The sequence below is a fragment of the Cibotium barometz genome, chromosome 8 (assembly GCF_041138505.1).
Source record: "Cibotium barometz isolate CiBa-2024 chromosome 8, ASM4113850v1, whole genome shotgun sequence".
NCBI lineage: Eukaryota > Viridiplantae > Streptophyta > Polypodiopsida > Cyatheales > Cibotiaceae > Cibotium > Cibotium barometz.
The window spans coordinates 1,467,278-1,603,000 of NC_141053.1; the positions used below are offsets into that span (position 1 = coordinate 1,467,278).

The 135,723-nt window shown below is 43.9% G+C and overlaps 2 protein-coding genes across 2 annotated transcripts in view; one reads left to right on the forward strand and one right to left on the reverse strand.

The window, feature by feature from the left end:
* Positions 1 to 19,205, reverse strand: part of LOC147635822 (pentatricopeptide repeat-containing protein At4g21880, mitochondrial-like) — a 168,759-nt gene extending 149,554 nt beyond the window's left edge. The window contains 1 exon segment of the mRNA XM_086801180.1: positions 18,914 to 19,205. Coding sequence (XP_086657306.1) covers positions 18,914 to 18,986 — 73 coding nt within the window. The 5' untranslated portion in view covers positions 18,987 to 19,205.
* Positions 19,206 to 62,885: 43,680 nt separating this feature from the next.
* Positions 62,886 to 116,669, forward strand: LOC147635823 (protein SEMI-ROLLED LEAF 2-like). The gene is made up of 18 exons (XM_086801179.1): positions 62,886 to 63,508; positions 75,337 to 75,411; positions 75,530 to 75,645; positions 75,767 to 75,881; positions 76,067 to 76,195; positions 76,391 to 76,438; positions 87,829 to 88,025; positions 88,177 to 88,370; positions 88,447 to 88,880; positions 88,971 to 89,390; positions 95,174 to 95,323; positions 111,494 to 111,569; positions 113,066 to 113,193; positions 114,578 to 114,766; positions 114,865 to 115,002; positions 115,535 to 115,660; positions 115,785 to 115,946; positions 116,081 to 116,669. The coding sequence occupies exons 1-18, from the start codon at positions 63,374 to 63,376 to the stop codon at positions 116,234 to 116,236; spliced, it is 2,988 nt and encodes a 995-aa protein (XP_086657305.1). The 5' UTR covers positions 62,886 to 63,373; the 3' UTR covers positions 116,237 to 116,669.
* The last annotated feature ends 19,054 nt before the right edge of the window (positions 116,670 to 135,723 follow it).

The following is a 135,723-nucleotide window of genomic DNA, read 5'->3' on the forward strand; positions in this document are numbered from 1 at the left end:
TGTACTTTGTACTCTTATTTGATCAAGTAAAGAAATACCGCAAGGAGCGCCACTACGTTTTGGGGCCAATCGGTGTCCTTGTACTATTTGCAAGAGCACTCTAGCTCCCCTGTTTGTTTTCCTTTTCCAGGTTCTCATGGGTGATGAAGTGTTTTGTGTGCGAGTGTTTGTTCCACCGCCCGTCAGATTTCTGAAGGCCGGTTTCATGGTCCTACCCATCAAATGCCTTCTGCAGTTGCCGAGACTCCAGTTGCTCCTTTGCCAGAGTAGACCACACAGCGTTGGGTTGTGGTTAGGGATGGCAGGCACCCTCGGACCCCCGTACCTGCCCCTTCACCCACACCCCTTGTGAAGCACCCTAACCCTTATGCAGCTCTTGCCTCACAGGATGTTGATCCTTCTTTGGAGGATGAGACTTTGTGTCATGTGCATCACAGATGCCATGGACATTCTCAGGGCTAGATCCAGAAGAGGCAAACAGATAAAGACCATGAACCAGTAGAAGATAGGTAGAACCAGAATGTAGGAGCTTCAGGTGTAGCATTTGAGGTGGACATGGAGCAGGACTTGGAGCAAAGCATGGATCAGATGGCTGTCGGCTGCAGGACAGTGGATGCTGGCTACCAGAAGAGCTGTCGGCTGACGTCAGCAGAGTGTGGGCAGCAGGCGCATCATAAACAAGTAGTAGATCCAGTCGGGCAGCATTTACAATAAGTCGGGCAGTGCTGAATAGCTGGTATGGACATGGAACTGGCCGACCCCAGCATAAAGAGTGTCCAAAGACCCATATAAATAGGGCCACATGCTCTATGTTGTAGTGATTCAATCCCACTAGGGGTTTGATCCTTAGAGGTCCCATAGGGGACAGATTTTGGTGTTAACCACCTTTTTATGAAGGCAGCCCATGGCTGCAGACATGTACCCTTTTTGTACCATAGATTATACTGAATTTCCAGCACTTCTCACTCTCTCTCTCTACTCTCTCTCTACCTGCGTTTTTGCATTAGATGGTGCGTTTTTGCATCAAAAGGTTTCCAAGAGTGTTTAGGGCTGAAAGAAGACTACCCAGAGCATCCGCGTGTTACATTGGTAGTGTTCCACAGTGCCAGATGGGGATGGCAGTTCCGTGAGCCAGATAGGTTCTCAGGTAACGGTCCCAAAGGAGGTTGATCCTCCAAGGGTGATGTGAGAGTGCCAGACTCAGTTCCAGGAATGAAGACCAAGACGGTGTTCAGAGTCAAGGCAGGAATGGATTGTGGACTAGAGGAAGACCAGATGCATAGATCTTCATCAGAGACAGAGTGGTTTGGAGAATAGACCGGATTTTCAGAGAAAAAGGTTTTGCCAGGGATGGATGATGACAGAGGGACTTCGGGACAGGATTGGGATGATGACAGTCATCCAAGAGCAGGTTGGATTCCCGTCATCAAGTTTAGCAGAGGGGGATGTCATGTGCATCACAGATGCCATGGACATTCTCAGGGCTAGATCCAGAAGAGGCAAACAGATAATGTCACGACCCTGTGTTTTTCTCTGGACAAGATGCAAGTGTGCACGGGGACATGAATGGCATCAGGTTGGAGTCAAAAAGGGAGCCCATGTGTGGACAACCCCAAGTGTGAAGGGGGGCCAAGTGATTAAAGTCTTCTCTCATAACCCATGGGGACAAAGGGGTTTGGAGGGGACAAAGGTTTAAAACCCCTTAAAAATAAAAGAACCCCTTTTAGGGGATAATCGTGGCCTTATGCTTTTCTTAGAGGGAGTCGAGATGCAGTTCCAGTTGCATGTGCTTTTTGGGAGGCGACTGCTGGATTTCTGAAGGAGGGAGCTTCTAGGTCTTTCTCTGTCGTCTGATAGCCTGAACTCCACGTGGTTGGACTGCACATGGGCTGGACTGCAGGTACAAGTCGGCTGCGTGGAGGAGAAGACAATCGGGCAGGGACTGAACAGAGCGTGGGTCTCTCCCCCTTCCTGGAGAAAAGATGCGCAGGCAGTTACAGGGCTGCTGGAGGCGGATAGAGCTGGCGCAGAGACTGTCGGCATGGACTCCACATGGATGGTATGCAAAGGTGCTAGACTGAACAGGGCATGAGAGGCTCTCTTGGAAAGAGGGGACTGCAGGAGAAACAGGGGCGTACACCTAGGGACAGCCAGTACTGCTCTCTCTCTCTCTCTCTCTCTCTCTCTCTCTCTCTCCCTCTGCTGAAAAGTGGATAGGCCTGCAGGAAGGTCTGGGCGGGCAGATGCAGCACAGACACGTGCTTTACTGGCTTGGAAGAGAGGCTGGTGGGCTGGCTGCAAAAAGCGCCCAGCCAACAGATTCTCACGCTCTCTCTCTTGGAAGGAGGCGGGCAGAAGGAGGCGCATAGCCGGGACTGTTTTGGGACAGTTTATGGGCTGTTTTTGTTTGGCTGCAAATTCAGCTATGTACTTGGGTTTTTGGCTGCAAGTACAAGGTCACTTGGTTATGTTTCTTGGCATGGGAGTGATGCAAGCCCGCATGGCTGCGTGCTCATGGAGCAGATTGTTTTCTTCCTGCTAGAAAGGATTAGAGGGACCTACAGTTATGGGCATCTCTATGTTGCCAGATGTTTCACAAGGGAACAGGTAACTAGATGTATGGATACAGGACAGAAGTTTCAAAGGGAAACAGACCTAAGGGTTTCATGTGGAAACAGGTCGTAGGTTTCTCGAGGAAACATGTTTTTGGGTTTCTCCAGGAGATAGGTCACATGCAGGCAGAAGGTACAGGAATGGACACATGTTTGGTACAGGCTTGCTACTGATTGGACAGGGGACATGGAATCCATGACAGAGATGGATAGTACCCTTGGAAGGTAGAGAGGGTTGGTACATGTGTGTCGACTGTATGGTATGCTGTGCTGTGATACGAGTTCTCTTTTGAGAGGCAGTTTGGGAGTCTGTGTTGTGATGCAGAAGCACTGGATGTGTCAGGGTGTGATGCTGTTCATAGGGTGAGAGGCTATGGATGGCTGTGGCAGCCCTGATCATGGGAGAAAGCTTCTGTATGCAGACTCAATGTGAGAGAGTCTTTCGATGTGAACAATGGCTGGACTTGTTTGTGGATGCCGAGTGGACAAGAAGCCATGATGCAGGTTCTTTGCAGGCTTCAGGAGTTCTACTGTGACGGCTGAGTTTCCAGCCTTATTGTAATCAAAGCTCTCATAATCAATTAAAGAAATACCACAAGGGGCGCCACTGCGATTTGGGGCCAATCGGTGTCCGTGTACTGTTTGCAGGAGCACTCTAGCTCCCCCTGTTTGTTTTCTCTTTCTAGGTCCTCAATGGCGTTGAAGTGTTTTATGTGCGAGTGTTTGTTTCACCGCCCGTCAGGCCGGTTTCAGATAAAGACCATGAACCAGTAGAAGATAGGTAGAACCAGAATGTAGGAGCTTCAGGTGTAGCATCTGAGGTGGACATGGAGCAAGACTTGGAGCAAAGCATGGATCAGATGGCTGTCGGCTGCAGGACAGTGGATGCTGGCTGCCAGAAGAGCTGTCGGCTGACGTCAGCAGAGTGTGGGCAGCAGGCGCATCATAAACAAGTAGTAGATCCAGTCGGGCAGCATTTACAATAAGTCGAGCAGTGCTGAATAGTTGGTATGGACATGGAACTGGCCGACCCCAGCATAAAGAGTGTCCAAAGACCCATATAAATAGGGCCACATGCTCTATGTTGTAGTGATTCAATCCCACTAGGGGTTTGGATCCTTCGAGGTCCCATAGGGGACAGATTTTGGTGTTAACCACCTTTTTATGAAGGCAGCCCATGGCTGCAGACATGTACCCTTTTTGTACCATAGATTATACTGAATTTCCAGCACTTCTCACTCTCTCTCTCTAATCTCTCTCTACCTGCGTTTTTGCATCAGATGGTGCGTTTTTGCATCAGAAGGTTTCTAAGAGTGTTTAGGGCTGAAAGAAGACTACCCAGAGCTTCCGCGTGTTACGCTTTGCAGGCACATGATTTGGATCCTTGTCACCAATTGGACGACCATTTGGTCCATCTCCAGTTTTGTGTCTCGTTCACTTGAGGCCAGGCCGGTGTCACCCGTGTATGACCTGGACTGTGTTCTATCCCTGGGATTGTCACGCCATGGAAGAGCCAGTATTCGTGCCGTGTCTTGCCTATGGGACTGTCACTCCATAGGGAGGCTCGTGCCTAGGACTGTGTTTTACATATGGGACTGTCACTCCATAGGAAGACCAGGATTTATGTTTTATGTTGTGCCATTTTTGTGCCCGACAGATATTTTGTACTTGTTCCATGAACGGGAGATATGTCCATGATACTATTTGCACATGCACTCATGTTTTGCATGTTTGAAACTGTTTTCGCATGACTTGTATTTTTGTGTTTGCCTGCTTGACGTGTCACTTACTGAGCGGGGACGCCTGCCAGTGAGTCGTGAAGTTTGCTCTGTCTTCTGACAAATTTTGTTGCATGTGAACAGGTGGCAAGTGTATTGCACTTGTTGGTGTAATAGTTTTAATTCTAACCTTTTGTTTTATAAGGTTGTATATTCACATTCACTTAAAAGTGGGCACCCACATAGGGGCCAAGGTGGGGAGCCACACTTCACCTTTGTGGGTGTGGGGGTGGGTGCACGGTCACCTACCCACACCACCATGAAGCTGGCCACCCCCATGCAAACGTGGGGAGCCGGCCAGCTGTGGTTGTTTACTTCTCTCCATCCTCTACAAAAGAAGCACCACGACCACCCCAATAGGATACACGTTTCGGTGCGCCTCCTCCACTTCAGGCTACGCTTCTGCTCCTCTCAGGCTGCGCATGTCACCTCCAGCAGGCTACTGCGCTTCTGCATACAGGCGGCGGCTGTGCCCTACATACAGGCGGTGATTATCCACTTCAGGCTGCTGCGCTCCACTACCACACAAGCTGCGCTGCCTACTCTGCAGGTGGCTGTGTGTGCATCTTCAGTCAGGCGACCATACAGTGCATCTTCAGTCAGGCGACCATACAGGCTGCCCCTTCTCCACTGCAGCTAGGCGACTATGCGCTTCATCCCTAGCGGCTGTGTGACCAACTTCAGCGGGCTGTTCTCTCTGCTCTACAGGCGGCGCAAGCTACAGCCAGGCACCTCCTATCCATCAGGCGACTACACCACAAGCTGAAGGCGTTGCTTCTCCTACTCTGCAGGCGGCTAGCGGCCATCTCCATACAGGCTGCACTTCCCCTTCTGTGTGTTCTCTCCAGCAAGCTGTACACTACAGGCCGGCGGCTGCACTACAGGCTGCCCTCCTGTCTCCACTGTTGCCTCGCAACCATACGGTTGTGTGTCCTCTCCAGCAGGTTATACTCTACAGCCAGGCGGTTCCTCTTCAGATTGGCAGCTACTCCTCTTCCTTCTCCTCCACAGAAGGTGGCTGTGTCCTGCACAGCAGGTGATTGTTCTCCTTTGCAGGCGGTTGCGCCTCCTTTACATAGGCGGCATCTCCCTTCTTCAGGTGGCTACACCTTCTCCACAGACAGCTACCCCTCATCCTCCTTGACAGGCTGCTGTGTCTTGGTGTCTACCACTAGTAGCTGCACACAGACACCATGAGTATTGATCTTCCATCTGCAAGCTACAAGTAAGTAAATTCAGATTTAAGTAAAGAACTTTGTTGTAAATCTGATAAAGGACTCTCTCTACCGTTAACACCCGTTCGGTGCCGGGTAGTCCAAGCTTTTGGAGAACCACGGTCCAAAGGTGCCGAGATCGGGAGAGCCAGGCCTTAGTACGAGAGCGCCTGTTTGTGCGTGGTCCTGGAACACCAGTGGGGCGCTCTCCGCGGATTCCAGTGAAGGCATAGGACCGTAGAGACTAGACCACTCAAGTGGTCGTTCTACTTCGAACATCTACTTCGAGCCTCTTGTTTGGTACTGTATTCATTTGTACATGGACATCATCTGGTTCTTTGAACCCATGGAGCATTGTATTTGTTAAATACTCCCAATAATATATCATATATTGAGGGGGGGGTCGGCCCGTTCCGGCCCCAGTGCTGGTGTCCATCTATCTCATTTCATTTCATTTCAAATTTCAATTGTTATTAAGTTGTCCATTTCAAATTGTGATATTAAGTTGTGCTATTACGCGTGTGGGTGTCCAACGGAGTCTATTCCCACTTGACGGGATCGGTTTCATTGGTATCAGAGTACGGTTGTTTCCCTCTTCTTAGTGGGGAAACGAATCTGTGTATTGGACACCCCGCTTCTAGCACACTTAACACAATGGGCAGCCAAGGCAACCCTTTGGAAGTGCCTAATTCGAGGGGCCCATCAAGTGCCTCGCATGGTTCTGATGCTCTGCGAGGAAGGCACAAGCCCCTTGAAAGGGTGATTCAAAGGGACAACTGTCTCGAGGAAAGACAGTCATGCTAGAAGAAGAGCCTGATGCAATGAGGGCTGAAATGGAGCATATGAAAAAGCTTTTGCAGGCACGAATAGCAAGAGCTGAAATTTTTGCAAGAAGATCCCCATGTGCAAAGTGCCATTGAAGCAAGGAAAGCTGATGCAATGGTAGATGTGACTTTTGAGTCCATGGCACGGGAAGTAGGCAAGAAGCCAAGGGAGTTGGCACTTTCCTACCTCCTTCGCAAAGGTGACATCAAAGAGGGGGAAGACGGAGAGCTGAAATTCAGAAATCCACCTCGCTTGAAGCATGGAGATCCCACATCTCAAAGGTTGAGGTCTTTTATGCAAAAGGAAGAGGTGACAGTCACCTCTCGTCATGCATCTTCTCCACAAGACACAAAGCCTGACAGGTATATGTATGCTAGTGCTCATGGAGGGCATGAAGGTCACATGCATTCAAGACATGTATCCCATGGTAGGGGTGACAGGTCTGCTACTAAAAGAGCTTTGCCTTCTGAGTCGTCTCATGGAGAGACATTGCCTTAAAAAGGAAAGTCACATGCATCTGATTCTCAAGTTCGTGGAGCACATGCCACCATGCTTCATGAAACTTCCATGATGGACCATGGAGCCCATGCAGATAGGGCTGCCCCGTTGAACAAAGGGAAAAGAAAAAGAGAGGACCATGAGCCTCATGCCAGAAAGCCCCAGATACTAGGCTTAGTCCAGTGAGGATTGTCGTTCTGGGAAGCATTGGTTCATTGACCCTTCTCCTCATATAGTGACTCATGGCTCTTGGTGTTTGTGCCTATATGGTCGCAGTCCTATCAGATATCTTCAATGGGATCCAGCAGCGTGGGAGTGGATTAATGCCTTCTTCGATCCTTTCAAAAGCCTTCCTTTTTTCAGTTTCACCGTCGGGAATGCCAGGTTTCTCCTCACTCGAAAGATGCATAGGAGCCAGATGTAATATGCGGAAGCTTCAAAGAAGGATCAGTACTTCAAAACTCAGAAATCAGCACTCTTTTCGCGACGGAAATTAACGCACAAACTGAAAGGAGATGTGCAAAAAATAGAGAGAGAAGGGGGAGATGGAGAGGACACAGAATTGGGTCCCAATTACCCTCTGTAGGGCCCCCACCACGGATGGTGTATTTGCTTTATTAGAATGATGTAAATCTGAAAACAAATACAGAAAACTTGACCTTTTCTTGGCTGGGAAATCCCTGCCCTTGACCTTCAGAAGTCCACCTCTTTGCTTGGCAATCTCCTTGGCTTGACTGGCCCTTGATTGGCTTGAGCACTTGGTGAAAACTGAGATGAATGATGGGATTATGGCTTCCACTATTTATACTCCTCCTCAAGAGCAGTCGGCCAGCTGAAAAACAGGCAATGTCCCACGACTGGTGAAAATTCAGCAATAAATGCTGAATTAAATCCCAAAAAATCTGCCTTTTTTTCCTAATAGGCTGAAAGTGATGCGCCTGCTTCTAATTGGCTGGACACAGCTTTTGTCCACAATCCCAGGGCGGGCAGCCTGTATGGGCTTCCCCATACATGCCCTACAGCCATATAAAGGCTGTAATCTCCTGGAGATTGCCTTATCTGTGCCCTAGGGCTGTCCTACAGCCCCTCCATGGCTGGTGGGTTCAGCGTGGGCCTTCCTGGCCCTCATGGGGGTGGTTCTACACCATTCCCATGCCCACACTCAGATCCGGGGTAGCCCTATGGGCTGGCCCCTTGTCCTATAACATAATCTACTCAGTGATCTGGCATCCGGTACCATACCAGATACACAGAACCACTGACATCATTCTAGAGGGAGACTCACAGCGCGGACTGGCACTGTTTCATGTGCAAGACAGTGCACACCTGACCTTGGACTCATGTGCAGGACAATGCACACCTGACCTCGGACGACTGAGATGGATCCCTGGCTGACTCGTCCCGGACTGGGCTCACATGGGATGTCTACGTGGCATCCAAGTGCGGGATGCACGTGACACCAGATCTCTCATTTCTTTTGGTTATTCTTACATGGTGATCTCCCCTGTCAAAATACGCAGCGGAGATGATGACCAGATCTGGGAACACGAGCAAAACGCAATGCAGAAAATAACAGCACGAGAGAGAGAGAGAGAGAGAGAGAGAGAGAGAGAGAGAGAGAGGCATGTAACTCTGCTCTATATACACAAGAAGAATCCCGGAATGATACAAGTGTGACAAGGGGACTGGGGGGCATTTTACATGGCCCCCCAACAGCAGTCGGCATGCTGTAGGGCAGCCGATAGGACACAAGAACTCCACGACCAACAGCAGCACCAGTCGACCAACTGAGAACTGTCGGCCAACAACTGTGAGGTCCATGACCTGTCATACAAAGTCGGCCACCTCCAGCAAGTAGACTAATGCACACAGCTGCAGTCGGCTACAGACAAGGACATCCTGCCACCTCAGGGCTGCCTCCCAAGCCACAGAAAAAATGGGAAAAATGGGAAAAATACGAAGAGTGGGGAAAAATGAGAAAACACCTAATAAGGGCGGAGATGACTTCTAACACTCGGGGGCTGTGAAACCAACCACAGGGAGCTGGGGTGCCGCCTGAGCAAATCCTGAGATAGAGACTTCATGAAGAGGTCCACCGCACTGTCCTTCGTCAAAGAGAACTCTAGCAAGATGTCATCAGCAACGATCTCTTCACAAACAAAGTGCCTCTGCATGACCATGGATTCCTCTAGTGGAAGCCCAATCCTGCAATGCAACCTCTGCAACCTCACCACCTCACAAGCAGCATCACAAGCAGCCCGGTACTCTGCCTCTGTCGACGACAAGGCAAAAGATGACTACCTCTTACTGCTCCATAATGTAGAAAATATGAAAGCAAGAGCAGACAATAAATGAAACAAGAACACAAATGAAAGACAAAGAGTTACCTTGAGATGAGTGTAGACAAGACACAAGATTGATGCTTTCATTGATGTGACACCCACAATATATAGGTGAGAAGTACAAGATTGAGTAGACTGACTTATGGGATAAATGTAGAGGTGCCACATGGCACTAGACTCAAGACACAAAGACTCAACTGAAACTAGACTAGAGAAATAGTACACCTAGTGTGCACTTATTTCCAACACATAAAACTGCTCCTGGGCCTGAAGTAGATCTCCTCGAGTCCGGATCTCCTCCCCAAACTGAGTCACTCCAACCGTGGAGTCGGACTCCATCAATCAATCCCCCTCCTGTGTAAAAGAGTCCATGATCCTTCGCATGTCGCAAAAAACACAGGATACGCAATCCTGCCTCCCAAAGAGACATCTGCACCCATGAGCTCAACTGCCTCATCAGGAAGCTCCCATCCAATCTGGTGTCCATCAACCAGATCAATGGACCATTCTGCTTCTGAGTCAAAGAGGCATCACACTGCTCACAAGGATCAACACATGTTACGGTGGAAAGCCAAGTCCTGGAAACCTTCTGAAGACCACGCAAGGCCTTCTTCTCAGGAGACTTCTCCGATGAAGCCTTCCCTTTGCCCGTGTTACGGCCTTTCGACCGTTGGCCAGTTAAGGCCTCCAAACCTCCAGCCTGAGGAGGGTTCGTGAATCGTTCCTCTTGGTCCAAGACCATGGGCACAAGCTCCTCCCACGTGATGGTGCTGAGCCTGCCCCACTGGTAATCAAAGACGAGTAAAATGTTGAGTACTGAGAGGGCAAATGTGACAGCAACATTATGGCCATGTCCTCTGACGATATCTCCTTCCCAGGCTGAAGAACTTAATGCTGAAGAGCCTGCAGCTTGTTAATATGCTCCCGCATCGTCAATGACTTTGCAGGGCTCATAACCCGCATCTGTACTTCCAAGGAAATCCTCTTCATGGGCGATACCCGGTTGTAAAGAGAAGCCAAATGCTGCCATATACCTCTGGCCAGCGTCATATGCTTTACATGATTGATTACCTACAGTGTGCAGTTGAGAAAGATAAACGAACGGACCCTGGCGTTGACACGATCCCACATCTGTGCATGTGCCTCCCGGTCCTTTTGAATCGACGGTAACTCCCCTTCCTCTACTTCCGGCCGTGGAACCCCAACAACAACAAAATCAGCGAGGTCGTAAGACTCCAGAACAAATTCCATCATAACCTTCCATATGCCGCAGTTGTTCCCGTCCAACTGACGGTCCACCGGGAACGTGGGGAGTGTCGGGATCTTCACATGCCTCTCGGCCATCTCTAACAGATCTGCCATTGCGGGGATGTACTCTGAAAAGGGTGGGTGGGTGGGAACAAAGAAGAACTTACACCTGCAAGTGGCTGTCCAGCAAATCAGCCCGCCGTCCTCTTGCTTCTCCTCTTCCCAAACAGTCCCAAACAGTCCACCTATCAGCAACACAACAGTCTCCCTCTCTTGCTCACACAAATCCCAAGAACTATCTAGAGCCTAGGCTCTGATACCATGTCAGAATACGCAGCGGAGATGATGACCAGATCTGGGAACACAAGAGCAAAACGCAATGCAGAAAATAACAGCACGAGAGAGAGAGAGAGAGAGAGAGAGGCGTGTAACTCTGCTCTATATACACAAGAAGAGTCCCGGAATGATACAAGTGTGACAAGGGGACTGGGGGCCATTTTATATGGCCCCCCAACAGCAGTCGGCCTGTTGTACGGCAGCCGACAGGACACCAGAACTCCACGACCAGCTGAGAACTGTCGGCCAGCTGAGAACTGTGAGGTCTACAACCTGTCATACACAGTCGGCCACCTCCAGCAAGTAGACTAATGCACAGCTGCAGTCGGCTACAGACAAGGACATCCTGCCACCTCAGGGCTGCCTCCCAAGCCACAGAAAAAATGAAAAAAATATGGGAAAAAATACGGAGAGTGGGGAAAAATGAGAAAACACCTAATAAGGGCGGGCACACCCACAACAAAGGCCCTAGCGTATATGTATAGACAGGCGATGACTTCTAACATCCCCACCAATCAATGGAGATCGATTTTCGGTGTAGCACCTTCCTGTCCTACGTGTGCGGAATATTTTGAGACTGTACAACATTGTTTATGGGGATGCAGCACTGCACAGTAGATTTGGGGTTCTATAGCCCAACTTATGGGCAAATTGAGTGGCCGAGCCATGCATGTGACTTGGGGGGCAGTTGCTTGGCTCTCCCAGTCTGGTCCGCAGCTTTTTTATGAGGGCAGTGATACAGATTCTCCTATTTTCATTCGTAGAGGTACTGCCCAGCATGGTTTATTGCAGGATGTCCCTCACTCTGATTATACACCCCCCAGACAGAGGATTGACACCAGTTGGGAGATTGTTGCCTGTATTACAGTATGGCAGATCTGGAGAGCTAGATGCACGGAGGCTATTGAGGGTGTCCAGATTTTTGGGTCTCAATGCATTAGTACTATATGGGGTGATATCTTCCATACTCTTATGGCTACTTGGGCTCGTATTCAGGGGCCCTCTCGTTCTGCACAGGCAAAGCGCGTGATATTTATGCGGGAGTGGGACCATGGCATCTTCTTTTCCTCTAGTACCACACGTCTTTCATGGCATCATGATGCTCCTCAGTGGTTGAAATCACCTTACATATTGGGGTGATTCTATTCTTTTCCAGCTTATAGCTGTGATTGTTGTATGTCTTTTTCATACTTAATAGAAGTCTCTTTTTGAAAAGAAAAAAAAAGAAAGACCCCTTCTTCCTCCTCTACTCAAGAGGGGGCCCTTGCGTCCAATACCACCTCTACTCAAAAAGGGCAGTAAGGGAAGGGGAACAACAACTCTGGTAATCAAGGCAAACCTCAAGTCAACCATACTAATCCCAAAAATCCTTCAACACCCACTCCCCACTAGCAGAATATTTCCAAAAAGAATAGATTCTGCACTCATTGCCAAATACCTCGACATGTTGACGATGAGTGTGGCATTAAAGCCAAGGAAAATAGAGATAACGACCCCAACACCACTAACTCGAATCGCCAAAACAACCAAGGTGACAGCAATGCCCAAAATTGGCAGTCAAAAGGGGGTAATAATCCAGCACCTACTCTGCAGGGTTCCCCACCAAGGAACCAGCAACAAGGTAATGGTACGAATGCCTAGATCTTCTCCATGGCGACCCACTGGTCAGGTCACTCAAGGTCCCCCCTCCCAGTCAGTCTCTTTTGCCACCCCGGAAGAGATGTTTGATTGGTCATCACTTACATCACATCCCGACCCCTCAGCCAATGTCGCTCAGGTCACATTTGAGGTTGACTTTGGCCGCTCTTCCAGAAAGAAGAAGAAACAACGGCCTCGACGAGGCTATCAGCGTGTGATAGCATCTGCCTTCATTCAGATCTGTCAGTTACCTGATAATCCTCCTGTGCCCATCATCGAAGCCCACCCAACTCTTCCCTGTGGCCATCCGGTCACTTGGGTAGTTGACAGTGGAGCTACACACCATATGGCATGCAATGCTGGCATTTTCGTCTCTCTGCGTCCTGCTAAGGGTGAAGTTCGATGTGGCAACAACACACTGATGCCCATTAAATCTGTTGGCACCATCTTATTTGACACTAACACACAGGCCCCAACCAAGCAACTTTGGATAATGTTTATCGTGTCCCTAACTTGGGCCTCAACTTACTTTCTGTATCTCAGCTGACCCAACTCGATCGTGGAGTTTACTTCAACAAGCCATAACAAATTTGCTAAATCTATCAACAATAGTTAAGCACTGCGTATTACGCTTACTCGGACTGGGAGGCAGATTCGTGACAAAGTCCATTGAAATATCTTGGAAAGGACCCTCAGGAATTGGCAAGGGCTGTAACAACCCTATCTTTGTCACATGCACTCTGCACTCAGTGCATGGTGACAAGATGGCTCATCATCAGAAGTGCAACAGTTGTACAATTTTAGAACCCAATAGGATGATAATTGTCGTACGCCGTGACCCCATCGTACATCCTCAGTCCAGGATAAGTCAGGCACGAGCTACGTAGGTCATTCCTCAGCCTTAGTGGGTCAGTCAGTCACTCAGTCAAGTCCCTTAACCCACTTGGAGAGAATCATTCATGCATGTAGGGTCAGTAGAAGCCTTAGGGTTTGCATCAGAAAGCACTCTGCATCCTGCATAATATGCATTCATATGCCTGTGCATCATTTAGAACATCCCCGAAGCCTTAGGAAATTTACTGGAATTTATCTGGTATTTTTCCCATATTTAATAGTATTTATTTAGCATTATTTGCATTATTGGGCATTTATAAATATAAACTTTATTAAATGACCAACCTCCAGTTAGTATAAATAGGCTTGCCTAGAGCCTATTTTCTCATTCAGTCTTCATTGTGCTAAGAGCTCTCCTCCTCAGCCCTAGGAGCATTCTTGCCTTCAGCCCTAGACTAATCCAGCCCTTGGAGCTCATAAGCTTGCTTCTCCAGCCCCTTGAGAAACCCTTGCTTCAGTCAGCCCTAGGCGCCTGCTATCAGCCTCCAATCAGCCTGTTTTCAGCACCAAAGCAGCCCTGATTCAGTCCCTTACAGTCCTAGATTCAGCCTACAGCTCTACCTCAGATCCACGCCAGAAATCAGCCTGCAGTACCCTGCGTTTTTCTGTCCAGCAGCAGAAGACCTCTGCGTTTCTGTCCAGCAGCCTCAGTACCCTGCAGTTTCTGTCCAGCAGCCCCAAAACTGCTGCGTTTCAGTCCCTCAGCACCCCTACAGGCCTGCGTTTCTGTCCACAGCAGTTTCCAGCCCTGAATCAACAGTCTACAGCAGTTTCCAGCCCTGAATCTGCAGTTTGCATCAGTGTCCAGCCTTCTGTGCATCATCCATACATGCAGCAGTCATCTGGTGAAGGTAACACAGCATTCATAAGTGTTTTCAGCATTCTAACATAGTGTAGAACAGTCAACCTTCTTCTTCTCTCAGCCTCAGGTGTGCAGCCCTTCCTCATGCCCTTGGGAAGAGTGCATAGGCTCGAGATCAAGTCATCGAGGTGTTTCTACAGCAGTGTACAGATCAGCCACTCTCCGATCCTCTGAGATCTTGCATTTGGCTTATCTACAGTCCACAGTCATTCTCTCTAAAGAAATACAGCAAATACTATCTCGTTATCGGGATAGGGGGCCCTTCAGTGGGTAATTCAGGACCCAATCTGGTGTACAGTTCTCATAGCTCTCTCTCTCATCTCTTTAAAGTTTGAAGTATTGAAATGGATTGCTAAACTCACGAAACTCAGGATACAGAAGACGGTGTGAGCATTTGTGTGACACGATCTTCCAATACAAAGACTTCCGCTGCATATCACATTGGTATCAGATTCAAATAGTCCACACACACCGTATCCTGGCGTGGGGGCATCCTTGGATGGTTAGATTGCGTTCCGGCACGACCACCGACTTCAGCATCATGTCTATAGGAGAGAGTACTCATCAGCCGGAAGACGTCTCCCCCAAAGGAGACCTCGTTCTTCCGCCTACAGCAGACACCATAGCTCTTCTTAGAGCTCAGAACCAGCTGCTCATGGAGCGTCTCCAACTCTTCGAGGCAGCAGCAGCACGTCCTTCTACACCTCCAGCAGCACCCGACTACATCTCCCTCTTCTTTCAGATGGAACAACAAAGGAGAGAGGACGAGGCCCGAAGGAGAAGAGAAAAAGAAGAAAGACGGGACTATGAGGAAGCCCAACGCAGGATCGGCGAAGACCGGCGTCAAGCTGAACTCGCCGCTTGGGAACACCAACGTGAGCTTGATCGAGAACGTATGTTACTCGAACACCAACGGGAAAAGGAGGCCATACACTTGAGGTATCAGCATCTCTCCTCAGTCTCCCCAGTCATAGGTGTCACCAGCCAGCAGCCCGCAGCAGCATCAACCACCATCATTCGCAGTCAACCAAATTTCAGTAAGTATGATGGTAAGTGTGATCATTCTTCAGTTAATCAATTTGTTCATCAGTTTAATGTTCATTTTCCATTAGCTAGGATCACAGACCCACAAGACAAAGTCCACTTAGCGGCTCCCCATCTCACTGGTGAGGCAGTCACTTGGTGGCAGCATTGGTCTAGTATTCATACAGACCAGGCCACAGGTGTCACAGCCTTTGATGACTGGGACATCTTTGTCCATGACTTGAAGACCAAATTTCTCCCACCCCAGTACATGACCGGTCTGAAAGACGAGTTCTATGGACTCAGACAGAACGGATCCCCAGTGCTTCAGTTTTCCGGTAAGGTTATTACTTTAGCACAGCAGTTAGGGTTATCTGAGCAGGCCAAGATGGAGCAATTCATTCGTGGGTTGGACTCTAACATTCAGTTCACAGTTCGTAACTTTGAACCAAGTACATATGACCGGGCTCTGACTCTTGCTCAGAATGAAGAAATGAAGCTTAACGGGGGCAAGCCCAAGCAAGCATCTTAGTCCGGTACCAAACCCCAGCAGGCAGCAATCAGCTGCACAAACAGGGAAAGGTAACGCATCTTCTAAAGATGCTAAGAAGGACAGCAGTAATAGCTCCAGTTCAAGGGGTAAGAAGGATAAAGAACCTAAGAAAACCCCTGATGAAAAGGCTAAAGCAGGCATTACTGGAGGTTATCTTCCTCCAGAGGAGCAAAGGAAGTACCAGTCAGAAAATAGATGTTTTTTCTATCATATTATAGGGCATGGTAAGAAGGATTACCACAAATGGCAAGCAGCACAAGCTGCCAAAGCTCCTTCTGCCATAGTTGCCACAGCCTCCCCAGCTCCTCCAGCCCCGCCTACTACCTCAAATGCAGTTCAACTTTTACCTTCCATGCATCCTATGCCATCCGTGGTATTTGATGCTAAACAAGAGGGTGAGAGCGATGCTGCTCAGAAGAGCCTCATCCGAGCTTATGGCTCTGCCCAGGGCCGACAGTTTGTAGTCCTTTTCGATATGGGTTGTTCTGAAGACGCCATCTCTCCCCAGTTGGCTAATAAATTGAACTGCACATTAGTCCCATATCATCTGGATGTGGACGGGTTTACACCTGGTCTTCGCACCCACATTTCCCAGAAGGCACAGCAGTTTGCCTTTGAAGTTCAGAAGGCCTCATTTCAACGAGATTTCATCGTCTCACCTTTGTTGGGGTGTGACATGATCTTAGGAATTCAGTGGTTCCGTCAGTATGAGCCTATTCCCAATTGGGGGCAAGACACTTTTACTATTTGTAAAGGTTTTCCTGAGCCTGTCATGATTCAGGGGGATAGAAGCATTCTTGGCATCCCATTGATTTCACATCTCCAGGCCAGACGAGCTATCCGCAAGGGAGCAAAAGGAGCACTCCTTTATGTTCGTGCTCAAACAGCCCCTCCCTCATTAGTAGCATCCATTACATCTTCAGTCCCTCAGTTAGCAGACCTTCTATCTAGACACCAGGACATTATGCTTAGGGACGATCTCCCGCCCAATCTCCCCCGCCAAGGGGGGCCTAAATGGCTGCCGCCGGCCCCCCTTGGATCCCCCCGGCGGCAGAAATTTAGAGAGAGTAGTGTAAGAACATGCTATCTATATGCTGCTGTCTCAAACACATTGCATAGACTCTCTCTCTAGCCTCTAGTCTTCAGCACTTTTTTGTCATTGACTCATTTGAGTCCGTCCATGTAAATTTGTGCTCATTTTGATGTACTTCCAAAGTAGAATAAGTGTAGAGTAGAAAAATTTTAAAAAAAAGTATCTTTTGAGTGCCGTTCCCTCCCCCGTCCCCGTTCCCTACTTATGGCCGTCCCCCGTCACCGTCCCCCGTCCCTTGTGACTATGCTTCTCGCACCGGCTCAGTTTTACCACCTTGAGCACCATGTCACAGCGGCCCATGAGGGATGTATTAGGGTGCTATGAAAGATTTGTCATAATGCGCAGCAGAAGACTAACGCAAGTAGGAGACGCATCACCATCGAGCACCACGAACACCCCCAACGGGCACTGCAGCATCCCTCCACTGGGCTCCCATCTCCCGGTGAGCTGCCTCCCAAAACACCGATGGAGGAGATGACTATGACAAGGTGCCACTCTAGCCTATGTATGGCTCTGCAACTTCCCATGCTTCCACTTATGGGATAATCCAAGGCACCTTCTAGCCATAGATCACATGCTCGAAATCGCCAACCTTCCAACACCCACCCTCGATTTGAGCTCCGCAAGCCACCGAGGCGCGAGGGGGTCGCCCAAGACCACACGCCTGAGCCGCCCAGGACCACACGCCCGGGCTCTAATACCATGTCAGAATGCGCAGCGGAAGACTAATGCACGTAGGAGACGCATCACCATCGAGCACCACGAACACCCCCAACGGGCACTGCAGCATTCCTCCACTGGGCTCTCATCTCCCGGTGAGCTACCTCCCAAAACACCGGCCGGAGGAGATGACTATACAAGGTGCCACTCTAGCCTATATATGGCTCTTCAACTTCCTTTGTCTCTCCTACCAGGAGATCAACCGCTTATCTTCCAATCTGTCAAGCCTATACGTGAGCTACACATGGGTGTCTTTTCTAGAATTCACTACACTTCGAAAATCCACTTCTACTTAGAGCATTTTTTACGAGTTTCACAAGATGGATTTATTGTGAGCCCTTGCTGCCTTGAGAGGCAAGCACATGTCGCATGGCATGCGGATCGTTATTGGCCAACTACAAGTATCACCGTCTACAAATTGAGTCTGGTAGAGCAGATCGCACCCCTCACGAGACGCGGATAATGTAGCATATGCACAATAGGGAAGGTCAAGACTTAATGTTCAAATGCCCATCTTAATACAAGATTACGCATTATTTTCCCGCATGACCATAAGTAAGCCATTACTGCCACATGAGATTGTGCTTGCCGAGTTTGGGATGAGCCCCCTGTGTCTTTGACGCTCGTTATATTTACCATGTATACACTAGATAGAGACCGCCTCCCGCAATTGGCACTTTAGCCTTCCAAACAGCTTGCACACAAGGGTCTCCAAACCCACGTTTGAGTGCAGCCTAAAACCACCTTTCTTGAATCTCTCTCGGCAGGATATAATTGCATCATCCGCCTAAGAAGAGGAGATGAGAGAGTCCAAAGTAGAAGTAGGAGAAAGTGTAGGTGTAGGTAGAATCACGGTGTAGTCACCAACCCCTGCTAGCTCTTCTAGGTGATGTGGAGTCAACAAGGATTGGGTTTAGAGAGCCAAATGCCCTCACCCTCCAAGATCCAGCCCATCTGCCCACCAGCTCCACGTTCGGAATGTACTCAAGTGTCATACAGGAGCTCCATGTATTTTATATTAGAAGAGGATGACACACGATGGTTCCCACTGTTTTCACTTGCCTCACCTTTCATAACATATGTAGCACTCTTTCCTTTTGGCACTCTTTTACAGTTTACACATGGAACATCTGTAACACTCTTTTGGCTCATAGACTTTAAAGACGTTTACAAAAGCTCTCTCTCTCTCTCTCTCTCTCTCTCTCTCTCTCTCTCTCTCCACACACCCAAAAAACAAAAGTAGAAAGAAAAAAATGCAAGCAAGCAGCCAATTTTACCTGGGACACCACAGCGTTCGGCCAAAAGAGAGCTGCCCCTCTGCAGAGATGAGATAGACAACCGATGGAGCATCCCAGCTAAAAGCTTCGCTTCGGGTGCTCCAGATGTGACGCCGATTGCTCGAAACAATGCTACCTTCGAATCATCCCGAGGGGCAACGATGAGCCCCTCCCGTCCTATAAGCTAGTGATTAATGCATTTTTCACAACGAAACTAATCTCTATCCTGAGGATATACTTTTTAGTGCAGCCTCGGAAATAAATTTATGGTTAACTGATTACGTTTGATGTATTTCTATAATGCTTATTTTACTTCGATTTAATATATACATATATGTGGGTCCTTTTCCAACATAAAATCATAGCTCTCAAGAATTCATATTCAATGGAGACAAAACTATTTCCTACAACTTGTTTTTAAAAAAAGGGAAATTCCTATGGAGAGCTCATTTTGGTCGAGGCTCTCACAAGCGAGCGATGGGTTGTAAGAGAGAGGGCAGTTGCTAGAGAGAAAGGGTGGGTGAGAGAGAGAGAGAGAAGGATGTTGCAAGACAAGGAGAGGATGGGAGGGGGTTGAGAGACATAGAGAGGAGGGATGCTACATTAGAGGGAGAGGGGGGATGTTGCAAGAGAGAAGGATGTGGCAACAAAGGCAATTCAACAAGAACATCATAAGAGGGAGAGGGCTAAGAGAGAGAGAGAGAAGGATGCCAACAATAGAAGGCACAAGATAAAAAAACCATCCTTAGCTTTTTATGGTTGGATGTGTTGTGTAGAATCGTGGGCTCTATTTTTGTTAAATCCCATGCTTTTTTTGGTCGACTATTGCACTAAGGATATGTAGTTTTCCAAGAAAGTATCGATCCTAGAGAGAATATTTGTTGTTTTCTTTTTACTTAAGGAATAAATTCATTGTTTTGGCCATAATGATATAACTAGTTTCACCTAAGGCAAGTGTATTAAAGAAAGTAAAATGAGAATGTAATCATGTATCATACTCCTTTGTTAAATTGTTCTTCGTGCGTGTGCATGTGTGGCAGTTAGAAAATAGAAATGTACCACAAAGAATTGCAATTAGATCTAGAGTAGATATTATAAAATTTTTAAAATGAATGTTAGAGAACATATGAAAGTTGTTAAATAAAAGGGCTTGAAATAAAATATATATAAGATACAAGTGGAAAGCTTCTCTCCACATGAATGCCTTGACTCCCTTCAATGGCAAAGCTGGTGGTGACGATATTGGAAGCTCCTTCCCCTTCACTTGTTGCACTGCAAACAGCTCATAGTAGGTGCTTGTAGGTCATGCAACCACCTATATTGTAGAGTTTGGCTCTTACCACAAGAAAACCATTGTTTGAAGCCCTACATCGGTAGGTACTAATCATCTTTGCCACTTGCCTGCACACATTCGTGCCAATAGGGTTGGAAGCGGCCATGTAAACCACAGGAAAGAAGAAGCGCACAGAAAGAAAACCAGAAAAAAAATCGTGAGCAATCTCTCCCCAAACTTTTGGTCCTCCCACTAATTTTAGTCCTTGGTCCTCAATTATGGTCTAGCTCTTTCTTATGAAGGTGAGCTCACTAGCCCTATGTCCTTCCTTTTTATTAATTGTCTCCCTCCTTCTCTTCTTCTTCTTCTTCTTGCATAAATGCCTCCTCTTCAAATGCTTGCAAAGTGGTGTTCAAGTCAACAGCTTACCTTAGCCTTGTTGAATAAAGTGTCACTGGGTCTTGCCTTTAGGTCGCAAGTGCGACTCCTTGTGGGTGTGCTAGCTTATTCATCGCGTCCTCACATTAGGGTAAATTTGGACTCAAATTAGGCCCTTTAAGGATTTCTACACATTCTCTCGCTACAAAAATGGGCTCATGGTGAAATTTTTGCAAATCAACTCAAAAGTGAGCAGAGTTCGGACATTTGGAATTTATGCTTCGAGACCTTTCCAATTATATATAGCATGATGGGCAATTTTACATATTCAAGAAGTCCCCAAATTTGCCGTCATCACAAAGGTCTCAAAGAGTAGATTCCAAACAAACTCTGCTCACTTTTGAGTTGATTTGGGGACTTCTTAAATATGCAAAATTTCCCATCATGATATATATCATTGGAAAGGTCTCGAAGAGTAGATTCCAAATGTCCGAACTCCGCTCACTTCTGAGTTGATTTCACCATGAGTCCATTTTTGTAGAGAGAGAGAATGTGTGCAATCCATAAAGGGGCCAATTTGAGTCCAAATTTTCCCTAATGCTCCTTTGTCACACCGAATGTTCCATGGCTATGGGGGTGAAGGAAGAGCTGAGGAAGAGCTCTCTTTGCCTAGATGCAAGCAAAGAAGAGAATGGCCTTTTTATTATTCTTCTCCCTCATTCTCTTCTTCTTCTTCATATACATGTGGAAAGAAGAAGAAATGCTTCCTCTTCAAATGCTTCCTCTTCAAATGCTTGTAAAGTGGTGTTCAAGTCAACAACTTACCTTAGCCTTGTGAATAAAGTGTCATTTTGGGTCTTGCCTTCAGGCCACAAGTGCAATTCCCTATGGGTGTGCTAGCTTGTTCATCGCATCCTCACTCCGCTGTCACACCGAATTCTCCATAGCCATGGGGGCGAAGGAAGAGCTCTCTTGGCCTTTGCAATGGTTCTCTCTCATAAAAGGCCAATGGTGAAGAAGCTAATGAGCGCAACATCTATTCAAGCAAGCTAACTATCTAGCATGCAATAATCTAATAGTATACAAGCAAGAAAGAGTGGAGAAAAAGGAGAGCTCAAAAGTATTCTATTGCAAGGGAATGAATGTGTATTGCTTAAGGTCAAAATTGACTTATATACAAGTGAATGAATGTGTATTCTATTGCAAGGGAATGAATGTGTATTGCTTAAGGACTTATATACAAGTGACTAGCTTTCACACTAGGTCAACCAAAAACTTAAAAATAGTCCATTGACAATACATTATTCTGAGATCTCATAGCTTAATGCTTGGAGATTGGGCTTCTTTGTGACTAATACATCCGCTAGGGTGAGGTTGTGTTTATGTTGAATTAGATTCGAAGTAGAGGTTGTATTTTTCAAATCTCTTCAGAGGTACCTGCTGCAAAGTCGATGGTTATCTAAGAGTGATAGGTCGTACAATGGACAGGGTTGCGCCCACAATGGTCCCCCTATCAGGGGATGTACCTAGATTGTTTTCATGATGAGGTTAGTTGTGGGTGCATGTGTTTGGGTGACAAAGTTGCACCCGCCATGGTCCCCTCCATCTAGGGATATACCTAGAGGGTTATCGTGATGAGATTAGTTGCAAGTACATGTGTCTGGGTGTGTGAGCGTCATGTGAGGTGCAAGATGTGAAAAAATGGATTTGAAATCTACAGGTGACGTGGATGGGCAATGGGCACAAGGTGTGTCCCATGTGTGTACTTGTCCAACCTCGAACTCAGCTTATTCCTTTGACTCTCTTTACCCAAGATCCCTTTTCTTGGGAAGTCAGGGTCATGAGAAGCTAATGTGTGGCAGTGGACTTTGCCTATAGAGAACGGCTTCTCTTGCTCAGTTGATTTGGTATTATCAAGTACTAGGGATAGAGGCTATTTGTATCAATAATTAGTGCGACCAAAGAAGAGGCCATGGGAGGTTCTTGCTGGGTTGTACCATGGATCACCATGGTCCCCCATCTAGAATTATACATGGACGGTTGTCGATGATGAGACTTACTACATGTGCTTAATATTGTCAGTGCCTATTCTTGGTAGATGTGTCTACTAAATCTAGAGCCCATGTGTATATTACAGGTGTCATCGTGCATGGGCATTGGGCTAAAGATGTGCTCGTGTAAAAGCTCCTTCCGTGAAAAGTCCAACACATTTCTTTCTTTGACTCTTCTTTTATCCTTTCATCAATTCTTACACATGGTTTAGGATAGGAGATTAATTGTTGATGTGTAAGGAGGCTAGTCAATAAGGCAGTGCTGATGTGTAAGGAGGCTGGTCAATAAGGCAGTTATGAATGAGATTAGGTTATCCATAACAAAAGAAGTATTTAGCATAACCTATAGGGCATGCACTTGGTACGGGAGTCTAGGCGACGGGTCACACCATGGGCTAGGGCTTTACGCCCACCATGGTTGCCCCATCTAGAAATGTACCTAGGATAAACCTAGCTCAAGATCATCACCAAATGTTTGACACATAGTGGCATTCAACATGGCAGCAAACCTTGAAGTTCTCTGTCCTACTCTCACTCCTTCACTGATGGAGCTTCACTAAAAAATATAAAAATTATGGCTTTGTTTATAGAGCCAATTGGTGATTTTGGAGCTTAGAGGACCATAGTTGGTGACAAAGATAAGGTTAGGGTGCATGCATGAACTTGGTAGTTTGGGTTTAATTAACTCCGAACTGTGGGTGCCTTGTCCGACATAGCCAAATGGATATGGGCAAACTTTGGGCCTCTTTTTGAAGTGTTGGTAGCTAATCAGCCCTCTTACTTGAAGCATGGAGACTTGGCAGAATGAAGTGAAGCATCAAAGAGGCTTATGCGGCTTGGGGGTTAAATTTTGGATTACTAGATAGTGCTGACCTTGGGCATGCAATATTTCTTTGATCTTGGGCATCTCCACCTCATTTCATTAGTACCAATGTAAGCAAGTTTTGTGCCTTGGAAGGAGATGCAAAGCCCAATTGGTTGGAATAACCTCTTTATGTGAAGATCTGAAGGCTTTATAAACCACAATTTGGATGCCCACTTGATTAGGGCAAGATGGAGGATTCTCAAGTGTTCCCCAAGTCCTTGCATGCCATGCATGGATGGAAGGCTAGTAGCCCTTGAGAGTGCATAGAGACAGTGAAATTCTAATTTATAGCACAAAAGAGTGTTGGACTTAGCAAGCGCAAGATTCAATGAAGAAGATAAAACAAGCAAGAATAAGATTCAATGAAGAAGACAAAACAAGATAACAAAGGCAAGCATGCAAAGTGTTGGCATGGGGCATTGATGCAACTTGTAAGAACTTGTAAGAATGGGATCCAATGTTCGAGTGTCTACATCAAGGTGCACTTGAGACCATCGGGTGCTACCAGCAAGAGACATGGGTGCATGGATTGGCACTTGATGGACCACATGGTGAGATAGACTACTGGGGTCTATGGATATAAGTGTTGGTGGTAATATGCAACTTTGCTTTGATCTCTTAGGCATCTCCATATCACTTGATTAGCACTATTGTAGGCAAGAAGTGTGCCTTGGAGGGAGTTGCAAAGCCCTATTGATTAGATACCTCTTTGTGTGAAGATCTCCATTTTGGTGCTCTAGTGGACATCCTCATGAAGTCCTTGCATGCCATATGTGGATGGAAGGTTGGTAGCCCGTATGAGCGAGTAGATAATGGAAATGCATCTATAACCAGAACAAGAATAAGACTCGACCAAGAAGACAAAACAAGACAACCAATTTAAAGCAAGCATGCAAAGTGTTGACATAGGGCATTAATGTGGTTTGCAAGAAAAGAATCCATTGTTAGAATGTTTAGATCAAGGTGCGTTTGAGACCATTTGGTGCTATACTGGTGGCGTGAATTGGTGCTAGATAGACCACAGGATCGACGATCAGACCGTTTGTGCTCGGATTTATGGATAAAAGTGCCAATGGCAATATGATGTGTGTGAAGAGTGGTTTAAGGAAAACCGGCAACTTGCAGTTTTAGTTGGTAAGTGAAAGCTGATTTGGGTTTGGACTTAAGGGGATTTGCTTTTGGACTTTTTAATTTTTTAGCATTTGAAATTTTGGGCGCGATCTTTTCCTTGACTAGCTCTTTTTTTTGTTTTAGGAGATAATCTTGTGTGAGCATTTCCTCGGTCAGGGGTCCATAATATTTCTTGAGTTTTTCAATGGGAATATGTGAAGCTCAATGTGTCAATGCATAGCATGTGATAGCTAATGATGGCAATCCTTGTTTAAATGGAAACATAAGAGCGGTATGGGCCACCATTCAATAAAAATAGCATGTGACTTTGGCTAATAGGCAATCCAATGATACTAATGAATGTAATAAACCACTAATTAGGTTCATGAAACCCTAATTTAATGGTTCATTTTGTTTGCAGCCAAAAACCCCAATTACAAGTGTACAAATCATTCCCAAGCACCATTGAGGGCACAATTAGCATAGCAATTGAGAAATCTTACCACTTATGAGTTGAATGCCTGAGTGAAAATCTTCATATCCAAAGCTTCCAAGCCTAGCCACATCTTTGCTCATGGCAAGAGAAGGAGGCTCCATTGTTGATCATTAAGGTTTGAAATCAGCATCATATGAAGGTATGAAGGCTTACCAAGAATTGGAGAAGCTAATACAAGACTTTGGAACCTCCAAAACCCCATGGAAACTAATAGAAATGCGGGAGTCTCACGGCCAGAAAATGCCACGAATAGAGTGTTAAAAGGCTTACTATTTACCCCATACATCATATTAAACAACATACAAGGCATTGCTAAGCTTGTATTTTAGACATTAAGATCCAAATCGTGAAGAGGAAATGCGTGTAGTAGTGGCCAAAAAACGCACAGAAAATCACCAAAATCAGGGTGTTGAAAGGCTCATGTCTCATACTAATCATCATATCAAGCATTGCTAAGCTTGTAGCTTAGATATTAAGTTCCAAATTCCATGAAAAATGTGCAAATCAGCAACCTGGTAGTAGAGAAATGTACAAAATTGCCATCAAAATCAAGCTTTTATTGGAGCTAGTGTTCTCCTCTAACCCCCAAGTTTTGGCAAGCTCCCAGCTCATAATTTACTCATCATGACTCACAAAAATCAAGCAAAGAAGAAGAGGAAAGGGAAAATGTTTTTTGATTAGTAATTAATCTTGACTAGTGAAATCTCCCCCAATTTTGGTCTTAAGTTTTCCAATTTTGGTGTAGCGCCCTTAAAATTAAGTCTACAGTAAACCCATGGCCCCATCAAGAAAATTCAAAAAGATTTCAATAAAATTAAAGAGAATGGATCAAAAGCATGGCTTTGATACCAATTGAAATGAAGCAACCATAAGCTAAGATTTGGGAAAAATCATCATGTGGATTAGCATGCAATTAGTAAGAAACACACATAATGCCTAAGTGATTTAGCCTTTCACCAAAGGATGGAAATAACCTTCCATAGGCCAATGTATGGTAGCTCAAGGCTCCAATGTATGTTCAAAAGTCATATGATCAAAAGATACAAATGAGGATCCATGAGCCCCTTTTATACTTGAGCCCTATGACCATAAACCTGAGCTATATGACCATAAACTAAGCTAACTACATGGGATTATGGACTCACATCCCCAACCTGAGAGCTGGTTTGGCCTGGTTTTTTGAGTTTTTGGAGTTTTTTTAGACTTGATGAGAGGTGATTAACAAACTTAATCCTAGTTAATTATTCTTATACGAGTACTTAATCATTTTTATTATTTTTTGTTTGATTTTGCATGCTTCTAAGCTACCAAATTTCAAACAATGCTCCACTATCCCACTCTATCCCACCCTTAATGGAGCTTAATACTGATGTTTTCGGAGTGGATTCTACTCCTAATCATAATTACTAAGCTATTCCTTGGCTTAATGTAATGAAATCTAAGCCTTTTGGGCTCTAAAATCATGCAAATCACCAAGAAACTAGGGTTTCTCCCTTCCAACAGATGAAACTAGAATGCTCTAATACAAATAAACTTCAAAAGAAAATAAAAAACAACAATCTAAGCACAAGCAAAGCTAACTGCAATGGTGTCCAAGCTTTCATCACATGAATGGGCAAAATGGTTTGCCCTCGCCCACCCGCTGATGAGTGTACACATGGTAAGCCTCGAACATGAAGACAATTACAACTTATACAATTATGGTAAGCATATGTCATTGGGCCTTGCCTTAGAGCCCCACAATTACAACTTCCCAATGTGGGTGTGCTAGCTTGTCCGTCCCCTCCTCACTTTGATGTTGTCATATCGTAATACTCCTTACCTAAATGGAGGCAAAAGGAGATTTCTCTTCATGGTGATTCTCTCTCACAAAAGGTGCAGGAAGAAGAGGAAGCTAATGCAAGAGGAAAACCTTCAAACAAACCTATCTATCATGCATCCATCAAGTAATCAAGATCCAATAACATACAAGCAAGCAAGAATAGAGGAGAGAAGAGCTCACAAGTATTCTATTTTAAGGGAATTATTGTGTATTACTTATTGTAAAAAATGACTTCTATATAAGTGTCTAACTTTCACACTAGGTTGACCAAAAAATATAGTCTGACCTCTCTTACTAGTCTTAAGAAAGTATATATATGGAGTCCATAGACTTTCCCTATTTGACATTAAGCATAGGGTAAGGCTACTTTATATCTTCTTGTGTCACCTTAAAGACTCATTTGAGTGGGTAAGATGGCAAAACACCTTACAGTAGGTCGGGCGGGAGAAACCATAACCTATGGAGTGGTTAACAAGATCAAAGAGAAAGAGGAGAGGAGAGGAGAGGACAAGGGGGGGTGAGAGAGAGAGAGAGAGAGAGAGAGAGAGTTCTAGCAAGGTAGAAGCATAGTAGAAGACAACACAAGATAAGGCCATAAGCCAACAATAATAAGCAAAAGCCAATAAGAAGATAGTGTGAAGGACAAAGAAGAACATCGGGCACACAAAAGAAGATTGGGCATACAAAGCAAGCAAGAAGAAATAGAGAAGGCCGAGAACAAGGTCATGCATAAGATGAAGAAAGAAGGCTGAGCAAGAAAGCGAAAAAGCAAAAGTAGCCATGGCAAGGCAACATGTGCAAACAGAAAGGTAAAAGAAATCATGGCAAGACACCATATGCAAACAATAAAGTAAAAGATCGGTAGGAAAGAACTCAATAAAGTAAAAGATCGGTAGGAAAGAACTCACAAACCAACAGAGGTCAATAAATGCAAAAGAAACACTAGCAACACCGATAAAAGTAAACCAAGCAATAAAGTGGCAAACAAGAGCCAAAAAGCAAGTAAAAAACAAGCAAGAAGAAGAAGAGCTGTGAGCAAAGCACAAGGCCGACACAACAACCAACTAGCAAATCCCTTCCGACACAAAAACCAACTAGCAAATCACATTGACAAAATAGGTTTATGTAGTATAGTTTAAAGCAAGTATATCACCCAAAAAGTTCAAATGCTAAAAAATTCGAAAGTCCAAAAGTAAATCCCCTGAAGGCCAAACCCAAATCAGTATAGCAACCAAAGCCAAACAAAGATTCCAAGGGAGAACGCTACACATCAACATGGCTTCACTCACCTTGCTTAACACAGATGACTTGGATATTGAACCTGCATGACTCAATGTAAAGGTCTTTACAAAAAGGAGCGCCACACGGCCAGCATCGCACTCATTGATATGGGGTTAAGTCATAACTTGATTTCCTATGAGACATGGGTAGTCTTAAACAAATCCCCCCCTAGAGACAACTAATGCCCAGGTTCGAAGTGTGCATCCATCTGTTACACATACAATAGGAATTTTGAATGTAAAAATCTCCGTCAGAATTAATCCCTTGGTTGGGAAGGTGTTTGTTATGCCTGTAGGGACAATGGAAGACGAAATGCTTCTTGGACGAACATGGATTTGCGCTAGCAATTGCCACATCCAATGCATTATGGAGTTCATTGAATAAAGGGAAACATGCAGTGACATGCAAGATGGAATCTCCAATGCCATGAAAAATAGAAGGCCTAACAGAACAAGCATCCACATCGAAAGGTCTTCCCTCTTCAAGAGAACCAAAGCAAAGGTAGCAAAAGTATCTAGGCAAAAAACAGTGGGTTCCCAAGGCCCAGCTTCAAGCACAAGGATACTATGAGATAGATAAAGCCTCATGGGTAACAAAGCAAAACAAACATGCTACAAGCAAAGAGACATGGAAAGCTAGATAAGGATAGGAAGCTATATTCCAAGAAAGCCTGCAAACAACTCAGCATTCAACAGCGGTGGGTCGAAAGGACTTACTAGCGACATAGGGCTACTATCAAGGAAACAAAATGGTATGGGTATCAAAAACAAATCCAAAACCCAATTTTGTATGTACTTCTAGAAAGACAGAAGAGTGCCATAAGCATAGACAGGACTAACCCAACTAAATCAAATGCTAAGGAAGCACCAAAGTTGATCTGGAAAAAGAAGCAAGTTCAACCAAACAATCAAGGGAGAGTAAGACCGTCAATGACATCCACCAAGAAGGAAAAGTTTAACCAAGCCATGGACCAGGGTGAGAAAGATGTGCACTCACAGGCATATGAAGTAAACAAATTCACTAAGATTTGGTGGATGTACTCCTCCACTGGATGGATGGAAAAATCAAAAGTTCTCACTCTGAACTTAAGCGGTTGCAACAACACATACCCACAGGCTCCAAAGTACACCATTGGTTCCTGTGGCACTAAAAGAAAGGAGGATGATGAACTACCTAGCTCCAACTGGGTACAAGGTGAAAGGGTATGCTTTTCATGTCGTGAAACATGTTCATTCATTTCACGTCTACAATTCTACTCATCAGAATGCATAACATATAGCCTTGGAATGCTTGAGCATATAGAAAACAACACATACCCACAGGCTCTAAAGTACACCATTGGTTCCCTGTGGCACTAAAAGAAAGGAGGATGATGAAGGCTACCTAGCTCCAACAACTGGGTACCAGGTGAAAGGGTATGCTTTTCATGCCGTGAAACATGTTCATTCATGTCACGTATACAATTCTACTCCTCAGAATGCATAACATATAGCCTTGGAATGCTCTACTCCTCATCATGTATAGCATATAGCCTTGGAATGCTTGAGCATATAGAAAACAATAGGATATCAATATTTACATGCATCAAGCTGGTTTACATCGTGAACCAGTTCAGGAGAGTTCATGCCGTGAACCGCTCAGCATTGCTTTATGCCATGAAACAATTCAAAATGGTTCATGCCATGAACCGACTCATGCTACTTCACACTGTGAAACTATAAAAAACCCTCCGTGAAGCGTGGGTAGACACGTGGCATACCTAATTAAGATGGTCACCGAGGCCAACGACTAGATCATAAATACATCTTCTTTCCCATTTTTGTCATTTTTTCATCGTCCAACTTGCTTCGTTTTGTGGTATTCTCGTCTGCATCGTCTTCTGGATTGCGTGCGTCATCAGTGTGCTTCTTTCAGTGGTTTCCTACAACCATCAATTTCTAGGTAGGAGATCTCTTCACACTTTTGATGATTTCATTTATTTTCTTTACATCAATGAAAACAATGGTTTAAGTCGTTTTCATTATATCATCTTTGCACACATGACGGTTCTTGTTTTCATTCATCTTGATTTTCACCTAGCAATTCTTGCTTTGATCTTGAGACCAACAAATCTCATCATACGGATATGACCCGTGAAATAGCAATCTGCTATTTCACGGAGTCAATGAAAATCTTGGGTTGGGAAACATATAGTAAAATGGCTAAGATTTAATTGCCCACATCTGGGCTACCCATCACCACAAATAATCCAACACACCTGCTCTTTCACGAATTAACACTTGCTCTTTCATGAATAAACACCTGCTACTTCATGGGTTAAGCTCTTCAAGGGTTAGGCCTTTCATGGGTTAAGCTCTTCAAGGGTTAAGCCTTTCACAGATTAAGCCCTTCATGTACTAACACTTCACGAACTAACCTTTCACGTGCTAACCCTTTACGAGTTAACATCTCACGAATAAATCTTTCACACACCACTCCTTCACGCTTGGCCATTTCACGTCCTGCTACTTCATAGTTTAGGACTAACTCCCAAGCAATACTAATTCTCACACATCCCTTCTTGATTTGTTGCTCACCACACTAACACTCTTTCCATCATACACCCATGCAACTCACTAACATATTTTTTTAAAAAAAGAATAAAGAAGCCTGCGAGCTCCTACCAGTCACAATGACTGATGTATTTTCACATTTTACAGATGGCCTCCTTCGCTATGTCCAAACTAGAGGTAGAGGGGAACTCGGCCATAACTTAGCTTAGTACCACAAGGTCACCAGCGAAAAAGTAGAAGAGAGCACCATGCGACACCAAGTTAACCTACCTTGGGCCATATGCACAAATAGTCCAGTGTACAATCATCCAGAAAGACATTTAGACAGCTCACGAAAAAATTATGTTCCAATACCACAACCTTGAGTCTTTGAGGATATTAGAGGATACAGATGTTAACAAGCTAGAAAAAGTTGGCCTTGGTAGAATGGTAGAAAGCCTTCCCTGCACCATCAACCCAACATTATGTGCAGAGTTCCTAAAGACATATGACAGAAACACCAAGACTGTCACAAAGGCATATGGGTCCACTGAACAGGTCCTCATCACACTGAAGAAATGATCCAAGAATCTCTGTATAGCTCCACCCACCCATACCAACACATGTCCATACCATCAATCAGATGCCTATGGAGGATATGCTAAAGAGGGTCTCTTTCAACTCAAATGGAGCAAAATACAAGAACATCAAGGATGAAGTGGATGAGAAAGCTTGCAGAGCAATGTCCATGCTCATGCAAGTCAAGCTAGTGGATAGGTATAATAACAGGGTCCCACTCAACCGAATAGCCAAAGTCCATGAAGGAAAACAAGAAGACTGGGCTTGGTACATCCACTGTCGAGAGATGGAGAATTACCTAAAGTCACACCAGTACAATGTGTGTAACCCATATCTCCTCACCAAAGTCCTTAGTCATGCACAACAAATCTTCCCATCCCCCAAGGCACTCAGGAGGCAGGGGTATCTTAGACTGAAGGATCTGTGGAACCCTCTACATACATTTTAGAAGAGTTGCAGGGACATGCTGTCTTAAAAGAAACAAAGGAACTCATTCAAGAACTAAAGGGGGGGAAGAAATCCAAGAAAGGTGAAAATATGCGTGGCAACTTACACAATTAGAATCTGAAACGTAGCACATGGAAGAAGAGGTTGCACATGATATTGCATCTTTTTAGCAGGTCTTAGAGCAAAAGGAGGCCAAAGATAAAGAGAACATTAGCTTGACAGCAAGAGAAATTCCAGAGTCCACACATCAAACACTGCCTTCCAGCCCTGTTCAAATGTTATTCACAAACCTTTTGCCACTCTACGACTCTGTCATCTCACATTAAGCCACCTTAGTGGAAGTTGGTGAAACACAAGCTCCAACAGAACAAGTGCAACCAAAGGATGAAGGCAAAAGGAATGAAGAGACACCTCAGCACACCTAGAATCTCAAGAAGCTCAAGAAGCTGAGAAGAGGAAGAGACTCGATGAGACCACGAGTCCAAGTAAGAGAAGGCGATTGGAAGCTGAGGGCACAATTGAAGAAGTTTTGTTCTTGCAAAATCTTGACACTCATCGCTTTCTCAAAGAAACCATGGAAGGCCTTGATACGCTGCTGGTGCACAAAACAGAAGGCTTGGTCTCCACCACAAGTGTAAATATTTGGATACAAGAGCAAAGAGTATGGAGAAGTCACTTGCTTACCACTCATATGCTACATGAAAGGAATACTACACTAGGAGTCTACGGACCAAGTAAAAGCACTTAAGGAACAAATAGCAGCGGCGGCGGATGCCACTCACAGTAGGGAAGTGATCTTAAAGAGCTTAAAGGCAACTGAGGAACATGAGGCAAGACTGTAGACTTTAAAAGGTAATAACAAATCCATCAACAAGACCAGAGTCCATATCACCAAGGAAAATGAGGAGCTGAAAGTAAGATTAAAGACTGTAGACTTTGGAAGGTAATAACAAATCCATCAGCAAGACCATAGTCCGTATCGCCAAGGAAAATGAGGAGCTAAAAGGAAGTGGCATATACCAAGGAGAAGGAAGCACAATATACAAGGCAACTAGAGGAAAGAAAAGCCACATTCCAAGCACAAGAAGATGGGTATACAAGACAAATCAAAACACTCGCTGAAGCAATTACTCAAGCAGAAAATAGAGTGGTAAGCCTACTAACAGAAAGAGAGCAGCTGAACAAACGCATGCCGAGAAACTGAAGGCCATAAATGAGATGATCAATGCAAAGTCCCAAGAGATAGATCAAGTGCTTGTTAGTCATCAAAAAGTACTTGAGCACGTACACCAGCAGCTAACTACTACAACCCAAAGCTTGGCAGAGGAGCAGCAAAGACTATTAGAAGAAGCTACTATTCAGGCCACAGCTTCCAGGATTGCAGCAGAGGAAGTAGATAGAAGATATACATAACTGGCTACTGCTTGAGATGTGCGGGAAGCCGCCATCTCTACACTCCTCTCACCACCAAAGAGTCAAGAATGCAAGATATGGAATTCCAGCTTTCCCTCCAAGAAAGATCCCAACAAATGGACCAACCAGATGAATTACGTCAACTCATCGAACGCACCTTGGAGATAGCCAGTAACTCCTCGGGCCCCTCCTCAAACTCTAACATTGTTTCTATCTACACTAACCCTCTCTCTTCTTCAATATGAAATTAACTTAACTGAAGACCTCAGTCTAGGAGACCTAATCCTAATTCACCAAAATACAGAAAGGGATGTTGACCTAATAATCATAATGGGAATCCTACGAGGGGATATAGTTCTAACTAACCCAGTTGATATTTTCTTTTTCCCCTTACATCCCATAGTGCTAAACCTTTGTAGTAGTTGGTGTCGGGTTCTACAACAATCAGACATCCTAGATGACAGTGTCGATAAACACGACCTATCCCAAATGATATCCCAATGACACTGGCCAACTATGAGGTGGTTGCATGAAGTTAGGAATGGGTTATTAGCCATGGATGGACTGAAGTATATAATACCCATCAACAGCTAAATCTCTCCGAATCTACATTATATCATCCTTTTGGTATTATTAAACTTTATCAAAATATCCATAAACATTTGGAGGCTATGCTCACTAATGTGATTTTTAATTTTGATAAAGAGCATATAGAATATCCTCATATGTAACATACCCATCTTCACTAATAAAGAAATGTCCATGTAATAGATAAATTTATGAGTTTTTATGGTATAAAAATTAATGATTTCATTAAATGAGACATTTCTCTGTGTGGTCCACACGTACCGCTACGTGGACACCCATGCTGCCCCTGACCAGATAAGGTACATGTGTACCACTCCTTTCCCTGTTAACCCACACCGTACCTTTCCCCCTGAGCCATGCACGCCACTGATCTACAGCCTTTGCTGGTACACCGTCCTTTTGTCCTTACTTTGCGCAGTACCACTCCTTTCCCTGTTAACCGACACCGTACCTTTTTCCCTGAGCCATGCAGGCCACTGATCTATAGCTTTTGCTGGTACACCGTCCTTTCGTCCTTGCTTTGCGCAGTGCCCATACCCGTACCCCATAGTTATATGAACCCTCTCGGGACGCTCCATGGACAACACGCATTTTTGCGTAGCTTATGCTCTGCTGTGCCGTCGTCTGTCCTAGTGCAGTGTACTTGCTATAGTACAGCCACCCCTTACAGCCACCCCTCTCCACACCCCCTCATTTACCACTTTTCAGATAAGGCAATTTTCCTCTATCCCCCTCTTGTTGCTAGGAGGCAGTGTCCTTAACTCTTCTCCCCCCCCCCTCCCCCCCCCGCGTGTAGAGAGACTTATAGCAGCCCTTCTCCCCCTCTTGTTGCTAGGAGGCAGTGTCCTTAACTCTTCTCCCCCCCCTCCCCCCCCGCGTGTAGAGAGACTTATAGCAGCCCTTCTCCCCTTCAGCAAAACATTTTTGTGTTGTAAGGACATCTCACAATCCCCCCCATTTGCGTGGACTTTAGCAAGAGGTTTTAGCCTTAGAGAAGATTCATGCGTTGTGGTCTTTTGCTCATCATACGGTGAGCAAACGATCTCAGAATTGAGATCTGACTGGAGCGTTTCAACCATGACAGTGAGCCCTACAAGATGATGTCCAAGATGGTCCCTTCTCGAAAACGTCAGAATATTACCTCGGGAGAAGCGTGCAACAACGAGATTAGAGAAGATGCTCCCGATGCAGCTCCAACCCTCCCTTTACAAGCTCCTCAAGGAAATGGTGGCTAGGTTAGCTTGGTCATCTTTTAAAGAAGAGTTTTTTTAAAATATTAGTGTTAATAAATGTGTATCTTTTTCTTTTAAAATAATAACATAAAATTGTATGAAGTTACGAATTAAGTGATGATGTATTCAATGAATTGCATTGAAATTCATGTATAAACTTTTTTTTTATATCTTGTCTTTGGCATTATTGTATTGTGAAAAAAGACCGTTTTAACAAACCTTGTGAAAAGGGCCTTAATTAAGGAACATGTTTATTTATGTCAAACAGTGTGGTAGGATTAATTAGAAAACAAATTGACGCATGAGTAGGGTGGAAAGTGGGAGGATGGAATGCCCCATCAGCACCATCCTACGGACGGGTGGACCCGATTAGTCGGGTAGCTTTCCAACAGATTAAGTGAAAGCCCTACGCTAGATAAATAGGTTCTTGGGCAACTCTATTCTAGAAGACTAGGCCAGTGTGGCTGTGCCTTGCATGGATGAGGAAAAAAGCGTTGCCTCCAGAAATCAAGTCTAGTAGTTGCCCAATTTATGATGAATTACCCTATGGGTGATTTGATTTTTAGAAGATCACGCTCCCCCTGTGGGATAGGACTAGGTCTTACCTATGAATCATATCCTTGATTCTCTACATGGTCAAGGTGTCGATGAATAGGAAATTTTCTCCAAGTTAAGACTTAGTGGACTATCTTAAGTGTTTCCCCTATTTTAGAAGGGGGGAACCTTACAATTAGTATTCTTAGCTCTCTCTTAGGATTTGCCATTTAAGGATTATTTTGCAATGAATGTTTTACCTAACATAATGCTAATTAATAAAAACATCCTACTAAAAAAACAAGTTGAATTGATGTTTGGATGATTGTAGGAAGAGGAAGATGCCTACTCGAAGTTTCTAGTTTTCCAATGCATCTTCGAGACTGCTAGTCACTCCTCAAATTTTGAGTTCCGTGACACCATGGTGCAGATACTAGAGAAGATGTCCCTCCCTCATTTCTCTCGTATTGAAAGAGGATGGGGTAGAGATTTCTGGAGTCGTGGACCGAGATATTTCTTCATCCGAGCAAATCGAATTGGGAACCTTACCACCACCAACCTAAAGCGGATTCGTTGGATTGAAAAGTTGAAGATGATCCGTTTATTTTGGTTTGTCTCGGTACCCCTAGGGCCGACACCTTTGTGACTATAGATGGTTTATTTTGGTTCGTCAGTACCTCTAGGGGCGACACCTTTGTAACTATAGATGGGATTCGCATACCTCGGGATCGCTGGGTGTAAGACAAAGTGATGCAGGACATACTTGCTGATAGAGTAGCTATGTTGGGACTTACCCTAATCCAGAGTCTACCCCTCTTACCACCATCAGTTTTTAGAGTCTTAGAAACTATAGCGGTACCCCCATATTTCACCTATGTGGACCACTCTACCCTTATGTCATAGTCAAGCTTAGGAATTTCCCTTGATGGGGCAATAAGACTAATTATATTAGTCTCAGATCTTTGTAATAAAACTCGTCCTTGTAAATATTTGGAAATAAAATGATTTCAATGTTTTACTCTCCAAAATAAGCGTTGTGCAAGTATGAATCTTGTAATCTTAAAATTGTTTTTACAATGATGGCCAGGACGATCATCCTCCACTTCCCAATGCTCTTTACACTGATATATCCAAGAGAAGAAGCTCCTTCTCAAGCAAATGCAACCTCCCTCCTTTAAAGGAGAAGGTTCAAAGATTGAGAAGGATGCTGAAGTCTGGAGGATTGAAGCGATGGACGATTATTTCTTTGCCGCTGGTACTGGAGTAGCAAATCAGTCTATGCTTGCACGGTTTCGCCTCATCGGAGAGATGCTAAACTTTGGTGGAAACAGTGGTGCCGTGACAAGGGAGTCACCAAGCATTCTCCAAGAATTCTCTAACATCTTCCTCCTGACGAGCTTACAGGGTTACTGCCTCCTCGAGAAGTCGATCATGAAATTGAGGTGATCCCTAGAGCTCAACCCGTCTCAAAAATGCCCTATAAAATGTCCCTTCTTGAAGTCATTGAACTTAAAGAGCAACTTTCCCAACTCATTGAGCAAGGATTTGTACACCCCAGTAGCTCTCCTTGGGGGGCACCTATTCTTTTCCAAAAAAAGGACGGAACTCTCTGCCTCTGCATAGATTATCGAGGGCTAAATCAAGTCACTTTCAAGAATAAGTATCCTATCCCTCGCATCGACGAACTTCTTGATAGGCTTCATGGGGCCAAAGTCTTCTCAAAAATAGATTTGAGGTCTGGTTACTATCAGATCAAAGTCAAGGAAGCAGATATACTCAAGACAGCCTTCAATACCTGTTTTTTATGGCCACTATGAGTTTACTGTAATGTCATTCGGGTTAACCAATGCTCCTGCAACCTTCAACCGCCTAATGCAAGATATATTCCGTTCTTACTTGGATGAATTTGTACTTGTTTTTTTTAATGACATCTTAATCTATTCCAAATCAATGGAAGAGCATGAGGAGCATGTGCGTAGAGTTCTGCAATTGTTGCGCAGACACAAATTCTATGCCAAAGAAGAGCAAATGTACCTTCTTTACTCATCAAATTGAGTATCTTAGGTTCATCGTCTCCAAAGATGGCATTTCAGTAGACCCCGCCAAGGTCAAAGATATTCTAGAGTGGCCACCCCCTAAATCAGTTCATGAAGTTCGTGGGTTTTTGGGAATCATGGGATGGTATAGGATTTTTATCAAAGATTATGCCTTGGTAGCTACACCTTTAACGGATCTTCTTATAAGAAGGATTGCAAAATAGTGTGGCTGCCAATCCATCAAAACAGTTTTGATTAGCACAAGGTCATTATTACTTCTGTCCCAATTCTGAAACTCCCCAATTTCACCAAGGAATTTAAAGTGGTTAACTGATTCCAGTAGTCTAGCACTTGGTGGTGTCTTAGGCCAAGAAGAAAGACCAGTCGCTTATACTTCCCGCAAGCTAAAGTAATATGAAGCAAATTATGCCACCCATGATTTGGAGCTCTTAGCAATTGTTCATTGCCTCAAACTATGGAGACATTATCTCTTGGGGGGCAAATTCCAGCTTGTATCTGACCATAAAAATCTGGAAGTGGATCTTCACCCAGCCTAACCTCAACATGCGACAAAGGAGATGGATTGAAATTCTACAAGAATATGACTTCGACATCAAATTCCGTCGTGGGAAAGATAATGTGGTAGCAGATACACTTAGCCGCAAATCTTTCTTAAGTGAAATTTCAATGCCAAAGAATCCCATACTGGTCAAGGTGGAAGAAGTCTCATCTCATGATCTAGATTATCAGAGGATGATGAAGTTAGTAGAAGAAGGGGGAAATTCAGAGAAAGAGAAGAATCTAATCAAGGGATACTCCACTCATGAAGGAAACCTCTACTTTAATCACAGGCTATGTATCCCTCTAAGGATCGTGCTTTAAAGAAACTAATCCTCCATGAAGCTCATGATAGTCTTGCTGTTGTGTAGGACACCTAGGCTATGCAAAAACATTAAATGCCATAAGAAGGAGCTTTTATTGGGTAGGCTTGAAAAATGATGTCCTTCGGTACTTGAAGCAATGTCTCTCATGCCAAAGGATCAAAGCTGAAAAGGTCAAGATACCTGGGAAACTTCAACCCTTGGATATTCCCCAAATAAAGTGGGAGTGCGTTAGTATGGATTTTATCACGTCTCCCCACTGTTCATGGAGGATATGACTCCATTCTGGTAGTAGTGGACTTACCTACCAGAGTAGCTCACCTTATACCAGCAAAGAAGACCTTCAAAGCTTCTGATGTTACTTGAATATTCATTAAGGAAGTCCTCAAACTTCATGGTCTCCCAAAAAGGATAGTAAGTGACCGGGATTCTGACTTCACTTCAAAGTTCTGGCAGTCCTTATTTCAAGCCCTGGGAACTCAAATTTGCTTTAGCACAGCTTATCATCTAGAGACCGATGGCCAGACTGAGAGAGTCAATCAAGTAATTGAAGACATTCTCAGAGCATATTGTGGACGGGAACCAAGAAGGTGGATTCAATACCTTCCTTTGGTAGAATTTGCCTACAATGCATCTTATCACATCAGAGCATAGGAATGTCACCATTCAAAGCACTCTATGGGCAAGAATGCTTGTCTTCTCTAAATTTCTTTGATCCTACCATAAGAGTTGAGGAATCCAAGAAAATGCTCGAAGAGATGGAGGAACAAACCAAGGCAATCCAAAAGGATATTAAAGCTGCCCAAGATCGACAAAAGCATTATGCTAACACCAAGAGGTCTGAAAGGATCTTCAAGGAAGGAGACAAAGTTCTTCTACGAGTGCGACCCAAACGAAGCTCTCTATATCACTTGGGAAATATAAGAAGCTCAGCCCTAGGTATTGTGGTCCCTATACAGTTATCAAGTTAGGTAAAAGTGCCTATAAACTCCAACTCCCAGCCCATATCAAAGTCCACAATGTATTTCATGTAAGTTTGTTAAAACCTTATGTATCCAGTCTCGATCATATTCTTGATGATGAACAAGTTGTAATCCCTACTCAAGGAGTCCTTGAATTACAGCCCAGTAGCATCATAGATTCTAGGGAAAGGCAACTCCGAAATAGAACTCTTGTAGAACATCTAGTACAGTGGAAAGATTACCCTGAAGAGGATGCAACTTGGGAAGATGATGCTACACTCTTAAAGTATTATCCCCAATTCATGACGAGACGAGGACATCTCAATTTCTTTAATAAGGGGGGAAGGATGTAACAAATCCATCTTCACTAATAAAGAAATGTCCATGTAATAGATAAATTTATGAGTTTTTATGGTATAAAAATCAATGATTTTATTAAATGAGTCATTTCTACTTAGAATCTTCAAATTATGAGCCCAAATTTGGAATTTGTGCGCGATTTTTACCCTAATATAGGATTTTACAGCATCCAAAACGGACACCGGATCAAGCTTATACTTAAATTTTAGTCATTTTTAGTTAAAAAGCGATGACCTTCAAACCTTAATAAATGCACGACCGGGCGTCCGATTGACAAACGGTATGCACCCCAACGACCAGGAGAACATCCCGGATTAAAAAAAATCCCCCTCCCCCTCGGGGTGGTCCGGCACGCAAATCGAGGCCGATGCCCCAAATTTGGGGATCCTATCCCAAAATTTGGACCGAAATTTTCTCCAAGTTAAGACTTAGTGGACTATCTTAAGTGTTTCCCCTATTTTAGAAGGGGGGAACCTTACATCATATAACCACCGATGATATAACTGATCTCTAGGAATTTATGAAAACTAACAAGCCCAACCTCCCTCCCCCAAGCTCTGGAGAGGGTCAAGAAGAAACACAAGGAACCTCCTCATCTTATACATATCCAGTGTTCTCTTCCATGACTAGTAAGTTATTAAACCTCTTTCCTAATATATCTCCAACTAACAAAACTAAGGTAGATTGCATCTTCTCTCGCTTTTCTTCTCTCCTAGATAGTTGATTTTTCCACTAACACTCTCGTCCCCGAGGAGATGCTGGCACCAACACTATCTCTACCAAGGTCGCTTGATGAGCTGCAGAATATGAGGGCTTCATGCGCGTGCAAGAAACCCACTCTTGAAACCAAAACTCATGTTTAAGGTGCTGATGCAAGTCACACCCTTTGAGTCTACCAGAAGAATCTTGCCGGATGCATATTCGATCATGGAGTCAAGGAGGCAACCTTACATTCCATACACTCTCTGAGCCCCAATGCCAGATTTAGAGGAGCTATTACCGATGGGTGGAGAAGGGACATTATGGGAAAATGTGGCTCTTCACACAAAGGTGGTCAATCCGCAATTGGCTGATTTGCTAGAAATTAGAATTGTCACATTTATGATCAGCTTTTGTTTTTGTGCAGATGGTGGAAGCAACACCTGGTGCATACAAGGGGAGGCTACATGGCTATCCACACAGATGATACCAATCTTGGCATGGTAGATTTTGGCATACAACCGGAATGGCAAAAGGAGTACCTAATAGTGCCCGAATACAGTTATTAGTACCAAAGCTCCCCACCCCACAACAAAGAGTAGATCCTATATTCATGCCACTTAAAAGACACCTGACTCGACTACAATTCTAAGAGGAACAGAAATGGGATTCTCATGTTTGCTACAACTTCCCGCATTTCACACCATCAACATTCCAAGATATAACAAGTCAAAACAGCAATTGCTCACATGGATAAGAGCATGGCGCAGAATCTCGGATCTAGATATAGTAGCATGGCGCAATTGCTGTGAGATTTTTGAAGTTGTTTGTAGTCCTCATATCATCGATCAACCAAAAGAAAGACATGATGGATTTGACATGGAGAAACTTTGCTTTGACATATTGATAACCCAAAAGAAAGACATGATGGATTTGACACGGAGCAACTCTGCTTTGACATGAACAGAGGGCCAATTGGAAGAGGCATGATGCTTTACTATCATCGCCTAAGGTGTCTTCCATGATACACATATGTCATGGTCGAAGACATGGTCTCGACATCAGGTTCTTGACTTCCCACTTAGCATTCAAAGAACCCTTAAAAAGCTTCAGTCCCACTACAACTTCTATAGACACGAGTTTGGCGACCAAGTCTTTCGACCTAGGTAAAGGTTATGAGGGCAGAACCTACATCAGGTAGGGGGGGATGTTAATCCCATTTTGGATTGGCCACCCAAGGCCTTAGTAAGTAAGTTTTGGATGCCCAAGTGTGAATAAGGGCCAATTGTATAAAAGGCAAATTCTCATAATGAAATGACACAATCCCCCTTTGTTCTATGAGAGCTCTTGATTCGTCTTATGAACGAGAGTAAGAGAGAGAGTGAGAGTATACTCTAGTGCATGTTTCTTTTCTATGCATGTGTGTGTGTGTGGAAGAGTGAGAGGTAGATTGCCTTGCATTGTGGTAGAGCGACTCTACGGTGACAACGTGGAGGTGGAGATTGGAGGAGTGGAGCTTTCAAAAGCAAGCTTAGGGAGCCTCAAGGGACACGAGCTCAAAGCATTGGTAAGTACCCAATGATCGTTGTTGTCTATTGCTTCTCCGATTGTGAAGAAAAGATGCAGGGGGGAGAAGAGAGCTTGAGCTCTTGCAAGCACACACACACTCACAAGACCCTAAAAGAGAACATACAAGGTGAGAGGTTGAAAATCTTCTTCTTCACACAACACTCAACACACCATATACAAAGATAGGAGTATACACATATGAAAAGGTACTCAACCAAATACATACTAGGGTTCTCTATAGTGTGAACCCAACCAAATGAGCTGGCACCATAACTATGCCAGTCTCTAGAATAGCTCACACAGCCTGTCATCCCACTGGCCGCATATCACCCATGATCTCAGCAACCATGCCAGTGGTGTAAGTGTGGGCCTATCCCCCCCAGGCGGGTCATCAGTGTCCACTACCTCACTAGATGAGCTCGATATCTCAACACTCCCCCTCGAGCTTAACTCCATCTCATGTACACCAAGCGAAGCCCTAAATCTACGGAGCTTCTCTGTACCCAATGCTTTGGTAAAGATGTCAACGACCTGATCCTGTGTGCTGACATAAACAAGGTCAATGTCTCCTGCCAAAAACTTCTCTCTAACAAAATGGTAGTGGACCTCTATATGCTTCGTGTGAGCATGAAAAACTGGGTTCCTGGCCAACTGTATATTGCTAATGTTGCCACAGAAAATGACAACTTGTCTATCCACCACTGATAGACCCAAATCTGCAAGTAGCTTTCTCAACCAAGCTACCTCACATGCTCCCATATCAAGCACCTCTATACTCGGCCTCTGTACTAGATAGAGCAACCGTATGCTGCTTCTTGCTGCTCCAAGTCACAGCAGCACTCCCCAAAGAAAACATGAAGCCACTAGTAGATCTTCTATCTGAGATACTACCAGCCCAATCAGCATCTGTGTACCCATGTACACATATCTCTGTCCCAGTTTCATAAAATAGTCCACAATGCAAAGTAGACCTCACAGATCTCTATATGCATCTCAATGCATCCAAATGCGGCTTCCATGGAGCCTGCATAAACTAGCCTGCATAAACTGACTCGCCAACCCAACAGCATAGCTCAAATCCGGCCTGCTGATCGTCATGTAGATCAAGCTTCCTACTATGTGTCTATACATAGTGAATCCTCCAAAATCTCTCCTGAATCTGCACTCAACTTGCCATTCTAATCCAATGGCACTGAGATAGGCTTATAGCCTATCATACCATACTTGGACAACATGTCCAAGTATGGCACTGAGATAGGCTTATAGCCTATCATACCATACTTGGATAACATGTCCAAGCCATATTGTCTCTGCAGTAATCCAATACCATGTGGTAACCTAATCACCTCAACGCCAAAGAAATATCTGAGCTCCCCCAGATCCTTCATCTCAAATTTCTATCTAAGCAAGATCTTTACATCAAGGATCTCTGCATCATGGTCCCTCTCGTAATGATCAGGTGTCATCTACATAGATGACAACAAGCACAACCCCTCTATCACTGTGTCTCACATACAACGAGAAATCTGCATTGGCTACATGAAAGCCAATAGTAACAAGATATTCAGAAATCTTGTCAGACCATGCTCTTGGTGCTTGTTTTAAGCCATACAAGGCTTTCTTCAACCTGCAAACATGCTCGAGGTGGCTCACATCCTCATAACCAAGTGGCTGTAGCATATACACCTCTTCCTGCAAATCCCCATGCAAGAATGCATTCTTTACATCCATCTGATGTAAAGAATGCATTCTTTACATCCATCTGATGTAAAGACCATTGCTTTGATGATGTAGCCAGTGCTATCACAACTCTCACTGTTGCCATCTTGGCAACTGGGCTGAAAGTTTCCTCATAATCAATGCCATATGTCTACACATATCCTTTGGCTACCAATCTAGCCTTGTACCTGCTTATGCTTCCATCACTGTTATGTTTTACTTTGTACACCCACTTGCATCCAATGGCTTTCTTGCCTTTAAGCAATTACACTAAATCCCAAGTCTCATTTCCATATATAGTGCATCCATCTCCTCATCCATAGCTTTCTCCCCACACACATTTCCAACAACCTCATCAATGCATGTGGGCTCTACAACCCGTACAACTTTTGCCATGTATGTATAGTGATGTGCCACATAACCATCATAGGTAAACCTCTGCACAGGATTCTTCACTCTCCCAGATCTTCGCAGCTTTGCATTCATGGCTTCCATAGCCTTTTTTACACCAGGTGTTCTCATAGCTGGTATCCCAAGATCCTCATCAAGGCTCATCTCTGAGCCACTACTAGACTCTCCATCAACATGAGAATGCCCTAAAGAAATGTCAAGCAAACTAAGGGGCTCAATCACTTTCTCTTTGCCTTTATGTGATGTACTAATCACATTTGCAGGACTAGTATTATGATGCAGCCTACCACTCCATGGTCTATCAAGTAGACCACTAGATGAGGACTCTCTTGGTCCACTCAAAGACTGTGATTGCTGACTTGCATTTTGTGCAACCACATTTTCACTCACATCAGCCCCCAACAGCTTCTTTTTCGGCAGCATACCAACTACTCATCTCATCAAAAACAACATCCCTGCTTACCCTCAACTCACATGTAGCATGGTTATAACACCTGTATCCCTTTTGCTCAAGGGAATATCCAATAAACACACATTTTTCAGCTTTTGGATCCAGCTTAGTTCTCAGCTCATCTGGCACATGCACATATGCAATGCATCCAAAGACTTCAAGATGAGACAAATAAGATTTTCTGCCAGTAAACCTCTCCTCCGGAGTTACATCATGTATGGCTGCAGTTGGAGTCCTATTCATGATGTAAGCTGCTGTAGAAACAGCCTCAGAGCCCAATAGCTATGCGGCATATTCTTCTCTCCCATCAATGCTCATGCAATCTCAGCAATGTGCCTGTTTTTCCACTCAGCAACTCCATTTTGCTATGGAGTGTATCTGCATGTAAACTATCTCCGAATACCATTCTTCTTCAAAAATTCAGAGAACTCATTAGAGAAGCACTCTCCCCCTCCATCTGACCTTAGGCACTTTACATACTTCCCTGTTTGCTTTTCAACCATAACTCTGAAATTCTGAAAATGAGTGAACACCTCACCCTTCTCCTTCATGAAGTATACCCACAATTTCCTTGTGTGGTCATCAATAAATGTCACATAATACCTGTAGCCTCCCATAGACACGGTCTTTGTAGGACCCCATACATCTAAATGCACAACATCTAGTGCATTTCTGCTCACATTTCTGTCACGTGGAAATACATGATTTGTTTGCTTTCCAAATTGGCATGCTTCACATATTTTCTGCATACCTTCAGCTTTAAACTTTGGCAACCCTATCACAATTCCTTTAGTCTGCATAGACTTCATTCTCTGCACATTCACATGTCCAATTCTTTTATGCCAAATGTCTGTGTCTGCAACAATTCTTGAACCATTTGCAAACATCGCAGCACTCATTTTAGGCATGTTTACATTCAATGTAAACATTCTGCCCACTCTATTGCCTTTTGCATTGTCTTTAAAGTCTTCAACATATAACAACCATCAGGGTTAAACCGAACCTGTAGACCCTGCTCAATCATCTGGCCAACTGAAACCAGATTCTTTGTTATGTTCAGAACATGAAGTACATCTACAAGGTACTTCACTTTGCCATCCTGCATGCATAGACAATGGCACATCTCCAACATGGGCAATTGGATGAGCAGTGTCATCCCTTGTTTCCACAAAACCTGGTCTTTCAAGGTTTTTCATCTCCTTGAACCACTCCCCACCATGACTTGTCATGTGGTTTGAAGCACCTGAATCAACGTACCATACATCATCTTTATGTGCTGCTTCAACGTTTTCAGACATTGCATTAACGACATGCTGCATAACAAACAACCTTTCATTATCCTCATTGTTTTTGCTCGAGGATGCATAGTTGTTTTGCTGCAATTTCCCATTTTGCATGTCAGCCTGCTTCTTATAACAATCTGCCTGCACATGTCTAGGCTTACCACAATAAAAGCATCCACGTGTATCATTATATTGCCTTTGTCAATTTTCACAACCTCTTTGACTCCCCCTGCCTCTGAATTGGCCTCTTCTACCTGCGTGTTGTTGTTGTTGTGTGAATTCTGGGACTGTTATTGTTGCTGCTGCTGCTGGGGCCATAATTCTGATTACCTATTCGGCCACCTCCTTGGCCACGTCCACGGCCTCCCCTACCTCGTCCTCTTCCTGACTTGTGTAGAAGGCCTGTTGCTCAGAACTGTTTTTATTTTGTGAAGACTGTTGGTTTTCACCCAAGCTCTTCTCTTCTATAATCAACATAATCTGTGAAATTGGGAATATTTTCTCGAGTCTGAATAGACGTCTTGAACACCTTGTATTGTGGCCTGAGACCACGTAGACAGACTTCCATCTTATCATCATCATCTACTGAAATGCCAATTGATGCAAGGGATTCCACAAAACCCTTGATCTTCAATGCATAGTCATTCACAGACATACTCTTTTTCTCCACATTATGAAGTTCATTCTTGTATCTTTCGTGCCTTGGTATTCGTTTCATAGAGTTTTACCAAGGTGTCCCACACCTCCTTGGGGGATTTGGCATCCTGTATGTGCCCAATCATGGTGTCCATACATAACTTTTCTGGCTCCTTGGTTTTAGTCCTTGAAGTCTTTCACATCTGCAGTAGTCGGATTGATCTCCAGTGCCTCTTCATGCTCACCTTCTATATAGTCCCAGTAAACCTTTCCCATCAGGAAATTTGTCAGCTTGAACCTCCAAGCATGGAAGTTGTTCTTATCAAGCTTCTCAGCAACAATCTGATTTATGCCATCATTTGACATCTTCCCAGACACACAAATTTACCAGAATCAGCACTCTGGTTTGTCTTGCATAAACTGCTATATTTTCTGTAGCGGTACTGTACTACACTCAAATGTCACAACAACAACCAGTGACCTCAATGTGCATACATACACCCAATGGCAACTGTTGACCTCCTTGTAGTACACACAATGTCTGCACAACCAATCTATCTTTCCTACAATTCTTAAAACAGAGTTCTGCAGAGAATCGATGACTTACATGTCAAAGTGCTTGAAATCGCTTGCTTTCTGAGAAACGAAGGTCTTAATGCGCCCGAAACACGTTCTCGACCTGAAAAATGCTATCCAGTAGGACAATAGGACAACATAGTTGCCCTATAGCTTTACTCCGGTGAAGAAAGCTCTTCAATCAGAGATCGTTTGCCGGTGCCTCCCGTAGAGCTCCCGACAAGGGTGTAGTCGCCAACACAAATAGGGAAGAGTAGATGAAGCTCTTACCCTCCCACCACTTCTTGTGCTTCTCTTGCTTGCAGCTCGGCCCTTACCATGAACCAGGCAGCTCTGATACCATGAAAAGATGCAAGGGAGAAGAGAGCTTGAGCTCTTGCAAGCACACACACACTCACAAAACCCTAAAAGAGAACACACAAGGTGAGAGGCTGAAAATCTTCTTCTTCTTCACACAACACTCAACACACCATATACAAAGATAGGAGTACACACATATGAAAAGGTACTCAACCAAATACATACTATGGTTCTCTATAGTGTGAACCCAACTAAATGAGCTGGCACTATAACTATGCCAGTCTCTAGAATGGCTGTCACATAGCCTCTCATCCCACTAGCCGCATATCACCCATGATTTCACCAACCATGCCAGTGGTGTAAGTGTGGGGCCTATCCCCCAGGCGGGTCATCAATGTCCACCGCCTCACTAGATGAGCTCGATATCTCAACAGTGAGACAACGCTTGGTGGGAGGCATAGTGGAATTGCTCCAAGGAGTTGTAGAGCTTGGAGACCTTAAGGGTTACCAGCTCATCCGCATTGGAAAGATCCTCCTCAACACAGTTGCAATTCACTAGGTAATCTCTTGTTGGATGTGTTTCAAGGAGGGTTAGGGTGAGCCTTAACATACACTCAAAAGAGCTTAAGATTAAGCTCTTTGAACCAGCTGTCCTCATAGGACAACCTCCGCTCCTCGAGACATTGTTGGTCTCTCTTCCTTCCTTTCTTCTCAGATTCAAATCCCTATTGGCAACTTGCTTCAAGGTTGCCCAAGTTCATGGAAAGATCTGAAGGACTAGATGGAGGGACGCCTCGGGGTAGGTATGCACGAATCTATGAGGCATGACAACTCTAATGAATCCAAGGAAGAAGAGCTTGTTATACCCCATGAGATAACTGGCACCCCCACGGTTTGAGTAAATAATCTTGGATAATAACTTGAATGCGACGAACTTAATGTAGATTTGCCGATAACCTTCGATGGCCTAAAGGTCACAACAATCTTGGATGGGGAAGAAGGAGTGAGCATTGTTAAAAAACAATGCTGGAAAAAATGGGGAGCACCTACCATGGATGACACCACATTGTTGGTCAAACTCGCTGATGGAGCCATAACTAGACCCATTGGTCTACTAAGGAATTTGAAAATTACGATCCTTGGAACTACTTATTACTGCCACACCTTTGTGGTGATGAACTTTGGACGTCAGCCAGTTTCTTACGGACTATATCCTTGTTTGACCATTCATGAGAGAATAAAAAATAATTCACCGACTGGGATACCAACCACATTTACATCCGGAGAAAGGATCAAACATTCAAGATCAATCTACGCACATGGAAAGTGCACCCAATGAGTGGCAGACCAAAGGATGGTGAGGATTGTGTACCTCTTCTAGAGTTGGAAGACTCTAAGAACTGGATGCATATCCTTGCCACCCTGGACATTTTGCCTAGATGCACCCGCACACGAGGTTTTCTATGGTAGACGAGAAAGAGATTACATATTTATATGTGCTTAGCTCAGCATACTTGCCTAACGTTGCCACCCAAGAACTGAAACAAGCCATTAGAGTGGTACCATCAAAGACACATGCTCCCATAGGACTTGCAAGCTCGATGGATTCCCAGGGCCAAGAATGATATATCTTTCCATACGAGTAAACACCCACTGGCTAAAGTATGTTGGGGCTGTGGATGCACATGACCACTTTAACAAAATATGGCAAAAGGAGTTTGCTAATAGCTTCCTTCTGGTCCACATGACCATCCCACAGCCAAAAGAACCCATTGATTCCAAACCAAAATGAGAAAAGCTTCACCGCTCAGCATGCACTGCATGCAATAAAAAGTTAGCACTGGCAGAAAAAGAAGCCAAACAGCTAGTGTAGAAGAAGAAAGTGCTAAAGTCGAAGAGACCAGACAGGTGCCTAAACATTTCAAGACCTTCCAGATGGCCAACAGATTCGTCCAATATGACTCGCCCAAAGGTCTCACAGTGGGAAACTAGCAAGGACCTCTTATGATGGTCCAGCGAACATATAAATATGGTAGGCCCGGGCGAATACCCAAGGCTGGTATATATTGGAGAAGACCTCTCAATAGAGAAAGAGACCGAGCTCATCGCTTTACTCACTGAATTTAAGGATTGCTTTGCCTAGAAGTACATAGACATGAAAGGTGTATCTCTAGAAGTAGTCCAACACACCATTCCAATGGTTGAGGGAGCCAGGCTGTTCAAACAACAGGCTTATCCGGATGAACCCAACATATTTCGAGATGGTCCAAGAAGAGATTGGCAGACTCATTGATGCCAAATTCATCTATAAAATTGAGCATACGGAAGGGGTATCACCCATTGTGATGATAGTGCCCAAGAAGAATGGCAAAGTCTGAGTGTGTACGTAGACCACAAAAAGGTCAATGCCGCTACCATCAAGGATCATTATCCCTTATCTTTCACAAAACATGTGCTAGAACGAGTAGCAAGAAAGGAAGCATATAGCATCCTTGACGGATTCTCTGGATATAATCAGGTGTTGATCAATTCGAAGGATCAGCACAAAACAACCTTTGCCACTGAATGGGGTACATATGCATATCGTATTTTGCCCTTCGGGCTGACCAATGCCCCTGGTACCTTCCAAAATCTAATGTGCACGGCTTACAAGGAATATCTTCAAAAATTCCTTGAGGTCTTTATGGATGACCTTTGCATCAATTCATCCTGCACCTTGATTGTTTATGCAAAGTGTTAGAAAGGTGCAGGCTATATCGCCTAGCCTTGAACCCACTGAAATGTCAATTTTGGGTTAGACACAGTGTGATCCTAGGACACATTGTCTCCAGAGGCAAGGAATCTCTACAGAGACGATAGCAAAGTGTAGCTCATCGTTGGGGTGCCTCCACCCACTAACTTCAAGGGAGTGTGGTGCTTCATGGGGCATGTCGGCTACTATCGGGGATTCATTTTTATGTATGTTGATATCACTCGACCTCTTTATGGACTCTTAATTGTCTTCGAGTGGACTGAAGAATGCCAATGGGCTTACACAATGCTCAAAAAAGACTTGCCGAGTGCCCCGATTCTCAGGTCCCCCAACTGGGACATTCAAAAAGGACCATGAGGATATGAAACAAGCTATCCTACAAGAGGCCAAAGCGAGGCAAGCCAAGCTTCGATAGAGACAAATCATGGTCAACATGGCCCAAGTGGTCGGCCTCAAAGAAGAGGAATGTTAGGAATGACCACCCCGCGACGATCTTTATCTAAAAATTATCTCTCGTAGACATAGGGGCTAATTACAATTTGATATCCCATGAAACATTGTGTTTCCTTAGGAAACCTCCACTAAAAGAAACCCCTGCCATAGTTACAATAGTGGCATCGCAGCATGTTCATTGCTTAGGCACAGTCACACTTTTATTCCACAGTGGAAATAATCCCTTGGAAGGGAAGTTCTATGCGATGCCTGTAGGAACCATGCGTGAGGAAGTACTCCTTGGAAGGGACTGGATGGGACATAACAGGTGCAACATCATGGACGGTGACCTTATAGCTAGCCTCCGGCCCAACCTCCAGCCAATAGCCTTCGACCAAGTTACTATCCTACGCACTCCTCCCCCATGCTAAGAAGTTCCTCCTCCACCACCCACCATCATTCCATCACCAAACCCCCACAAATCCATCCTACTAAAAAAGAGGCTGCTAATCATTCCAACCACATCAATGCCTCTCACACCCTCCCTACCACCATGCTTGGCAAAAACCCACTCTAACATCACCACCTCACAAGTAGCTGACCCACCAACCCAAACTAACCAAACTAGCATTTCTAACAAAACTACACTAGGCATGCTATCTCCCCATTGGGTACCTAAAAAGCTTCTCATAGAACCAGGTTATTTTACAAGGGCGAATCTACATTATGGATCCCTTGACGATCAAACTCTTTCCCTCATCAACAGGCACTGAGAGCTCTTCGTCCCCCGCATCGGCAACCAAGTCGCTAGCCACAAGCCTATAGGGTACAAGACAAATGCAGGCCTAAACTCTGAATTCCTCAAGGAAGTAACACCCCCCCACACCTTGAAATCACCAAATTGGAACCAACTCCTAACCTTGGCGAATTGGGCCCACAGTTAGTACAAAACCCACAATGGGGTGCTAGTAGCATAGCCCACAAGTACAAAACTTGATTCAGAGTGCCACCACCAAACAAAAAATTCATGGCCGTACCACAACTGCCATGGCCGTACCAACCCACCACCTGCTTTTGCCACGGCCACACTCTTTAGGATTTAAGAATTGCCATGGCCATTCTTGATTCTCCACAACCACCATACCAACCCACAAAGTGAAGTGCTCTGGCCATTCCATCCTCAACCCATCTGCCCATGGCCATTCTCGATTTGCCACGGCCCCACCAACTGTTGTTCACAAGGCCACACGGCTATTCCCTTCTCAACTAGTTTGATATCCCTGTTTTCTAACCCATGCCACACCCGTACCAAATCCAAAATGGAAATGCCACAGCCACTCAAGCTACCACGCACATTCTCTAGAGATGCCATGCCCATACCATCTCAGATGCCATGGTCGTGTCCTTCTGGAAAAGTATAAATATGAGTCCCACCCCCTCATTTCCTCACTTTCAGCTCTCCTTGTAGCCAAACTCTTGCAGTTTTTTCTCCCAAGATTTCACATTATCTCACCCTTTCTCCACCATGACTGACACCTTGGACTCCTTAAGGGACCACACTTCCCTTAAGAGAAAGTGCCAGCAGGTTTGAAGCGTATACTCGCAAACCCACCCAACTATCACACCTAAGGGAGGCCCTCTTATGAAGCAGGTGAATGGCCACACTATCCACTCTTTAATGAAGAACAGCCACAAGGTGGAGCACAAGCTCCTCTACTTCACCGGGCCGTGCTACAGGGCAGTGAAGTAGACCCTGTGGTTGTAACCAATCTGGAGTAGTTGGGCTTGGGGAGATTGCCCACTTTGGTGCCAAAGGGGCCATGCCTATACAACACTCTGTACTTCATTGAGACTTATGACGCCAACCTACACACCGAGGATGTTTTGGATAATGAAGCATGGAGCTCATTAGATATGCCTTACAATGCTCCCACCTGGACCAGCCCTATCTTAGGCTCGCCAATGCCCCTAAGCTGACTTGGAACATCTACAAAGGAAACCCAAACAAATACGGGGTGGAGTAGGCAAACATCACCCAGGATGATTTGATTATACCCGCCTGAGCCCAACAATTTCTACTCACTACTTGGCTAGATAGATAGATTCAGCCAGATGTAGCATGACTACCCTATCCCAGCCACACTAGGGATAGATGGTCAAGTGGGCAGAGTATTTATATAAAGAGCTTCATGTAGTCATCTCTAACCCATAGGGGAAGTTGGTAGGCTGCCACCTTACTAACCAAAGTTCTTATCATGTGACCAGGTGGGAGGAGTTCCCCCGCACCATCCACCTGAGTGGCCCAGACATGGTGCTCACATATCTACCCCCGCCACATTCCTCTCCCCACTCCCCACAACAGAAGAGGCACCCCTAGGAACCCAAGGTCAAAGATCAGGTACCCCCACTGTGCCCAGGAACCACACAAGAGGAGATGGCCATCGAGGAATCATGTAGAAAGGCCGAGGAGGAGGAGTAACAAAAGCAAGATTTTTTCGTGCGGAACCTCTTTGACACAGTGCCCCCAAAGCACTTTACAAATGTACCCCCCTCCTTTCACAGAGGCCTAGACCCTCCTCCCCTCATCATGTATCTCATCAAAACATGATGAAGACTCTCCGTTAAGCATGGTTAGGCAGTTTTTGATCCATCCATGCACACGCAGAGAGCGTGCATGCATCCCATGGTGAGGTGCCCAATTTTACACTAGGGTTTTCACACATGGCTCACAATTGATCACTCAAATGATAGATTGTCTATATTGTCCACAATGCAAGATGTTGTGTTGATGGCTAAGGCTCAAGAGAGGTAGATCTCCGAGGATCTCTACCACGTTAAGGCCCAAGAGAGGTAGATCTCCGAGGATCTCTACCACGTTAAGGCCCAATCGATCACTCAAATAATAGATTATCTATATTGTCCACAATGCAAGATGTTGATGGCTAAGGCCCAAGAGAGGTAGATCTCCGAGGATCTCTACCACGTTAATCTATATAACCTGCAGTTACAGAACAAGTTCGATGAATAGACATAGCAGCTCAAGCATGCCCTCGCCAGGATCACCAAGCTCCAGCCAGCAGCACAGCTCCAACAAGCCCACAAAGCTACTCAGAGGGCACACCACGAACTCTCTATTGTAGAGACTCTTGCCCAAGAATCCCAAGATTGAGCAAAATCTACGGAGGAGGCCCTTGCATAGACGACACTAGATTTCTAGAGATATAGGGAGATATAAGATACCATCCACAAGATGGAGGAGAACCTAGGAGAAGCTAAAGCCAAAGCAGCATAACCACCCTCCACCCCCTTTGATCCCTCCTCTAGCACCCTGGATCAAAAGGTTGATGCACTTATGGATACAACCACGGAGCTGCCCGTCCTTGCCCTCCCCCCACAAAGCCCATTCCAACTCATCGACCTTCATTACAAGAGCATCCGGCTCAACTTCCTCCAACACAATGTCTATTTGGATGAGGCCCTCTCCCGCTAGACTTACACCTATCTTCTCACCGAGTTCCCTATCACCAGCACCACCCTCATCCCCTACTTCTACTTATAGGGCCTCATATCCCCTACTTCTACTTATAGGGCCTCATATCCTTCAACCACCCCCATGACTTCTATGAGCTCCCTCCCCACCCTCTCCAAGCCATCTTGATTAATTGGAGCCATCTCCTCCGCTTTGGCTTCCCATTTGACCCAGTTGGTATTATAGACCTATTTGTTTTCCAAAAGGTCTATGCCCATACCCCTACCCCTCCCAGAGGATGACCGATGCCTTGCAGTAGTGGTGGGGAATGGCACGTGGTTAACAAAGCCTACCTCTCCCTCCACGCTAATGCCGTTCCCCCTTACTCCATTGCTGGCCTCCTCATCCTATACCATAGGTGTCGTGAAATGGAGGTCATGGAGCAGGCATCAAAATCTACCAGTTTGACGACTCCCACCTCGCCTTCCCAATGGAATTCACCTCCAAGGAAGCAAAAGTAGTTGAAGCTTTTTTCAAATCCCATGGCCCAATTGATGCAATAGAAGGTGCTCATGCCCCCGATGACCATGACGGAGGTGACGACGGCCACAACAATCTCCCACCTCCACCACCCTCACGATCCTCATCTCCCCCACCTCCCCCACAACAATCTCCCATCTCCACCACCCTCACGATCCTCATTTCCCCCACCTCCCCCACCCTCACGACCCTCATTTCCCCCACCTCCCCCACCCTCACGATCCTCATTTCCCCCACCTCCCCCACCCTCACGATCCTCATTTCCCCCACCTCCCCCACCCTCACGATCCTCATCTTCCCCTCCACCACCCAGTTCATCTCAACCAAGTACCAGCACCCAACCACCATCACCCGGCAACCCCACCTAGCACATCCACACTAGTAGAAGAATACAAGGAAAAGTTAGAGAAAAGCACAAAATTTGAAATGGACATAATTAGTGAGCTGAATGCCCTTGAATTGGAAATGCAACATTGTCTGGAAAAACGAAGACCAACTTAGAAGAGAAAGGCCCAGAGAACTGGGAAGAGTACAAAACAACTCTCCAGAGGCAAATAGAAGAGGCACGACCAATGGCATAAAAAGTGTAGCAGACCCAGAAAACAAGATTGTAATGGAAATTGGAGCTACAAGAAGCAAAACAAGAGGTCGTCAGGCTCCAAGCAGAAATCGCCAAAGGTGAAGGTTGATGTAGAACTAGCCTCAGAAAGCACAAAGATGCTGCCAAACAGTGTGCCAAGAAAAGAGCATGGAGAGCTACTGGTTGAGTTTTGGAAGTTGCAGGACACCAACCAAGCCCCGAATAAAGATAATGAGCACCTTAAAAATAGATTAGTCAACAACTCAACTGCTCCATGGGCTAGCATGGATAACCCATTTTTTGAAACCTCTCATGTGATGTTCTCAGAGCTACTGAAGGCCAACAAGGAGCTACCACAATAATTTTAAAATGTAAACAAAATAAGGTCCATACTAGTCAGAACTCCCTCCAAAAATCCATGCTCTCAATTCTTGTTCTCTGAGACTTGTGAGGGGAGTAAATTTCTCCCTCCAAGGATGCAATCACCAAGTAGCAACGATGTCTGGAAGTGGGACACCGGACACCCAAATGTGGAAAAACACACAGCCCGCTTCCAGAATATCCAGAAGAGTACAAAGAAGCTGTACAGGTTGAGTGGAAACTAGTATTAATGGCAAAAAAGAAGATCCTAGGGAAAACCCCACGCCGACCATTGGTTAGAGTGTTCGACCTATAGACTCTACAGACTGACAACAGGGATCTTGGGTGTTCAAGAGAGTAGGCGACAAAACTAAAGAAGTAGAAACACGCAACTTACTTCGATAATGTGTACGTTCCAAACTACACTCCTCTAGAGATGTTTATGAAGTTCAAAAAATAATTTGCCAAGGGAATGGGTTTCGGAGCAGAAGCTCCAACATTGGGCGTGCCAGGTGTTGTGCCTAGCAGCTCAGTGGTGACAGAGCGCTCAGTCTAACCACCTTCCACATTGTGAGCACCACCTCAGTATTGCACATATGAAGATGGTGGGTCGTAATAACCACCAGAGTAGCCATTGCCAAGATCGAGAAGACTGAGCTTAAAAGGATGGTGCAAGGTGAGTAGCAAGGGCGCTAGTAGCTGAAGGTTGTAGAAGTGCATGCTATTGTTAGTCAAAACTAGTGAGAATAGCTAGTGATGTGAAACATGCTAGATTCGTACTTCTTAGGAGGTTTTAGTCTTGTGTCGAGCAATTGCTCTGTAGTGAACTTGTACTAATTATGGAAGTAGTACATTTATCAAAGAGCAATGCTGCAACCGAGTTTATCTCTGTGTACTCTCCATAACCTATTGAATCAGAATGTTGTGTTTGTTTTAAGAAACATGTTGTGTGCGAGAGTGAGAGAGTGACTTAGCAGAGTGTGTGTGAAAAGTTCCAAAGCTTAGTTGTGTTCGGAGTGTCCCCATGACCACTCTAGAGTTGGTGTTCAAATCCAGAAGCTCTGACGCGTGGCTACATGTCTCCCACGGCATTACCTGACTAGTCCCGTCTGATACCCTAGACTATTGTCTTGCCATCCCGCTAATGGAGAAACAATAACACGCACCTCAACTGGGCCCAGAGAGGAATTCTTAAGGGTACGAAAAGTGCCCTTACCACACCCCGTACTTCCATCACCCTCATCACCAGCTCTTGAGCTACCTTTAGCCTTTCCTTTTCTTCTCTATGGTTATGATATTTGGCTAACTTCCTGGTGGGTAGCTGGTTAGGATCAATTAGCTCTCTAGCTAGGGGGGATGAGGGTAGCACTTGCTCCTCTTCAGATGAAGAGGTTGATGCATTATTGGTTGTTTTGTCTTTAGACCCACTTTTTATGACTACATAGCTATCCCCTTTTCCTATATTTGTGGCCTTCTTGCATGAGCACCCTGTTGCATGTGCTTGTTCCAAGACATTCCTCTGGGATAGAACTTTTGTGTGTCTTGGGTGTCCTTGATTTTGCAAGGCCGATGCCTTGACTACAATGTGAGCTGCAACCCTTCTTCTAGTTTGCCTCTAGTCACTACATTAAGAGGGACCATGTGGATGAAGCCATCTCTTACGTGAAGTATCTTGCAGATGTACTTCATGTTCTAAATATTACAAAGAATATGATTTCTGTTGGCTAGATGATTGAGTAGGTTTTGTAGGTGCGCTTTGGCCCTAGTGGTTGTTATGTCGAAGACTTTGAAGACAAGTGTAGGTTGGTTGCAAAAAGCAATAGAGTGGGCATAATGTTTACACTAGATGTAAATATGCTTGAAGTGAAAGCTATAATTTTTGCACAGGGTTCAGGAGTTATTGCAGATACATATATTTGGCATAAGAGAATTGGGCATGTAAATGTGCAAAGAATGAAGTCTATGCAGATTAAAGAAAGCGTGACAGGGCTACCTAAGTTTAAAGTTGATGGTATATAGAAAGTATGTGAAGCATGTCAATCTGGAAAGTATAAAAAGCATGTTTTTCCACATGATAGAAATGTGAGCAGGAATGTACTAGATGTGGTGCATTTAGATGTATGGAGTCCTATAAAAACTACATCTATAGGTGGCTACAGTACTATGTAACATTCATTGATGACCACACGAGGAAAGTGTGAGATGTATTTCATGAAGGAGAAGAGTGAAGTTTTCACTCATTTTCAGAATTTTAGAGTGATTGGCTGAAAAGCAAACATGAAAGCATGGATTTGCCTAAGGTCATATTAAGGGGGATAATACTTCTCCAATGATTTCTTTGATTTCTTGTGGAAGAATAGCATTCAGAGACAGTTTACATGTAGATACACTCCGCAGCAAAATGAAGTTGCTGAGTGAAAAAACAGGCACATTGTAGAGACAACACGAGCATTGATGATAGAGAAGAATATGCCGCATAGCTATTGGGCTGAAGTTGTTCTACAGCAGTTTATATCATGAACATGACTCCTACTGCGGCCATACACGATGTGACGCGAGAGGAGAAATTCAGTGTGGTAAGAAACCTGATTTGTCTCACTTTAAAGTTTTTTGATGTATTGCCTATGTGCATGTGCCGGATGAGTTGCATACGAAGCCGGATCCAAAGGCATAAAAATGTGTGTTTATTGGATATTCCCTTGAGTAAAAGGGATATAAATGTTATCACCCTACTACACGTGAGTTGAGGGTAAGCAGAGATGTGTTTGATGAAATGAGTAGCTGGTATGCTACTAAAAAAGATGCCGTTGGGATTTATGTAACTGGAATTGTGAGTGCACAGAATGCAAGTTAGCAATCACAGTCATTGAGTGGACTTGAATAGTCCTCTTGTGTTGGGTCTGTTGATAGACCATGGAGTGGTAGGCTGTGTCAAAATACCAGTCTAGAAAATGCAATTGGTACATCATGGAAAGGCAAAGAGAAGGTTGGTAAGCCTCTTGCTATGCCCGACATTTCTACATGGGATTCTTATGTTGATGGAGACTCTAGTGACTTGAAGTAGAGCCTTGATGAGATGAGCTTGGGATTCCAGCTATTAGAACACCTGGTGTAAGAAAGGCAAGAGAAGCTGAAAAAATGCCAAATAGTGATCATGGACAACACACGTCAGGGAGATTTAGAAAACCGGTTGACTAGTTGATATATGATGGTTATGTTACTCATTATGTCGCTCATCTCATTATGCATATATGGCAAAAAGTCATAAAAGATGTTGAACCCACATGTTTTGAAGAAGCTGTTGAGAATTTAGATTGGGAGAAAGCCATGGATGAAGAAATGGTTGCATTGGATGCAAATGAGACTTGGAAATTGGTGCCATTGCTGCCTAAGGACAAGAAGGCTATTAGATGCAAGTGGGTGTACAAAATAAAGCAAAACTCAGATGGAAGTATTAGCAAGTATAAAGCAAGATTGGTTGCCAAAGGTTATGCGCAAACTTATGGCATTGATTATGAGGAGACGTTCAGCCCCGTTGCCAAGATGGCAACCGTGAGAGCTCTTATTGCAGTGGCTGCATCATCAAAAGGATGGGTTTTGGAGCAAATGAATGTTAAGAATGCGTTCTTACATGGTGATTTGGAAGAAAAGGTGTATATGGATCAGCCACCTAGTTATGAAGATGCGGGTCACCCTGATTTTGTATGCAAGTTGCATAAAGCCTTAAATGGCTTGAAACAGGCACCTAGAGCATGGCATGATAAGATAGCACAATATCTTATTACCATTGGCTTTCATGTGGCAAATGCTGATCATTCACTCTATGTGAGGAAGAGTGATAGAGGCCTTGTGGTCATCACAATCTATGTGGGTGACTTGATTGTTGGGGGTGGAAAGGAAGTGAAGAGTGCAAAATGTCTCCTCAAGTACAAATTTGTCATGAAGGATTTGGGTGAGCTGAGGTACTTCCTTAGCATTGAGGTTATTATAGGACGGCCAAGGGCATATGGCTATCACAAAGGCAATATGCATTAGACATGCTGTCCAAATATGGTATGGCAAGTTGAGTGCAGTTGGCGGGTGAGATTTTGGAGAATCCCACTATGTACACGAAGATAGTGGGTAGCTTAATTTACATGACGATCACCAGACCAGATTTGAACTATACAGTTGGATTGCAAAGTCAGTTTATGCAGGTTCCTCAAAAGCCACATTTGGATGGTGTGAGGCACACATTGCACTATGTGAAGTCTATAGTAGACTATGGTCTCTTTTATGAGGCCGGTACAGAGTTGTAGGTGTTTGGATACACCGATGTAGACTGGGTTTGTAGTATTGTAGATAGAAGATCTACCAGTGGATTTATGTTCTCCTTTGGGAGTGGTGGTGTGACATGGAGCAGCAAGAAGTAGCCAATAGTTGCCTTGTGGAGTATAGAGGTAGAGTATAGGGGTGCTGAGATGGCAACATGTGAGGTAGCTTGGTTGCTTAAGCTACTTGGTGATTTGGGGCTACTGGTTTTGACAGACAGATTGTCATTTATTGTGATAATCTTAGTAGTATATAGTTGGCAAGGAACCCGATTTTTTATGCACGGACCAAACACATAGAGGTTCATTATTACTTCATTAAAGAGAGGGTTTTAGCAGTCATGTATATTAGCACAGAGGAGCAGGTAGCTGACATTTTCACGAAAGCCCTCGGAGCATAGAAGCTTCATCGATTCTGGACTATGCTTGGAGTCCTAGAGATGGAGTTGATATTAAGGGGGAGTGTTGAGATGTCAAGCTCAACACGAGCTAACACTGATGATATGCTTGGTGGGTGACTGTTTCCACCACTTACATCACTGGCATGTTTGGTACGATGCTGACATGATAGATCTTCGCCAGTGATTCTACAGTTGGACTACACCAGCTACTACTAGTCCACCACTAAGTTATGGCATACTTATCTTGCCAGCTCACTCACTTAGCATGTTCACATTATGGATTGCATGTACATAGTACTTTAGTACTTATGTTGTATTTTCCTTATCTTTTGGTAGAACCCTTTTCGTTGTGAAGATAAGAAGAACAATTTTTCAGTCTCTCATCTTGTGTGTTTTCTTCTAGGGTTTGTGTGAGTGTGTGAGTGCTTTGCAAGAGCTCAAGCTCTCTTTCTCCTTGCATCTTTTCATGAGTCCAATTAATTCTATGAAACATGCAATTGTGAGTGAGTCTAATTGTTAGCACATACTAGAATTAATTGTTGAGTGAGTCCAATTGATTGATAGCTAACATTGTGATTTTATGAGTAGAGACTATGAAATGGAAGATGATGGTGATGGGTATTGACCATATTATTATTTCTAGTCACGTGCATGCGAGCTATATTTTGGTTTTACATGGCTAGGCCCATTTTCTACATAAGTTTGGGCAAAACATTTATTTATACTTTTGAACATTGGACTATGGTTAATTTTTGTACAAGCTCAATTTTGGAAGCAAAAACTATTTATGGCTCCAAGGGCTATTTTTGATGAATACAACTTTAAGTACCCACATGAGAAAGTGGAGCCACTCATGTTGGGGGGGATTGAACCTAATGCTTGTGTGCTTTTGTGTCTTCTATTTGACTTATGTTACGTTTATGTCTATGCTTATCTTGAGTAATTTGATTATCTTGTTCATAGTTTATTAATTAGATCCTTGTCTTGGAAGGTGTGGTAATTGCCGAATCTCCATGTACAAAGATCCTTGACATTGGCTCTCCATGAGAGCGATGGAAGTATACCCTCTTATTAGTCTGGCCTCTACAGCGTGGCTCATCGAGAAGACTGATCCTAAGTACACATGAGTGTACAATCTCCACTGGGCTGCCCATGTAGGTGAAATTCAATTGAAACTTAGTGACACATTGAAAAGAGGGATGTGTTGAAGATCATAACCTTGGTTTATCCAAGGTTTACTGTGAGATCCCGTTGTGCATAAAACTCTAGTAATGTGTCAAGACCTCTAGAGAGCCTGCAATAAGCACAATGCCATCAGCATAAAGTAGTATGGAAACAAGTATGCCTGCTAGTGATCCTTCCCCCTCCTCTATCAATGGAGGCCGAAATCTCGTCAATGTAGAGAGAGAGAGAGAGAGAGAGAGAGAGAGAGAGAGAGAGAGAGCTTACTAAGAGAGAGAGAGAGAGAGAGAGAGAGAGAGAGAGAGAGAGAGAGAGAGAGAGAGAGAGAGAGCTTACTACAATCCTCTATTTTTCACACTTCACTTTATTTAAGAGTTCGCAAAACAAAGACCGTCTCTCCTCTTCCAACAGAAAATTAGAGTGCTCCCAAGAGATTTGGTAGCCCAGCATAATGCAAGCCTCCATCATTGCCTCAGTGATGCATACCCTTGGGGTTTGTTTTTCCAAGTTGCCCCCTTTCTTTGACCAAATTTTTACTATAGGCTTGGTTCCCACTGGGTTCTCTATGAATGCAACAAAAGTGTAGTTATTTTGCTTTTCTTTGAGATACCATCTTCTGGTTCTGGGCCCAAATCTAGGCAGTCTGTTTTCCAAACCAAGGCTTAGGAAACCCCTATATGTTTGAAGCCCCCCTCCCCAAAGTAAGGCATAAATCGAGTGATGCTCCTTTGCAAGTTCAGTAGGATTTGATCTAGCCCAACTCCTGAGAGAGAGAGAACTTATTAGTTAGATTGCTTGCTCTGTTGTATGGTTGTTGTGCTTTCTTGTATAGAAGGCCTTTAATGCTTTTTTCTTTAATTTATAAAAATTACAACCTTGATTTGTATGTGTAGAAGGCCTTCGTATGTGCATTTTCTCAATATGTGTATAAATCATCATCAGAAGGTGGGTGACGAATAATGGAAATAAAAAAGAAAAAACTAAAACCCTTAGCTAGAGTATATTTATGATAAAACTAATTAATTGCATAAATCATCAAAATCATTGTATGCCACGTAATGAGAGCAGACTCACAACGTACAAGTATATAACCTGATAGGAGAAGTGATTGATGATGCTTGTAGTACATGAATAATTTTATTGTTCGAATGCTCAAAATGATAGACATGGAAAGCATAACCCATAGATTATGGTTTATTCTTGATTTTGACAAACTGTTAAATTTTTTGGGTTTTGAATTGCATGCCATCATGAGAAAAGAATGAGTGATGATGAACACCAAGCGTTATACAAGTGAACCTTCTTTGATCATAAATTTTAGGTCTTTTATCTTGTGAAAAAACTATACTTTTCTTGTAGTTCTAGAGACTCTTATTTTATTTTATTTTTCAAATAAAGGCTGCTTAATTTTTTTTTTCTTATTAGAGCTCTTTATATGTTGTAACTTCTTTCTCTAATTTCTTAATATGAGCATAGACTCTTATTTTATATGATTTTTTTGATGTGAGAGTACTGAAAATATACATGCCAGAAGGGTTCCCAAGAGACATAAATTAATTGATCACAGCGCACGGAAGACTCAGCGTGGCCAGTGCCGTCTCTATGGGGTGGTCCGGGTGGAGCTGAACTACTCGCATCAAAGAAAAGCAACAACAACGAGGCTCTTTCGCCTTCGTGTTCTCTCTGCCGCACTTGTTTTCTCTAAACCCTAAACTCCACTGCAAACAAAGATCGGATTGTGGAATATCGCCTCTCCTCTGAAGCAGGGAAATTTTGTCCTTGTAGAAGAAAGCCTCATCCATGGCGATAATATCGAGGATTTAAACCCCTCTTTTGTGGTCAGGAGTGCAATGCAGTGTGGGATTAGAAGCCAAAGCAGCAGAGTGAACTGTTTCACCAGTTTTTTCTGCCTTGTCTTGGTCACGTGCCCCTCTAGGCCTTCTTCCACATCATGGGTTTCATGTCCAGGAGAGTCCTGCCCGTCTGCGGACGCTTCTGCGTCTGCTGCCCCGCTCTAAGGTCAAGATCCCGGCAGCCTGTAAAACGCTACAAGAAATTAATCGCAGATGTTTTTCCTAAAAGTCAGGTAAGTTCACCCTCTTTGATTTGCTTTAAGACGTTATGGAATAAGTGCTTGTTCTATCAATTGAACTTTTGAATTAGTGCTTGTCACTTACATTGCCTTGGGTAAATTTAACCAGAGACTGGGAGTTAGGCATCTAAACGGGGGAGGTTAGAGGTGTTTTTACAGACATGGGCATGGCTCCTGGTTTATAGGAGGCCTATATAAGTGACTTTTGGAGTTAGTTTGAAGGATTGCTCCTCAGACTTGGACTCGAGGCCTGTGAGACTACTCCATGCGTGTGTCTTGGTGCTACGTGATTGCACGTGGAGCCACTCTCTGATGTTTCTAACCTCCATGCTCAGGGTGGGCGGTGAGCCAGATGCTAGACTCTAGTGTCTACATGTTCCCTTGTTTTGCTTAATTGTAGGTGTTTGCTAGACATGGATTGACTCTTTAGGGTGGCTTCATTTTTTCATGGTTATTTTGGGGACTCCGATGAGTAAGATTCATGGGAAGCATAAGTCTTGAACATTATCAACATTGATTCATTGATGGGGTTTTTTGAATGGCTAGTGATCTCCACTTAGCGGTTTCCATGTTATAGTAGGACAATTATCGTCATGTCAAGGATAGACAATTTGGAGTGGATCGCATCCATGGTCTAGGTGCATACCATCCTGTCACATGACAATACAATAATGCACTCTATAGGCTCATTCCTATTGCATAATCATAAATGGCTATGACTTATGGGATTAATAACTTATGAGTCATAGCCACTACAATCAGCTTGCTCACTGGTCATCTCAAAGGTATGACTCAGAAGATCCATAATCATAACAGTGCCGTCGGATCTAGTGAGAATGAGATCATCGACATACAAAATGATAATCACAATGTGATCCTGCTCTATCAAAACATGAAGGTTACTGTCTGTCTTGTGGGGTAAAGGCATTATGCCCACCCTTGTAGTGTGTACAAGCCCATAAGTTTTATAGTACATAGTACACTTAGTACTTTTAATGTACTAAGTGCACTATGTGTACTAGAGCAAATATACATGTGTGATAAGGGAGTCACACACTTATACTATGAGTTGACTTATCCCCACATGTCTCTCTCTCTCTCTCTCTCTCTCTCTCTCTCTCTCTCTCCTTCTCTGTGTATGTCTCCCACATGAAACCCTAATTCTCTCTATAGCTGAGCTTCCATAGCTCCTTCAACTGGTATCAGAGCCACGGTTGTGTCCGTGTGTGTGCGGGTGTGCGGAGTCGTCTTCATCGCGAAGAAGAAGCTCGGCTATGGAGCCTTGAGCTTGACACGAGCAGAGGAGATTGCTTGGAGCTTTCTGGTGCTCAGCAAGGAGCACGTGCGCTGCAAGACAATAAGAGAGGTCGCGTGTGTGTCCCTGCGTTGGGCAGCGAGCGACTGGGTGTCCCTGCGTTGAACCAGTCGCAGGCAACTAGGCGGTTACGCGCATGCAGGCAGGCGGGTGTCCATACTCAGGCGGACACGACACTTCACAGTCAGTCGCACCTTTTCTTCGGTTTCTCTTCGAACGGAGGCGACAAGTGGCGTGAGCGTTAGTATCAAGCGGAAGGCATACAGACGACGCTGTCAGAGGCACGTGTGTGAAGGCAGTGCCCAGGACGCCTGACTTGGCTCGCTTGGATCCGTCCATGTCTCTCCTCTGCGTGCTTGTATTCGTGCAGGTGGTGTTGTCAATGGGCGGAGGACAGCTGCAGCAGCACTGAACAGTAGTGAAGCGGTGTCTGCCTCTGTCTTCACCGTGAGAACCTACGCCCAGCCACAGCTTACCATTACCGCCACTGAAGACACCAAGAGGCCGTCGCCTTGCCCAAAGAGCCTTTGAACTCCAAGCTAACGCTTCCCCACGATGTCCACCTAAAGGCCTCCGCTCTCCACAGCCGCTGCAAACAGGGGTCCTCTTTGCAAGCATCAGCATCAGCACGACCCCCTCCCTTTCCTGCAACAGAAATTTTCAGAGGTACTTGCTTCAAATTTTTTTTGGGATTTGCATGTCAATTTTCATCAATTGAGCAGGTACAGGTCCAAATTGCTCAATTTTTGAGCAAAATTGGCAAAATTGGGTGACATTGGTCACATTTAGAGTCAATTTGCAAGAAATTGGATGTCAAAATTTGGGGCTTTTGATGTAATTGTGCCATTGGGCATTCATACATGCTGTATGATGTGAGCAATCTCACATTTGGGCCAAAATTGCAGGAAATTGGAGTGCAAATCAAAGGGCTTTTGTGCCAATTGGGTTGTTTTGCATGCAAGCACTGGCATTTGATGCTTTGGGCAATGTGTTGATGCCTGTCAAGCACTCAATGTGCCAGTAAATCAAGGGGCTTTTATGTATTGGATGTATATGTGGCCAGGGAGAAGCATTGTGAAGACTCTGGATGCCTTCATGTGCGTTAATGTACCATGTATGATCAGAAATTGATCTTGAATCAAGGGGCTTTTCAAGATTTTATGCTTGTTGAGCTTGGCAAAGCAGCAGGGAAGACTTTTATGCCTTGAACCCTTAGAAATCCACTTGTAGTCAAGGGGCTTTTGTTCAATTTCTGTCCGGGACTGTTGTATGCAGTGGTAGGGCCTGTCAAGGTCTGATTTTCACTCATTTGGACAGCCAGGAGAGCATTTATTGCTGCTGTACTTTTTGGTACAGATTTGGTACAACTTTGTACAAGTTTTGGCATTGCTATACATTGATTTGAGTGAGGAAAAGGTTCATTTTCAGCTGTTGTACTTGCCAGTACAGATTTGGTACATCATTGGTGAGCACTTAGTACTGCTGTACAGTACTTTGGAAGGGGAACATAGCACATTTAAGGTGCTGTCATAAATCTGCAGCAACCAGATTTTGGTGATTTTATCACATTCAGTGGGAGTAGAGTTGCATTTGTGCTTCCGCAGTGGGAGATAAACTTTGGGAGAACAACTGTGAGCACTTTGTGTGCTTTTTGGTGCAGTGTTTGCACATCTTGCAGGGAGTTAGGCATTGACTGTGTCAAAGGTTGCATATTGCTATGGCAACCACAGGTGAGAGCTCTTCATTGCTTCACATCAAGAAGCTTGAAGGCTCACATAATTATGACATTTGGCAAACCCAGTGCTATAATGTGTTGCTCCAGAAGAAGCAGCACAAGCCCATCAAATAAAGGGGTGTAATGCCCGCTTCTCTTACTGCTGAAGAATGGGAAGATATGGATGAGCTAGCAAGATCCACTATCATGTTGTCTGTGTCAGACACTTTACTTTTCAGCATACGTGAAGAGAAGACAGCTTGGGGAATGTGGCAAAGATTGCAGGACTTGTATGCCCAGCAAAGTGCCTCAAGCAAAGTGTATTGGTTGAAGAAACTCATAGGTCTTTTATACCTATTTTCAATTAATTCCAATTGCACATTGGAAAGTTCTTTTTGAATTTCTATTTCAGGGGAAACCATTTTAGACACTAGGAGGATTTTTATATCCAAAAATATCTCAATTTTGAATTACCTTCCTCTGGACATTTTCTCTCTCTAGGCCAAAACAAGATCTTTCTTTTATTTCAATGTCACAGGTTGCAGAGACTTGTTTGTCAGGTATACTGCTGGCAATGAAGGAGTAGTTTATTTGGGTGACAACCATGCATGCAAGATTCTTGGCAGAGGTGATGTGAGGCTTGTGTTTTCAGATGGCTCACAGCTTATGCTCCATGATGTCAGGAATGTGCCTGAGATCAAGAAGAACCTGCTTTCTACTGGACAGCTTGATGATGCTGATTATGTTACCACATTTGATCGTGGAAAGTGGAAGATTAGTAAGGGCTCACTGGTTGTTGCCAAAGGCTCTAAGGTGGACACTCTTTACTTCATGCATGCTGGTGTTTGTCACCATGTTAATGTAAATGCAACCGAGCTGCCGGAAATCTCTATGTGGCATAGCCGGTTGGGACACATGAGTGTCAAAGGAATGGAGCAATTGTCTCGTTTTGGTTACTTGCCTTCTCTAAAGTTCTCAAGTTTTCAGTTTTGTGAGCATTGTATATATGGCAGGCAACTCCAGTGCCCCCACAAGAAAGCTCTTGGACAGAAAGATGCTCAGTTAGAGCTTGTGCATACAGATGTATGTGAGATGCCTCAGCTTTCTTTGGGAGGGGCAAAATATTTTGTATCTTTTATTGACGATGCCACACGCAAGGTGTGGGTTTATCCTCTTCGTTTAAAGAGTGATACATTCTCAGTGTTTGAGAAGTTTGTTGCTCATGTTGAGAATCAAACTGGCAAAACACTGAAGGCTTTGCGTTCCGACAATGGTGGAGAGTATATGTCCAAACAGTTTCAGGACTTTTGTGATGCTAAAGGCATCAAGAGGGAGCTCTCTACTCCTTATGATCCTCCACAAAACGGGACAGCAGAGAGGATGAACAGGACCATTCAGGAGAAGGTCCGTTCTATGTTGTCACATGCTGCGTTACCTCATGGTTTTTGGGTTGAAGCTGTTATGACAGTCGTTCATCTTATAAACAGGTCACCTAACACGAGGCTTGGTGGGAAAGTGCCAGAGGAAGTATGGACAGGGAAGCCTCCGTCCTACAAGCACCAACTCAAAGGCATCGAGATAAAGCTGCAAAACCTGATGTGAATCTGTTAAGTCACCTTCCTCCATCCACTTCGCATCCATCGGTAAATAGTTTTTGAACTTCACAAGATAGCGACGGGAAACTTTACCTCGTACCTTTCTTTCCTTATGTGCCAATATCTGCTCTGGAATAAGAACCTCATCAAGTTCCTCAACTTCCGGCTGAGCCTCATCTGATACATCCTCAGGCACATCCCCATGGAAAGGTCTAAGGAGACTCACGTGAAATGCATTGTGAATCCTCCAGTGATCTGGTAGCTTCAAGCGATAGGCCACCTCACTAATCTTTTCCAATACTTGAAAAGGCCCATAATAGCGCATGCTCAACTTAGGGAATAAGCGCTCTTTACCCTTTATCTTCTTGAGCCTAGCCTTTTCAAATCGCAAAAGAACCCAATCACCCAATGCAAACTCTAAAGCACGTCTGTGACGGTTTGCTGCTTTCTTTTGCTTCTGCTGAGTTTTCTGGAGTGCCAACTTAACTCTCCGATAAGCTTCATCCATATTCTCCACATACTGATCAGCCTCAAAGATCTTATCCTTTGTGTGCAAAATGGGTGGTACCTTCTTCCCTCCTTCCACAATCTCAAAAGGCGTCTTGCCCGTTGAGGTATGGACAGTGTTGTTATATGCAAACTCCACCAAAGGAAGATACTTTTCCCATTGTTGCTTGTGCTCTGACACATAATACTTGAGAAGATCTAACACTGTAGAGTTAGCCTCTTCTGATTGACCATCTGTTTGCGGATGAAATGAAGATGAAAACTTGAGAGTTGTACCCATGTTGTCAAACAACCCTCTCCAGAATAAACTCGTCATCCGTGGATCACGGTCACTAATGATAGACGTAGGCAAGCCATGATACTTGAAGATGTTCGCCATGAACAACTTCACCATATGATCCACTTTGATCGTCTTATGCACGGGAATGAAATGAGCCTGCTTACTGAACCTGCATATGATAGTCCAAATGCCATCATTTCCTGTTTGTGTACGTGGAAGATCAAATATAAAATCCATGGCAATGCTCTCCCAAGGTCTATTTGGAATAGGTAAAGGCTGTAGTAACCTTGGTGTCTTTTGATGGTCAAACTTTACCTTCTGACATACGATGCATTGCCTAACAAAAGCATCAACATCTCTTCTCAAGGTTGGCCAATAAAAGAAAGTCTCAACTGCTTTTACCGTGGCGTCAATACCTCTATGACCTGCATACGGTGGAGCATGACTTTCGATCATAACCTTGAGGCGCAATTGCCTGGTAACACAGTCTACCATGCATCAACAAAAACCCATCTCTGAGAGTATAGTGCTCATGCCGCTGACCCTCAGATATCTGATCATATAACCTTTCAAAGTCCTCATCATGGGCATACTGCTCTTTCATTTCATCAAGCTCATGATGATAAGCAAGTGAAACTGCTAAGACCTGTGGCTTGCGTGACAAAGCATCTGCCACAACATTCTTTTTGCCTTCCACATGCACAATCTGGAAGTGAAACATAGACAAAAAGTTTGCCCATCGCATATGCTTCTTTGAAAGCTTAGTTTGCGTGAGGAAATAACGCAAGGTCTGATGATGTGTCTGCACAGTGAAATCAGCCCCAAGCAAATAGCGTTTCCATGTAGAAAGAGCATGAATTACAGCCAACATCTCTTTCTCATAAACCTGTAAATGCTTCTCGGCATCTTGCAATATTCGACTCTCATAGGCTATCACATGTCCTTTCTGCATGAGAACTGCCCCAATGTTGTTTCCACATGCATCACACTGGACAACAAAAGCCTTTCGGAGGTCCGATAATACCAATACTGGATCCGAAGTAAGCTTTTCTTTAAGCTTTTTAAAGGCTGTAATTTCTTGATCAGCCCATCTAAACGGAGTTGCCTTCTTTGTTAAGGCATGGAGGGGCGAAGCAATTTCAGCAAAATACTGTATGTACTGCCTATAATAGGAACATAATCCCAAAAAGCTGCGTACATCATGCATGGTCCTCAAATCTGGCCAATTAAGAATTTGCTTCCACCTTCGATTCATCCATACGGGCTCCATGCTTAGACACAATATGCCCCAAGAAGTGTATCTCTTGCAAGAAGAACTCACTCTTCTTGCCATTAATAACCAGCCTATGGTTCCTGAGTTCTGCAAACACAATGGCCAAATGCCTTCTATGCTCCTCCTCAGTTTGTGAATGCACAATCATATTATCAAAGAATGTGCCCACAAACGCTCTATGAGGCCGGAAAATCCTGTCCATCATTCTGTTAAATGTGGCAGGTGCATTTGTCAAACCAAAGGGCATAACCAAGAACTCATACAACCCAAACGTGGTTCGAAATGCTGTCTTATGCACATCCTCGGGTCTAATACGTATCTGATGATACCCGCTTTTTAAGTCAATCCGACTAAAGACTGTGGAGCCCTGTAAGCGGTCCAAAATGTCATCGATCCTCGGAATGGGGAATCGATTCTTGATGGTATTCTTGTTCAGCGCCCTATAATCAATACACATGCGCCAAGAACCATCCTTCTTTTGTACTAAGAGTACAGGTGAGCAAAAGGGTGATGAGCTAGACTGTATCAACCCTTTATTCAACAGCTCGTGTACCTGACTCATAATTTCTTGTTGTTGGGCTGCACTAACACGGTACGGCGGTCTATTTGGTGGAGTACTATCCGGAATTAGATCAATGGCATGATCTTCTGGCCTTTCCGGAGGAAGTTCCCCTGGCAAAGACTCGGAAAAACAATCTTGGAACCCACATAAGAAATCAGTCCTGTCCTTATCTAACATAGACAAATTAGATTTAGACTCATCATCTTTTGCATCCTTTACATAAATCAAGTACGCGGAAAGATGCTTTTTCATTACTGATGAAATTGCCGAAGCTGATACAATAGGAACAGATTCCCCTTTTAACTTTACATCCAAAACATGTTCTTTCCCTCTATGAGTCAAAAGTGATCTTCCTATTGTATGTATCCACCACCGCATGTACTCTGTGGCACCATTGCATTCCCAACAAAACATCACATCCATCAAGTGGCATGATGAAAAACTCTTCGCTGTCCACATAACCCTGCAAATGAAGCTTGAGCTTTCCAATAATAGGAGTGACGGGTTCTGCATACCCAGGACAAGCCATGTTAGCCTCATATAAAGGCCCCATCTCCTCTGCACGGATCCCCAATCGGCCAGCCAAATCCGGTGAAATAAAGTTGGCTCTAGCACCTGTGTCAAAGAATATCAAGGCATTTTGATCTCTCACTTTGCCCCATGTCTTGCACAACTCAGTCTCTTCACCACCTGGTTGTTCCCCAACAAGATTAGGAACTAACCCTGCAGAAGGTTTTGGTTTCTTTGACTTGGGCTCTCCTTTGGTGTCAGAGTCCTTTTGGGACTTTCTCTTGGGACAATTAAAAGACATATGTCCACAGTAAAAACATTTCCGAGCATTCCTCAAAGCCTGTCTCTCCTCAGGAGTTCTCTTGGGCATTGGCAACTTCTTATACCGCGTCTCTATAGACCCTTTTGCATCACGCGAAGCATGCCCTGACTTTTCAGATTTCTTGCTCGAGTTCTTACTGCCTTTAAACCCAGATGAGACTCCAGTGAGTAACTCATTTGCTGTCATAGCATTCTCTATCATCTGTGACATGTTTGTTACTCGAGTCTTGATGCAATAGTCACGCACTTCCTTGGGCAGCCCACAACAATACTTCTCTACCTGCTCAGACAAAGGCACTGCACGATAAGAAGTAACTGGGAGTAAAGCTTCCCAAAACTTCTTGTTATAATCCTCAAGATTTTGACACTTTGATGCATCCAACTTGTGCCATGCTGTCATTACATCCACCTCAAAAGTAGATGTGAGCCATACGGAAGAGAACACCTGCTTAAACTGTACCCAAGTAGATGGTGCTATGCCCTGCAAAAGAAGAGTAGACCACCACTGAAATGCATTGCCTTTGAGAAAAGTCGCAGCTTTTCTCACCTTAGAGGACTCCGTGTAATTACCACCAGAAAAAGCAGCATCAAACTGCTGTAAGAAGGTAAGTGCCGTTAACTTATCTTTGGCTCCACTGAATGTATCAAATTTCACAGCAGCTCCCCCTTCCTTATAATCCTTCGCCTTACTCATAGGCGTTAGATTATCGTAAGGAAGTGGCTTCACAAGATTGCTACCCCCAGCATTCATGCCCATCATAGGGTCAACATTACCAATTCCCACACCTGGCATGCTAGGTTGCATTCTAGGTTGCATGCCCCCAAACATGTTTCCTTGCATTCCGGACTGCATACCACCATACATATTTCCTTGCATACCAGGCTGAAAATTAGCTCCAAAAGTCCCTGGCATACCCATGCCTCCCTGAGGATAACCCCCAGTCATGGATTGGAACACAGAGCCACCACCAAAATAACCTGGATGCATAGACTACTGAGGAATAGATGGCTGTCCGAAGAAGGAACTCTGAGAATTAGCACCAAAAGCATGTTGCATGTTCGGAAACTGTCCAAAAGATGGATCCTGTGGGAAGGCAGCACTATGACCCTGAGGAAGGTTCTTAGAACGCACCTTCTTCTTCTTCTTTTCAGGCTCAGAATGGGATCTCATAAATTCAGCAAACTTCTCACTTTGTGTGAGTTGCATAAACACATCCATTACACCGGCCAAATGATTTTTAAACTGAGCATCATCTTCCTCTTTACTAGGCATATCTTCTGGTTGTGTTACATCCTCATATTGCTCATCATCTGCAGCCTGTTCTCCTGCAAGAATATCCTTAGATTCATTTCTCTTAGGAGAGGTCTCTTGCTCTTCCTCTTCCTCTTCATGATAAAAATATTCGTCTTCTGTATCAGACATGTTGCTGAATTTTTCAGCGATGACTTTCCTCGAGTCTTCCACGAGCTCACCCCCTTAAGAAAGTTGATGATGGGTCCTGGCAACGGAACCTTGAAACCGGCCTCTGGTAGAAACCAAAGTGCGGTAGACTAGCAGTCACCCTTCCACTTGTAGTTCAAATACGAAACAAAATTAACTGGAGCTAGAGTGTCCCAAAACTGCAATGAAATCGACACCTGTTGGTCCCAAAGCTTGGCGCCCCTTTCGGTATTTCTTTATTCAAATTCAAAGAGATGTAAAACTGAGTACAACAAAGCCGGCCAGGAGAATACACGTGTATGTACAATCTGGCAGCCCACAAGACCTCTTAGCACAGAGGATTCACACACAGATATGTGTCCCACAAAAGCAACACTCTGTGCTTCCCTCTGATCAACCAAGACAATTCAGCCGGGCAGCCTTGAGCACACATCTGGCATATCTCATGTACATGGTTCCACAACTCAGTTCACATATACATCCACTGTCCAGTCTCTGTTTCCACCCTTTCAATCTGCCATACCCCTCCTCTCACAAGGGGCCAGATAACACAACTTTGCAGCAGACATAAGCCAATGGAAAGAAAGAAAGATGGACAAGTTCAGAGCTTACCAATTCAGTGCGTGGTTCTGCACTCGAGGGACCGATCGTACCAGCCTGTACTTGCCAGAAACTGTCTGTACTTTTCTCCCTGCAACCACTCGACTGATGCACCAACTTGGCTCTGATACAGCACTGCCTGCAGCTGGAGATTCAGCGCTTGATAATGTTCAGGACTGAACAGTACTGTTTCTGTCTGTACCTGTCTGTACAGGTCAGCTGTACTCCACTGTACCAGTCCGTACAGCACTGTAGAACTTTGTTGTACTTATCCGTACAGTTCTGTATGTGCAGTTGCTACCTGTTTCAGCTGTCGTACAGCAACTGTACCAGCATGTGTCAAGCGTTCTGCTGCACCTGAACTGTTCAGCCCGTACAGTCCCCTTCTGTGCGCCAGTCTGTACTGTACAGTACTCGCCTGCACAACAGCCGCCTGCAGTCTGAACTTGCCAGCACCGCCTGTACCAATCCGTACGCAGCAACCTGAACCTGCAGTCGTACAGCAGCCACGTGGCCTGTACCTGCAAGATCTGTACGGCCTGTTCTGTACGGCAAACAGCAGCCAGCACTCCTCTAAGCAGTCGACTGTTCCTCTCCTCTCCTCCACGCATGAAACTTCCACGTTTTTTCCAAAAGCAAGAGAGAGAGAGATGAGAGAGGCGTGTAACTCCAAAAGTGGAGTTACCCCTCTCGCCAAAATTATCCTAGGCCCCCTACTTTAATATTTATTAAAGTTCCTAGGGGCCACTAAGGCCTAGGGTCCACCCATGGTTAGAACATTAAAAATATTAATGTTCTTGGTCCCCCTTCACACCTGAAGATGTCCACACATCATTCCCTTTGTCCGGGCACCCCAAATATGAATCATTTAATATTTATTTTACTCGGCAACCACCATGCCTTGTGCTGTTACATTTTCACAGGGTCATGATAGCGGTACGGTACAGTTTGCAGTTCTAACGTGGAACTGATGCACAGCTTTGCTGCTCCAGCTAAAAAAAGCGAGCCTCCTTGCGGACTCAAAAAATAGCTTGAAACAGCAGATTGCAGCCAGCATTTGGGAAAGCCTATGCGTTGCCATCAACTTGGCTGTGTTTTGCATTGATCACTTTTTCCTTAGGTTGGTCAATTGTGGGCCAGCATCCCACTCCTTTTCAGTTGCTTAGTGACTGGTTTGTCTTTGGTCTACCATCCGATCTTTGACAACATCTTCATCTGATGTGAATATCAGGATACTTGGGCATCCAAACCACAATACCTTGATGCTTCAAAATGAGGGCATCACCGATGCAAACCAGCTAGAGCCTAGCATTGTTTTTCAACATTCTGAAGGTCTTTTCACGTTTTCTTATTGTAATTTGATATGTGCCGTCAAGTATAGAGCAGCCAAGGATTGAGATGGTTAGTATTTTTGGTAAGGTAATGTTGAGAGAAGATAGTTGGAGGCTTAGTATATAGCAGCATCTGAAACATCCATAATCAGTTTGGTAAATGAGTAAACAAAAGGAACACATCCAGGAAATAAGTCCAATAGATAGCATGCAAGGGCTTAGCTCTGTTCTCGAGTAGAGATTTAATAAGATTGCTGGAAAGTGGTTTTTGAAGTCGTTCTTAAAAAAAAAAAGCTTGCTGCATGATTATCTTGTCAACATTTCTTGTGCAATTGTTCCATAACCTTACAAGTCTGTTATGGATTATTGGTAGGAGGAGCCTCCCAATGACAGGAAGATATCAAAACTTTGTGAGTATGCTTCAAAAAACCCACTGCGAATTCCAAAGGTTTGCAAACTACTCCACATTTCCGCCAAGTATTTTGTCCTTAAAAAGTATGCAAGTGAACAGTCCAATTCCAGAGCACTCAGATCCTTGACAAGACGATTGGCTTTGTTTTGTGCAGATCGCAACATCTCTTGAACAAAGAGGCTACAAGGAGTTGCGAAACGAACATTTTGGATCTGTTAGGGTCATAATGGCTGCATACATCAAGTTATTCTCTGCATGCAAAGGTCAAATGTAAGTGGGAAATTAATTTTTCTATGAATGTGCTGATTGAAATAGGTAGACATATGAAAGAAAAAATTGTATTATTTTGATGGCTCACAAAAAGTGCATTCCTATTTGAATGTTCTGGCAGGCCATTGTTTGCAGTTAGTGCTATCAATATGATTAAAACACTTCTGGACCAGACTCAACAGGATGATATGCGTGTTCTTGGTTGCAGTGCACTTTTTGAGTTTGCATATAGTCAGGTATCTTTTGCTCTTGGCTGCTTTGGTTTTCGTCTCTGTTTTCTTCGAGTCAAATCTGTTCCTTGTCTCTGCCATGGATATATTTAAAGCTTTTGGGGAATTTTTTTGCTCAATGTAGATGTTAAAATCAAAAGCTAATCACTCAATGAGACATGTGATGAGTGATTTTTTTTTTGGTGGAACAGGTGGATGGCACGTACATTCACCATCTTGATGCACTGCTACCAAGCCTTTGCTCACTTGCAGAAGAAACTGGGGAAGAAAGAAGGCGAAGACAGCTACGATCTGCGGGGTTGCGAGCTCTCTCAGCCCTGGTTTGTATTGATTGGTTTATTGTTGTTTGCTCTGGAGACTTTAGTTTTCACCTACACTTGTTGTCATCTCTTTGAGACAGGGGAGGGTTCTGTACTGTTTTTTTTTTTGGGCTTGATATTGCACTTTGAAAGAGCCTTTTACAGTTGATTCAACTCAGTTGAAATAGTAGCTGATTCTCATTAACTATTATGCAGATCTGGTTTATGGGAGAGCATTCACATATGCCATCTGAATATGAACATGTAAGTGCTTTACTCTCTAGGGCACCATTTGTGCTTATTCTTAAAAGTAAATAATCTTGGCATGATTAAGCCAATGCCAGAGCATGGCTTATGTACTTGTTTCTTTAAAGAATACCATACTAAAGTTTAAGCAAAGTTTTGGTAGGTCTACTCTAGTCAGCTGCTAGGTTTAGGCTGCCGATGTTATCCAAATGGGGTGTAATTGGGCATGGCTTTGAACTAACTAGACTTGCCATGCTAGTGTCAATATGGTTACCGGAGAGCATGTGCTAGTTTGGACATGTATGAAACCTTACAACCTTTATTTAACTGTGCACAAACATTCCAATATTTAGGGGAAGGTGTAAAGTCTCCTCTGAGAAAAATTACGTGGCTAGCATCTAACAAGGGAAAACAAAGAACTAGGCATCTAGCTCACCGCCCAACCATAGAGGCCCTCAGGTTCACCCTCAAGCTGGAGGTCTAGAGGCATCAAGAGACATGGCTCTACATAGAGTGAGCCCTGGCATCCCATACCAGCAAGACTTACTCCTCAGGTGTTGTTGTACATAATAATTGCTAGGCCATGAGTCCAAGAGTGGAGAAGCATACTCTTAGCTCTAAGTCTCTCTGCTTTATTGATTTGACATTTGGTAACACTTGTGCACATAATCCTCTACAAAGGATTTCATATGCGGCCAATAGCATAGTTGATCAACGGAGGCCAAGGTTCACCATGTTTAAACTCCTTTTCTTGAGTAGGATACGACATTTGAGTTGTTGAAAACTTCTGGCTACGGGTCCCCATCTTGGAACTGTTGGCTCTCAAGAAACTAATGTTAGTGTTTGCAAGGCAAAGAAAGCTCATACACACACAGAGGAAGCAAAAACGAGCTGGAGAGTGAGTGGGAGAATAACTTGGCTTCATCCATCTGCACAAACTTGATGCCCAGATAATACTGCAATAGACCCAAGTCAGACATCTCACATGATGCCCGTAATTCAGCTTTGAAAGCTGAAGTTGCATCCTTATCATTCCCAGTCAGCAACATGTCATCCACATAAAGAATGAGCACAAGTAAAATCCCATGATGCTCTTTTACATAGTGTGCGCTTTCTGTTGGACTATTCTGGGCCTGGCCAAATATGAATTTATTTTCTCATACCAAGCTCTGGGAGCTTGTTTGAGACCATAAAGTGCTTTCCTGAGCTTACACACTTTAGCCTTGTGGCCAAGTACACAAAACCAATGGGTTGACTCACATAAACGTCTTCTTGCAAGTCCCCTTTGAGAAAAGCTGTCTTGATGTCCAACTGATGCACTTTCCATCCATGATGGGCAGCCCTGCAACAACACATCTAATAGTGGACAACCTGGAAGTCGGTGCAAATGTCTCATGATTCATCATTATCTATGCCTTTCTGTTGGGCATAGCCTTTGGCAACTAGTCTTGCTTTGTATCTGTCATAATCTATGCCTTTCTGTTGGGCATAGCCTTTGGCAACTAGTCTTGCTCTGTACCTGTCAATGGTACCATCAAACTTTCTCTTGACGACCTTGTACACCCACTTTGTACCAATTGGCTTCTTGCATGGTGGCAAGTCCACAAGATTTTTCGGATTGCATCTCTTGTTGTATGGCTTCTTGCCAGTGTTCATCTTCCTTGGCTTCCTCAAATGAAGCTGGCTCATGTGTTACATACTCATGCAGGCCACATTTGCATTGTCTCCTGCATTCCACATTTGCATTATCTCTTGCATTTCTAGAGCCAATCTGTGCTTGCTATGCAAAGGAGCGGAGAGCCTTGCTCTCTTGTAAGGTACGGACCAGCCAACAATGCTGTCCGCTCTTTTTTTTTTCCTTTTTTTTCCGGGAAAACAATCTTTCTATTAGTTAATGAAAGACAGCCACAAAGGGCTAGATACAACCACGTAGGGCTAGATACAAACTCGCCTCATGTACGGGGTGGGAATCAAATGATCATAAGGGGAAGAGATACTTCTCCTCTGGCTGGCCGTTGTGTGAGGAGAAGGCTAGGGGGGGGGGTGGGGGCGGGAACAACCACACAGGTGGTCTATAGTGCCACGTGGGGTCACCACCTACTATCGGTGAGAAAAGGGCGAGGCCTCCAGAGCCTCAAGAAAGCTTCCTGCCACTTTTGCATGCGGTGAGAACCTCCCTATAACTTCCCCCACTGACCATAGAGGGTGTGAATGATGTCGAGCCAAATGCTCTTGATGGACTCAACAGGCGGAGTGTGGGTAGTCTCTATGGCCTTGCTGCATCTAGCTCGCCAAATGTGCCAGGCTGCAATGCTGCTGCAAATCTCCCATCTTTGGCATGAACCTGGTCGCCAGTGGTCTGTAGGTGGGGCTGGGATTGGTACTACTGAAATACGATGGTGAGAGACCTGAAGGGTAAGCCCTCCCCCATCCTCCTCATAAGCCCCAACCGCCTTAGCCTCTGTGGCCCAAGTGACAGTGCCCCATGTAATGATCTGGGTCGAGGTCTTGTCCATAATGAAGATGCAGAGAATCCGCTCCCAAATTCGTTGAGCCTTCGGGCAATCCCAAAGACCGTGTCGCTAAGACTCCTGAGGATGGCCGCACCACGGGCAATCTGTTGGCCGACCTCCAACTTGTTATACATCATTCCCTTGTTGTTCCTATTTGGTGTCCTATTTTAGCCTCTAGGGTTGACCATGTTAGCTAGAGGGGCTGGTGACTGGTCACCCCTTACATATGTTTTCCCATATTATTCCCCATTTTATGGAGTCTTGGGCTTTTTTCCCTAGTCGTGGAGGATCTTTTCCCTAGTCGACTGCCTTTATGTTAGCATTGTTTGCTGCAGTCCCTCACATACGAGGTTTTCTTCCCTCTTGCTCGGGACATGTATTCCTTTGGATGATGATATTGAGAGCAGGTTCTCACCTGTGTTTCCTCTCCATCTCTCTCTCACTCTCTCTCCTGTGTTTCCACTTTCCCTTCTTCCGTTGCACATTCTATCATGGTATCAGAGCACCGGTGATCTACAGTGTTCCTCTCCCTCTTGGCTGCGTTTTTCTGCATATGGACAGATCTGCGTTTTTTTTTCTCAGAGTTGCTGCTGGTCGCCTGCCTCTTCCAGGCGTCTTCTCCATTGCAGCTATTGGTCATCCTTTACAGGTTTTGATCCCTGAGATTCACCTGGTTTTGCTCTGTTTTCAGGGCAACAGCACATAGAGTGCTGCGTTTTTCTACAGGTGGGTTCTACAAGCAGTTTTTCAGTGTTTTCTTCAGCATCTACCCCCTTGTAGTGCTGGCCACCTATTCTGTGCAGGACAGCAGCAGCCTACATGCTGCGTTTTTTCTCCTACAAGTTTTTTGATGCCAATTTGCTGATCTGAGGCTTGGGTGTACCTATTTCTTCTGCATTTCCAGATTTTGCCCTTTCTACTGCCCCGAATACCTCTGCGTTTTCAGATTTGCAGCCATGGTTGCTGTGTTTTTCTGAACTGATCCTGCTAGTAGCTCTACCTTCACCTGGGCTCCTCCTGTTGGACCCGAAGGTACCTTCTCTTCAGCGTTTTTCCTCATAGGAGATGTGGACACTGGTTGGCCTGAATTTTCAGGTTTGTAGCCTCTTGTTTGGAGTTGATAGTTATATATGCTTGTGGGTTGACTACCATGAGTATATAACATGCACGTTCCTAAAAGGTGAATTTGGGCATGTTCCTAGATTCATCTAGCTATACATATTGATATCTGACCCGAGCAGCAGCTTGCCCCGCTTATGTTTGAATATATGCTCTTATGTGTGTGTGTGTGTGTGTGTGTGTGTGGTGTGAGTGTGTGTGAGCATATCTTGATACAGAGTTGTACACCCACTATTGGGCACTGATGACATTAGTGGGGATGTTGTAGTATCTAGTCCATACTATGCATAATGGAGTTGATAGTTATATAGTCTTGTGGGTTGACTACCACAAGTATATAACATGCACATTCCTAAAAGGTGAATTTGGGCATGTTCCTGGATTCATCTAGGTATATATATTGATATCTAACCCGACTAGCAGCTTGCCCCGATTCTTCTGAGTTCGAAAGAAGCTTTTATATTGGAGTTCGGCGAGATTTTCCCTAGCAGTCAGAGTGGTGGTGGTGAACTAGGTAGTAGGTACTTCTTGCCACCATGTGGCACATCACTTTGTGCTGGGCCTTTTCTCGGGCATGTATTGGCCAGGTACAACGATTGATCCGGAACTTCTTATGGGCCGGCAATGACGGGAGGCCAACTAGGGTGTAACACGCGGAAGCTATGGGTAGTCTTCTTTCAGCCCTAAACACTCTTAGAAACCTTCTGATGCAAAAACGCACCATCTGATGCAAAAACGCAGGTAGAGAGAGAGAGAGAGAGAGAGAGAGAGAGAGAGAGAGAGAGAGAGAGAGAGAGAGAGAGAGAGAGAGAAGTGCTGGAAATTCAGTATATACTATGGTACAAAAAGGTACATGTCTGCAGCCCTAGGCTGCCTTCTAGAAAAGGTGGTAAAACACTCAAAATTCTGCCCTAGACTAGGACCCTACTGATCCACTCCCTAGTGGAATGAATGCTTACAATGAGGAGCACCCTTTGCCTTTTATACCCCCTCTTGGACTTCTTGGACTGCTGGTAAACTGGCCGACTGCTGGTCGGCCAGTCATAAATGAGTTAAATACCATTTATATTCAGCCGACTGGTTTTCTTGCCTTGCCTTCATGCACCTTCAGTCGCCTTGCTTTCTGGTACAGCCGACAGCTCCTGTACTCAGCCGACTGCACCTTGGTCCTTCTCCAAGTCCAAACTGGCCACTTGTGTATCTTGTGCTCCACAGTCTGACTCTATCTGGTTGATGACGGAAATCCCACTTGCTCTTGGATGACTGTCATCATCCCAATCCTGTCACGAAGTCCCTCTGTCATCATCCATCCCTGGCAAACCCTTTTCTCTGAAAATCCGGTCTGTTCTCCAAACCACTCTGTCTCTGATGAAGATCTATGCATTTGGTTCCTCTAGTTCCCAATCCGTTCCTGCCCTGACTTTGAACACCGTCTTGGTCTTCATTCCTAGAACTGAGTCTGGCACTCTCACATCACCCTTGGAGGATCAACCTCCCTTGGGACCGTTACCTGAGAACCTATCTGGCTCACGGAACTGCCATCCCCATCTGGCACTGTGGAACACCACCAACAAACCTCCTGGGAGTTCTTCCCGCTTCTGTGCTCCTCGCCTTGGGCTTCGAATCCGTGTACTTTCCTGTACCTTGGACCTGTACACCATCATCTGGGACTGAATCAGTGTTTAGCTTTGCTGAGCCTGATGCTCTGATACCAATGTAACACGCGGAAGCTCTGGGTAGTCTTCTTTCAGCCCTAAACACTCTTAGAAACCTTCTGATGCAAAAACGCACCATCTGATGCAAAAACGCAGGTAGAGAGAGAGAGAGAGAGAGAGAGAGAGAGAGAGAGAGAGAGAGAAGTGCTGGAAATTCAGTATATACTATGGTACAAAAAGGTACATGTCTGCAGCCCTAGGCTGCCTTCTAGAAAAGGTGGTAAAACACCCAAAATTCTGCCCTAGACTAGGACCCTACTGATCCACTCCCTAGTGGAATGAATGCTTACAATGAGGAGCACCCTTTGCCTTTTATACCCCCTCTTGGACTTCTTGGACTGGTGGTAAACTGGCCGACTGCTGGTTGGCCAGTCATAAATGAGTTAAATACCATTTATATTCAGCCGACTGGTTTTCTTGCCTTGCTTCATGCGCCTTCAGCCGCCTTGCTTTCTGGTACAGCCGACAGCTCCTGTACTCAGCCGACTGCACCCTGGTCCTTCTCCAAGTCCAAACTGGCCACTTGTGTATCTTGTGCTCCACAGTCTGACTCTATCTGGTTCATACTATGTATCTGTTTGCCCCCCTTTGGATCTAGCCCTGAGAATGTCCATGGCATCTATGATGCACATGACATAGGGCCAAGGTGGCATGGAGAGTGATCATACAGCCACGTCCTAGAGGGGGGCTAGGCCTCATTGACCCTGCTATTCATAGCCGGCAGGCTGATTGTTAGAGGACTCCTTCTTGGTGGTGAGCACTGGAAGGATTTCCTATTGGCCTGGATTTCAGTCCGCACTTCGAGTCTGGTGGCCCTTGACCGCAGAGTACCAGATGGATCTTCACAGTGATGCGAGCCCGCGATTTTAGTCCAACTTTTGAGGACAGATTTGCAGCCAATTTACTACGAGCTTGGGATCATCTCAGGCCGGCACTCAGACAGATAGCTCCAGTTGTGTCACGTGCACGCTCGTGCCATGGCTACTCTTCGGCATGAACTGGCTTAATCCCTAATTAGAGCAGTAGCAGAAGCATCAACATTGATGTCAGAAGCATCATCAGTGTAGCAGCCTTGTCTACAGCATTAAAGTCATCATCATCACCATCAGCATTAGCTACAGCATTTTTAGCATCATCTTTGTCATGGGAAGGTCACAAGAGGCTGTCGGCTGACAGCAAACAGCCTATCGGCTGGCTACAACACTTGTGCAGCAGGCGGCTAAGACATCATCATGGCCAACATCTGGTGTGGACAGCATCAGTGAAGCGCAACCAATAAAGAAGGAATATTAGCATTTGTTGTCCACCAAAACAGGCCGATAGCAGTGATTCTGGCCGATTGCATCCCGTAGCACGTGTATAAGCATCATGTCATTTTCAGCAAGTCTCAAGTCAGTTCATAATTCATTACTCATCTAGCATTCAGTAGAGAACTCATGTAGAAGGGCTAAGGGTCAACCCTTATGGGCTGACCTCAAGCCTCAGCCATGTACAAGCATAAGCCATCTTTTTGTACCATATGAACAAAGAAAACTCAATACGTAATCTCTCTCTTCTTCTCTCTCCTATGTCTTAATCTTAAGTTAATTAGCATCAATGTTCTTAATCATGCTTAGGCTTATGGATCAGTACAGCAAGGCTTCCGTGCATGCAACATTGGTATTAGAGCATTCAGGCTCAGCCCACTAAGCTAGGTCCCAAGGAAGGTGCACAGCTCTAGCAGAAAGGATGTAGCTGGGTAGCATATGGAGTGGTCTGCAATAGGTGAAGCTAGAGGAAGCATTCCCTGAGGGTAGGTACGCATACCCAGTACCTCATTAAGTCCTCAGATCATTTCCAAAGGCCTAGCAACAGGCATGATCAGTTCCGGTAGGTGAGCCACCACTGTGTTGGAATTGGAGATCAAGAGTGAAGGTGTTCAAACCAAAAATATCAGTTAGTTAAAGTCAAAGTCAGTAAGTAGTAGCAGTTCAAGGTCAGTAGAAGTCCAGGGAGGAAGGATGACGGAGTGTCCACCCTGTCATCAAGTTTCAGAAGAGAATGTCGCCCGTGCCATGGCTAATCTTCGGCATGAGCTGGCTTAATCCCTGATTAGAGCAGTAGCAAACGCATCAACATTGACATCAGAAGCATCATCATCAATGTAGCAGCCTTGTCTACAGCATTAAAGTCATCATGATCACCATCAGCATTATCTACAACATTTTTAGATCATCTTTGTCATAGGAAGGTCACAAGAGGCTGTTGGCTGACAGCAAAGAGCTTGCCGGTTGGCTACAGCACTTGTGTAGCAGGCGGCTAAGACATCATCATGGCCAACATCTGGTGTGGACAGTATTAGTGAAGCACAGCCAATAAAGGAGGAATATTAGCATTTGTTGCAAGGTGGTTCCAAACGTAGTGAACAATATGTTAGTATGTTTGGAAAACGTGCTGAAAAGATTCCAAACGTAGTGAACGTTGCCTCCGATATATATGTATACAAGATTTATAGTTTACTTATAAACTTTTGAAATATGAAGTTTGAAGATTCATCAATGAACATTAAAGCACTTACTAATACTATACAACCTTTAATTTCAATTTTGCACAACTTACAACTTACAAGTCACAACTGACAATGGCAAATGCAAATATCAAATAAAATAATTAAACAATGAACATAAATGAAAGTGAGATGGATCATGGATAAATCATAAATCCGAAATCAGAAGACTGTAGACATATGTTATACATGATACTACAGAGAATATGATCTCAATTCTGATTCCTAGAGGCTAGGCACTTGAGCCCCTCAAACTAAGAGGCTGGGCCTGACAAACAAAGCAAAGTCTATACTAGTCACCAAAAAAAAAACTAGTAACTATAAACTATAATAGCAGCTAGCTACTCATCTAAACTAGATGATGACTCTGAAGAAACATCTCCATCCGTCAACATGTTGCCATCCGAGTCATAGTCAGGCTCTCTGACCACCGGCACTGTAGGAATGGCGTCACTCGTATCTATGGGTCCCTCATCTAAGGGATCATCATCATGATCATCATGTGCAAGAGACTCTTGCTGCTGAGCTATCTAAGCACGGCCTCGTCCTCGACCTTGCCCACCACGACGGCCCGACCACCTGGGCTGCTGCTGAGCTATCTAAGCACGGCCTCGCCCTCGACCTTGCCCACCACGACGGCCCGATCATCTACAATACTCATAGCTCGTGATCGAGCACGTGTAACCCTGCGATCTATGCTCTCAAGCTCTCTGTGGAGCTCTCGGTATATCTCCTGCTTGTCTCGCAACTGGTCCTCCTGAAGCTGAGCCTCCGCATCACTAGTATGAGCGAGGAGCTTATCGAAGATAAAGGGATCCAGCTGCCACATGTGACATGGCACATAACATGTATCAAGAGTCAATACTCAATGCTCAATGCTCATGAGCATTCATTAGGACTCAAGATTCAATACTCATGACTCATGAGGTTACGCATATGAAGTTCAATAATAAACATTTCGAGTTGGCAAGTAATTTACCTTCTTCAGACCAGTGGCTGTCTTGAGTGTGCGCAAAAGATGGAGGTTGGATCGACAAAACATCAACCTCTCTAACTGCTGAGTACTTAAGTGATTACGGATCTTGGTGTGCACAAGAGAGTATGCACTCCAATTCCGTTCGCATGCACCAGCAGAGCAACTCTGCACATGTCACATAGCACTGGTAAATGTCAAAAGACAAGATTACACATTGGCTGCATTATACAAACTAAGAACTTTAAAGTTACAAACCTGAGATAGCAATCTAAAGGCCACTTTTTGGACAGTTTTGGCCTGGTATCCATGGATGTCCCACCACGTAAGTGGTTTCGCCTTCGCCTGCCCTTGAACTGTTGAGGTACTCAACTTGCCAAAGGCAACTCCCACCTGATTGCGGTAGATGACCAACTCCTCATCGAAGGTCACCATGTCATCATAGCTAAGCACTTGAGACACATAAGCATCCTTGAGCAAATTGAGTTGCGTGTCTGTTTGGAGATCGCCCTTGTTGAACATCGGATGGAGTAATGCTGCAATCCCGTGAATGGGACGATGCATGAAAGTCCATCGCGAGTCAACAATGGCCATCACCTTGCCACATCTGACATTCCAAATTTCAAAATAGATATCCAATAGTAAGTACATCATATAACCAAAATTACAGCACGTACCATAAACCATATTACATAATAGATATTAGATATACTTGGTAGGAGTGATAGTCGGCGAGGTGACTAATGACACTCTCTCTCATCCGATGAAAATGATGATGGAGGAGCCCCAATGTAGAGCCCTCCATGTCACTGAATCGGATGAAGACATACATGGGTTTGAGGAATTTGCTAAGCCCTCAATATCAAACCAAAAGGACTCATCCAACACTTTGCGTTGGATGTATTGAGTGGGCTCGCTGGTCGAATCACGCTGGTCGAATCACGCATCTCCCTCCATGCCGGTGATACCACTGAGGCTCGAAGTGCATCCTGTACCTCATGTAGCCTGCTAAGCACAAGATACATATAGGCAAATCGGGTCTTGGATGGCCGCACCATGTCCAAGTGTGAGTGGGATCGGAAGATAGATAATGCTTGGTGTTTCTTCCTGAAGAAGGTAGTGATGCATACGGCCTCATCCACAACCGGCTTCACCCATCGAAGCTTCCCTATGTCCTCCATCATGAGGTCCAAGTAGTGTGCAGCACATGGAGTCCACACAATGGATGGGAACTCTGCCTCAATCATCTCTCCCATGCTCTTGTAGTTGGGGGGGGGGTCGCACTTGGGGAACTGCAGCTCTCATGCATTCTTTAATGGCTTTAATCTTGGCAGGACGCATTACAATGCCATCCTTTGTAAGAATATGGCAAAGATGATGTGTTTTGGGAGACTTGAAGATGCCATTGTCAACCCCCTTTCTTTTAGCCTGTTTCTTGGGCGCCTGCAAGTATCACACCCTTTTTCTTTTTCTAACACCTTAGTTTATATGCCCACATGTGTAGCACATGCATGTCACAGATCTACCGCATCTCAGTTTATGCTCTTCCCGTAGGGCTTATATGGCATCTGTACGGCTTGTCCATGGCCTGCACAACCAATATACGGCCTGCATGGCTCATCTACAGCAGCCCTGCCTGTACAATCTGTATGGCTAGCAGCCCAGGGCCTCTACAACCTGTATTGCCAGGTTACCAGCCCACATACTGCTGCTGCCCCGCCGCTGTAGCCAACGCATAGATCTAAGTATCCATGCCTGTGTTGGCGACAAAGTGTTTGTCTGATAAACAAATATTTGCGTGAATTTTTGCTAAAATAACAGCCATAGCATCACTTTCACGCACCTCTCTTCAGGTCCAGATCTCCCGGTATACATGCATTGGCCTAGATCAAGAAAGGCCATACAGGCAGTCGCCCCTTTGAAGAGGAAAGCTGGCCACAAAAGCGCTTTCATCCTGCATGTTTCCCAAGACGCTTGTACCAGCAGGGCCTTGGCTCTGATATGAGTATAAAGTTCCCTCAGAGAGGAATCACCCGTGGTTAGCATCTAACAAGGGAAAACAAAGAACCAGGCATCGAGCTCATGGTTCAACCATAGAGCCCCTCGAGCTCACCCCGGAGCTGGAGGTGTACAGGCGCCAAGAGACATGGCTTCATGTACAAGAAGCCTCAGTGTCCCATACCACTAGGGACACACCCCTTAGGTTATGTTGTACAGAGGATTGTAGCAGCTCTCCTGTGAACTAAGCCAAAAGCTCACTTATATAGGCCACTAATAACTTACTGCCTAAAATAGCCAAAGCCTTTAAAAACCGCTAGACCTCCCAAGTAGATACCTCATCAGCCCTTGAGTTAGCCAAACCCAGGTCCCAAGGTTAGACCTGTTAACCCTCCAAGGCTTGGGAGGTCGATACAAGTCCGATCAACTATTTCCTACTCAGGAGTTTAGGGTGGTGGGTCGACCATGGCATGGCTTATGTTGTAGTTGATGGGTGTGGATATGTACTGCTTATGTTGACTGATGGGTTAATCTCTTTTGTGCAGGTTGTTTCTGTGATAATGGAGAATTACGAGCATCCTTTTGTGAGTGCTGATGACAATGCTAGTAAAGGAGAAGCATATCAGTATTGGGTCAAGGAGGTTGTCAAAGGTGAAGGAAGAGCACCCATGTCAACAGTTGTGGACGCTTTTACAAAACTTTCTTTTCGGAAGGAAGCCTCCCACCTTGGAGAACCGTCAGGGTAGGCAATAGTTGTTATGATGTGTGTGTGTGTTTTCCAATCTATGCTTGCAGCTAGAAGCAATGAGTGGGGATGGATACATATATTTTTTCTGCAAGCATCTACACAACAATCAAACATGACAAGAAGTTTTTGCTGCCTCGTCTGTCAGCACGACCGAGATGCCCACTGTGTGGGCACAGATATGTGTGGAGAAGATAGCTCAGTTTGCTAAGGAAGCGACCACAACGCGCCGCTTTCTAGAGCCAATGTTTCGCTACTTTGACTTGGGCAAACATTGGTCACCTGAGCGGGGCCTGGCTTTGGCTGTTCTACAGCAAGTTTTACATTTTGTGGAAAATCTGGGTATGTATTTTCTATGGATTTTGAAGTATTTGGGTATTCTTTTTGCTCTAGGCTTTGAATTGGCTACTTGCTGCAGGGAATGACTGCTTTTTGCTAGCAGTTTTGGTAAGGCACCTCGATCATCTAAATGTGAATCAGCGGCCCCAAATGAAGGCTGATGTTGTAAAAATTGTTGCCAGTCTCGCTCGACAGTCAAAATCCGAAGCAACTGTGGTTGAAATCGGTATTTTAAGTGATATGTTGCGGCACTTACGCAACAGTTTACAAGCTTCTGTGGAGGCTTCCAGTCATGTGGAGCTGGGTTGGAACAAAGATTTTCAATCAGCTATTCAAGAGTGTTTACTAGAACTTGTAAGAAAGGTGGGTGACTCCACTCCCATCTTTGAAATGATGGCATTGACTCTTGAGAAATTGTCATCTGTTGCAGTGGTTTCTAGGAGCTTAATAAGCTCCCTGTTGATTCTAGGCCGTATTATGGCTTCTCTTCCCAGCTTGGCACAAACACAACAGGCAAGTTTTTGCAATTTTTGATTGGTGGTCTTACTCTCACTTTTAGTTATCCTTACAGTGCTGAGCTTCAATTTTATACCTATTTTACAGAGTTTTCCAGAGGCTTTACTTCACCAATTAGGGCTGGCTATGGTCCACCCGGACAGTGATACTCGAATCAGGGCACATCATATATTTAAAACTGTTTTGATTCCAATGCCAACTTGGAATGAGGAAAGCCACATGACTCTTGCATCGGATGCTCCAACAAATGATTCTAAGAAAAGTCTGTCCACAAGTGCATTGGCTTTTACCTCAGCAAATGTGCTGTTGGACACCCTGAGGAAAGAACACCATGCTTCTCAGTTAATGAACACCTCTCCCAGTGGCAAGTTTGTACCAGAGGATGGAAACATGCTGTCTGGATCAACACTAGGAAAGCAAGAGAGTATGGAATCAAAGCCAGCTGGATTTGCAAAGGAAGCAGAACCAAAGGTGGATAGTGTAAGCCCACCCAACAGCAAAGAGCTCGTATGTTCCAAACAAATAAGCCCTTCTTTCCACTATTTTTTTCCTGAAAGGAAGATAAGCCTGTAGGTAAATTTGGAGATTCAGTGTTCAAACTATATAACCTCAGAACCTATGTTAGCACTTAGAGAAGCACTTTGCTCTCAATGATAGAATTCAATGGTAATGAATATTGAATTTTAGTGCATATGCTTTTTGTCATTGGTCATGAGCCTTAAATGACATTTGTCGTGGTGGGCTGATCTTTTATGGTCCATTCGGCAGAAATTGTTTTTATGTTACTTGTCTCGCAATGGATTTAGACATGACTGAAGTGGTCCATGTGTATGTGTTTGGTCATAGGTGCCTTTCTAAGGATGACGGATGATGGATTGGTCATGCTTAGTCATAGTGGTTTACAGTTGCTGGATAGAGAGGAGACGGGACCTTCTTTGTGGCAAGTCAGTCAAAATAAAGAATTTTCAAGGCTTGTGTGTTTAGTTGCAGTCTGCTTTTAAGAGCTCTTTTTGGTAGTTGCAATTGCCAAGCTCTCCTGAGTGTATGTCACTGTACCATAGTAGGGATCACTATTAAATTGAAGAGTCGTGTATAGGTAGCTTATAATATCAAAAGAGCAAAGCAGCAGCAGCAAAAGCTAATAAGAGTGGGTTGGCATCTTTATGCTGGGCCTAGTAAAACCACAAAAGACAGGAGGGGGAAGTCTTCTCTCTACATCTGCTTGTGCTAGGTTGATGCCAGAGGTCCACAAATCAATGGTTGAATAACCTTTCATGTACCGTTTAGGCCACAGCCTTCTTAGAGAGTTTGGATTGCCTCGCAAAGCAGCTTTTCAGAGGCGCCTTACTAGGCAATGTTCTGAATGCTTCCTGTCAACAAATGGACTGAATGAATATTTATTAAGGTTGAGTAGCAGAAACCAGCCTGTCATCGATTTTACCTCTGTAATGGTTAGGAGGTAAAGTGGCATATTGATTTGGTGAGATGCTCACCAGATGGCCCAAGGAGGATTTTCTGGATTTCTTGGTCATGGATGGTATAACCAAGTGTTTCTAAGAGTGTGGACCAGCTTTCAATAGGCACTTTGTAGTTTTCTAGATATGGTATTGGAGTGGTGGGTTTTGCAAACTTTTTCCTTTTTTCAGAAAGGAGACTTATATTAAGTATGAAAAAATTTTATAAAATGGAGATTTCACACCAAGCAAGCTGGAGATCTCAACCAATCAGGAGCCTTGTGTGCTGCCAATAGAGTTCCGAATGAGAGGATGTGAAAAAGATACCAATGTCCCACTCTCTCATAAACTGGCTGCGCTTCCTCTCCGGAGCCCTAAAAGATCCTTGGATTTTGGCCCAGGTAGCCATAATGGTGTGAATAATATCACTCCAAATCTTGCAAAGACACTGAGAAACAAGAACGGGAGGACCCTCAATGGCCTCAGTGCATCTAGCCTTCCAGATATTCCAGGCTGAGATGCTAGCAATAATCCCCCAAGAGTTGTCTAACCTCTGTGCCGGAGGGACAAAGTGTGAAAGTGGCAAATCGTGAAGACAACACTGCCGAGCAACTCCTTGCTTAACCATAATGGTGGTCCCCTCGAATCTCAGCTGAGGCCCAGACTGTGTCAACCAAATGATAGAACCAAAAGAAATGATAGCATCCCTCTTAGTCCTGCCAAAGAGGTGTGCAATCGCATACCAAACCCTTTGTGCTTTCCTGCATTCCCATAAACAATGGTGAACTAACTCCGAAACACCTGCACATCTAGGGCATGCTGGGCAAGCACCAGTAACAAACCTCCACTGATTGGTGGCTAGACCACCATGAAGAGAAACCCAGATAAAGGAGGAAATCTATGGCTTCCTATAAGAATGCCACAATCTCCGCCAAAATACCCTCTGAATGTCAGTCGAAATGCTGTAAGATTCCCAATGGGGTCTAAGAGTAGGGACACTTAGATTGTGTCCCAAGATAAGATGTCTGGCATTCCGCACCGTATAACTGAAAAAAGGCATGCTTTTCAAAGGGTTACAAGCATCCTTCCACTCCCACTCACCGGGGTCCCAATGCAAATGTCTGATAGGGTAGCCACCATACACCCAAAGGCTAACACTCTCTGTGATTATCCTTGGGGGGGGGGTCAACAAAGACGTGCTTGCCTAACCTACCAACAACTCTGACTGGACGAATCTAGGGGCCCTCAATAAGGTCCTGCACGTCACATCTCTCCAGCTGCCATCCATCCTGTAAAAAAAAAAAAAACAGGTACATCATCCTCCCTAGGCAAGGGGAGACCCATAACCTGAAGAGGAACACCTGTCCTAGAGAAAACCCCAAACCAAGAATGATGATGGCCATCCAAGAAAGATCCAGTAATCCAGTGGTTGGGAATGGTTGCATCAATCTGTGCAATCCTCTGGCTAGAGTCTCTCAAATGCTGCGTGAAATCCAATCTCTGTTCCTCGGGGCAACGCCCGTTCCCTTCTGATATTTCTTGGCATGGACGTGCCCTTCAAAGCTGAAAGATAAAACAAGCATTCGCTTTAGATCAGACACGTCCGTTCCTTCTCCCCTGAGAAGCGAATGCCCGTTCCACACAGCACTTAACTTCGAATGCCCGTTCTCTTTTGATCTAAAGAGAACATCTGTTCCATCCACCAATCCCTAAGCAAACGTCCATTCCTTCTCCCCTAAGAAGTAAACTCCCATTCCCTTTATGTTCTAAAAGCGTACGTTCGTTCGCTCCTGATGTTAATCCAATTCTAGGATTAACAAGAGCTACTGCCATTATCTTACATCAAGGAGTCATGGTAGATACACCAAAGGGTCATACATTCAAGATATAAAGAAATAGTGTCCAAAGCTACAACTTGGACGGGCGCCCGTAACGGTGTGACAGAGTATTTATGGTGGCGATTCCCGCTTCAAGAGCGTGTGGTAGCAAGTTAGGATGAAGTATCAGGCTCAATTTGAACGTCACCTTGTGAATCCTGCAAGTACCTCACAGAATCCGTGCTATGGGAAGGCTTGTGTGCTGAGAAAAACTCTTTGTTGCATCTGCCACCCATCTAAGTCCAAAAAGCCTCGTTTGCATGAAATGCGAACTCAGCCCTCCTGTCCATGGCCAACTGCAGCTCTGCTCTAACTGTGGTCAATAGGCTGTAAACCAAGACGCATGTGGATGCTTTTCATGTTCCCTCTGAAGAGTAGCAATCCTACGCCTAATAGCTCTCTCCTTGTCCAGAACCTCCTCCTTCTTGGACAAGGCAGTGCTATGATAATGATGGCTAGTCCTCTCAAGAGCCAGCACAATATTATGACGAGGATCAGGACCGTCACAAGATCTCCATATCTCTCTGTTCTCAAGGGAAATGTCAGTATCTAGATAAAGAGAGTCAGGGATACGGACACGGGGAGAGGTCGAGCGAGCCCCAGGCTTCCTGAGACACAAAACGACGGGGCAATGATCGGATTTGGTGGTGCCAGGCATAATAGCAATGGTGCGTCCTCTGTCCAAGGACCAATCATCCACATAAAACCTGTCCAGACGTGCAAAGATGCTCTCATCCCCGCTCCTGCGGTTATGCCAAGAGAAAGATAAGGAGTTTGGCCTTCTCTGGAAGTCATCCTCAGTCCAGCAATCCTTGCCAAAAAAGGAAAGCGTGAACCTCTCCCATGAGGTTCGCTCCAAAGGGTGTAAACCCCCTTCGCGTCCACCCTTCTTGTCAGAAGGTTGCTCAACCATATTAAAATCTCCTCCCTTTATCCGATGATCAACCTGGGGAATGACATTTGTAATGGTGTCCCAAAAGGCCACCCTTTCACCTCTCACGTTAGGTGCATAGATATTCAAGATTCCCAATTTTTGACCCTCATGCATGATCAAGATCCACTGCGCTCTAGCAGGGATGATAACACCGTTCCCAATAACATGAGGTATAATAGATCCCTCTAGTCCCAATTGCCGAGGACCAAAAGGTGTGGCCAGAAAGCATCTTATCAGTTTTGCCACACTGAGATCTATCCAATTTGTGTTCTTGCAACAAAAGTACATCCATAGACCCTCCTGTAACAGCAGGGTGAAGCTGGTCCTTCAGAAGGCGCTTCCTACCACAGGTGGGAAGTCCTCCAAGGCCCTGAACATTCCATGAGACAACTCTCATGGAAGAGAAAAGGGTTTGACCCCCGATCTAAGAAGACGATGGGCAACCTGAGGACGCCTCATAATGCTAGAGGACGGGATAATCCACGGGGCAAAGTCCACTGACATGCCCTTGTCCAAGGCCATGCTTAGTACATGCATATGTACGAGAAACCTGTTTGCCTTGCGGGGCATCAAGAGCAATGGCATCATGCTGAAAATCCTGCAATACATGATCCCCACTGCGTTGAATATCTTGCATATCGCCCCCTCCAAGTAGAGAGGACTCAACAAAGGCATCCTGATCTGAGATATCATCTCTTTGCAAAGATGCATCAGCTGACACATCCCTCTGACCAGAAACATCATCTATTTGTACATGATCCGAGGAGGCCTTCCCATCAATCGCACCAGGGGGGGCGGGTGTGAGAGACAGCTCGCCACACCTGGTGGACTGAAGGAGGGGAAGGAACCAAGGGAGGTGGCACATGAGAAGCACGCGTGCGAGGCCTCGTGTGACCCCGAGCCCGAGGGCAATCTCGAGCAAAGTGACCCTATTGGTGACAAACCCGGCACTGATCGGGTTTACTTGCAATCTCCCTACCTTGCTTCAAAGGGCCACAAGGGCCCGGAAGCAAAACATAGTCCTCAAAGAGCTCAATGTCACGGGCAAGAACCATGACCCTGGGGACAGCATCCGCCGAGGCAGTAACCACCTGGGTAGAAGATGTCGGCAAGGCTTGGAGAGGGGGCACTTGAAGAACCAGCCCAAAGGCGGACCCGATGGCCTCTAACAAAGGCCAATATGCGCGAGGAAGACCTGGGAATCTGAGAGTAATTAGGAAACAGTTCTGGTCTTCCTCAATAGGGTCAAAATAGTTGGAGTAGGGAAGAAAGAATATCTTCCTCAAGCCCAATGGCAAAGGTCCGTCTTACAAAACCTCTGAGGTTGCGTCCTCAGAATCAAAATCCACTTGGAAGAAACCTCTTCCAAGCAACCTGACATCTCGAAAGTGTGAGGCGAGGTTGGAGGGCAGAGCCGCCAGGAGCCAAATCCCGAGCCTGGAGACAGGAAGGGTGAGATCCAAAGATTAAGTTAGCTTGTTACACAAGGCACCTTTAAGGTATTTTTCCTTCATCTTTCCTCTCCTTCAGCCAAGTGTCATAAGTAACCATTAACAAAAAATGCCTTGTGAAATACTGAGTTTCTGTGGCCAAAATCATGCTTAGTGACATTTTGCTCTTCATACATGGATATTTTAGGAAGATCCTGGTCAACAAAGAGCGCAAGTACTCAATCATGGAAAGGGCAGCCCTTGGCATGATTGATTCTGTCAATAAGTGTTTCTTGCTCAAGGAAAACTGTAATTTTGAAGTATGTCTCACTGGCCATCTGGCCATCTGACGAAGTAAAAAATACCTGATATTACTGGCCATCTGACCAAGTAAAAATGTACCTGAATTACTGACTGTGTTTAATAAATAGAACAATGGCTCACTTTTAATGGATAGCATGTTTAGGATTTTTGGAATGAAGCAAAGTAGATCGTCTATTGTGACATGAAGCATGAATGATAGGTTTAAGGGGCACTTGTGATTTAATGTCTCATTGCAGTGCATATGATAGTTTCTCCTTTGTCTTGGTTACAGGAAATGGCTGCAGTCAGATTGAGTGGGGATCAAGCAGCTCTGCTCTTATCATCATTGTGGAGTGAAGCAAACTTGGATAACAACTTGCCAGCCAATTATGAGGCCATCTCCATGACATTTAGTTTGATACTGCTGTTCTCACCAGCAAAGGTTAGTTACATTCATGTCCACATATGTTGTTTTGAAGGTCTTGTACAGTTGGTGTATTGTGCTGCTTGCTTAAAGTGATCCTCGGTGTTTAGATTACAGCCTTCTGTGCAATAGAAGGCTTGCTTGTGAGTGCTATTGCCATTGCCTGCTTTATTCCCAGTTTGGTCACTCTTTTGAACTGGCTTTCTTGAGTGTAGATGGGTGAGATGCCCATTGGTTGTAATGGTTTGATCAATTTGGACATTATGAGGTTGCAAAAGTTTAATCAGTTCGGGCACATTATGAGGTGTGTGTAAGTTTATCCCATATGCAAACGGGTGTGCAAGTAACCTTAAAGTTGTATAAAGAAACCTCTTTTTTTAAAAGACATCTCTTGGCTTGGTGCAAATCTAAGTACTGTGTATGTAAGTAGGTGAGTGTCTCTTCACTTATGCAGGTCATTTCCATTCATTTTCCCATTAGGCATAGAGAGCTGCTACAGATGTAGCTCTTTTTGGCATGCCGGGTGGGACAGGAGGGATTCCATCTCCTCCCTGCCCCCATCTCTTTTTCTCAAATTAGGGTTTACTGTACTCCTTGTTTGTAGGGTTATCATTAGAAAGGAGCAGTCTAGGGTTTACTGCATCCTCTGCTTTAGGGTTTATCATCATACAGTGCTGTGCATCTAGGTTCTTGCCAACATTGTCTTCTTCAAAAAGTCATGCTACATCTCACGTGCTGATGATACCCTGGCGCCCCTACTAGCCTACATGCTCAATAGAGCCCTATGTGAAAGATTTCCACCCTCTTGGTCCGCTATCACCATCACCCCTAGCCTCAAAGCCGGAGGTCCACTTGGCCCTAATAATTACAGGACGATCATGTTTGGCCACACATTGGCCAAACTCTATGGATCAGTTCTAGAGTCAGAGCTTAGTTCATTTGCAGAGAAACACGGATGCAGAGTCTCAAGACAAGCAGGCTTTCGGAGGAGCTACTCTACTCTTGTCTACATCTCACCCTCCGTGCCATCATGGAGGAGAGTAGAGCACGACATCAGAGGATTTACTGCTTCTTTGTGGATTTCTGCAAAGCCTTTGATACTGTTTCCCGAGCCGGCCTCCTACAACGTCTACAGGGGATAGGAGTCCTATGTGACATGGTTTGGAGCATCATCACCCTCTGAGTCTGTCATCGGACGAATGAGATCCCCTAGAGGTACATCGCAAGAGATTTCTAGCATTGTTGGGGTGAAACAATGCTGCCCTCTATCACCCACTCTTTTTGGCCTCTACATTGATGAGATCTCAAGCTTCATTGCCAGATTAGGCGGGCTGGTCCCACGCTTTATGCAGATGACATCGTCTTCCTTTCAGATTCAGCCGAGGGGCATCAGAGACATTTGGATGCCTTACAGGAGTTCTGCACTTAGCGGGACCTCCCTGTTAACCTTGGTAAAACCAAGGTAATGGTCTTCAATACCTCCTACCCCTTTACACGGATTGAGCTTCACATACAGAGGGGATCCTGTGGAGTTTGTCTCATCCTATGTCTACCTTGGTGTCACTTTCAGTGCCGACGCTTCACCATGCTTCCCGCAGCACATGCCAAAGTGACGAGGGGATATGAAGCTTTGCGCTTACTTCAGCGGCAGTGCTTCCGTGCACATTTCTAGGAGCTCAGGACGAAGGGTTGGCTTTTTGACACCCTCGTCACACTAACCTTGATGTATGGAGCAGCCTTCTGGGGGTGAGTTTTATCCGATGAGGATTGGCAGCGAGTCAAGAGGCCCCAGGAGCCACTGCACCAATCACTGCTCGCTGAAGTACAACCACGTGATCGGGCAAAAGTTGGATCTCTTCCTTGAATTTTGAGTGGAGTTATGCCATCTCCTCCTCGAATTAAGCTTTCTCAACTCCCTCGACCACCTCCGGCTGCACTTCGAGGTTTTCCCCTGACCTCTGAGGACAATCTTCCTCATGGTCGGAAACCTCATGAACAAAGTGGACTCGTGCCGACATGGTAAAGGGAGAAATAGAAAGAAAGAAAGGTCTTCTGCTGCACGATACCTATGTGACCAATTCTGAAATTCAAAAAAGCCAGAGAAAAAACATACGTTTCACATGAGAAACTGGAGAAAAGCATGCAAAACAAGGTGACCCACCTATACTCCACGCATGAGAGATGAAGAGCCTTGAGTCGATTTCATCACGGCCAAGTACAAGGGACCTAAGGCCTTCCCTTTTATGGGCACAAAAAAAACACTACAGTGCTTTTTTCCTCAAGAACCGGTCCTTTTTTAAAGTGTGCTCTAAACCACCGCAACACACCCCCCCCCCCCCGGCGGTCCCTGCCTCCCACTTGCGTTTTAATAAAAAACAGTCCTGATGCGTTTTTATAACAAAAATAGCATAGCTGTTTGGTTACAAATGACATAACCCTAAGATGGCTTTATGATATGCTTTTTTTCTGCCAAAAAAAAAAGATCGCTAACTTCACTGCTCTCTCTCTCTCTCTCTCTCTCTCTCTCTCTCTCTCTCTCTCTCTCGGCCAGTTCTTGCTAGAGACACAGCGCCACAGAGAGACACTGATACGGACTCATACCACAGGGAGAGGTGGGCAATAGCTCCAGCTCACTGATTTCTTCCAGAGATCTATGCCTACCCTGACACAGGAGGGGGTTACACTTAGGTGCGCTGCGGACCACCGAGCCAGACGGAGACCGAGAGCGCCAGGCTACCAGATTCCCAGACTACATCAGATTGAGATCACAGAGATATGGGTTCGACATCAGCACCATATCCAGGAGCGGCTAGCTCACTTACACTCACACCCGGAGATCATGCTCCGAGGTATTTTTGCCTCGCCATTGCCTATGTATCACATATTACACCCCCATTATGGTACTGGTTGGAGCTAGACAGATTTGCATTGCATTCTTGTATACCTTGCGCATTAGGTTGCATACTGAGCCTCTAGCAGTAGTGCTCCATCCATCACACCCCCCCACTATCTCAGTACTTTCATAGTTTATTTCATGTTCATTTTGTCCTTTTTTTTTTCTTTGGACATCCAGAAGACATTGACAGTTCGGCCTCTAGTAGCTTTCTTCTTTCTTTCTCTCTCTCTCTCTCTCTCTCCGCGTTGCCCTGTTGTCCGCCTGCTTTGTCCACATGCGCCAGTCTACCCTGCCTGCTGGCTTGTACGGCTAATTCAGCCTCTGTAAGGCCAACTTCAAGGCTTGGACTTGGCAGCAAGCGTGTGAAGAGGCGTTGCATCACTTCTACACCCAGCCGTGGCTTATGAGAGAAGCAATAGCAACAAGATTCTATGGAGTGTATGATTAAGGAGAAATTCTTTTGCTCCAAAGACTTCATTCAATCCCCTTAATGAAGGATGTTGGTGAGGTAAGAGTAAAGTTTGGCTTTTGGTAGGAGTTGAGTCTTCCAGATAGCGGAGGTCAATGTGTCAAGTATGTGTAACATGCTAACTATGTGGAAGCGTAATTAATGATGATTATTGCTAATTAAAAGAGATCAATGCCAATTGACTTTGTAATAACTCATTAGAGAAGACTTGATTTGACCTAAACTACTATATATTGCCAAAACATGCTTATGTACAATGAATTGCTTAAATCCAACTCCGATCTAAGACTCTGACATGCTAAGCAAACAATGATGCTATGCATGAACTACTCATTATTTGGTGATGAACTGAAGTCTTCCACTAGTGCATGAGATAAACAGTCATGGAAGAGGTTGTTTGCTGATAAGATGTGTAAATTGTGGTTGTCTCCCAAATGCAATATAGTCTATGAATGAACATGAATGTGCCTATAAATTAGGTATTGGGTAGGTTGGTTGTGTATGCAGTTTGGCTAACCCTTTTCAGACCCAAAAATATCATTACAAATGTCATTAAACATGTTCATTTTGTGCCCAATACATGTCTTAGCCATTGATGCATGTCCTGACACTCTTGGGGGCCTGTTGGGCTGTAAAAACTTCTCCAATCTCCTCATATCTGGCCTCTTGACATTGGCTTGTGGAGGTTGACATGGTGTGTTTGTATGGCATATGGAGCCTGACATGACAGTACATGTATGGCTCATGGAGCCTGACATGATGTGATTTTCTTGGACTAGCTATCCTGGTGATCTTTTGTATTTATGTTTTTGGAAGATTCTATAAGGATTATGAAGCCGTGAACACTTTATTTGATACAACTGAGCAGATTATGAAGCCGTGAACACTTCCAGTCTAGTTGCTCTCATGTGTGTGCATGACTTTGATTTTATTTTTATTTTTTTCCAAGAAAGAGACTTCTATTAAGTATGAAAAAGGCATACATTAATCACAGCTATAAGCCGGAATATAATAGAATCACCCCAATATGTAAGGTGATTTCAACCACTGAGGAGCATCATGATGCCATGAGAGACCTGTGGGACTAGAGGAAAAGAAAATGCCATGGTCCTACTCTCATGACTTTGATTTTTTATTTGGATGACTTGTCTTATTTGCCTCGACAATGCCTGAGATTACTGCCTGTGTTGTCCATGGGGCGGGGGACGCCTAGGCACCCTGTGGACATGTATGTGCACACATGTTTGGGACAGACAGGTGGTCTACATGCGTTTTGCAGGTGGTAAGTGACCCTAAAAGCCCACTTTACAGCTTTATGATTTCACATACTAATAATTATGGGTGCAGGTCCACACTCACTTATAAGTGACTGGACAACATATAAGATATTCACATTGGGCAGAACTATTTTAACACGTGGCAGCCAAAAGACGGGCTCCAGATTTGTTTTGAGCCAATTGCTTGTAGGCGCTCCCTTCTAGACCAAAAAAGCACACGACTGAGTTATTTTCAGCGGAGGAGCTCTATTACTGGAGGGGAAACTCGAGTTTGCTCATGCACATGCTTTTTGGGTGCATGGGAGAGCTGATCAGCCTGTTCTGGAGCCTTCTACCGCTATCTACCGTGATAGATTTCATCTAGGCGTGAGGAGAAAGCTGGTCGACTCTTTCTGGAGGTTTCTCTGCTGCTGGCCGACTATATACAGCCTTGAAAAGATGCTGGCCAGGGCATCTGGAAGAGCGTAAGTGCTGGCGGATTTGTGTGGGAGACATCCACTACTGATCGGAGACCTTCTGGCTGCTGCTCGTCTGAAAAGATGTAGAGAGGAAGAGAGCTTGAGATCTTGCAAGCGCGCACACACACACAAACCCTAGAAGAGAATACACAAGACGAGAGGCTGAAAATTTGCTCTTCTTCTTCTTTACAACAAAAAGGGTTGTACTAAAAGATAAGAGAAAATACAACATAAGTACTAAAGTACTATGTACATGCGGTCCATAATGTGAACACGCTAAGTGAGCGAGCTGGCAAGATAAGTATGCCATAACTCAGTGGTGGACTAGTAGCTGGTGTAGTCGAGCTATAGAATCATTGGCGAAGATCTATCATGTCACCATCCAATTAAACATGCCAGTGATGTAAGTGGTGGAAACGGTCACCCAGGCATATCATAACTGTGTCAGCTCGTGTTGAGCTTGACATCTCACACTCCCTCTCAAGCTCAACTCTATCTCTAGGACTCCAAGCATAGTTCGGAATTCGGGAAGCTTCTCTGCTCCCAGGGCTTTCGTGAAAATGTCAGCTACCTGCTCCTTTGTGCTAACATACAAATCAGCAAAGAAAACAGATAAAATGGAGCTAGAGCGCTCCTACAAGAAAACAACGACACCTGTTGGCCCCAAAGCTTGGCGCCCCTTTCGGTCTTTCTTTATTTGCATTCAAGGAAGGGTTCAATTGAATATAACATGGCCAAACATGGCTGAAAGTAATAGCATGCCCAATATGTTCATACCTCTGATTCTTTCAGGATAGAAGTCCTACACAGTCTTGTGCTAATTCCAATACACAAATCTGCATCCCTTTATGCCAAGAAAATGCAATCAAGAGGCCCCAAACGATGTAGCCAAAAACACAGCCATACATCAGTCCACAAACTCGTCCAAAAACGTCCCTCGGATTCATAGTAGCAACGGAACGGGAACAGGAACGGAACGAAAGCACCACCAGGGGAACGGGAACGAGAACGAGAAAAAGGGGGAACGGGAACGAGGGGGAACGGAAACAGGGAACGACCTAGATAATTCCTAGAAATGACGATAAATCTTAACATACAATGCTCATTTATATAACCAAATCAGAGACACACTAAAGTCTAGTGCACCGTAATTTGCATGGCTAGATACTAACACTGAATAGATCTCACAAGTCAAAATAAATTAGCCCACATCATACATGACATAAGTGACAAAAAGCACAAAATGTGGCCCACATTGCACAGCCTAGATAAAAGAAACAATCCAAGTCCAAAGTCCAAGCCTCAAGGTGACATGCAAATAGTAAGGAGATATCATGCATGCATAGTGACATGGGACGGGGGGAACGGACCCTAGGGACGGGGAACGCCTGGGACGGGGGCGGGACGTCCGCGGGACGGAGGGACGGGGACGGCAGCCAGACTGCGAAACGGGGACGCCGGGAACGCGTTCCGGGAACGTTCCGGGAACGGTGTTCCCTGTCCGTACGGGGACGGTCAAACTGACCGTTGGCGGCAGTTTTTGACCGTTGGCGGGGCTTCAACGGCTGTCTCTCCTAGCCGTTTGGTGATGCGCAACTCCTCCAAGGCTTCTTCCTTGAGTCTCCCTCTCCCACATGGCTCCCCATCTTCTATATAAGAGACCTCCATGCTCTCCTCAAGCCATCTCCTCTCCAAGCTCTCCCTCTCCAAGACCCAAGGCTCAAGCTCTCCCTCTCCAAGCTCTCCTTCTCCAACATCCAAGCTCTCCCTCTCCAAGCTCACCCTCTTCAAGCTCTCCTTCTCCAACATCCAAGCTCTCCCTCTCCAAGCTCACCCTCTCCATTGTCCAAGCTCTCCTTCTCCAACATCTCCATCCCAATTCTCCATCTTGACTCTTTCTCAAGCTCTACCATCCATCTCAAGCTCTACTCTAGTCTCTATCACTATGGCATCCTCTTCTCAAACCCCTTCCTCTCCTCAACCCGGGTCCGCCGCCGCCTCCACCACTTCAACACCCGCTCCATCACGAAGAAGGAGGCCCGCCGTACATCGATGGAGTTGGTGGGATGAGGTAGAGTGCTCGCAATACGGTCAAGGGGATGGTTCAAGACCATGGGTATGTAAGCTTTGCGGCTACAAGCGAACCGGCGGTGCCCACAAAGTGCGTGCTCACTTCTTGCATGAGCCCGGCAACGAAGTGCAATTTTGCAAGGAGGTTTCGGCCGAGAAGAAGAAGGAGCTCCTTGAAAAGCTTGTGGTTTATGAGGCGGCCGAGTTGGCAAAACGCAATCCTCAAGTGGCCGTCGACCCCGCATCCTTTGTGAGGACATCAACGCCGCATGTACGTCGTTCATCAAGAGAGGCATCCGCTTCCCGGGGACGCCAAAGTACTCTTGATGAGAATTGGAACCCTCAATTGAAAGAGGAGGTGGACATGGCGGTGGCACGATTCTTCTTTCATGACCACATAGCATTTCGGGCGGCACGGTAAGTCCTTGGCACTATGCTCATGTACTATTCAAAATTCAAATATCATGCTCTAAACTTCAAAGACTAAAACTTAAAAGACTAAATGATGGTAAAAATCTGAATTTTGTTTGTGTTTTGCATATGGTGTTTTGGATAGATCTCCATACTTTCGGGCTATGTGCAAATTGATAGCGGAGTATGGACCCTCTTATGTTCCCCCCTCTTCGGAGACCATCCGCACCTCTCTCCTTGACAAGGAGAAGGCAAGCGTGGAGGTGGCGGCCAACCACATGAAAGAGCAATGGGCTGAAAATGGTGTTACCCTCGTCGTTGATGGGTGGAGTGACTAGAAAGCGCTCCATCCATGGAGTTGTTGCCTACTCACGAGGGGAGACATACTTTGTCGACTCCCATGATGCTTCCGGGACGGGGAAGAGTGCCGAGATACTTGCTGCGGAGTGGGCAACAACACTAGAGACGGTGGGGGCGGAGAATGTCATTGCCATATGTGCGGATGGAGAACCGGCAAATAGGGCGGCGGGGACAATTCTCCAAGCAACTTATCCTCGCATCACCGTGTGCTTTTGCATGGCCCATTGCCTCAACAACCTTATCAAAGACATAGGGGCCTTGGATTGGGTTGCACCTGTCATTGAGGGTGCCAACAAAATAGTGACCTTTGTCCTCAACCATCACAGGGTGCAGCATGAGTTTTCCAAGAAGTCAAGCCTCTCTCTTCTTAAGTATTCCGAGACGAGGTTTGCATTCAACTTTCTCATGCTAGGCCGCTTGTGTACATGTAGCGGGGCATTGAGGGGACTCTTCCTCAGTGATGAGTTTGCACGCACTTCAGAGGCTTCCACGACGGTTGGCAAATTTTGCAGGGAAAGGGTGGATGATGCGGCATGGTGGGAGGAGGCCAAGGCGCTTGTGGAGATGGTGCAACCGATTATTGATCTCCTTAGGGTGGTGGATTCCACTCAACCATGCATTGGCAAAGTGTACGAGGCAATGGATCGCATGACAGAGAAGCTAAAAGCAATGTTCAAAGTCAAGCCTCACTATAAACAGGTCAAATCCCTATGTTTGAAAAGGTGGCAAGCCTACCACTCTCCCCTCCATGCTGCTGCCTACATTGTTGATCTTGAGTTTCAAGGCAAAGGGCAACACAAGGACAAAGAGGTGAGCAAAGGCCTTCGACAAACCTTGGATCGCCTTTACACTAGTGAGGAGGATCGCTGCACAATCAAGGACCAATTGCAGATTTATAGAGAGAAGCGGGGGGCTTTTGGTTTGGCAGATGCACAGGCGGACCGCTTCAAGGTAGGGTCTGCACTTTGGTGGGAGGATTATGGTGCGGAAACTCCAAAGTTGCAGGAATTTGCTGTGCGCATACTCTCACAGGCTTGCAGTAGTAGCAGTTGCCTAGAGCAACTCTGGTCAGTTTATAGCCACATTGCCTCTAAGAAGAGGAACCGCCTTGGTGTACAGCGTGCAAATGATTTGGTGTTTGTCAGTGCCAACTTGCGAATGCTTTGCAAGGGCTTGACAAAGAAGGCAGATCCTTTCACCGAATGGGAGCAGGCACAGCAGGACCCACATCTCTCTGATCAGCAGAGGGCCGAGATTTTAGAGGAGCTTGAGGTTGTGCCCGAGGCATTGTCCCCCCCACCTCCCCCTCCCCTCCCACTTGAGGACCAGCCTATGGAGGACTTCACCGAGGAGGTCACGATTGATCTTCACCCTTTTCAGCCTCTTGCCTAGTCTCTTGAGTCTTGTATCTTGGCACTTAGTCATTTTGCCTTGAGTGTACACCCTCCTTGGGCCTTTCATTATGCCATTTGGCATTTTTGTTTAGATTGATCATTGTACACTCACTTTTGTTTATCACGCCATCGGCGTCCCATTATAGTTTTTTGCTAATACGACTATGCATTTCTCCTCTTTTTGGTGCAATTTTGTGCTTAATGTCTTGGTTTCTAAGTGTAAATCAAGTGTGTTAAAAAAAATTGCAAAAAAACAATCGTTTTCAGATTGCCGTTTTTTCCACCGTCCCCGGGACGGCCTTTTGCCCTGTTCCCGTCCCGTTCCCCGTCCCTGTCCCCGTCCCCATTCCCCGTCCCATGTTTCTATGCATGCATGGCTACTGCCAGTGATGCCATCAAGGAGACTATCATCTATGTCATCCAAGAAAGCCATATCATCAAGACCAACATCTGCAGCATCCAAATCTTCAATCCCATCCTGACCAGGATCTGCAAGTCCATGTGTCTCCTCATCATCCGAGGACTCCTCATCAAGCAATATAAACTTCTCTGGTTTGGGAGATGCCATATCACCAAGCAAGCGCAAATTAGCACTTACAAAAATCAAGTCATTGACTTGTTTTGTCCCAAATTTGTTCCTCTTCTTGGATGCAACATGGCCGAACACACTCCATAGCTGCTCAATCGGAGAGGAGCTTGCACCTTGAGACAAAATCCTTACTGCCAATGATTGAAGCTGTGGTGTACGAGCCCCATAATCCTCCCACCATAAAGTAGCCCCTATCTTAAACCTATCTCTCTGTGCATCAGCCGATCCAAACCTTCCCAACTTGCTGCGATAAAATCCAAGTTGGTCTTTCACCAACGTTTGTTTATCTGCATCACGAACTTGCCTAGAAAGCACTGTCTCCCAACCATCCATCACCTCATCATCGGCCTCTTGTCCACATCCTTGGAACTCGGGATCCAAGACATACGCAGCAGCATGCGTAGGAGAATGATAACCATTCCATCGTGCTTCACATAATTCTCGAACCTCTGCATATTTCTCATCAGACAAGCCCATTTCCCCTATTTTCTTGATCATTCGGTCAGCCCCCTCATAAACCTTGCCAATGCATGGCTCCCGTCCATCTGCAATCCGCATCAAGCGCATGATCGGCTTCATCATAGCATTGATAGTATTGACTTCATCCCAAAATGTGAAGTCTTGTATGGTTCTTGCAACCTCTATGCCGGCTCTTGAGCGAGAAAGTGTCCATCCCATCCACTCATTACATACAACCAACTGCTTCAAAGGCAATTGCACTTTGGATAACCTCTTCATCATGAGAAAGTTATAACCAAAGCGTGTCTCTGAGTACTTCAAGAGATCCTTTTTGGCCGATCTCTTGCGGAATTCATTCAAAATAAACTGATGGTTTTGAATGAAGCTTATTATCTCCTTGCCTTTTTGAATGTGTGGATCAACCCATGGCAAGCTGCCAACATCCTTCAATAAGTTGCTCAAACAATGAGAAAAGCATGGACTAAATGTGATATGCGGATACCTGTCTTCAAGCTTAAGACCAGCTGCTCGATTTGTTGCCTCACCGTCAGCTAAGAACTGAATAACATTCTCTGGTCCAACTTTCTCAATACCTTCGGCCCACTCTTCCACAAGCTGATCTGCAATTTTTCCAGTCCCAGAAGCATCATGTGAGGAAATGAATTGCATTCTTCCTCGAGAATAAGCAACCATGCCATGAATGGACCTTTTTCGAGTGTCACTCCAACCATCTGCAATAAGTGACACACCATTCTTTGCCCAACTTTCATGCACAGACTCTAAAGCACATTCAATTGCAGCTTTCTCCTTTTGCAACAAGGTGGTGCGTAGTGTCTCATATGAAGGAGGCTTGTATGTTGGGCCATACCGTGCAATCTCCTGGACCATTTCAATGAAATATGGAGACCTGGCAACATTGAATGCTACATGATCATGATAAAAGAACCTTGCAACAGCTGTATCTACCCTCTCTTTCTTGCGGGGATCCCAAGCTGCTCCCAAGGTTTGCTGCTTGCCGGAACTTGCACCCATAGACTGCGAATCTTGGGAAAATGCAAAGCTCCCAAGTCCTCCATACTGTCGTCCATCTCCCAAGTGTACATCTTCCCCTTGTCTACTGAAGTAAGATGCATCAATTGCCGGTTTCTTTCATGCACATGCTTTCTCCTCTTCACTTGGGTACTTTGCCAAAAGCTCTCTACGCATTTCAGGTGTTGTCCCTGGGCATTTGTTCACTTGTGCTTTTTCATTGTTTACATGGCATAGATGTGCTCTCACACGGTTTGCTCCTCCTGACTTCTCTTTGTTACATTGCTTGCATTTCCATCGTGTTGCACCTCCCTTAGATGAATACCTTTCTAGCCTTTCAACCTCGTCCCACCAAGTAGCATTCGAAGCCGATCGCTTTGAACCCGAGTAAGCCATGATGTCTGCAAATTCGGGCAAAAAGTTGAATAGGCTTTCAAAGTTAACCATTACAGAGAAATGAGTCCTTTTTTTTTCTTGTGTTTAATGGGGAGAGACTGTGCAGTGTGCAGTCCAGATTATGATTCACCATAGGTAATTTTTAAAACACCAAAAGTTCAAAGTTCAAACAAAAAAAGAGAGAGAGAAGAAAGAGAAAAGCTTGCTGCCTTGCCTTTTAGATGAATGTAGTCACTGTGTGTACAGTGTACAGTGTACACTGCAAGTCTGCACAGTGCAAGGGCTGGGGCCTGGCTGCCAGTGGCTGCGGCGACTGTACTATGTAGTACAGAACAGTTGCCGTACAGGCAGGACAGTACGGGCAGTGGACTCGTGGAGTCGTGGACAGCAACGGCGACTATACTGGTACAGGCGCGAACTCCGAAAAGCGACGGGCGAAAGGCGTAGGGGACCCGGGTGCGAATTTCCGAAAAGCGATTGGCGCAAGGCTTACGGGCTTCTATTTTTTTTTTAAAATCCACGTCATCAGCGTTCCCACGTGGGGGAACGGCAGGCTCGCGTTCCCTCTCCCGTTCCATCTCCCGTTCCACCACCGTTCCCTGCCGTTCCACCTCTTTCGACCACCTCAACGTTCCAGCCCCCGTTTCCAACGTTCCACTGGTTCAGGTGATGGGGGAACGCGTTCCACACCAATGGGGGGAAACGGGGTTCCCCTGCTACTATGCTCGGATTGTCTTATATCCACCCTCAAAGCTACCAAACCCTTCCTCTCACAAAGGGCCAAAGGAGTACCTCCAAGACAGTCACAAGCCAGTGAAGAGAGAGAGAGAGAGAGAGAGAGAGAGAGAGAGAGAGAGAGAGAGAGAGATGAAATGAAATGATATATTAACGTCTTCAAAAGGCCAAAATGACCTATGAGACCAAAAAGGTTACAACAATTGGTGGATCGGATATAATGTCTGTGTAAGCAAAGCTGAAAACAACTAAACAACTAACTGAAACGAGAGAGAGAGAGAGAGAGAGAGAGAGAGAGAGAGAGAGAGAGAGAGAGAAGCCTCTCGACTGTTAGCCCCTGTGCGCTTTCTGTAGCTTCCTTCCAAGAGAGAGAGGGAGTGAGAAACACCTCTTGCAGCCTGTAGCTGCCTGCAATCCTGCGGACCTCCTCCTTCTGAGAGAGAGAGAGAGACTTCTCAATGAAGTCCTCATCACTAAAAGCAATGTCAAACTGTGCCACAAAAGCTAGCACCTTAGAGGCATCATACTCTCCATGAAAGGCATCAAATTTCACAAACTTGTCCCTTGCCTTGAACTCCTTGAGCTTCTTGGGTTGTGGTACATGTTCTTCTCTTTTTCTCTTCCCCTTATCCAACGGGGTAGCCCTCTTTGCATGGGCAACCAAAGATGTTTCAAGAGGCACGGTGGCATGTGCATTATGAATCTGTGGCCCCGATGCATGTGACCTCCCCAAATGATGCAATGTCTCACCACGAGACAACTCAATGGGCAAAGTCTTTCGGCTTGCATGCCGACCACTCTCTCTATGATATACATTCTTTGAATCCACAAGGCCATCATGTCGCCCACTAGCTCCAACATGCACATACTTGTTGCCTCTTGTCCCATGAGGAGTTGATGCATGGCGGGAAGTGATTGATATCTCTTCCTTGTGTATAAAAGACCTCAACCGTTGAGATGCTGGGTCTCCCTGCTTCAAACGGGGTGGATTCTTGAATACTAGCTCTCCATCCTCTCCTTCCTTGAGATCTCCCTTTCGGATGAGATAAGAGAGTGCCAACTCCCTTGGCTTCTTGCCCACTTCACGAGCCATGGATTCACAGGTCATATCCACCATATCATCAGCTTTCCTTGCTTCAATGACACTTTGTACATGGGGATCTTTATGCAGAAATTTCAGCTCTTGCTCTTTTGCTTGCAAAAGCATCTTCATGTGCTCCAATTCAGCCCTCAAAGCATTGGGCTTATCCTCATGCATAAGCTCTTTTCAACGGGATGGCATAACCTCTCTCAAGAGGCTTGTGCCTTCCAAGCAATGCATTAGAATCAGGTGAAGCACTTGATTGACCTCTTGAATTTGGCACCTCCATAGGATTGCCTTGGCTGTCCATTGAGTCAAGTGTCTGTGTATGCTTCCAATCTCAAAACACCATGTCACTTCTTGAGAAAGAGAGACGACCGGTCTCTGATACCAATGTAACCGCTCCCTACAAGAGGCCTACAAATCGGAAGACAAAATACACATTTTTAGTTCACTTAACTAATATCAACAATGAATATTATTAGCAACATTAAAATTGAAAATGACCAATAACACTTGACACCAACACTGGGGCCGGAAAAGGCCAGCCTCCTTCTCAATACATTTGTATTTCTTGGAGTATTTATATGTACAAGTGTCACGGGCCAATTGGCTAGATTTCTCCTCACATGGAGTGAATACAACTCAAACAATTGGATACTTGTCGATGAAGTTTGGACAGTCGAAGAAGCCCCAAGTCACAGCCACACTCCCACCTTCACTGGGTGCACACCTACCTTTCACTGGTCTTCCGGGACCGTGCACCAACAAGCACGCCCGTACTAGCACAGGCAAAGGGTACACCACGGAGAGAACATTGCCTGTTTCTCCCATATAAGCTTTGCTCCCGGATTCCCTAGTGTTTCTAACCTTCACTGGCTCTCAGAAATTTTAAGGACGCGGTTAGCACTACCACTCTAGGAAAAACTAACCAAACTAGGAAAGCTTCCTGAGTATGGTTAGCATAAACATGCTTTGTTTTTGCTCTGCACAAAACTTGAAGAAATCTTTGAACTTAATTTAGCAAATTTTAATTTTACACAAATAAGAAACATGAGGCACCTGGTATAGCTTGTAGTAGGAGTCAATGGAGATGCATTCTTTTCACCATGCAATCAGATCCACCTAGTACTGCAAGTACATGTCCTAGTACAGTAAGTACATGCTTGGTATAGTTTAGGTACAGTAGAGTACAATCTGGTATAGCAGGTACAATTTGGTACAGTAGGTATAATTTGGTACAGGCTGGTATAGCAAGTACAACCTAGTACAGTCTGTATAGATTTGGTACACCAAGTACAATTTAGGTACAACAAGTTCAATCTAGTACAGTAGGTACACGTGCAGTTTGTAGGTAGGTACAGGGCAGGTACATCACATTGGTGCAGGTACAGTAGCAGGTACAACACACGGGCAGTAGCTACAGGCTTGTACAGGGTAGGTATAGCACACAGGTACAAGTTGGAGGCGGGTACAGAGCAGAATACAATACATGGGCAACATGCGAAGGAGAGAGGGTAGTTGGCCGAAATCTCCCTTTCATGAAACTTGTACAAAAAGTTCTTGTCGGGCACAAAACTGGTGCGACAGATATATGAATATATGTCCTGATCTTCTTATGGAGTGACAATCCCACAGGTAAGACGCCATCCTGGCCACACACGGGTGGCACCAACAGGCTCCCGTCCATGCAGCACGAAGCAGGTCACACACGGGTGGCACAAAATTGGCTCCTGTCCATGTGAGGTAGTACTAGTCACACACGGGTGGCACGAATCTGGCTCCATCCATGTGACATCAAAAGATTGGCTCTTTCACATGGGACACTGGGCTGGCCCTATGTGAACATGGCACAAATCTGGCCGCTCTATGGAGTGACAATCCCCTAGAAGTGGCTCCAGAAATGGAGATGGACCAAATGGTGACATCTCCCCGGGCTTCTAAACAGTTGTTCTCAACTGAAAAGCCTCAAGATATGCCTTCAAAAGCTGAGGAAAATAATCCTCGTCTACCCACTTTGCATCAATTGGCAAATAATTTTTGAATTTCACAAGGTATCTCCTGGAAAGCTTTCCATGTGGTAACTTTCACTCCTTGTGAAATACAATCTGCTCTGGTTGGAGGATCTCCTCAAGCTTATCAATCTCAGGCGGATCTTCTGTGACAGGCTCTTCTGGATCTGACAATTGGATTCTCTTGATCTTTGAATGATGATCCTAATAAATGCCTAATGTTCCTATTTATAGAGAAAAGGCATGAATTCATAATCAAGTCGCTTTACCTATTTTAACCACGAAACATTGTCCAAAAAGTAATATTTTGTGTCCAAACTATGCCCAAAAGGTGTCCCAACCATTGGGCTATGTCTTGGGCACTTCTAGGAGCTTGTAGGGCTCTTCCAGTATTAGGACCTGAAAACAATTCTTATAATGACAAAAATTAAAGGAAAATAGCAGAATGAAAACGATAAATTCACATAGTAAAAGAAGGGTGTGTTTGGTGTGGTGCTCTTCAATAATAGCTTTCATAAGGAACTTACATAAAATTTTCCTTCTCTATTGCAGAACTCAAGTCACAACATCTTTGTTCGAGCATTTCAATTGGCGTTATCTTTAAGGACCGTAGCACTTGATACAAATGGTAAGCACTGCAAATTTTGGCAACGTCACAATAGATAGTATAGTATGATTTCTATGTACCATATGTCGTGCATATTAAATTGTAGTGCTGTTGTTACTCTTTAGATAGCATTGAAGAAAACAAAATGAGTCAATCCAATGCTGTTAGTTAACTATATGCAACATTGGTCCTAAGTAAGTTTTTGTCTCAACTGTGCAACAGAACATAGTTGACCAGTAGTTTTTCCTAAGTTCAGCAGAGAGCACCACGCTCAGTCTCGTGAATTTAAAAACTATTGCTCTTACTCTTTCACATGTGCATCATGATGCCGGGTCAGACTTATTTCCTCATAGAATCTACTTGTTGATCATCTTGCAAGGAGATTGTGTTCCACAAACAGGATCCATTGAACAGCAAATAAAGAACACTGTCTACACACTTCACAAAGGCCAAAATGGCTTACGAAACCACAAACTTACAATGCGTACGTGGTGTACTAGGAGATGCCTAGAGCATCCCCTAAATGATTTTTTAGCGAAGCGATGAAAAGTGAAATGACTAGATAAATATAACATAGCTGATTCAAGAAAAGCATTGTAAAGCACTAATGAATTCTGGTTTTCCACTTTTCTTGTCAAATTGATGGGGTTATGAAGGTGGCAGAGAATCTTGTCTTTCAAGGGTCTAGATCCTTGACTTATCCATGGAAAATGCGTGCCTCCTCTAGGCTCTAGCCTGGTGAACTCTGTGGTTGGTGCCTTTTCTGGGCTCCTTAGGATCTCCTTTGGGTTTCCATGAAATCTGGGCCTTTGGAATGCTGTGAATCTTTGAGAAGCCTTGAGAGAATTCCCTTGTGGTCGAACCTACTCATGGGCTGGTGTCATCTGTTCTCCTGTATTTGGGATGCAGCAATCCTCAAAGTAACAGTAATCCTAGGTGCAAGTATGGTAGGTAACACTGGGCATCTAATAATGAGCGGTTTCATTGGCTGATGTCATCTGTTCTTCTGTATTTGGGATGTGGCAATCCTCAAAAGTAAAATATAAGGACTGTTTGAGATGTCTCTTCCCAGGTGCAAGTATGGTGTTGTAAGAGTCTCCTCATGCCTGAATCTCATGCAAGCAGAGAGCCACACATTTCTAGTGCTTTGCATAAGGGAGTGAACTCCTCTTTGCATAGGGAAGGGGAAAGACGGAGGATGGATTACAGAAATGTAGGAGAGAAGAAAGGGAAGGTTTGAAGAACCGTTAAGGAAATAAGATAGATTTTTTGGGCAAATTCCACTGAAGATTTTCGTACAGCATTAAGATGTGAAAATGTGCCAGTATAGTCTGGTCATGCTTTTTAATAGTTAATGATTCTAAAACCATGCTCAAGCACCCAAAATGTTGAAATCACACAAAAAAGTGGCATGCAAAGAAGAAGAATTGATAGTGTTGATTATAAGTGCCATCTAGATTATCTGTCATTTAATATGATCATGCAGTTAAAAAAATTTGTTGTCTAATATATTGCAGCACACTTATCGCCATCCAGGCAAAGGTCTCTTTTCATACTATCAATCGCTATGCTTGCCTTTGCATCGAAAGCTTACAGCATACCTGGGGTTACTGCTCGAATAAAGGCTCTCTTGGCAAGAGGCCTGGTAAGCATACAATGCATTAAATTTCCTATGACTTAAGTCATTTGAAGAGAAAAGGATGTTCTTAGTAAGTTGGTTCAGAAACATGCACTGCCATAGCACATAATGTACACTTTAGGTGATGGACTTGATGGTTGCATGTTTATATGGCTTCTCTAAAGCTAGTCGACAGAATTCTTGCATTGGCACACACATACTTTGTTGTGTTTTACAATGAATCTCATCTCATTATTCCAACAAGACCACAACAGTCGGCAGATTTCTACTCCCTAGTCACTGCAACACGTTGGGGACTAACGAGTATTCTGGAATCTTGAGATATTTAAATTATAAAAATTAAAGGGCTATACACAACAGTATTCTCAACATCACCGGTGAAACAATTTAGTGTATGATTCATGACATAGCTGAGATGCAGGTTGCAGGCAGATCTGGACTGCTGGCATTGCATTCACGCTTAAGAGTAGGTGACCAGGCAAGAGGCAACAAGGCAGTTTTGACTGAGCTGGGTAATGTCTATGCTAGTCATGGGTTGGATGTAGAGTTGTAGCTGGCCATCTGGACTGACAAGCCTACTGTAAATTGAGATTGCTTTGGGTCCTTTTGAGGGACTTTTCAGAAATCTCCTTTCCCTTGAGTTTCATTGTCCACGGGTCATCTCTATGCCTATTATGTGGCTGGATACAGAGTTGTAGCTGGCCATCTAGGCTGACCAGCCTACTGTTTGTTGGATCTGGATTTTACAGACATCATCCCCGCCCATGAGTTGGACACGGGAGATCCCTGTCCACAGGCGGGTGAGATCTTTCTTCTTTGCTGTCAATTTTGGACTTCACATCTTTTACAATCTTTGTCAATATAAGAGCTAGTTATATCCAAGTCAAGACTTCTCTTAAAACGTACATTATGGACAGCATTCTAATTCTTCTTCTTTCATTGGTCATTTTTTTTTTCATTTCTTGTGCACTAATAGGCCATACCCTGTTGGAGGTCAAGTTATTTAATTGGACAATCAAAACGCCAAAAGAAAAAGAGTCAAAACACAATGGCTGCAGTCCAGCATGCAATGCATCCATTTGTACACACGGATGTGCTTTTTAAAATTGAACACCACATCAGGGACAAGAAGAGACAGGCTGGTCCCCTTCTTAGGGGATCTTTTCTTCCATACAAGCAAAAGCCATGGCAGCGACCACCTAGCGAGAAGGAACTCATTCTGTACTAGTGCAAAGTCATGCACACATGCACAGTCATGCGCGAGTTGATCAATTTATAACTTTTGTGGATGCTAGTTCTTCCTTTTTTCTGTGACAAAAGATTCCATTTTGATTCAGATGAAAGGTTGTGTTTACATTTGGCACATTAAGTGTGTTGTGTTTTGAGCCAGGTGGATCCATATTTAGAGCTTGACGAAAATGGTTTAAGAACTACAACCAAAGTGGATGTATCTCACTATGGAACACCTGCCGATAACGCTTCTGCTTCAAAATTGTTAGCTGTAATTAAGATGGAGAAAGACATTTCCAATGAATCACTGGTGTCTTTGATTCTGAGCAATTTATCCACATCATTTGGGGTAAGGATTTTTGGAAAAGAATGTTCTATGGATTGCTGTGAACAGAAAGCATGATAATGCTTCAAGTCTGTCTTAACAAGCTGTTTTTTATTGGACAGATGGAGCTTTCTAGCTTGCAGGAGGAACTTCTGCAAATGTTTTCACCTGACAGTGGCTTTGCATTTGGCCTAGATATACAGAACACAGCTCGTCCGTGGACTGCAGTCCTGTTTCAAAAGACCATTTCATTCGATGAGGTTTGTGACCACCCTCTCTTTTTTTAATGGGTAGATTCAAACTTTGGTCCTTGTATTACACAACGTAGGTTTGCTTGCTTAAATGATTGAATTCAATATCACGTGAATGTGTATCCATTACCCCTTACCCCATCTATAAGCTTTTGAGTATCGTGCATGGTAGATATACTCTCCCCAAAAATCTGTGTGTAAACATTAGAATTGTAACCCATTGACTATAAAACTTTCTTATGGCTTTTTTGTTATTGAAGTACAGGAGTGGGCTAATTTCATATTTTCCCTATATATATATATATAGGTATTTTCCCTATACCTATGTATATATATATATTTATAGGGAAAATATGAAATTAGCCCACCCATTTTGAAAAACTCTTCAGATTAGCCCATGGGCTAACATTAGCCCCAAATGTTTCCCTTGTCTGCAGCCGACTAAGGGCTGCTTTGCAACTATGGTTATCTGCTAGGGCTGGATTTTTTCAAAGAGAGTGCACATGAGCAGTGCTTTTCTGCTGACAACCCATTTCTGCAGGTAGTAGAACCGAAAGACGACCTTATCAGTGACATCTCTTGTACAGACCTCCCTCAACTGCTTTCGAGAACTCCAATTCATACCCCTTCAGCAAATGTGATTGGTGTCAGTCAACTTCTGGAGTCTGTAAGACCACATGCTACGACTGAGCAGTTAGCTTATGAATGCTTAGCTTGATTCAATGGTGACCTTGCTATTTGGTTTATATTTCTCCTCACTACTGCGTCTCCTGACAAAGCCTGGTCTGCAGGCTCTTGAAACAGCAGGGCAAGTAGCTAGTGTCTCGGTTGCTGTAACACCTCTCTCATACTCTGCTGTGGCAATGCGATGTGAAGCATTTGGTACAACTGCAAGGAGAAAGATGCCTGTATGGATGAACCTAGATGGAGGTAACCAGCCACTCTCGTTGATGGTAAGTTCTTGTCTTTCCTTACACAAGCATTCTGGCCTTTTTTTTTTTGAATCACTCAGCTACCTGATTGTGCGTTCAGCTCCACTGCTAGTTAGTACTCAGTATTTCTGCCTTGGCAACCTTTTTTCTGTTAGGCAAATCATGCATCAGATGAAAGACACAGGGGGCTGGAAAACCAAAACCCCATTTCTGTGAAGTCACCATTTATTTCAACCATTGAACCATGGCAGACCTTAAAGCTTCCTCCTGTTAGTCATTATGATAACTTTCTGCGAGCTGCTGGCTGCTAATTGATGCATTTCTGATTCTAGTCCTTTGAAGGCTTTATCTTCCAGCTTCGGTGTTCCCAATCTGACCAGAATCCGTGGCATGTTGGAGCAATTGTTCCAAGTGAAAGAGTTTTATACATGTACAGCACTTATGCTACAGGAACAAGTCAAAGGGGAAAATTGACTGCCTTTCTCTTTCAATCGATATTTCTAGCACAGATGCTTGTGTTGTGTTTGTTGAGGAGTATTTACAATGGAAACGCCCATTTATATGTCAGGATGACTCCAACTCACGACCCCCCTGAGCCTCTAAACCATTGGATTACACCTCCTTTGGCCAATCATCTATTTGGTTTGCAATCTTAAACAACTCTGAAAAAAGACCAAAATTCAAACTTATTACATCTACTTTGTAAGCTTGTCTTATATTAGCCATTCTCTTTTTTTGAGAATAGAAGTGGGCTCATCTAGACTTAAAAAAAAAAACCCCTATAAAGGGTAAATGTGTTTATAGGCGTGAAAAGATATCCCAAGCAATCATAAGCTTAAGAGTTTGCTTTATTCACTTTAGTCGATGGTGTTGTTGATATCTGCAAGGGTGAAAATGTGTCATAACTCTTGTTGGAGGGGGGTTGAGTTGTGGAGGAGGAAGGGGAAGAGGAAAAGGGAGGCTTTGAAGGGGTTACAAATTGGGGTGCGAGTGTGTTTACACACACGCACTATAAAACAAGGTAGAGGCCAGTATTATGGCGTGGCACCTAAACAATTTGAAGAAAGTCTTGCAATGAAATCCTATTGAGCGTGCAATTTTCCATCCACGTAAAATATTTGAATCGCAGAAACGTGGGGAGTTGACTTCCACAGGTTTTTAGTTAGGTCACCAAACGTATTGAAGGGGAAAATCTCTGGTCTTTATCCTTGATATGAACTACTCGTCTGCGTCTCCTTTAAATGCTTTTTTGGTGCAAGCTGATTCTCAAGGTTTTGTATCCTTGTATCAGTCCTCATCTCATATTGGTTCTTAAGAACTCACCATCCTTAAGTTGTATTAGTATGCTGAATCAAAGATCATTGAATTAATGATGCTAATAATAATGGCATATAACATATTTGAATTCCTTCACCTACACACCAAAGCGAGCAAGATTTGGTAATATGTTGTGTACCCAAGGATTATCAGACATAAATTGCTTAGGTCGGCCAACCCATGTCTCAGTCCAAAATGACCAATCAACCATATCATCTAATTACCATATTAGACTACAATAAAGTCCCATTGTGTAGCTCTCATGGCCATTTGAGATCATCAACGGGTCTCACAATCGAGAAAAGTGACCTTAGTTTGCTATGTCCACCACTACCCACAAATGCAATCACATAGCCCGTACAAGCACGCATCTCACTTGCCAAAACGCCAAGTCTACATAAGCCGTCTCTCAACCATCTAGCCACATTTGGCCATCATCCTAACAATCTCACTTAGCAGAATGAAAACTCTACGTAAGCCGCCTCCTAACCATCTAGCCACTTTTGGCCATCATCTAGTGTCTAAACTTGGAATTGTTAGTAGGTGCCCATATGCTCCCCACAATCACTACTCTTTATATGCCCATATTTCCATATGTCTAAACTCGGAACCGTCAAGTGTCCATATGCTCACCATAATCATTGCTCTTCATATAGGGGGCCTTACAAAATAGATCACATCCGTTATGTGTAGTCACAACACAAGGGTGGGGCAAATGATTTTCCAATATACTTGTGATGAGATGTCCTTCATGACAGTATTTCGATGCAAAAATATGTTCGTGTTCTTTGATTAGAGCTATTGATTTGAGGACCTTAGCACACTAGCCAAGGATCTTCTCTAGGGCTAGCAAGGTTTACTTTGTTGCAGCCATCATAAGATGCATGTGGTTCACCTCCCTAACTTCTCTTGGGTTTTTAGAAGTATATAAACTTATCTCTAAAATGTTATATAGCTTGAAGTTCTTTGGTACTCAAGATCACCTTCTTCTCCCTTGAGCTTTTCAAGTTTAGCTACTTAGTGTTGGCTTCAGCTTTTCTTGTTGGGACTCTCAAATGGTGTCTCCCTTAATGGTTGTATCGATTCGGGCCTAGATTGAGTTAAGTGTAATTTTTCATTATTGTGTAAAGGCCATTTCTGCTTCCAATACATGAGTATATTGTTACTAATGAAGGTTTAATTTCATAGGAATGGCACTCTTCATTGCTAGTTTGATTGGTTTCACCTTGTGGTGTTGCCTACCTCATCACGACGTGGGGAGGAGTACCCTTTGAGGATGAATTATTACTTCATCTAAAGCAACCATGTTGATTATGTAGAGAAGTAAGCGTAGACCCATGTGATCCACCAAATCATGTTCCTATCTTTAATGACAGCATGTCGATGCTTGCGAGAATATGCATCCAATTCTTTGAGTTGTCAAGCTTAGGAAGAGAGGTGTTGTTAACCTCATTTCGGGTTAACTTAGAATCTCTCCATTACATATGAGAGATAGCACAATAAGTGTCATGAAATGACACTCTAAATGTTGTAATTATGAGACTAGTTAGCTATGCCACAAAACTATGTAATTTGTAAGCTTCTAGTTTATCTTTCATTAAGTTTTGGGTACCCAAGTGTGAATGAGAGTCAGCTGTAAGACACAACCCCCTTATCCAATTCTTTGAGTTGTCAGGCTTAGGAAGAGAGGTGTTGTTAACCTCATTTCGGGTTAACTTAGAATCTCTCCATTACATATGAGAGATAGCACAATAAGTGTCATGAAATGACACTCTAAATGTTGTAATTATGAGACTAGTTAGCTATGCCACAAAACTATGTAATTTGTAAGCTTCTAGTTTATCTTTCATTAAGTTTTGGGTACCCAAGTGTGAATAAGAGTCAGTTGTAAGACACAACCCCCTTTATGCCAATTGAGTCTAGTCTTATCTCCTTGTTTTCTTGTGTATCTATGGTGTATGAGAGAGAGACTTGAGTGGAGAGAGTGCTACATTCTTGGTGCATCTCATGCTTGTGTTCTGGAGAGAGGAGTAAGTGTTCTTGTATGGAGAATGGCAACTTCATGGTGACAGCTTGAGGAGGAGGCAAGAGAGTGGTGATCTACCGAGATACAAGCTTGGACACCGAAAAGTTCTCCTCAACAAGTTAAGGTGGCATTGTCCATTGTACTAGGAGAGGGATAGTGTAGCCTATAACATTTTTGGCACCGTAGACCATTGGTCTTTTTAACTCTCTATGTACTCCCTGTCATCTTCTTACAAGTCTCTTTTTTCCTTGTTAATATAATTGTTTGAAGCTGTGTGATTGGCAAGGAAGAGAATAAGATGTGGAAGAAAGATAGAAAAAAGAGGTAAAAAAGGACTATTTTGCATTGTTTTAGCATTTGAAGTTGTTATTTGCATTGTTTGAAAGTTAGAAAGGCAACAAAACAAGAATTTACATCAACACTTGCATGGTGTGAACTCTATAATCAGAACTGTGATTGTGTAGGTAACACCCATTTGGTGCATTTTTAAAAATCTTGAAAAACAAAAAAATAAAGAGCCATTGATCCCATTACTTGATATCATTTGTATATTCATATATTGCAAGGGAACAATCTGGAAAATCTGAACTAGAAAATTTAAGATTTGTACCCCGAATTTGTAGTTAATACTTGTGGAATCATGTTGCCATGATTTTAGAGTCTGTAAAGTCATGGCCGTGATTTTTGTTCACCGCGTGATTTTTTGACAAACTCATTTGTTTCGCAATTTTCCAGATTATGCATTAAATGCATCTTATCTTTGACAGATTCCATCTTATCCAAACGTGATAACGGATAACGAATCACTACCCGTGATTATCGATCACGTCCGTGAATTTATGAGATTGCTATGTCATAAATCACGGTTTGTGATTGTTGATCATGATCGTGAGTGACACGTGACTAATCACGTCGCTAAAATCACAGAGCGTGATTGCCATGCCATGAATCACGCCTGTGATTGTTGATTCCATGTTATCCAAATGTGATCATGGATAACGAATCACTACCCACCATGATTATCGATCACGTCCGTAAATTTATGTTTGCTATGTCATAAATCACGGTCCGTGATTGTTGATCATGACCGTGAGTGACACGTCACTAATCATGTCGCTAAAATCACACAGCGTGATTGCCATGTCATGAATCACGCCTGTGATTGTCGATCACATCGTGATTACCACGTCACCAATGATAGTGATAGAACTTGACCATTTTAATAAGATAGACACTTGAAACAATAACTAGAGGTATCAGGAAACTCATTTGAACAATATTTGGACTAGTTTGGGTGAAGTCCATTATTGTCGTGTTTCTATAGAGGATCATAGTCGTGATTCTCAGTCCTACAAAATCATGTCAACCGATACCTTCAAAATCAACAAGAGAAGTGCTCAGGGATCTAAGGACTTTGTGACACTAGAGGACGTTGTGAGTAGTTGAGAATAAATTGAAATTTTGGTGTGCTCTTTGCCATGGATCACATCCATGATTTATAATCACGACGACGACTATTATTCTGCGGACATTTGCCATGATTCTGTAGAAACCTGTCATTTGCAGATCTGATAATTCTAAGTGTGCAAATCTAAAATTTTGGCAAGTTAAAACCATTTCATGCACTTGAGATCAAGAAGGCTTGTTGGTGATGACATCGCCCCTAACAATAGTGCATCCAACCAACCAAGTAATCTTTCTATCAGAGAAAGTTATGGTTGAGTGTCAGAAGTGGCGGTGGAGTGAGCCCCTAGTGGCCTCACATAGAGGAGTTAACCCTCATGAGGGTTGCCTAAGTGCTAGTCCCTGAACCGACCCTTGCATGGTCTTCTTTATCTTCTTCTCTCCCTCTCTTTGTGCAAGGTATCATGCTCTATTTGGTGAACATATTTGGCGTTGCCTAAGTGCTAGTCCCCGAACCGACCCTCATGAGGGTTGCCTAAGTGCTAGTCCCCGAACCAACCCTTGCATGGTCTTCTTTATCTTCTTCTCTCCATCTCGTTGTGCAAGGTATCATGCTCTATTTGGTGAACATATTTGGCGTTGCTTCTAGGGAATTCGTTTAGCTTAGGGCCCTCCATATCCTATCAGTTGCTAGAGTCTTGATTTGCTCGGTTGGAATGTAAATCCACCAGTAGGAGTATGTTTTGTCATGATTGTTTGTTTGATTTGATCTTGGTTTCAATGGATCATAAGGAGTTCGTAAGTCTCAAAAGTGGGAGCTACAAGTACGTGCCTAATCTTGCTCTTGAAGTTTATTAATTTCTAAGGACAATAGGTTTAGTCAAGCATTCTAGGCATCATTGGATAGCTTGGGGTTGGTTCAAGCCATCCACAAAAAGAAAATCATAAAAAACATAAAAAACATTAAAAACCCAAAATCATAGAGATCTTAAGAGGGAGGTTGAGCACATTTTCATCTCTGCCAGTCTCTCTAAGAAGTGAATGACCATTCACTTCTCAGAGAGACTGGCCTTGAGAAGTGAATGGCCGTGGCTTTGAGAAAAAGAAAATCATAAAAAACATTAAAAACCCAAAATCACAGAGATCTCAAGAGGGAGGTTGAGCACATATTCGTCTCTGTTCACTCCTCAAAGCCAGTCTCTCTGCTGAGAAGTGAACGGCTGTTCACTTTTCAAAGCCATGTCCGTATGCTTCTTAACCACGTCCATTCACTCCTTCTGGAAAAATCTTTTCAAATCTACCTCATGAATGAGAGCAGTGAGCATTAGAAGAGGGAATAAGTGCAGCATAAAGAGCATTGAAGAGGTGTACAAACAGGTTACAATTGTATAGTCAGGAGAATATTAGAGGCCGGTTGTCAGGAGACACATCATACCTGCACATTTAGGAGATCTGCTGGCCCGTACGCCTGTTCCTTCACAAGTGTATGCATGTTCCTTCACAAGCGTATGCCCATTCCTTGAGCTGTGTACGCATGTACCTTCTCTAAGAGAACGACCGTATGTTCTGCTAAGCCATGCACATTCCTTCCCAAGCGAACGTTCATCATGACTTTCCTAAGTGAATGCTCTACCTTCCTTGATTAGTGCGCACGCATGTTGCATACGCCCATTCCTTTAGCTGCGTATGCATGTACCTTATCTTGCATACGATAGTACCTTTAATACAAAAAAAAAACAAAAATAAAAACTGTTCAGAGGGTAGATCCAGCACTATCACTCTCCACATTCATGCATCTACGTTTCGGGAAATTGGTGCAAAAAACAACCCTCTATTTAATGATGCAAAACCTTCCTATGCTCAATCTCTCATGAGATCAGACCCTTCAGTCAACATAGCATGGAATCAAATGGTGTTAGTCCTTGACAGCACCAGTGAGAGCAAGGAACATCCTAGCATGGGGGACGCACTATCCCTGACCTAGAGGCAGGAGGGTTGGCAGCCCAGTGTATGGACAAATCACCTACCCTCGAGCAAGACCCTGAATCCCCTATGCATTCGCAAAGAAGTCTTGCAGCAAGATTCAAAAACTTTATCCTGGGAAACGCACAATCAGGTGTGATCTACATCCTTGGGACAGAGGTATGGAATGCCAACTAGAGAGAGAGGCCACACCACCACTAGACCACAGACCAGAGATAGGATAGAGCGAGAGTAACCCGGTCTAGACTAATCCACCAGTTTGGCGGGCCATGCCAACCACCGAAATAGTTGAGTCATACCAAGAACACAGGTCTATGCCAAACCTAGGACATGAATCCACTCACCAGGGATTAGAGATTTCATTAGCCGTCTCAAGCATTTGAACTCTCTTTGCCTTTTGCATGAATGCTATTCAAATAATTAAGTGCTTGATAGATTCATCCATGCGCTTAAACATGAAGCGATCTATATTGGCTTAGTCATTAGAGGGATCACTATGTGGGATGAAGTCATAACAAATGCCATCCAACTAGAAGATAATCTGATGGTTAAGGGAACCAAAGCATTGGATTTTAAATCTATTGCGTTCGGAGAGTTACAGGACATAGCACTTCTACATTTAAACCCATTGCTAAGGGTAACACTTTAACGGAGATGAATTTCACAGAATTCATGAAATCACTCCAAGAGGGGATGAAGGCCAATAAAGGTCTAGAAAATGTACATATGTATCTAAGGAGAGAGCTTCAATGGTGCTTAATCTGCTAATGAGGGCATTCAACCACTAAGTGTCCATTCCTAAGGGCACACTATAATGGAAATTATACTTTTTGTGGACATTATGGTCATGAGGCTTCACAGTGCCGCATGCATTTGCAAACCCTTGCTAATGCTTCCAGACCTCAACAGTCGACTTTACTAGCTTGATCACAACTATAAGCCATAATGCCTACTGCAACACCTCAACCCAATGCTGAGCAAATGGCAAAACAACCTATTGCAAGGGGGATTTACAATGTACAAAATGTGTCGTTACTACGTCTACTAGTTTTGTGACCCCAACCTCCATCCCCAAGGATCAAACCATTAAATCAAATAGGTTTCAAGGAACCTTTTGAGTGTCTAGTTGACTTGGACAATGCCTCACATGTCGCTCTACTAAGGACTCCACAGAGATTTATCCGAACTACTATGTAGATGCACAAGGCGGAGTTGAACCAATATACCAGCTAGCCATAGTACGAAGAGGTGGAGACATCAACTCCATTGTCAAGAGAATGCCTCGTCAATGCAATCATTGTCAGGGACCACAAGGAGTCTGTGACCGTCCCATTAGAAACCAACCAATCACCCAAGTTGCATCTTCTAGCATGCCACCTGCAACTTGTAAATCATTGTGGCATAGATCATTGGATCAAAGATTGCCCAATGAAAGTAGTAGTTGCAAATCAGTAGAATGGTGCTACCATCATACCTCTCAACATGATTGGAGTGGGTGGTCAAAATTAGAGATCAATTTTGAGAAATCCTAACCCACTTGTGAATGGAATAACGAGACTCATGGCTCAAAACACACCTATTGTGGAAAAGAAAGTAGAAAACTAGGCTACTTCAGTAGTAAGATCCGAAAAGAAGAGGGGCCATAGAAGAAAGAAATCCATAAAAGGGAGAAAAATAGAGAAAACAGAATGAGTGAGCTTGGGAATACCTGATGAATCAGTCTACATGAATGATATTGATGAGGATTCCGATTCAATGGACACACACACTGGTTCTAATCAAACTAGAGACACTCAAACAAAAACTAAGGAGACCAAAAAGGAAAGGATGAAAGCCCTTAAGAAACTAAACAAAGAGAAACTTCGTTCATATCCTCACCCTGTAAGAGAATTGGAACAACTTCAAGAGCTCAAGGATATGGTCACATATACTCAGGTGGAGTTAGAACCAAGACCAAAACAAGTAAACATCTCTGACATTGTTCATCCAAATAACCTAAAGCCTATCGTAACAACCCACAAACCCTTGAATATACCTTGTGTCATCCTTGAGGTCAGTGAGAACTCACCCGTCCCAAGCATGGATTCTGAACTCTTTAGGAGAATGTTTGAGTATAAGAGAACCCTAAACCCACTCAAGACTTGGAAATTCCAATATCGCTAAGACCCTCATATGGTAGAGAGGTGAACTCCCTTGAACATCCCTAAATTTTTGGAGTTCATGGCTTCTAAAACAAAGATCACAATGACTATGCACTTGTGTGGAGATCCTGAACTCTTAAGGGCATTGAAAGCTCTTTTAAATGGAGAACTCAATGTAGGACTACCACCATTTGCGAAAACCCAGAAGACTCAACCCTACTATGGAATTTCGTCGACTCAAGTTATAGAAGATCCAAGAACCCAAGAACCCAAGGACCCAAATAGAGGAGTATGACAAATTAATGGTCAAAATTCCATTGAATAAATTGGGTCAATACTTTGAAGGTGATGAATCACACATTACTACTTAGTCACCCGTACTGCCAAGGGCATCACAGGAACGGGAGTTCTTGATGGTGGTGTAGGAGTCAGTATAATCACCAAAAAATGGTGGGAAAATTTGGCCAAACCCAGGCTTGAAGTCTCAGACATTGTGGTTAGAATGGTTGTTGATGGTATTGTTACCAAACCAATGGGAATGTTATGCAACCTTAAGATCATGGTGTTGAATCATCGGGTGAGGCATACGTTCATTGTGATGGACTTTTCCAAGTAACCTAATTCTTATGAAATGATCTTATAAAGACCATTTATGCATGAAGCTAAAATGGTCCATGTGACTGGTTCAAAAACCATGTCTACCTACAATTTGATGACTCAATCCTTAGACCAGACCTCATGATTGGTCACGTACATCCAATGGGTAGTGGTAGACTATTCGACCAAAGATATGATACTACCATCCATTCAACCCCTCTGCAATACTGCTATACTTGTTGCAGAGAAGAGAGCGATGTAACAAGGAACAAAGATGATAAAAATAATAATATATTGAGCCTGAAGATGATCTAAACCAGATGCATATGATGGCTACAATTGGTAGTTGGGGAGCTAGAGGATCTGCATGGGTTACACCTGCTGATGGTGAGGAGCTCCCTAAGGTTGTGCCCCTACGAATGATTCATGCTCTACCTTCTGAGGCGGCTGAGAGGATTTGTTATAGTGAATGTGAGTCCACATGGGATGACTCAAGCTCAAGCACTAATAGCAGTGAAGATTATAAAACGGAGACTAAAAGCAACACTAACTCCTCAGTTACCAATAAGAAAAATAGAGTTGACAACATCAAAAGAAATTGCAGGGAGTAGCTCCGAATCTGATACAAGTTCTTAAAATCTGAGGGATGAAGTTCTTCAAAACACCAAGGAGCATCTCCGAAGATGGAAAAGATGTAAATGCTATGCAGCGAATCATTATAGAAGGCTACAAGAGAGAACAATAACCGCCCAATGGCTCCAGTTACATCGAAAGTTTATAGACGATTGGGAAGAGGCGTTACAAAAGGTCAAGTCTTGTAGGCCACCCTAATTGATATTATAGCTAAGGTGAAAGTCTATGATGAACCAAAATCGAGTTGTTCAGCTAGGAGAAAACAAGATCGTGAACTCACACAGAAGAAACTAGAGGCTAAGGCTGTTGAAGCAACTAACAAAGGAAAGGAAAATGAGCTTGATTTTTACCCAACACCACCTGAGCAAGTTAGTGTTTGATAATGCAAAACATAAACCCACAAGTGAGAGTGGAGGAGTCTATGATGGCCCTGCAAAGGTAAAGGAAGTAGACTTGGCTGAACCAAGAGAAGATCTTAAGCCTGTCTACATAACCAAGGACTTAAATAAGGTCGAGGAGGTTGAACTTGTAGCTCTCCTCAAAGAGTATAGGGACTACTTTGTGTGGACTTATCATGACATGAAGGGAGTGTTTGCTAGTGTTGTATAGCACACCATCCCAATGGTACTGAGTGTTAAACCAGTTCAGCAATGACCTTATCCAATGAATCCAAAATATGCCAAGGAAGAAATTGACAAGCTTATTGAATACACATTCATTTATGAGATCAAACACTCATAGTGGGTTTCACCTATTATGTTTGTGCCTAAGAAAAATGGAAAACTTAGAGTGTGTGTGGACCTAAAGAGGGTGAATGCTGCCTCCCCCTAGGGATCACTACCCCTTGCCTTATTTTGAACATGTGCTAGAGTGAGTTGTAGGGCAAGGAAGCTTATAGCTTTTCAGATGGATACTTAGGCTATAATCAAATTTCCATTGCACCTGAGGACCAATCTAAAACAACATTTGTGATAAAAGGTGGGGTGTATGCTTATCATGGTATGCCATTTGACCTAACCACCAACGCACTAGCCACATTTTAAAGGCTGATGAACACTTCCTTTAAGGACTTCTTGAAGCATTCTTAGATGACTTATGCATTAATTCATCTTGGAAAGAAAATCTAGCATGCTTAAGAAAGATCTCTGAAAGGTGTAGGCTTTATTGCATATCATTAGACCCTTTCAAATGCCAATTTTGGGTCAACAATCAAACATGGAGTGATCTTGGGATATATAGTGTCCAAAAATGGTATTTCTATAGATGAGGGCAAAATCAAAGTCATTTTGGACCTACCATCCCCCCCATAAACTACAAGCGAGTGTAAAGATTTATGGGTCATGTTGGCTACAATCGAAGGTTCATATTATTCTATGCTGAGATAGCTAAACCTTTGTACAAGCTTCTCATTATATTTGAGTGGACAAAAGAATGGCAAAAAGCCTATGACATGTTGAAGCAAGCTTTGTCTATCGCTCCCATTCTTTGAGTGCCAAACTTGGATGTTATCTTCCATATGCATATTGATGCTTTAAACTTTGCAATTGGATGCATCCAGGCCTAGCTACGTGATTATAAATTGGACTACTCTATTAGTTTCCCAAGTCGTCAATTGAATGAGGCAGAAACTAATTATACCACCATAACGTGTGAGGTTTTAGGAATGCTATATGCTGTTAAGAAATTTAGGCATTACCTTCTCGCTAATAAATTTGTTTTTTTGTCTTGTACCTTGTTAATAAACCATGCTTCACAAGGAGAATCAAGGTGGTTATTGATTCTTCCTTAATTCAATTTTACCGTAGTTGTGAGGCCTCACAAAAAACATGTCGCGGCAGATTATCTATCATACGTACCTAATGGTGAAGCACATGGAGTTGATGAGACAATCTATCTGATGCTACACTATTCAAGGTCAAAGCTATACCAGAGTGGAGTGAGAAAATTGTTAACTTTATCAATAATGGATTCCCAACACTGAAAAAATTAAGGCAGGACTTAGCAAGGAAATTGTTGAACGAAGCGAAGCTGTACCAATTGTTTGCTAGAACCCTTTATAGGAGAGGTAAAGATGATATACTAAGACGCTACCCTAAGGAGGATGAATACTTGTACATCTTAGAACAAGCACATCGAGTGGTAGCATGTGGACATTTTGCAAGCAGAAATCACAACTAAGGAAATACTCCAATTGGGGTATTGGTGGCCGACACTCTTCTAGGATTCTGCACTCTTTGTCAACAAAGGTTGTGATGACTGACAACGCTAAGGAAGAACATAATTCTCTTGCATCCTGTTCGAGGAGACCAACCTTTTAAAAAATGGGATCTAGATTACATTGGAGCAATTAGTCCTATTGCACGAGGAACACAAGCAATATATATCATTATCACAATACATTACATTACCAAATAGGGTGAAGCAAGAGCTTCTTGGAAGGCAGATACCTGTGCAACTGCCATCTCACTAGCACTCTCATGATCTCACATCGCAAGTCAAAGGCCTATTACCCATAGGCCACTGGTTAAGTAAAGAGGACAAACAAGGTCTTAATATCTATACTACTTACTAAGATAGTAGAAGCTCGATGCAATGACTGGGAGTTTAAACTCACAGAAGCCTTATGGGTCTATCATATTGCATACAAGGTTGCGACTGGGTGCACACCCTTTAAGATGGTTTATGGACTTGAGGCAATGATGACTTGGGAGTTCATGGTACCTAACTTAAGAGTGGTTGTAACTGAAAAGCTTGGGGGTAATGAGTTAGCTAAACTCTTACTTTGGAATGACTTGAGGAGGATAAATAACTAGCAGTGCAAACTATGCTAGTTGAGAAGAGAACAAAAGGAAAAATTGGTTTGACAAACATGTCAAGGATAAGGAACTTAACATTGGAGATCTTGTACTTATGTACGAGGTCCGAAATGAAAAGAAAAAGCTTAAATATACATGGAAAGGACCATTCAGGGTATGCGAGATTATGCCAGAAGCTTAAATATACATGGAAAGGACCATTCAGGGTATGCGAGATTATGCCAGAAGGGACAATATGTGTAGAAACTCTAAATGGAGTTGAAACCATTCGCTTCTTAAATGGGAGTAAATTCAAAAAATAATATGGTCCTTTCATCGAGGAGGCATTACGTGCTGTCCATGAGATAAGCAAGCTGCAAAAGAACATGGTGCTCAAAAGAAAATTCAAGCTTGAGAGGAAGCTCAAGCTAGACAATCAAACTTTCGTATAGTGACATGAAAAAAGCTTGAAAACTACACAAGCTTATGTAGGAGAGGTTGTTGGAGAAACAAAAGATCACATTGCACCTCTCAAAATGCAAGTTGAATTACCTAGCCCTTATGGTAAAGTGCTCTACAATGTATTGCTTGATACTAGAGCAAGTCACAATTTACTCTCTTTTAATGTATGGAACCTTTGAGAGTAAAAGGCATCAAAGTGTTAGGAATTCTAAAAACTATCATCTATGGTGCAAATGGACCCTGGGTAAGTGATTTTTGGTCATGCTTGTCAAGACAATGAAGGAACAAGTCATTCTTAGCCAAGCATGGATGAAAGTTTCCAAATGCACTATAGATTGGGCCACATGGACTGTCTCCATGCTAACTCTACACCCTTACACTCCACACACATTGCAATGGTGCTACAACACTTAGCACTAGAATGCCATACGGATGAAGCCTCAACATTGGCTCAACCCAAGGCTACTTCCTCCAAACCAACCTCAACATCATTACTAACCGATTCTTCAGCTTCTTCCAACTCTACATCCACATCTTCCTGTAGAGGAACCAATGCCCAACAAGGAAACAAGCCAAGAAGCATGAACCTACCTTTAAATGGGTTCCCAAGGCTACTCAACCTACTCCACATTGACAACAAATGGCCCAAAAGCCTAGGAAAAGTCATCGCTCAAAGAAAGCCAACCCTGAGGTTACTTCAAGAAGTTGGGTTCCCACTCCTCTTCTTCAAGCTCAAGGCTTCTACAAAGGTAATAACTGGATTTGGGTTCCAAAGCACATCCTGGCCATTCCAAGAGAAGTTAATGTGCAAGCCTCACCGACAGCTTGTAAATCCACCCACCCAAAGTTAGACAAGGAAAAGGAGGTCATGATTGAACCCTTACCACCCCTCCCTCAAAAAGTCAAGATTCCCAAATGCATTCAAACATTGGAATCTACCGCACGTACACACACACAAGCCTACTAAGCATACATGGTATGCAAGCACAAAGAGATGAAATGAGAAGGCAAGAAGAAGAGAGATAAGAGCTATGGAAAGCTAAATGGTCTCACTATTACTTTGCTTGAAGAAGAAGAAGCTCTTGCTCCAAAGATCTTCACATTTACAACATTGTCTTTTATAGCTAGGGTTAAAAACTAAAAAGTCTGGGTGCCCAAGGCCTTCAGGGCATTTTACTCACACACTAGGTTTTTAGCTTCTTCTTATAACTTGGAACTCGAAAATGAGCCCATACTCCTTTGATTAAAAAATGAGGTGTTTTACAAAAGAGGGCTAAAAAAGGATTGGGTTAACAATTGGCATGTGACTGCCCGCGAGAAATGCGAGGGGGCTAGGCGTGGAGGATATCCAAGGATGTGAAGTGGAAAGCCGATCACGCATGAACAAGAGCTATTAAGTAACACTGCTTAAGTGCACATGACCGAAAGCTAGTAGCACATACCTTCCAACTTGTCTCGTGAATATATTTTTCCTAATTTTAATATTATGGAGATGCCTGGATATTAATTGCATCATGCTATTATTTGAATATTATGGAGATGCCTGGATATTAATTGCATCATGCTATCATTTTAATATCATGGAGACGCCTGGATATTAATTGCATCATGCTATCACTTAGTGTCTTTCAAAATGAAAAACATAAGTGTGTAGTGATCACAACGACATGCGTTTTCTTGGGGCCACTTATGTATGCATAGTGTTAGTCACAACAAATGTAATGTGGTGTATGGGAACCTACGGGTGTCATGCAAAGTGTATATTGTGCTGACATATTGAATTACAGGGGACGAAGAAGAGGAGGAGAATTGAATAATAATGTCCAAGAAGGAGCCATGGTTTCTCATTCATTTTCACACTTGCTCCTAGAAGCCCTAGTCAGATTGGTGGACAATTGGGTGGACATTGTCTATATAGGGCTTGAGCTTGTGAACCCACTCTTACTGATAAATGATAAGCCTAAACTGTTTGGATAATGTAAAGTGATAAATGAAATTGGAAACTAGTGGAAGATGAGGAGCGTGCTTTCAAAATAGTAAGTCAAGATGTGTACATGCTTTCCCTCTTTATGTAGCTGATTTTTGGCCGTGGCACTCATAATGAGGTCAAATATCCACATGCATGGACCAAGGCCTCATGTGGAGGGAACATTCGACCCATTGATTTGATTGTGTCATGCAAATTTGATTAGCATTTTTCTAATCTTGAGTAATTTTCTTTGGTAATCATAGTTTAGTTATATGTTATCAATTGCGCATGTGTATGTATGTGTGTGATGGGAAAAGACGTGTACTCGTAATCTCTTAATTTTTGTCATAGATCATGTCATAATCAACCCTGTTCATGTCATATTAGTATGAGAGCCATGGTCAAGCTCTTGGGCATTGAAGGAGTTCTTTTCTCAAACCTCAAGGCTATTGAGAGAAAGAATATGGGATACTAAGAAGAAAAGTAATGAAGACTTAAAGACTTGAAGCATTTTAAAGCTTTTAACAAAGTTTTGTCAAAAGCCTTTATAAAGGCTTAATTCACAGCTTATAAACTTTAAAGGAGAAATCGCGGACCCTTTGTTGATGAGACTGAGAGAAAGAGGTCAAAGGAGAGAGAGAAAATTTTATTATAGAGAGTATATTTAAAACAGTGCTTAAAAAAAACCGGGGTTTAGTGTAAGCCCAACTTCAAATTTTGAAACTTACCTTTTGAAATTTGAGTTGAAGGTATGAATACCTTCAAATTTTCAAGGGTTATAGTAGTAATACTTTTTTATTTTCAAAATTTTCTGAAGTGAATTTTTAAAATTTTAGATTAAGGGTTTTCTACTTTTTCTAGAAATACTTTTGTTCGAGCATTGAATTAAAAAGACTTCAAAAGCCTTAAATAAAAAGGTGTATTAAAAGCCTAGGAGAAATTGGGCTCTCTAGTTCCAGAGGAGAGAAAGAAGACATTAAAGAGTGGATTCTTGCAAGTTGCTCTTAAATAATCTCAAAATTGGACATATCTCTTGATCAAGTGGTGAACTCATCATTTGGAAAAGATATATTTACTGCAAATTCTTTTAATTTTCAATTATAATTATTTTTTGTCGATATATCTCTATAATTTTTGGATTGAAAATAATAATAATGCGAAAGAAAAGCTCTTAAATTGCTGAAAAATTATCTAAAATATATTCTTGGTAAGAGATTTATTTTTTTAGAATTAGATATTCTTATTTTTATTTTAAATATTTCACAAAATTACTTGGTGTGAATATATCTATGAATATACATAAAAGGAGGAAAAGCTAGGAAAATTATTTTAAAATATTTAAAAAAGGGAAAAAATATATTTTAACAAAAAATAAGAACAATTATTTACCCATGCATTCATGACATTTTTCCATTTCAAATTAAAAAAATTTATCAAAAGTCTAATTTAAGCATCTCCCTGGCCAGCTAGGGTGAGTGCAACACTATACACAAAGATAGAGTGGCTTTATTCATACGCCCTGTGTATGAAGCATCTCCCTGGCCAGCTCGACTATACACAAAGATAGGGAGGCCGACCTACACTTAGTTATAGTTTTAGTTTAATAAAATTAGTTATAGTTTTAGTTTAATAATAGTTTATTTTAATTTTTTTTCCAAGTGTGAGTTTATTTTATTAAATTTTAAAAAATAAAAAAGTAATTAGTTTATTTAATAAAATAATTATCTTATATATATATATATATATATTCTGAGATCTCAGCCGAAGCTACGAGCAAAGAGGAGAAACATGCACTCAGAATTATCCAGTGTGCGTCTAGCTAACCTGCGCGACGAGGAAAGAGTCGCCATGGTGGCTGAACACAAGGCTGAACACAATGTCGCTTCTCCACGTCGTGGATTCTGGCCTATCAAGTGGTCATGTGATCACACGTGACCATAGTTGAAATTGGAGCTAACGGCCTAAGGCATGGATGAAAGAGCGAGAGTACTTTATATAGTTAGCAACAAGCAGGGCCTGCATCTTTATTTTGTTCCTGATTTGGATGTTTTTTTTTTTTGCAAATTACGACTTTAGTCACGAGATCAAAGATAACTCATGTGTGCTGACAACGGTTTGGCTCTTCATTAATCAACGATCGTGAAACAATACCACACGAGACTCGTCACATCATCGACTTTAAATTCGCACTCACAAAGGTATTTCTCTCTTTTATATTCGAACAAACTAATGGCCACTTTCAACACTGAAGGTGTATCTTTGGTCTACTTTCGATACCGAGAGTGTTATTTGGGAAATAGGGAAAGGGCATGTTCCCTTATGTTTATAGAATTTTGGGGAGGATTGTGTTAACTCCCCACCATACTTTCAATACCGAGAGTGTTATTTGGGAAACAGGGAAAGGGCATGTTCCCTTATGTTTATAGAATTTTGAGGAGGATTGTGTTAACTCCCCACCATACTTTATGTATGGTTTTTTTTCACTCACACAAACAAGCACAAAATTAGTATGACTTGAAGAACGACGTGTAACTCAGATTTAGATATGCTAACCAATTTGAAAATATCCTTTTTGCAAGATGCTTCAAGATCTCCATCAATCATAAGCATAGGCATGCGGTTCATCAACAACAACGGGCGTGCCTCTACCACCCTTTCCAAGTATGTTTACAAATTCATGCTCGTTCAATTAATTCAAGATATTTATATAAGTAAAACTACACGATAATATGTCAATCGAAACTGCCAAACATTTGCTATAGGTAATATGGCAAATTGAAACTTGGGAAATACACGCCTACAAAGAAGACATGCTGCAGAAATTAGGACTTTGAGAAAAAGAAAACAACTGCTAATGCTTCAAGATCTCCATCGATCATAAGCATAGGCATGCGGTTCATCAACAACGGGCGTGCCTCTACCACCCTTTCCAAGTATGTTTACAAATTCATGCTCATTCAATTAATTCAAGATATTTATATAAGTAAAACTACACGATAATATGTCAATCGAAACTACCAAACATTTGCTATAGGTAATATGGCAAATTGAAACTTGGGAAATACACGCCTACAAAGAAGACATGCTGCAGAAATTAGGACTTTGAGAAAAAGAAAACAACTGCTAATGCCAAATGTGTCCACATGGTATAATGTGGAGATGCTATATGAGCAATGGTGTTCTGAGTGTGATATTGTTACACCGAAAACATTGCACTATATCCTAGATGTGGTGTGTGCTCATTTCTGATAAGGCGGCATCGTACTGAATGTGAAAGCTGCACGACTAATGTGAAACTAGCAAATGCACTATTACTGGATGCTGCAGACAAATACGTTGTTAAAGCACACTGGTGTGCTTGCTCTATAACTGTAAAAAGAATATGACCAAGCAAGCAAATATAGTGCCCCTACTTCTAGATTACATTTGTCGGCTACTATAACAGGCAACCAACTACATACCCAACTTCTTAGCATCATAGATGTGTCAATGAGCGTCACTTACACAGCAAATGCCATCTCAAAGAGGCATTGTGGAGAGAAGATCTATACAAGACAACCCCCTAATCTACTAGTCAATTGATTTTGGCGGGGCTTGCCCATATCAAAATACCTAGCCTCTAAACTAGTTGCAAGCATACTTGTATACAATATAGTGAACAATCCTATTATAAAGAAGTACAAGACACTCGCAGAACGTCCTCACACAAGGCTGGGCATATGTTTACTTTTGCCAGAGGCTGTAACCAACATCATCAAGAACCACGAGCAAGATGACCCATTTCAACTAATGACAGAAGAGCGGAGACGCATAGTGAACTATCATTGCTGCAAAATTTAGTGGAGCCTTCAAGATGAAGAGCATTTTGTACATCTAACAAACATGAATTCACTTTGATACAATTGTGTGATGCTGCAACATTAGTAGAGCGCACTGCAACATTTAAATATAATGGCTTGCCTTACACCCAATCTGAATTTGCTCATATCACTGTTGAAACTATCGTTTTACCTTTTCTTTTCTCCTTTGGACATAGATGTCCATTTCAATGACTATATTAGAAGGAGGATTGGAACACTATTCTCAGTCTTCACATTATACAGGCTTCACAACTTCTTGAATGCAAACATTCTTGAAGGAAATAAACTTTTTGGCCATGTAGAACATCACCTGATCAGGTATGAGATACAAAAAAGGGGTTCTCTACATGCACATATCATTCTCTAGGTGAATAAAGATGATGTGCAATGAGTCTCAAATGAGATAGCCACATATATTCCTATAAACAGTAGACGGTGCATCCAATACCTGCACAATGTGTTTGCGCCAACTCGTTCTCTCCAAACAAATCCACAGTTTGCAGGGAATCTTGCAGGACAAGGGCTCGCGGTTCTTCATGCAAATATGGTTTCCCATATGAAACGCATTCGCAGATGGAGCTTACATTACATCCACAAACTTTGAAGTGGTT

What these genes read in the sequence shown, in the direction of transcription:
- LOC147635823 (XM_086801179.1), top strand. Translation starts at nt 63,374, where the DNA reads ATGGGTTTCATGTCCAGGAGAGTCCTGCCCGTCTGCGGACGCTTCTGC. An exon ending in TGCGAGCTCTCTCAGCCCTG is followed by an intron (nt 76,196 to 76,390) that starts GTTTGTATTGAT and finishes ACTATTATGCAG; the next exon opens with ATCTGGTTTATGGGAGAGCA. An exon ending in CACCTTGGAGAACCGTCAGG is followed by an intron (nt 88,026 to 88,176) that starts GTAGGCAATAGT and finishes CTCGTCTGTCAG; the next exon opens with CACGACCGAGATGCCCACTG.